Source organism: Hippopotamus amphibius, chromosome 6, assembly GCF_030028045.1.
Source record: "Hippopotamus amphibius kiboko isolate mHipAmp2 chromosome 6, mHipAmp2.hap2, whole genome shotgun sequence".
NCBI lineage: Eukaryota > Metazoa > Chordata > Mammalia > Artiodactyla > Hippopotamidae > Hippopotamus > Hippopotamus amphibius.
The window spans coordinates 68,189,837-68,299,978 of record NC_080191.1 but is presented as its reverse complement, the minus strand read 5'-3'; the positions used below and the strand labels follow the sequence as shown (position 1 = coordinate 68,299,978).

At 38.4% G+C, this 110,142-nt stretch overlaps 1 protein-coding gene across 5 annotated transcripts; it reads right to left on the bottom strand.

Annotated features, from left to right (window-relative positions):
• Nucleotides 1-34,595: 34,595 nt before the first annotated feature.
• TTK (TTK protein kinase) lies at nucleotides 34,596-76,192 on the bottom strand. 5 transcript variants are annotated; one of them, XM_057740276.1, is made up of 23 exons: nucleotides 76,098-76,192; nucleotides 75,673-75,752; nucleotides 74,402-74,542; nucleotides 71,831-72,050; nucleotides 71,357-71,463; nucleotides 68,689-68,832; nucleotides 67,915-68,029; nucleotides 67,679-67,751; nucleotides 67,490-67,584; nucleotides 66,095-66,182; nucleotides 64,946-65,066; nucleotides 61,167-61,315; nucleotides 53,431-53,567; nucleotides 51,938-52,064; nucleotides 49,219-49,311; nucleotides 44,949-45,106; nucleotides 44,651-44,802; nucleotides 43,485-43,609; nucleotides 42,068-42,148; nucleotides 38,290-38,466; nucleotides 37,705-37,789; nucleotides 37,304-37,401; nucleotides 34,596-35,625 (listed from the first exon to the last, which is right to left on the bottom strand). In XM_057740276.1, the coding sequence occupies exons 1-23, from the start codon at nucleotides 76,136-76,138 to the stop codon at nucleotides 35,539-35,541; spliced, it is 2,694 nt and encodes an 897-aa protein (XP_057596259.1). In that variant the 5' UTR covers nucleotides 76,139-76,192; the 3' UTR covers nucleotides 34,596-35,538. The 5 variants fall into 5 exon arrangements, with proteins under 5 accessions (XP_057596259.1, XP_057596260.1, XP_057596261.1 ...); XM_057740277.1 differs by having other exon boundaries at nucleotides 53,431-53,564; XM_057740278.1 differs by lacking the exons at nucleotides 75,673-75,752; nucleotides 76,098-76,192 and adding an exon at nucleotides 75,753-75,812.
• Nucleotides 76,193-110,142: the final 33,950 nt, after the last annotated feature.

Here is a 110,142-nt window from a genome sequence, read left to right as displayed (position 1 = left end):
CTGGTGAAATTGTTCTACAGAGGGTCTTCTTTTTCTCTACAGTTAAAGACAAGTGCTTAGGCGAGATAAGTAAACAAAGAAACATTCTGGCAAAAATGGTGACGTGGCACAAAATCGAGCTCTTTCAGAAGTGGTTGAGCTAGGTCAGTGGTATTAACATTTAAAATAATACTAAGCATTTTCTACACAAAATGTTATGTAGTTATATTTGCAATCATATATCTTTTTAAAGTATAGGTATAACATAAAATACTTTATTCAAACCAAAGGATATCAAACTACTCTAGTTAAACAAGGCAGAAAGACTCTTAAGTTGATGTCTGCTGACCTTGAATGGACATTGGCTTCTCACAAGTAGTCATGGCAGATCAAGATGTCACATGGGATCAGTTACAAGAGGCAAGTCAATAAAAACAAGCAAAATTGGGCTTGTTTGCTTCTGCCTAGATATACCCGCCTCTGAAATTGTCATCTTAGAAGTAAGAAGTGACATTCACTAACCCCTTCCTAGCACTCATCTTTCTAGACTGAAGTGAAACATTGGACACTATTGACCAGCCATTTTCCCTCTTTTCATCTGCTACCACTCTGTTGCTACTTTCAGAGATTCCTCTTCCTCCTTTCATCCTTCTCCACGTAGGTATCCTTCCCAGTGCTGTCCTTGGGTTTCTGCTTCAGTCTCTCACAAATGGACTTCAGTCCTGGTTCTTTTACTAATTAACTATACGACCCTAGGCAAGTCACTTTACGTTCCTGGGTGTGGGGCCTCCTCCTCCACAGCATGGCAAGGCTACGCTATCCCTTCCTAGTCCATAAAATCAATTCATAGTTCAGAATGTTCAGTAAATTTGTCTATAGTGTAAGCCTGTTAGCCTGGTGCGTATGGCTCTATACAATTGACTAATGATTTCCAGACTTTGTTCCCAGAACTTTCTATGGGGCCTGACTTTTCTAGCAAAATAGATCTCTAAAACATGTAGTGTTTTATGATCCTCTGCTGTTCCTTTATCTGCAGGATACCTCCGCACTCTCAATACAGATTCTCCAGAGACCACATTCTGGAAGATCCAGCCAAATCAGGGCTTCCTTCCCAACCCTTTTTGGACCTTCCTAGCCACACGGGCTTCTCCAACCTTCAGATCTGGCTTGGAGCTATATTTGTCATATATCCACTTGTGTCAGAGATGTGTACTGCTCCCTGAATGGCTACGCCTCTCTGCCACTCTCCTTGCAGCTAGACAGAGCCTTCTAACTAGTTCTGGACAATGGACTGATATGTAAAATGGATTGATACATCCTATTTCTGGGCCAAATGACCCTCCAGTTTTCTCTTTCTCAGCTGTGGCAACCTGACAACTGTGTTTAGATGTCCGTGTCACAAGACCTTGTGACATTAGAGAGAAAGAGGGCAGCTTGATTACGCAAGTAAGACTTGTTAGCACAGCATAGCCCAACCTGTTCTAACTCACTGCCTGCACGAAAGCTGAGGGTCACGTGGCCTCCTACTGTCTCCTCACATGTGTCTCCTCATGTCTCCTCAGTTGTACACAGAAGTTTCTATAGCACTATTGGGGTACCAATATTTACTATACCTCTTTATTTAATTAATCAGTATAATAATCTGTGAAAATAATAATAGTTGTAATACTGTATTATGTTATAAATTATATTCAGTATATTGTATTATACTACATATTATGTCATTATTATCTTGTTTAACATAAATACAAAAATGTTTCTTGTATTTTAAATTGTTTTTACCTAAAAATCGGCTTTTCATTTAATGCCTGAAAGATAGAATTGAGGGAATTCTCTGGTGGTCCAGTGGTTAGGACTCCAGGCTTTCACTGCCAGAGGGTGCTGGTTCCATCCCTGGTCGGGGAACTAAGATCCCAAAGGCTGTGGCACGGCCCAAAAAAAAAGAGAAAGAAAGAAAGAAAGAAAGAAAGAAAGAAAGAAAGAAAGAAAGAAAGAAAGAAAGAAAGAAAGAAAGAAAGAAAGAAAGAAAGAAAGAAAGAAAGAAAGAAAGAAAGAAAGAAAGAAAGAAAGGAAGGAAGGAAGGAAGGAAGAAAGAAAGAAAGAAAGAAAAAGAAAGAAAGGGAAAGAAAGAAGGAAGGAAGGAAAAGGAAAGAAAGAAAGAAAGAAAGAAAGAAAGAAAGAAAGAAAGAAAGAAAGAAAGAAAGGAAGGAAGGAAGGAAGGAAGGAAGGAAGGAAGGAAGAAAGAAAGAAAGAAAGAAAGAAAGAAAGAAAGAAAGAAAGAAAGAAAGAAAGAAAGAAAGAAAGAAAGGAAAAAAAAGTAGAATTGAATTCCTGCTCTAAGCAATAGGGTAAAGACTCAAGTGGAGGATTCCAATATTTTTGAAATTGCCCTCTTTTTCCTTATTTCTTGGATTTTTGCCACTTCCTAAAAATATAAATTACTTTAAAACCAGGGGGCTCAGAGATGAATAAAACTGAGGCTCAGACTGTTTAGGTGACCTCCCTAAGTTCACATGGGCAGAGCAAGGTGCTGCATGGCCGTGGTATAAAGTAGTCACCAAAGGAATCTGTGGAGCTTTGGAAACGAGGCTTTTTTTTTTTTTTTTTTTTGCCTTCTGTACACATCTTCAAGGATCATTCCTTTTCATTTTCTTTTAATTGTTATTACAAAAAATTTCAAGAATACAATCAAAAGTAGAGCTAATGGCCCAATGAATGCCCATCATCCATTGCCCAGATCCAACAGGTATCAAGATTTTGCCTGCCTGCTTCCTCTATCTTTAATTTTTTAATATTCATATTTTCTTACATAACCACATTGCCATTGTCACACAACAGTTTCTTAAATTCCTACAGTGATTTTTCAAAAATTAAAATTAAGGGAAAAATTAATTTTGCTGAGGACATTCTTTTGAAACACAGCACAGTACCCCCTTGTGACAAAGCGCAGATAACAACTATAGGACGTCCCTGACAGCCTCCAGGGCTGGCAGGCAGCAGCATCAGGTGAAAAGAGAAACAGGTCAGTCAACCAGCCAGTTCTCCCTCCAAAGGTAAACACCTACTCCCAGGATGAAGGGTTATCTCTGCTCCTCTCCTTCAAAAGCCTCCTCCTTTAGCCATATGGCAGGAGGCTTTTTGTCCCAAAGATGCCCTTAAGGTAAATGAGGCTCTAATGGGAGAAGGTGAGTACGAAGGGGCTGCTGAAATTCAAGGAAGCTAGACAGTCATCAAATCTTCAAAGTATGGAGGCGCTGGTGTTGGTGTCACTTACTGGTTTGTTTTGTTTTGTTTTGTTTATGTTTTGGCTGCATTGGGTCTTCGTGGGCTTTCTCTAGTTGTGGCAAGTGGGGGCTACTCGTCATTGTGGTTCACGGGCTTCTCATGGTGATGGCTTCTCTTGTTGTGGAGCACAGGCTTCAGTAGTTGTGGCCCATGGGCTTAGCTGAGCTGCAGCATGTGGGATCTTCCTGGACCAGGGATTGAACCTGTGTCCCCTGCATTGGCAGGTGGATTCTTAACTACTGCACCACCAGAGAAGTCCCTGGTGCCACTTACTGTTAATAAGTGATGTTATGTGTCTATTGAGATAGGGTGTGTGTTTGTGTGTCTGTGTATGGTTATAAGTTTTGATTTGCATGGAAAGGGAATTAGAAAACAGAAGGGGATGATTGGAAAGACTTCCATCAGTAGATTGAAACTGAAGATCGGGGACCTTGTTTGGTATCCATTACAGGGCTCTTAGCATATTACCTCTAATCTTTGATAAAAGAAACAGAAAATGAGCTAAATATGAACAAGCTGTGACTTACAAGCCGTAGACTCCTGGGCAAATCATTCATCCCTAAGCATTAGGTTTCCTAACTTAGGAAATGGGGCGAGAAGCCTTTTGTCACTGGTGTTAGCACAGTAAGGACTAGAGAAAATATGTGCAAATGCAACCTGGTAGAAATCCTCCTTGAGGACAAGGTCATGCTGGGTGGAATGTGCTTCACCCTGGGTCCCCAGCTTATCCCTGTGATCCAGTTTGGAGTAGGAGTGACTCCAGTCCACATCTCTCCTTTTCTATCACTGGTCATAATACTTTAGGAGGGCAGAAGTTTAGATCTGGGTCACTGAGAAAGCAAGATCATAAGACAGGAGCAAGGGGCCTCAGGGTGGGGGCTCCAGTTTCATGCAGGAGAGAGTGTTTGACCTCAGAGTCTAGGACAGGCCTAAGGGCCCGGCCTGAGACATCAGTGGCAAAATCTCAGGTGCAAACTAAAAGTGAAAATTTGCATACAGAGAAAAGAAATTACACATTGCTCTGTTTCTCTAAAAAATATATTTATTACTTGTAAATTTGTGTGAGATTAGAAATTGTTGAAGCTATTGGCTTAATATGGTTAAATCACAGAAATGTTTTGTTCCTGGAAAGAAACTGTGATGGCTTCACAAGCCTTGGGGTAGGAGAGAGAGGAAATTAGAATGAATTCCTTTTGGCCATCTGTAGGACGATGTGGAAGAGGTTATAGTGAGGTGCGTGGGGAAAGGGTGCCCTCAAAGCGAAGACTTTCCCACCCTGAACCTCGAGTCCCTGATCTGGGCACAGCTTGAGATGTGTCCCAACAGCACCCCTTTGAGCCTTACAAAGACACCAGCTGGCAGTCTGGGGATTTCATCACAAAAAAATTAAACACAGTAATAGTAACAATAACAATAGAGAAAGCTTCTTATGAGCCAGTCAAGTCTTGTTTTGCCCAAGAAAGATCCTAACAAGGAGATGCGGTCTGGGTATCAGTGCTTAACTTTTCCTCTAAATTCAGAGAGAATGCCTCTGACACTCGAGTCCAGCTGAGTAGAAGTTGACATCCATTTCTGACACACAGGTTGAAGCTTGTTCTGTAATTTGGAGAATTAGTGTAATTTTTTTTCATGATTTGGGGTGAAACTCAGATTGAGGTATCTTCTATAATCATTCACAGGGTTTGGGTTTGATTGGCATTCATTCAGGATTAAACTCAGGTTATGCACTTTCTGGGGCAACAATGCCACAGAAATGATACTGTGTCCTACTCATGGTGGGGTTGGTGATCAGAAGGCACATAGTATCAGTTTGTCCATTTAATGTTGAGGCTAATGGTTGATCACTTGGTTAAAGTGTCTGCCAAGTTTCTACACTGCAGTTACTATTTTTCTCTTTCTATTTAATAAGTATCTTGTGGGAAGATACTTTGAACTGTGTAAACACTGTCACGAGCTAATTTTAGTATCTACTGAAGATTCTTGCCTAAGACAGTGATCATTGTGGTTTTTGACAAATGCGATTTTTCTATTTTCTCTCTATGTGTGTGTGTGTATATATATATATATATATATAGGCTGTGTTGGGTCTTTGTTGTAGCACACGGGCATTCTCTAGTTGTGGTGAGTGGGGGCTGCTCTTCATTTCCGAGCACGGGCTTCTCAGTGCAGTGGCTTCTCTCATTTCGGAGCACCGGCTCTAGGTGTGAGGGCTTCAGTAGTTGCAGCGAGTGGCCTCAGTAGTTGTGGTGCATGGGCTTAGTAGCGCCACAGCATGTGGGATCTTCCCGGACCAGGGATCGAACCCATGTCCCCTGCATTGGCAGGTGGATTCTTAACTACTGTGCCACCAAAGAAGTCCCAGAGTTTTCTATTTTCATCACTCTTTCTATACTTGTTACTTAGAATTCTACTTTAATAAATAGCTTTTCCTTGTTCGTTATTTAATTATTTATTCAACAATTTACTTACATCAGCATGGATCCATGGGTTCTTATTTTATTCATATAGGTTATAATTCATTACTATCATTCATTGTGTTGCTTCAATTGTCTCCAATTTAGCCAATGTGAGTCCCTTCAAGTTGGCTCTTGTCTTTTTTGGCATGTCCCCATCATATTTTGAGGCTGGAGAGTTTACTTTCTGGTTGCCTGCTTTCTATATGCCACTCCACTAGTGACAGGGGTTGAAGGAATATGGACCACTCCTAGCTGTGCATAAATAAAATAATAATATGAGGGAAATATATTCAAGAAAGGGTGAAGAAAACTCAACATAAGGTGAACTCAGCTTTTAAAGTATGTCCAAAAAGACTATCTTCCAGTGTTTTGAATTCATGACTCACTTGTTACTGGATGCAAAGATTTGGATTTGAACTAGTCTCCCAAGTGTGTGAGAAGATGACCTAGGGGCCACTGAGAGATCGTCATAGCTGAAGCCAGAATTTGACAATTTCACCTCTATCTCCTTAAGTAACAAACTAGAGTCTCCTTTCAAAGTTTCCATTAGAGAATACAGTTTTCACACCCCATGCTGATTGTCAATACAACAGACCTAGATTTTTCCATCTTGACATCTTTGGAATTAATGTATGTATTGTCCAAAACAAATAACAGCATTCTTCACAGAGGTTGGTAAGATGTAGATTCAGTAAAGAGAGATCTTTGTGACTTAACCCTGACATTCATGTGGGCAGAATTTCCAGCCAAAGTCTGCAGGTGGTAAGTGGAATACATGCTTCAGGCACACAGTGATGCAAGACGCTGTCCCAGCTGCTTTTGATTGCTCCAGAAAGCTCACACGGCCCCCTCTAACACCCACTTTTGAATGGTTTGGGATATGGGTTACAGGTCAGAAAGCATGAGTGACAAAATGCAGCACTGGCAGGAAGGATCACACAATCAAATCTTTCATCACTTAAGTCATTGGAATGGTTGGCAATAACATTTATTTAGTTATGCAGTTACTTACAGTGTATTTATTGAGCACCTACTGGGTTCAATGCCCTGAGTTAGGTCCTAGTGGAATACCAGGTTATATGAGACACCTCAGAAGGATCATTCCTATGGACTAAGTATTTTTATTTTTAAAATATTTATTTGTTTGATTTATTTATTTGGTTGTGCCAGGTCTTAGTTGCAGCAGGCAGCCTCCTTAGTTGTGGCATGCAAACTCTTAGTTGCATCGTGCATGTGGGATCTAGTTCTCTAACCAGGAATCAAACCTGCCCCTCCCCACCTCCCTGCATTGGGAGCATGGAATCCTAACCATCATACCACCAGGGAAGTGCTGGTATTTTTATTAAAGAAAAAAAAATGTGATGAAAAGGCTAAATAATGAAACACACACACACACACACACACACAAACACACACACATAAATAAGAAATTGCTAAGGCAAATAAGAGGTGACTCTCCAATCCAGTGAGCAAAAAAAATTCTTAAGAAATTTTTCAGGGAAAAGCTCCAGCTATTAAAAATAAAATTAGATTTTAAAATCGATTATTAATGACACACAGTATGATTCCATTCATATGAAGTTCTAAAATCAGCAAAATTAATAAGATAAAAAATCAGAGATAGTGAGTGTGTAGTAGTATCTATTGCTGTGTAACAAATGACCCTATATTTAACAGCTCACAATAACAGACATCTATTATCAAATAGTTTCTGTGGGTCAGAAATTTGAGAGTGCCATAGCATAATGGTTGTGGTTCAGGGTCTCTCATAAGGCTGAAATCGGGACGTTGACCAGGGCTGCAGCCTTCTGAAGGTCTGCCCAGGGCTGGCTGACTCACCTCTCGGATGGCTCACTCACATGGTAGCTGGCAGAAGCCTTCGGATCCCCACTGACTGTTGGCAGCAGGCCTTGGTCCCTTGTCACATGGATCTCTCCATATGCCTGGTGGAGGGACCTCACAACCTGGCAGCTGGCTTCATCCAAAAGAGAGCAAGATGAAATCTGCAGTGTCTTTAAAGATATACTCCATCGTTTCCACAGTATCCTGTGGTTACCTTGGTCAATCTTAGTGTGGGAGGAAGCTATACGGGGACATATGGTGGAAATCTTTGTGGCCCATCTTAGAGGCTGCCTACCATAAAGGGTGGGAGATTGACTGGGAAGGAACTTTCTGGTGAAATGGAAATGGTCTATAGTATGATAAATATGTGGGTTACACGTGCACATATGTTTGTCAAAACTGTATGGCTAAGATTTCCACATTTCCATCGATGCATATACATTTTACATAAAACAGGCTCTGATAATAATAATAATCAGGAAGGGGTGGGGAGTGGATGGAGGTGGTACAGATGATAGAAGAGTGATTAGAATGTTGGCAGTTTTGGAAGCTGGATGGATTGATGCAGGTGGACTTTTTAAACTAAGACACTAGACATTACACTTTATAAAATTTCAGTTCTGAAGGTCATGAAGAAGTGTCACATGTAGGATATTTACCCAAGGATGCATCTGATATCGACTCATGGAAATGTTTTAAAGTGCATCACACACATCTTTGCCTTATTAAGTTGTACAAGGGTGAGTCAAAAATTATCTGCACTCTGACTGTAAATTTACAGAAGTTTTAATATAACCAGAGTGTGGATAATTTTTCACTCACCTTTGTATATATGAGTGTATAGTCGTGTGTGGGGGTTGGGGAGGAGGGAGTTTCTTGCTGATTCAGGGTCATCATTATGCCTGGTTATTATTACCTTTCCTGTGTGTAAAGCTTTCCTGGACTAAACGCAGCTGAAGGATAGTTGTTTTTTTTTCTATTTAAACTTATTTTACTTGAATTATTTTTTAAGAACTTTTATTGAGATACAATTGACATACAATAAACTGCATATATTTAAAGTGTACATTTGATATTTTTTTATTAGTGATGTGTATATGGCAATCCAACCTCCCAATTCATCCCACCCCAACCCCCCCACGCCCCCACCCACCCGGGCTTTCCCCACTTGGTGTCCATATGTTTGTTCTCTACATCTGTGTCTCTATTTCTGCCTTGCAAACCGGTTGATTTGTACCATTTTTCTATATTCTGCATACATGTGTTAATATATGATATTTTTCTCTTTCTGACTCACTTCACTCTGTATGAGTCTCTAGGTCCATCCATGTCTCTACAAATAGCTGAAGGATAGTTTAGATTGACTTAGCTAATAGAATGTCAAGCCTTTTCTCTTAGAAATGACTTTGTAAATATGAAACAACACCCTCAGAGTAAGGGCCTGAGAGCACTTTTCATGATGCAAAATTATGATTCACGGGGTGTTTATTTTAGCTAATTGGAGCTCCTGCCTGACTTCTTTCTGGTCCCCACCGTGAGTGAAGAGAAAGCGAAAGGTCCATGCCTTTAAAAGTAATACTTTAAACTTCAGTGAAGGACAAACTCTTCCCAAAATGTACAAATATTAGGTAGACTGGTTGTAATGAAAGCAGTCGGTTTCTGTCAAGTTTTTAAATGCTGTGATTCGATCAATGATTGGAGAACCATGGAACAGATGTTGAATTTTTATCAATAGCCTCCTTCTATCACTAACTGTCCTTAACATTAATTTGTGGCCCAAAGTATGCTAGTTTTTCTTTCCTTGGATTTTTAATAATACAATGATGAGCCTCTGTCCATCAGGATATACTTTTTAATTTTCATTATGGGATCATGTTTACTCCACTAGCATAATGGTTTAAGGATCTGGTTGTCAGGCTGCACTAGCTTGAACCACTTACTAACAGATGGCCTTGGGTAAATCTTGTGACTCTGTTTTCCCATCTGCAAAATGGTCTTAGGAATAGTCCTTACCTCCATGAGCTGTTGTGGCGATTCACTGAGACTATTTGGAATAGTATCTAGCATAAAGTATGTACTCAACACATTTTAGCTATTACTAGTATTTTCAGTATTGGTCATTCCTACTCTTTTACTTAACTAGACTTTTTGTGTGACACACATTTGCACAATGATTGACAAGGAATAAGATCCAGGGATTTAAAACATTAGACTTGGGGAAATTAGTTTTATTGCTCCTAACTGACTGGCAGTGTCGTCAGCACCTTGATTTGTGACCAGCCCCAGATGATCGCTGTATTGATGGTAGCCGGCACAGATCCCCAAGCAGCACAGCACCTCGCGATTCAGAATGGCTGGACCCAAGCCATCAGTCAGCCTCAGCTTCTCACTCAAAGCAATGTAGCTGTGTCCAAGGATCTAGAGGGGAAAAACACAGCCTGACCAAAGAAACGTGATACCCTCTCCTGCGTCCAGTTGGAAGCACAGTGTAAAGTGTTTTCGGGATATTGACCTTTAAAGAATCATTACAATGGCTTTACTTTTCACTTTCAAATGTAGCTAATTCTGAGAAGTGGTTATACATGGATTCTTAGTTCATTTTGGTCCTCTGTGTCCCTAATTCCCATAAATAGCACCCCCACACTGCCCAAGCCGGAAACCTGCAATTGCCCCTTTTCTTCCCCTTCCCCAGCTAAAGTGACCACCTTACTGCTTTTCCCTCTTATTTACTGAATGCATCCTCTTCTCTCCATCCCTAATCCACGGCCATAATCGAAGCCATCACCCCCTCACTCCTAGCCTCTAACAATAATCTATTTGCTTATGTTCCCACGACTCCATTTTTCTCAAAGAACGAGAGAGAGATTTTAAAGTACAAGCAGAACATTATGGTACAAGTTTCTTTTGGGATTGAGAAAGACAAATATTGTATGCTAACTCACATATACGGAATCTAAAAATGGTACTGATGAACTCAGCGACAAGAACAGGGAAGCAGATACAGGGAATGGACTGGAGAACTCGAGGTATGGGAGGGGGCGGGGGGTGAAGGGGAAACTGAGAAGAAGCGGGAGAGTAGTACAGACATATATATACTACCAACTGTAAAATAGTCAGTGGGAAGTTGTTGTATAACAAAGGGAGTCCAACTCGAGAATGGAAGATGCCTTAGAGGACTGGGGCAGGGAGGGTGGGGGGGAATCGAGGGGGGGGCGTCAAGGAAGGGAGGGAATATGGGGATATGTGTATAAAAACAGTTGATTGAACCTGGTGTACCCCCCAAAAAAAAAAAATAAAATAAAATAATAATAAAAAAAAAAGTAAAGTACAAGTAGAGACAGAACTGTCTCCATTCTGCTTTAAAGCCTTAAATGGTTCCCAGCTGGTGGCAGGGAAAGAACTGACGCCTTGGCATGGTATACAAGTTCCTCACATCTGGCCCTTACTCCCCACTCCAGCTTCAGCTCTGACTGCGCCCCTACCAGCTTTTGGAGACAGGTACTGCCTTATTTATTTTTGCGTCCCCAGCACTTATCGCAACCCTGGATTCAATAAATGTTTGCAAAATGGAGGAGTGCCCGTATGCATAATAACAAGCGTGAAATTACAAAAACAGTTTTTAGCTCTAGTTTCTCTATGAATGGTTCAAATTTGCTTCAAATTGTGAGAGTGAGACTTCAAGGTTCAGCTAAAGCTCAGTTTGGACACAGGAAACGGTTGTAGAAATCATATTTAAAATATATATGTATATAAATATGTGCATATGTGTATATAGATGTATACACACAGAAACATTTCTTTTTTTTAATATTTTATTTATTTATTTATTTATTTATTTATTTATTTATTTAGTTGCACCAGGTCTTAGTTGTAGCAGGTGGGCTCCTTAGCTGTGGCAGGCGAACTTTCAGTTGTGGCATTCATATGGGATCTAGTTCCCTGACCAGGGATCAAACCTGGGCCCCCTGCATTGGAAGCACAGAGTCTTAACCACTGCACAACCAGGGAAGTCCCAAGACATATTTCATAAAATATATTTTTATTTCCTAAAAATCTACATATCTTTTAGCATAATAAACATGTTGACATTTACATCTTTTTGTTAGATTAAAAAAAAGATGTTTTTGACTAGTGATAATTCAAAATTAACTTTTAAAGCAGGCAGCTAAGCTTTAAGATAAGCTTCATCATTAAGAAAATAGAGAATAAAGAGGAACCAAAGTAAGACCCCAAAGAAGGACAAGGAGCTGCTGTGACTGGGCCCAAGTATCAAGGCCAAATGAGCACACACCTCAACCTTGTGGAGGGTCTGGCTGACCCTTGCCTGTGGCAACTCATCAGACATCATTTCAGCCAGCCATAATCACTCACCATCACAGCTAAACTGAGTACCTTGACCCTGCATGCCAAGTGCTACGCTAGGTCACAAGAAAGCCAGGGTGACCATGAAATAGATCTTGACTTGAGTTCACAATCTAGCAGGAGAGACACATAAATAAATTAGCTACTACTTATGATGGCATATTCAAAATGCTCTGAAACCTCGTGAAGGAGCTTCTGATTGAGTGATGGGACCAATGAGGAGCCCAAATCAGTTTCTTGAAGGAGGTGACATGAAATGGGCCTTGAAGGGGGGGGTCCATCAGAGGACCCAGTGTGTGTATCAAAAAAGGGAGTTTGTGAATTGTGGGATGTTGGTGCCAGAAGGGAGGTGGAGGGAAGTGACAGAAATGAAGTCGGACAGGTAGGTTGAGATCAAGTGATCCTGTGTGAAGGGCAATCTAAATAATAAATGGATGACAGAGGTGCAAACTCAGCATCCTAATCTGGTGCTCTGAAACCAGACCACTCCGGGGCGGTGATTTCATGGAGGGCTGTTCTTTATCCACGAAGCAACAGGGAGTACTGAGCTAGGGTCGTTTTGATTTGTTAAGTTTCAAAATCAAATCATGCTTTTAATTCAGTGTTGGAGATGCTGTCCTCTTCTTAACCATGGTTTTCAAAATGCTCATCAGATCATACATAATGCAGACTTTATATATGAGTTTTTAAATGTGATTTTCTAATGTGGCCTCATTAAAGCTAGCTATTTGATCTTTCTAGGAAAATGTGCTTTTTATGTTACTATTGTGGGGTTCCCCCCACTGTTTTACTTTTATGCATTTATTTATACTCCTACCTCTTCCACAAATGAGTTCACATAGTCTGCAGTGGTTACAGAATAAAATAAGGGCAAAACATAAGTAGGAATAAGGAATTATGACCAGAAAAATAGAAAGAAAAAAAAAGTGAAGTTCAAGACCAAGGAAAAAAGAACAAATATGCAGATGATAAGAACAGATATAATTTTTTCAGAAGAGCTTCAAATCTGGCTCTGAGCTCCCTGGGAACCAAAGCAAAAAGGGGTACGCCCCACTCAGCTCTCTATTCTCACCAAAAGAAAGAACAGAAGCACACCAGTTGCTTAGGAGACATGGCTTCTAGACCAGGTTTTGTACTAGCTTGTGTGACTTTGGGACAGTAACTGAAGACACTCCATGTTTCAGAGGCCTCATCTGTGAAATGTATAACAATATCTCAGCGTCCCTCAGGAGAATTGAATGAAACAGTAAACACAGAAGTGCTCTGAATAATATTAAATGTTATACAAATTTAAGGTATTATTTCTAGCTGAATGTTGAAAAAATCGCCTTCAAATTTTTTGCCATCTATTGGCAATGAGGCAAACTCCACAGCTCTCAGCAGTCATCCCTGCCAGCAGGATACTCATGGTGACAGTCACATCAGTACACCAAGTAAATCAAACTCTAGCATCCCACAGGACTATCACTCGCCTGGCTTTACATAGTGCAATTCCTGGGACATATCAAGTCTGCCTCTTTATGGAAACAGTGTTTAAAAACATCTCTCAGCTCTCCCACTATAGATCATCCCCTCTTTTGCTATTTATTTATACTTTAGATCCTCCAGTGCAAAGTTGAGTTAATCCATACTCATCACATTCATGTCCCATGTATGGCACAAGCCCATCGCTAATATGTGTAAATATCTTCTCTTGATTTTTATATCAGTTGATTCCCTTTCCTCTTTCTCCACTACCATTGCCTTTCCCCAAATGTGCACCGTATCATTTTATTTGTATATTTTCTTATAAAATTACTGTTGTGTGCACTTATTTTAAGTAAATGTTTTTGTGCCCAAGAATTCTGTTTCTCACTTTCTTAGCACTGTTTTCAAGACCTGTGCGGGGTGGCCTGTGGACACCTAGTCCATTGCTACTGGCATTTCCCCCATGACAGACACCCAGATTGCCTCCAATTCCTTGCCCGTAAGTGTGTTACCATAAACATCCTCAAATGCTTCTCTGTGAATATTTGTTTAGTCTCACAAGCTTTAACAATTCTAATTCCAATTATCAAGGCACAATTTAAATGAGAAATTGTCGTTTCAATAAAGCAGTTGAAATATGGTCTCTATCCATCTACCACAGGAAGAAGGAAGTCAGGAAAAAAGTGAGAGAAATAAAGGAATTTAAAATGAAACAATTACATTTTAAAGTAGGAAGATAATAGACGAATCATCAGCATAAGCATTATTCTGGAGAGTACAAGACAGGAAAGAGTATGGGACAACTGACTGGTAGGAATACCTATTTCCCTTTTGATATTTCTGGGGTGTGTGTAGTGGGAAGTAAGAGAGATGAAAGAATGGCAAGATCCATGGTTGACTTCTGAAATTTATTTATTTATGTATTCGTTTATTTATTTATTGGCTGCATTGGGTCTGTTGCTGCACACGGGCTTTCTCTAGTTGTGGTGAGCGGGGCTACTCTTCAATGTGGTGCTCTGGTTTCTCACTGTGCTGGCTTCTCTTGTTGTGGAACATGGGTTCTAGAGCGCAAGCTCAGTAGTTGTGGCACACGGGCTTAGTTGCTCTGTGGCATGTGGGATCTTCCTAGACCAGGGATCGAATTTGTGTCCCCTGTATTGGCAGGTGGATTCTTAACCACTGTGCCACCACAGAAGTCCCTGAAATTGATTTTTAAAGTATAAATACTGTCTTATTACATCATGTTCTCGGCTCACCCATGTAATCATGTGTCATGACTCTCTCATGCAACAGCCATTGTCTTTTCCTCGCAACCGGGTACGTCAGCTGCCCAGACTCCTCTGCTTCTGCTCTGGGAACCCAGGACCTACTTGGCCTTTTTTAACTCTCCCCATCCTAGCAATGACTGGCCTCAGGACAGAATGTTTATGTCATGGCCACTGAGTTTGGAAACATATTCAGCCACCTCATCCAAGGGCTATCTGCTGTGCTAAATATGCAGGCAAAGAACACAGCCAGAATCTAATCACTGTTTTTTTCTACAAAACCTTCTAACCTTGGATTGCAAAAGAGGCCTGAGTGCTCCTCTGAGCAAATGTCAGGAGTGTGATGAGTTTGAGCAAGTCCAGAGTCCTATGAGATGTCGGTGTGTGATGGAAGCTTAACTTCACGGACCAAGGCGTCCCACGTTCTTAATTTCTTTGCTGCCACTCTTCCTCTCCCCTTTATTGTGATCTTTCAAATAACAAGAAGAAAATGTGGTTTAGAGAGCAAAGCCATCTATAGATGAGGAAAATAAGATTAATCAAATCGCTATGGTTATAAGATCTATCCTGCTATCAAAATTAGAAGAGAGGTGATTCTCATTTCTCTTACTCTTTGCTTTGCATTCCCAGTTTTCATATTGTGTCTCTCAGGTAGGATGAAATGATTCTTTTTGTAGACCCCCTGGCAGGTACCCTTACCCAATTCCCCTTGGCCTGGTCTTGAAAGTATTTCATATTGACATTCTCCTCTTTGTCACCTGATCCAAGCCTCAAATGCAAGAAGAAGGGACAAAGTTGAGGAATAGATGTATCTTAATCACCAAAATCACATGATCTGGGGCAAGAAGCTCATTTGTGTATATTAAAATGCACCCAAGAGCAGTAAGATTTTGGGTAAGTCTCAGAACAGTTCTGGGCCCCCATTTCCTCATTTGTACAATAAGAATATCAGTGAGATTATAACTAAATAAATATCTAGTTCTCCACTTCTTTCACTGCCCATTGCTGACTGTCCTCTTTGCATGAGTTCTCTTCTTCAGCAATCACAAATAAACTATGGAAAAGTTGCGAATCCAGACACACAGAGACAGCTATTACACACGATGTTATCAAGAGTCCACTATGGGCCAGAGAAAAAGATGGCGGCGAAGTAGAGAGACGTGGAGTGCATCCCTCTCCACAGATGCATTGGGAATGCACGGAAGGACGCAGTCATTCCCACAAAGAACCAGCTGAACACCAGCAGACGGCCTCGGACACCAGAAAGGGCTGCGGGGAGCCCGACATAGCCGGTAGGGAGGCATCTACGAGGGCTCAAAGAGGGTGAAGCGGCGGAGCTGTGGCAGACGGGAGGGAGTGAGAAACATACGGAGGGTCCGCAGCGCAGCTCAGCGGTCCCGGACCGAGACATCAATCCGCGGCTGAACGGAGGGTCCAGGAGCCGGAGCGTGGGAACCGGAGAGCTGGTTCAGGGTGAGAAACATTGTTGCCGGTAGGGTGATGGACCGAGAGGACAGGAAGGAGGAGGTCCACGGAGAGGAGTGCCGGTTCCTGAGAGCTGCCCAGCCATGATGGCGGCTGGAGGCTGCAGGCTCCCGGGCGGGGGGGAGGAGCCGCGCGCATAGCCTCTCCCTCTCTTTCGGTGCCTCTGCAACAGGCAGTGGAGAGACGCCCTGCGGGCCACCTAAGGCGCTCAGGGATAACAAGCACCCTCAGGCACTCGGGCGGGGCTAGATTAAAACTCCTTGCAACGCCAGCAGCAGGGAGGCTGCCGAGAGAAAAAAAAAAACCAGCATCAAAAAGAAAAAACCCCGAGAGAGGCCCAACTCTAAGACTTTCTGTTTAAGCCTGAGCCACCAGCACCCTCTGCAACAGGCACCTCCAAGCCTGACTGAAACAACAGTGTGCCACTGCTCACTCACTCCCAGGAGAAGGAGCCACTATTGCACCCTCTCCCTCCCTACACACCGAGGCTTACAGACGAACAATAAAGGAACCTCTGCTGGTCACAGAATAACGCAAAAAAAAACCCAAGGCAAGGAGAAGGACATTTACAGCTGAGACGCTAAGGAAACAGAAATAGTAGTATCAATACCTATTGAACTGGTCCATTCTGGGATCAGTTCTGGATTTTTTTTCTTTTTTTCTTTCTCTCTCTCTCTCTTTTTTTTTTTTTTTTTTTGATTTATTAAATACGATCTTAGCCCTAAGGGATCTACAAGTTTTACAACATAATTTTTTAAGGATATTTTTTATTCTTTTTTTTTTTTTTTTTGCCATTTTATATACTTCTATATCTAGCTAAGTTTTTGGTAGTACGGACAAAATATCTTTCATACTTTCCTTTCATCCCTTTCTTTTATACACTTCTATTCCTTTCTTTTTCTTTGCATATTTCCAACCACATTACGCTCTTCTGTGCCCCTTTCTTCCAGCCATTTTAAGTGTATTTTATCTTAACATACTTATAAGCAACACTATCGGTCTGCTCAGACTCCTTGCTCTATTCTCCAGATGATGCACTGCCTTGGTATTAATATTAGGCTTTTGTCTTTATCTTAGTTCTTAGTACAGTTGTCTAATTACATTCTGAGAATCTCCATTCTCTCTGGTGGTACTCCAGCTCATTTCTATATTTGATCCTAGCTTACAAAATCTCCCTGGATTGATGTTTGTATGTGTAGGGTGTTATTTGTTGTTTGTTTGCTTTTGCTTTTGTCTCTGATTTGTTCTGTTTCAGTTGTCAATTTCTGCTGGGTTTCTCTTTGAATATCTGATAGCACACTGGGGTTCTGTCAGGTCTTTCTAGAGCCTTATGTCCTAACGGATTCAATAATTGTGTGTCTTATACATGTATGTGTTTCCTAGACTGAATATTCGTTTAATCCAATACTTGGACATTAGTCTGAGGCTTGGACAGTCTTCTATAAACACCTCTATCACCAGGACAAGCAACCCCAAAAGTTTGGACAACCATGAGGAAACAAAGAAACCCCATGCAGGCAAAGGAGCAGGAAAAAAACCCACAAGACCAAATAAATGAGGAGGAAATAGGAAAAATGCCTGAAAAAGAATTTAGAGTAATGATAGTAAAAATGATACAAAATCTTGATAACAAAATAGAGAAAGTACAAGAAACAGTTCATAAGAACTCAGAAAAACAAACAGCAATGGATAACAAAATAACTGAAATTAAAAATACTCTAGATGCTGTAACCAGCAGAATGACCGAGGCAGAAGAACGAATAAGTGAGTTGGAAGATAGAATGGGAGAAATAAACGCCACAGAGCAGGAAAAAGAAAAAAAAATAAAAAGGATAGAAGACAGCCTCAGAGACCTCAGTGATAACCTTAAACGTACCAACATTCGAATTATAGGCATCCCAGAAGAAGAAGAAAACAAGAAAGGGTCTGAGAAAATATTTGAAGAGGTTCTAGTGGAAAACTTCCCCAACATGGGAAAGGAAATAATGAACCAAGTCCAAGAAGCACAGAGAGTCCCATACAGAATAAACCCAAGGAGAAATACACCAAGACACATATTAATCAAACTAATGACAATTAAACACAAAGAAAAAATATTAAAAGCAGCAAGAGAAAAGCAACAAACAACATATAAGGGAAAACCCATCAGGATAACAGCTGACCTTTCTACAGAAACTCTGCAGGCCAGAAGGGAATGGCAGGATATACTGAAAGTCCTGAAAGAGAGACACCTACAGCCAAGAATACTCTACCCAGCAAGAATCTCATTCAGATTTGAGGGAGAAATCAAAAGCTTTCCAGACAAGCAAAAGTTAAGAGAATTCAGCACCACCAAACCAGCCTTACAACAAGTGCTAAAGGAACTTCTCTAAGTAGGAAACACAAGAAAAGGAAAACACCTACAAATACAAACCCAAAACAATTAAGAAAATGGTAATTGGAACACACATGTCAATAATCACTTTAAATGTAAATGGATTCAATGCTCCAAGCAAAAGACACAGACTGGCTGAATGGATACAAAAACAAAACCCTTCTATATGCTGCCTACAAGAAACCCACTTCAGACCAAGGGATACATATAGACTGAAAGTGAAGGGATGGAAAAAGATATTCCATGCAAATGGAAGTCAAAAGAAAGCTGGAGTAGCAATACTCATATCAGACAAATTAGACTTGAAAGTAAAGACTATTAAAAGAGACAAGGAAGGGCACTACATAATGATCAAGGGATCCATCCAAGAAGAACATATCACAATGGTAAATATCTATGCCCCCAATATAGGAGCACCTCAATACATAAGGCAAATGCTAACAGCTATAAAAGGGGACATTGACAGTAACACAATAATAGTGGGAGACTTGAACACCCCACTTACATCAATGGACAGATCATCCAAACAGAAAATAAATAAAGACACACAAGCTTTAAATGACACATTAGACCATCTCAACTTAATTGATATTTATAGGACATTCCATCCAAAAACAACAGACTACACGTTCTTCTCAAGTGCACACGGAACATTTTCCAGGATAGATCACATCTTGGGTCACAAATCAAACCTCAGCAAATTCAAGAAAATTGAAATCATATCAAGCATCTTCTCAGACCACAACGCCATGAGACTAGATATCAATTACAGGAAAAAAACTGCAAAAAATACAAACACATGGAGGCTAAACAATTCACTCTTAAACAACCAAGGAATCACTAAAGAAATCAAAGAGGAAATCAAAAAATATCTAGAAACAAATGACAACGAAAACACAACAACCCAAAACCTATGGGACGCAGCAAAAGCAGTTCTAAGAGGGAAGTTTATAGCAATACAGTCCTACCTTAAGAAACAAGAAAATGATCGAATAAACAACCTAACCTTACACCTCAAACAACTAGAGAAAGAAGAACAAAGAAACCCCAAAGTGAGCAGAAGGAAAGAAATCATAAAGATCAGAGCAGAAATAAATGAAAAAGAAAGGAAAGAAACCATAAGAAAAATAAATGAAACTAAAAGCTGGTTCTTTGAGAAGATTAACAAAATTGATAAACCATTAGCCAGACTCATCAAGAAAAAAAGGGAGAAGATGCAAATCAACAGAATTAGAAATGAAAAAGGAGAAGTCACAACGGACACCTCAGAAATACAAAACATCATGAGAGACTACTACAAGAAACTATATGCCAATCAATTGGATAACCTGGAAGAAATGGATACATTCTCAGAAAAATACAATCTTCCAAGACTGAACCAGGAAGAAATAGAAACCATGAACAGACCAATCACAAGTACAGAAATTGAGGCAGTGATTAAAAATCTCCCAACACACAAAAGCCCAGGACCAGATGGATTCACAGGCGAATTCTATCAAACATTTCGAGAAGAGTTAACACCTATCCTTCTCAAACTCTTCCAAAATATTGCAGAAGGCGGAGCACTCCCAAACTCATTCTACGAGGCTACCATCACCCTGATACCAAAACCAGGCAAAGATGTCACAAAAAAAGAAAACTACAGACCAATATCACTGATGAATATAGATGCAAAAATCCTCAACAAAATACTAGCTAACAGACTGCAACAGCACATTAAAAAAATCATACACCACAATCAAGTGGGGTTTATCCCTGGGATGCAAGGATTCTTCAATATACACAAATCAATCAACGTGATACATCATATCAACAAATTGAAGGATAAAAACCATATGATCATTTCAATAGATGCAGAAAAAGCTTTTGACAAAGTTCAACATCCATTTATGATAAAAGCTCTCCAGAAAATGGGCATAGAAGGAAATTACCTCAACATAGTAAAAGCCATATATGACAAACCAAAAGCCAATATTGTTCTCAATGGAGAAAAACTGGAAGAATTCCCTCTAAGAACAGGAACAAGACAAGGGTGTCCACTCTCACCACTGTTATTCAACATAGTTTTGGAAGTGTTAGCCAGAGCAATCAGAGAAGAAAAAGAAATTAAAGGAATCCAAATTGGAAAAGAAGAAGTAAAATTGTCACTCTTTGCAGATGACATGATATTATATATAGAAAACCCTAAAGACTCTACCAGAAAACTGCTAGCACTCATTGATGAGTTTAGTAAAGTAGCAGGATACAAAATTAATGCACAGAAATCTCTTGCATTCCTATACACTAACAACAGAAGAGCAGAAAGAGAAATTAAGGAAACTCTCCCATTCACCATTGCAACCAAAAGAATAAAATACTTAGGAATAAACCTGCCTAAGGAGGCAAAAGATCTGTATGCAGAAAACTTTAAGACATTGATGAAAGAAATCAAAGATGACACAAACAGATGGAGGGACATACCATGTTCCTGGATTGGAAGAATCAACATCGTGAAAATGACTGTACTACCCAAAGCAATTTACAGATTCAATGCAATCCCGATCAGATTACCAATGGCATTTTTCACAGAACTAGAGCAAGAAATCTTACGATTTGTATGGAAACGCAAAAGACCCCGAATAGCCAAAGCAATCTTGAGAAGGAAACATGGAGTTGGTGGAATCAGGCTTCCTGACTTCAAACTATACTACAAGGCCATAGTGATCAAGACAGTATGGTACTGGCACAAAAATAGAAAGGAAGATCAATGGAATAGAATAGAGAACTCAGAAGTAAGCCCAAACACATATGGGCACCTTATCTTTGACAAAGGAGGCACGAGTATACAATGGAAAAAAGACAGCCTCTTCAATAAGTGGTGCTGGGAAAATTGGACAGCAACATGTAAAAGAATGAAATTAGAACACTTCCTAACACCATACACAAAAATAAACTCCAAATGGATTAAAGACCTACATGTAAGGCCAGACACTATAAAACTCCTAGAGGAAAACATAGGCAGAACACTCTTTGACATACATCAAAGCAACATCCTTTTTGACCCACCTCCTAGAATCATGGAAATAAAATCAAGAATAAACAAATAGGACCTCATGAAACTTAAAAGCTTTTGCACAGCAAAAGAAACCATAAACAAGACTAAAAGGTAACCCTCAGAATGGGAAAAAATAATTGCCTATGAAACAACGGACAAAGGATTAACCTCCAAAATATACAAGCAGCTCATGCAGCTTCATACCAAAAAAGGAAATAACCCAATCCACAAATGGGCAGAAGACCTAAATAGACATTTCTCCAAAGAAGATATCCAGATGGCCAACAAACACATGAAAAGATGCTCAACATCACTAATCATCAGAGAAATGCAAGTCAAAGCCACAATGAGGTATCACCTCACACCCATCAGAATGGCCATCATCACAAAGTCTGGAAACAACAAATGTTGGAGAGGGTGTGGAGAAAAGGGAACTCTCCTGCACTGTTGGTAGGACTGTAAGTTGGTACAGCCACTATGGAAAACAATTTGGAGGTTCCTTAAAAAACTACAAATAGAACTACCATATGATCCAGTAATCCCACTCCTGGGCATATACCCAAAGAAAACCATAATGCCAAAAGAAACTTGTACCATAATGTTTATTGCAGCACTCTTTACAATAGCCAGGACATGGAAGCAACCGAAATGCCCATCAACAAATGAATGGATACAGAAGATGTGGCATATATATACAATGGAATATTACTCAGCTATAAAAAGGGATGAGATGGAGCTATATGTAATGAGGTGGATAGAACTACAATCTGTCATACAGAGTGAAGTAAGTCAGAAAGAGAAGGACAAATATTGTGTGCTAACTCACATATACGGAATCTAAAAATGGTACTGATGAACTCAGTGACAAGAACAAGGAAGCAGATACAGAGAATGGACTGGAGAACTCGAGGTATGGGAGGGGGCGGGGGGTGAAGGGGAAACTGAGAAGAAGCGAGAGAGTAGCACAGATATATATATACTACCAACTGTAAAATAGTCAGTGGGAAGTTGTTGTATAACAAAGGGAGTGGAACTCGAGGATGGAAGATGCCTTAGAGGACTGGGGCAGGGAGGGTGGGGGGGACTCGAGGGGGGGGCGTCAAGGAAGGGAGGGAATATGGGGATATGTGTATAAAAACAGTTGATTGAACCTGGTGTACCCCCCCCGAAAAAAAAAAAATAATAATAAAAAAAAAAAAAAAAAAAGAGTCCACTATGTCCTGGGCATTTTATACTCCTTGCTTGACTTAATCCTCCAAACAATGTTGCAAGGTATTATTAACCATATTGTACATAAGAGAAACAGGAATTTAGAAGTTAAGCAAGTTGCATGAGAACCTGCAGTTCTAGTAAGTGATGAATCTAGGACTCAAGCTGATCACCCCCAATCTACACTCTTTAAGTTAAAACACATTGCAGACCATGCAAATGGGTGCCAACCAATGTGCAGACCGTAAAGGCCAAAATTGTCCTCTTTCCATCCTAAGTACCACCGGTGATGTAGTAAAGTGTCTGTTTTTCAAGTGGTGTGCTGGAAAATGGGAACACCAAAAAGGTATCATAGGGTCTTGCGTTTACGGGAAGAAACAAAATGGAGAGGCCAAACTGAGTGGATAAAGGAGTTCAAAGGAGAGGATTGTTATCTGGGCTGGGACATTCCCAGAGGCAGAACTTAAAAAAGTGATGAGGCCTAGAGAAAATCTTTAAGCAGAACAAGGTAATGTATACTGTTTAGGATGCTTCCAACTGCATATGACCGACAACATACAACTCGGCTTAAATATTAAGGAAATTTTATTATTTCACATAACAAGAACTCCCAAAGTGAGATTGCTTCAGGGTTAACCTCATGTTCCAGAACATCACCAAGAACTCATGTTTTTTTTCCACCCTTCTGGTCTGCTCTCCTACTCTTAATCTCCCTCACAGTCATAGGAAAGCTACTGCACTTTATGATAAATGCAGACACGACTACATCCAAAAGAAGAATAGGTACTGCTTCTTTCAATGCATTTATTTTTTAAAACAAGGATCTATTTCTTAAAGTCCCCCAGCAGACCTCCATTCATGTTTCATTTGCCAGAATTAAGGTATGTGCCCAGGCCTAATCCAGGCACTAGCAGAACCATGAAACCCCCAAGATGGGTTTCAGCCAATCAGGATTAATACCTAGAGCCACTCTTCTCCAAGCCCTTTGGAGGAGGGCTGGATCTGGACACCTCTGTAGAACAGAACCCTGCTCCCAGGCAGAAGAAGGGAAGGGCTGTGAGCAGGCAGTTAGCGTAGCTGCAGTATACACACAAGACAGGGAGGAGGCTGTGCTCTAGAAGTTGAGCAGCAAGGGCTTCACATAAACTACTAATGGGGACAGGATCGGATCAGCAGGTGAGTAGACCAGAAGGAGAATTTTTAGGGCTACTTGTTGAAAATACAGAAGGAAGAAAGGAATGGATAAAAGAACATATCTTTAGCCACTCAGAAAGATGCTGTATTATTTTCTTTGCATGCCAACTAAATAGGGCTAATTTCAAGGGAAATAGTTTAGCATAATTCTAGTCTGTCTAGATGATTAATTTGCTGTTTAATATCCCTGAAAATTTTCTCTATTTTTTTTCCTTTTTAAATATTGCTCTAGGGACTTCCCTGGTGGCACAGAAGAACCTGCCTGCCAATGCAGGGGACATGGGTTCGATCCCTGGTCCAGGAAGATCACACAGGCCATGGAGCAACTAAGCCCGTGTGCCACAACTACTGAGCCCACATGCTGCAACTACTGAAGCTCACATGCCTAGAGCCCGTGCTCCACAGTAAGAGAAGCCTCCACCCTGAGAAGCCCACCCACTGCAAGGAAGAGTAGCCCCTGCTCACAACTAGAGAAAGCCCACACACAGCAGCAAAGACCCAACATGGCCAATAAATAAATAAACAAAAGATGCTATTAAAAAAAAAATATATATATATATATATATATATATATTGCTCTAAACATCTAACACATTGTCAGTCCTCTTTTTGTTCCTTTATCGTCGAGCATTTCTTTCATGCACATCGGTTATTTTCTGGTTGTTGAGGAAAGGGTTCCTTCAACCCTAACAGAAATGTAGGGGAAGTAGGATAAGGATAAGTAAATGTGGGAGGTGCAGGCCATCAGGTGCAAACACTAACACAGAAATAGATGAAAAGGAAAGAGTTTTTCAACTTTAGCCTTGCCAAGAGGAAGAGAACTCTTCAAAGTCAGAAAAATCTCAAGACTGATAAGTAGAGGAAGAAACATACTAATGGCAGCTAATATTGACTGGGTATTTATGCTGTGGCAACCACTGTTCTAAGCACTTTTCCTATATGAACGTGCTCATTGCCCACAAGGACCCTGTGAATTAGGTACAGCGTCTTCATCTGCAGGATGGGGACAATAACTGAGGCCTGGAACAGTTAAGTCACATATCCAAGCTAACACAAGCAGTAAGTGGTGGGGCCACGATTCAGACTCAGGTAGTTGCCTCAGACCCATTCTCTTTCCAGGACTGCCTCTTCATAAGATGGTACAGACTGGACTATAGCTTCCTTGCAGGTCAATAACAAAAATAACCCGTATTTATTATTTATTAAACGTCTGGCATTGTGCTAAGGGCTTCGAAGCATTATAACATTTACTCTTCAGAACAATCGTGTGAGGTGTTTTTAGTCCCATTTTGTAGGTGGAGAAACCAAGGCTTGGAGAGATTAAGCAATTACAAAAAAATTACACAGTGCACAACGGCCGGGGTTCAAATTGAGACCTTAAAAACTCCAAAGCCAATGCCCTTGGCTACGCAAACAAAGGACAGGAGAAACTTTCGGGTGAGGATCTGAATTATAATTCAAAGTTCAGAACAGACTGGCATTTAAAGGCCAAGCCTATGCCAGTCACTGTCCCAATTGTCTTTACATCATTATTTCAGTTCATCTCAGTTATAAAACATTTGTTTAAATAAAGGATTTTATTTTATTTTATTAATTAATTTATTTTTTATTTTATTTTTGGCTGTGTTGGGTCTTTGTTGCTGTGCGTGGGCTTTCTTTAGTTGTGGCGAGCGGGGGCTACTCTTTGCAGTGTGCAGGCTTCTCATCGCAGTGACTTCTCTCGTTGTGGAGCACCGGCTCTAGGCACATGGACTTCAGTAGTTGCAGCATATGGGCTCAGTAGTTGTGGCACACAGGCTTAGTTGCTCCATGGCATGTGGGATCTTCCCGGACCAGGGATCAAACCCGTGTCCCTGCATTGGCAGGCGAATTCTTAACCACTGCACCAGGGAAGTCCTATTAAACATTTTTATAGAATTAGGCCTCACTTTTGAAAATTTGGGATCAAGCTAGGTATCAATTATTCTTAGCTAGATAAGATAAAGATTCATGAGATATAGACTCTTAAAAATTAATATAGGTATTTATTTTTTAAAGCCCTAGAGATTTAAAGAAAAAAATAAGAGGTCTAGGATGGTCAGAAGACCTGGATTCTAGTTTCCACTGTGCAAATAAACAGCTGGGCATCATTAGGCAAGTCATTAACTTTCAGGGCTCAGTCTCTTCATCTACAGAGCAATACAGATTGGCCTGAATGACACCATTCTGCAACGTAGGACTCAGGGAGGAAGCAGTTCCTTGACTCCTGGAAGTTCACGGACGTCAGAATCACTCAGCTTACAAAGTGAGGCAAGATCAAAGGTTTTCACTGTATCATCGTCTCCCTTGATTCCTACTCACATGCCCGCTTTACTACCTGGATTCCTGCTCGCCAACTGGCATTAGGGTGACATGCCACTCCCAGGAGAAATAGGATGTTATTGAAATCAAACTGTCCACTCGCACTGTTTTCCTGTCACTCCTCTTTCCCATTGCTGGAATTTCCCGGTGTCTGACCTCCATTCGCCTCCTTGATGTCTCTCCCCAGCTCCCTTTCCAGACTCAGGCATTCGACAAGTACTTATCAAGTGCTTCCAGGGTGTGTCTAAAAAGGCTCCTTCCTTCCTGGGTGTTTCTTTTAATCAAAAAGCCATCTTAACCAAAAAAAAAAAAGAATGTTTACCGTGGTATTTCACAAACATCATGCTCGATGATGGGAAAGCACGTGGGTACTTATTCAAACTGGATCCTCAGGACCTTGCCCTGAAGATTCCAGTTCCAAAGGTCTATGGGGGGCCTTTGAGAATCCATGTTTTTCACAAATGCACCAGGAGTTCTATTATCAGGCCAGTTTTGGAAAGACTGATGGAAAGACAAAGAAGTAATTAGGCCTTGTGTGTGTGATGCTAAAAAGTTTAATATTATAAACCCTTAAGAAGCTTACAATCTATTTTGGGAAACTAGATCCATATACAGAAAGTGATGGTTGTCAATACACGGTGGGATGAACAAGAGGTAAATGTGTGCATTAGACCATGTGAGCCCAGGATAAGTTCAGAGGGAGGAGACAGCTCCGGGCTGGGCTCAGGAGTAAGGCGGGTTCTGCTGCTGAAGACTTAAGAGACGATGAGAAAGCATGGAGAGTATGGGAAGGGGAGTGGCAGGAACGGCAGTAGCGTCAGAGAGCAGGGAGTCTGGAGCAGTCCAGAGCAGAGAGCAGTGTCCAGAGCAAAGGAGAAGCAGGATGGCAGTTGAGAAATTCAAACCCACACCTGTAGGGAACGGAGAGCCATTCAAGATGCCTGAGTTGAAGAGGAACCTGATGAAACAATGATGTTTTTAGCAGGTGAATCTCATCTGCTAAATGATGCTCATCAACGGCTCAGAGGTTCTCACCTGGAGGTCTTGTTAAAGCCAGAAGTTAAGCCCCACCCCCAAAGGTCCAGGAGGTCTGGGATGAAGCCCAAGAATCTGCACTTCTAACACATTCCCAAGCGATACTGTAAGAAGATAGGGTAGGGGGTTGCCGGAGAAAGAGAACCACACGTGGCTTTCCTGACATAAAAGAAGCCATTTTGGCCTAAGCCATTTTGTGATCTAAGCCTGGGCACGATGCTTGCCCTTGAACAGGTCTCAGTAAGTCATGATCTTAAGGGAAGCGAGGGAATGCAGGAACAAAGGAAAAAGTTAAGAAGCAAGAGTTCAGCAATAAAACAAGCCCTAGTTCCTCCTCAGGGGACACACATACATCTGACACATGTCTTTGAGTTTTGCAGGAAGTAAGGCCCCCACCCAGGTGGAGGATAAATGATAACGTTTACCCTCCTGACTTCAACCAACTGAAGCTCAGACTCTGTCGACCTTTGCCCCAATTCTATGCTGAATTCTCCTTACTCAAGAACTTTCATGAATATGCACGTACCCTTAGCTTAAAGATTCCCCAGTTTTGCTGTTCAGGGAGACACTGCTTTGGGAAAGATCCCCAGTGTTCTCTTTACTTGCTGCAAGTAATAAACCTTTCCTTCTCCCAACCTTTGGCTTGGCTGTGTCTTTTGGCTTGACACCCACTAAGAGGCGAACCCAGTTTTTGGGTAAACAATACTGATGCTGTTTTAGTCCAGGAACCACACTTTGGGAACCACCATTGTATGTGATGGATTGGAGGACACAGGAGGACCAGGACAAGGAGGTAGTTTTGAAGATGGGAGTGAAAGAATAGGAGGGAACAATGAAAGAAATTGGTGTGTGGCTGGGATAGGTATGGGAAAAGCAGGGGAGAAGGGAGACAACATTGTTTAGAGTTCAAATTTGTGGACCGAAATGGCAAGAAAAAAAAAAATGGAGAATGTTGGATGTAGAGCCATCCTGATTATCAGAAGATAAAAAAATCACTCTTTGTTATAAGGAGTTTCTGCTTGAGTTGAATCCTTCTTGCCTTGTTCTATGTTGCCCCCAGTCATAGAAAATTAAGCCGCAAGGACCAGCTGGTGAGGACAAAATGAACACAAAGACGTGCAAGAATGCAAGGAAAGTGCTCTGGGCCGTGACTGGGCGGGTTGGGTAACCAGTGATTGACACTGTCTCCCAACCTGACCTGACCCACTTAGCAAGCCGGTCCCTGGCTGAGCCCTACAGCGTTGTTTCAAGTCAAGTCATTTGACCAGACTCACACCCAAACCAGAAATTCTTGCCCAGGACCAGAACCACAACTGTTGTCGCTGCTACGCCACACCTGCCTGGGGTCTGTGAACCTTGACTCACTGTGCCCGGCTTCCAAACTTCTGGGGCTGGGGTGAGCGGCACCCTCAGCACCGCCTGCCCCTACCACAAGGGGGCCCTCTCCAGCCAGCCAAGGGCGTGGAGCAGGGGACCCTCAGCCTGGGGTGGGGAGAGCCTCTGGTGATGGCATGCAGTCAGCTCCTGGGGAGTCTGCATGGGAGAGGGAGCCAGGGACCCCCTCAGAGTGGGGAAGGAGGGCCCCTGCCTCGCACCCACCCTCACCTGCTCCCAGAGCTACGGGCACACACAGGCTCACTGCTTGTCCCTTGCTCTTGTCAACACGTCCATGCATTTGCTCTCCTGTGGGGTCGGCGAGGACCAGAAAGTCAATGTCAGGACATCTGGCCTACAGCAAAAAAAGAAAAAGAAAAAAAAAAAATCCCCTTGTATCTTAGGAAGCGGAGGAACACAGAAATAAGCAGAGGGCAGAGACTTCAGTTTACTTCATTTATTTTAACACAGAAATACTTCATCTGGGGTACTTCCCCGGTGGCGCAGTGGTTAAGAATCCTCCTGCCAAAGCAGGGGACATGGGTTCGATCCCTGGTCCAGGAAGATCCCACATGCCGTGGAGCAACCAAGCCCGTGTGCCACAACTATTGAGCCCACACACCTAGAGCCCATGCTCAGCAGCAAGTGAAGCCACCGCAATGAGAAGCCCTCACAGCTGTGAAGACCTAACACAGCCAAATTAATACTTAACTACTTTTAAGAGATAAATACAAAAACACTTATAAAAAAAAAACCTTCATCTGGGACTGTGTCCTGTGATGCCTCTGGGGAAAGGCATGTCGTCATTCTGTGTGCATCCCATCAGTGAAGGGCAGGTGTGGAACAAGGGTCTGTCCTTGTGAACATCCTTTGTTCCTCAAATACCAGTGTTGCAAACCAGGTCATGCTGAATGGGTGATCGCCGTCAAGCGATCTTGTGTAGAGCTCCAGGGGTGACAGCAGTCTGCTGGGGCAGCCACAGTTTGCTAATATGACTCCTATCGTATCTCCATAAGAAATGTGTTATAATTCTCCCTTTCTAGGAAGAAAAGCTTTTATTCATGTTTTCAGCCGGTATGTATCAAGTGGCAACTACGGGCCAGATATTGTGTTAAGCACTGGGGATATAGTGCTGAACAAAACCAATAATGATGTCCGCATTCTGGGACTGGTATTACAAACAAAGGAGACGAACAGTAAAGAATCAATTACAGAGGATGTTAGAAGGATAAATACTATTAAAAGTAATAAAACAACTAAGGGGATTACGGAGTACAGGGAGCAGGGGGCTTGTGATTTTAAATATGCTGTTTAAGGACGGCCTCATTAGGAAAACGACATTTGAACAAACACAAGGAGGTGAGGGAGTAAGCATAGTGACTGTTGGGGGAGAAGCATTCTAGATCCAAGGTGATACAGGTGGAGTCGGTAAGGACTGTCCGAATTCTAGATGTATCTTGAAAGCGGAACCAACAGGATTTTCTGGTTAGATAGCCTTGTCTTCTCCCTAAAATATTGTTTAATTAAATCCACTTACAAAGGTTCTGGGTTGGCCGCTACACATCAGGAATAGTTTAAAAGTAAAACCAAATCTCAATTTCTAAATCTAATATCAAATTGTTGATAGTTTAAAAAAAAATCCATGATGGTGTCATGATCTTTATTTGTGGGTTTATGTTATTAGTTATGTTTTAGGACAAATATTAACTTTCATTCTTTAAAAACTTCGGCTTTGTTGAAGTTTATTCTGAATCATTTTACACAAAATAAAAAATAAATATTTTTGTATATTCACACAATAGGATATTTCATAGGAATCAAAATTATATTTATGAGAGGTTTAAATGACAGGAAAATATTTATGAGAAAGGTAGGTGAAAAAAATAGGAGTATAGAGTTATTAGTATATTATCTCAATTGTGCAAATATGCCAAATGTTATCAGTAATTAACGCAGGGTGATGGGATTAGGCACAACTTATGCTTCTTTCCACTTTACTTTCCAACTAGATTAAGATAAGACTATTTTCAAGAAGGAAAAAAAAAGGAATTCTCTGGCAGTCCAGTGGTTAGGACTTCATGCTCTCAGTGCTGAGGTCCTGGGTTCAATATCTGGTCAGGGAACTAAGATCCCACAAGCCATGTGGTGAGGCCAAAAAAAAAAAAAAAAAAAAAGAGAGACTATTTTCTTTTTATAATAACATTAAAAAAAGCAGTAAATGAATAAAATAGATAATCAACAAGGACCTACTGTATAGCACAGAGAACTCTATTCAATATTCCACAATAACCTACACGGGCAAGAATCTGAAAAAGAATAGATATACGTATATGTGTAACTGAATCACTTTGCTGTATACCTGAAACTAACACAACATAAATCAACTATACTCCAATATAAAATTAAAACAAACAAACAACAAAAACAAACCACTAAATGAGAGACTCACAAGGAAAAGCCTCCATCCATGGTAGTTTTCCATTTATCCAGCGAGATGAAATGGAGGAGGCAATGTACCAGGTTTATTCAGGCGGATCGGTCCCACCAACGGGAAGAGAGGCAGCGTGCTCAAGTCTCCCAAAATATGCCTTCCCAGTGTGGCTCCTAACCCTTTTCCAAAGAATCTCACTCCTTCTTGCTCTGCTTTCAATACCCTCAACCCTACCTCACCATCACCACAAACTCCATCAGACTTTTCTCCAGGATAGAGTTAGCTTGTCCACCATTGCTCCATGAATAGTTATTTTTCTTCATTTGCATATGCTTTAAAAAAAGCATATCATACCCCTACATGTTATATATCCTACAAGGACATAATGTATAACATCTTTAAACTAAGTGGAGACTTTGTAACAGAGTTTGGGTTGGACCCTCTGCTCCACTTGCTTGAATGCCAACTGTGTTCTTGCCTTACTTCACTGGTGAAGTCATAGCCAGAATGTGAACAACCATCCACAATCACCTCCTCCTTCCCTTACCTGTGTCTACAGGGACCTTTGTGATTTTATTTTCTCAAATGCACTAATTTAATATATTTCTAATAACATAGCATACAAATTATATATATATTATACATATTCTTCACATAATTTTACATTATTATAGCTCTACATTGTAACCCAATAAAGGTTATTTCTTACTTTAACTATTAAGCAACTAAGTACTGTAATTACTAATACATTTCTCTTCAGTACAATACACTTTCTCTCCAAAAGGTAAAAATGGAGAAGTAGAGGAGAGAGGAAGGAAGAAAAGAAGAAAAAGGAAGAAGAACTATGGAGAGCATCCCAAAGTTGTCTGTCACTACTTTGGGAAAGTAGCATAATATAATACCCTTCCAAAGTGACATGAAAAAAATAGAATACTTCTAGTCTCTTTGTATCACTCAATACCCAGTAGTCTTGGGAGGCCCTGAATTATAGGGTAGGAACTCCTGATTGAAACAAAATAAGAGAGTATTGCTATATCTTCTGATAAATTTTAATTAGTGTTGTTCATCATATATTTCTAGCTCTTTTTTTTTTTGTTTTTTTGAACACATGGTTATCACATGAAACCAAGTAACTTCTTTAGCCAAAGAATTGTGAGTGGGAGTAAAGGGTGTCACTTTCAAGGGGTAAATTTTAAGAGTGTATAAAAAAATAATAAACCACAACCAAGTGGGATTTATCCCAGATATGCAAGACTGGTTAAACATTCAAAAATCAATTAATGTAATCGTTAGAGGACAGAAGAAATGAAGTGTCTACTGAACTGAAAAGACATCTTGAGACGGAAAAACTGACTCACCTAATCAATGGATCAATTTATTATATGGTAACGTCCTCATAGGGTGGGATCGAGCTGCACTCCGCACTGCGGAGGGGCCACTGGGACAATCTGATAGTTAACTTAGGGTATGGGGGTAGGTGCTTGGAAACAAGACACAGTACAATCCTGCGCAGGGTCAGCAGAAGGACAGGAGAAACTAGAAGGGCCCAAGATGGTGTCACTTATACTAACAGCCATACAGTAATCCACCACATCAACAGGCTAAAAAGGAAAAATCATTTGATCATTATTAATTGATGCAGAAAAAGCATTTGACAAAATCGAACCCCCATTCATGATAAAAACTTTCAGCAAATCAGCAACACACAACTTTCTTAATTTGATAAAGAATATCTATAAAAAAAAACCTATAGCAAACATCATACTTAAAAGAAACTTGAAATTTTCCCACTAAGACCAAACACAAGGCAAAGAACTCCCCTTATCACTCCTTCCAACATCATACTGGAAGTACTACCTACCACAATAAGAAGAAATAAAAGGTATACAGATTGGGAAGGGAGAAATAAAACTGTTCTGTTTGCAGATGACATCGTCGTGTAAATAAAACTGTTCTGTTTGCAGATGACATCGTTGTGTATGTAGAAAATCCAAAAGAATCAATAAAAACACTCCTGGAACAAATAAGCAACTATAGCAACATTGCAGGATACAAGATTAATATATAAATGTCAATCATTTCCCTACATAACAGCAAACAAGTGGAATTTGAAATTAAAAACACAATACCATTTATATTAGCACCCCCCAAAATGAAATACTTATGTATAAATCTAACAATCTATGTAAATACAAGGACTATATGAGGAAGACTACAAAACTCTGAAGGATGAAATCAAGGAAGAACCTAATAAATGGAGAAATAGTCCACGTTCTTGGATAGGAAGACGCAATACTGTCAAGATGTCAGTTCTTCCCAATTTGATCTACAGATTCAATGCAATCCCAATCAAAATTCCAGCAAGTTTTCTTATGGATATTGACAAATAGATTCTAAAGTTTACGTGAAAAGGGAAAAAACCCAGAACCAACACAATACTGACTGTGAAAGACAAAGTTGGAGAATTGACACTACCTGACTTCAAGACTTACTATAAAGTGACAGTAATCAAGACAGTATGGTATTGGTGGAGGAAAAGCTAAATTGATCAATGGAACAGAATGGACAGCCCAGAAACAGACTCCCCACCCTAACCCCCTGCCATAAATATAGTTAACAGATCTTTGACAAAGGAGCAAAATCTCACTAAAGAAGATACCAGATGGCACGTAAGTATATGAAAAGATGCTCCACACATCATATGTCATCAGGGAAATGCAAATTAAAAGAACAAGATACCACAAACAAATCTACTAGAGTGGCCACAATCTGGAACACTGCCAACACCAAATGCTGACAAGCATGCAGAGCAACAGGAACTCTCATTCACGGCTGGAGAGAATGAAAAATGGTACAGCCACGTGAGAGACAGTTCGGCAGTTTCTTACAAAACTAAACATACTCTTTTACCACGCAATCCATCAGTCGTGTTCCTTGGTATTCAACTCCTTTGAAGTTGAATACCACACAAAGCCCTCCATATAGATGTATGAAGCTTTATTCATAATTGCCAAAATTTGGAAGCAATCGAGATGACCTACAGTAGGTGAATGGATAAACTGTGGTACATCCAGACAATGGAATATTATTAGACACAAAAAAGAAATGAGCTCTCAAGCCATGAAAAGACATGGAGGTGCATGTTACTAAGTGAAAGAAACTAATCTTAAAGGCTACATACTGTATGATTCCAGCTATACAACCTTCTAGAAAGGGCAAAACTATGGAGACAGTAAAAAGATCAGTGGTTGCAAGGGGTTGAGGGGAGGGGAGGGATGAACAGGTGGAGCACAGAGAATTTTTCAGGAAGTGAAAATACTCTTATAATAGTATAATGATGGATACATATTATTATATCTTTGTCCATATTCCTAGAGCTGTGTACCACAAAGAGTGAACTGTAATGTATCCTGTGGACTTTGGGTGATTAGTACAGTGCGTCAATGTAGGTTCATTAAATGTAGGTTCATTAAATGTAACAAAAGTGTCGCTCTGGTGGGGGATGTTGATAATGGTGGAGGCAGGCTATGCATGTGTGGGGGTAGGGATTAAATGGGAAATCTCTGCACCTTCCCCTCATTTTGCTGTGAATTTAAAAGTGTTTTAAAAATAAAGTCTTAAAAAAAAAAGTCTACTGAAATCTAAAGAAAAATTTGGGGAAAAGAATACTATATGATAATATCTTTAAGTAATCTCTTAGATTCAGACTCAGAAATTCTGTGACCACATTCGTGATTACTCATTACCAAGCAAGGCATACAACTGAGATCATGCCCTATATAGCCTACATCTTAGAATCCAGCACGATACCCTGAACACTCAAAACAATAGATATTATGAGAATCAAATGGAGAATTAAAAGAGCCAAGTGTAGCCCTAAAACGCAAGAGTATTATCAGTAGCATTAAACAACTGGAAATCTATTTCAGAATTTGAATCCTTTGGAATTTTTTTTCCCCAAAATTAATTTACTAAGGTCTACTCTCATGTTTTCCCTTAATCCATTTTTATTAAGAATTCTGTTGCCTCACCAACAATATATTTGCTTGAAGAACACAATTCTACAACTCTGACATTTTAGTGTCATTTTATAGTATACAAAGCCTATTTACATTATTCCTCAGAAAAATTTCCGTTTTCTACCCACTATTCCAAGTGTGAAAATGATATCAAATAGATTAGATTTACAGGGAAGCATAAAAGAGAAAACAATTCTACAATTTAATACAAACAGTGTCATTAGTGGCTTTTTACAGTTTTCTTTTGAGGATAATCCACTGAATTTTTCTGCCAGTGACATTTCAGAGTGAAGCTGTCTTCAAGAGCAGATTTCCACAGAGAATCAAGAGTACAATAGTCCAATATATTTTACAGGAGACACCTGATAGTTCATGAGTAGCTGCAAATCACTTTTTCCCCCATTTTTTTCCCGAAGTCTCAGATGATGAAGAGGAATCATGACTTTCACCACCACTATAGTGCTCATATAAAGTCTGAAATTAGAAATACACATCTGATTTGTAACTTCTAAAATTCAATGTATTACCAGATCAGATTAACAAAAGTTTAATTCCACATCTTCTAATATGGGACAAATTTCTCTCTCGTTCTTATAATTATGAAGTTATTTTATACACTGTTGGAGATAATGAAAAAATGTTAAACATCTAGCTTGGCCTAAGAATCAGCTATCATGAGATGCAGCTCAATCTTTCTGTAAGAAAAATGTAACAGCTATTTACAAGCATATACGTGTATCCTCAAGGCCTTCTTAATCTCCCTTACTTTTTCTTTTTCTTTTCCGTTTCAGCAAAACTCCTTTTAAATTGTTTATTTTTATTGAAGTATAGTTGATGTACAATACTATATAGCAAAACCTTTTTTTTAAATTGAAGTATAGTTGATATATAATATTGTGTTAGTTTCTGGTGTACAGCATAGTGATTCAGATATATCTATATCTATATCTATATCTATCTATCCCTCTATCTATTTTTTCATGTTCTTTTTCATTATAGGTTATTACAAGATACCTTACTTTTTCTGAAATAAAGCTAGTCTTAAATTCCTATACTGTAATATATACTCATCAGGAAATACACTTTCAGCTGATATTTAAAGTAAAGAATGGAAGACATTAAAAAAAAATACAACTGTCATATAAATTAGTATAATTAGCTGTATTAAAAACCTACATATTTAGTAAAGGATTTAAGGCTAAACCAGCATCTAATTTATGAAGATGAAAGATATCTTTGCCATCAAGGAACACATAACCTTAGTGATAAGGGTAATCTACCTCAATTTTATTTATAAAAGGCTTTAAACAATACACTGGTAGCAATTTAAAACAGAGAGATATGATATATAGAGAAAAATTACAAAACAAATTTTGTCTAATTTCAATTCCTAAAGCCATTAATTTAGCTATCAGCACTTGAGAAAACTTAAGAAAAAATTTACCTTATGTCATATGGATGCAAATATAATGGTGAATATCTAGTAAATTCCTCCAGAAATGTACCCAAGTTATTAACATCTTAGATTGGTGTTATCCCTATCCAGAAAGCTAAGCTCCCATAATTTTACAATAATGTTATAACTGAAATATATGACTAGTAACGAAAGTCAATAAGCATACACAATGTTCTAGAAATGATTAGGTGTTTGAAGTCAGCGAAATTCAAAAAATTTTGGTGTAGATATAAACAGGCACTGGGAGACTAAAAGGTTTGAGACATTTGAGAAGTGTACTGACTGCTTTTCACAGCCTCACAGGAGTCATTATATGTGACAAGTACTGTGATTTCTCTAAGAGGGTTTAAAATAAAATCGGTTAGAAGAAATGAATTCAAAAGCTATGTCAAAAATGGTGTTGATTTAAAAAATTCCTTATTGAATTTATTCCCAGTTGAGACCTGACAGCAATCTTTTCAATGCACCTTATATGATGATTCATTTTCTATTGTGCTGTCTGCACAATAAGAATGAAAATCAAATAAATCTCTATTTGTCAAAAAGCACATGTTAAGGATCTAAATGCAGAAACACACTTCATAGGTGATCTGATGAGTGGGCCAACTTTCCTTTGGATTACGTGTTTAAGTGTCTAACTCACTAGACTATACAGAACAATTAAAATTACTGTAGGCAGAGAACAGACATACTTACTTTAGCAGCTTTCAAAATGGAGTTAGGAGAATTCAGGCCAACGAGTTGGCCCAGAACATGTTTCATTTCTTCACTGGTTCCCTTAGCCATCTGGTTACCTGTAAAATAATATATATATAATCAACAGCAGACTGGCATCAAATAAGAAAAATAAAAGCTCATATATAAATATGCATTCTGTTTAAAAGTATGATAACAGGCATTCTTATAATTTATCACTGATCACAGCCCCTTACCTAGGGTAAGTAACATGAATGCCAGCTAGTAAAGAAAGGCGATCTCATTTGTTTTGGTATTTAGCATTAAGGAACTTCCTTAAGGAAAGAGACAGGCAGGAAAGGAGTAGCCAGAAGGCTGTTTATATTAGCAATCTGGTAACAAACTTATTTTTAAAGAAGTACCTGGATGAGTTTGAATCTGAACATATGGATGTGCCAGAAGCTCAGGAATGGATATCCTCTGTTTAGGGTCCCTTATTAAACAACACTATGAAAATAAAGATTCATTTTTTAAAAAAACGAAGCAAGTTTTCTTACGTGATATTGATAAAGTATTTTTCCAGATTGCACCATATTACAGAAGTTGCTTTCTAGACAGCCTACTTAGAAACGACGAAATTATTTTACACGTCATTTTTGCAAAATCCCAAGTATTTGTAAGTTTTAACAATCTTCGAAGTGAACTTAACATGCCTTTAAAAGCTAACTCAGCCAGTAATTCCTTTCAATAGAGCAGTTATATCTAAGCCAGTTACATAATTCCAATCATTTCAGGTATTTCTTTTTTTTTTTTTTTTTTCTGGCTGGGACATGTAGCTTACAGGATCTTAATTCCCTGACCAGGGATTGAACCTGGGCCCTATGCAGTGAAAACACTGAGTCCTAACCACTGGACTGCCAGAGAATTCCCTCAACTATTTCTTTAAGTAAACAATTAAGTACTACATGAAATATAGTTTTTCTATATCTATATATTATTAATGTTACCTTTAACACATCTTGAAGATCTTTCTCTGGAATATCAGGAAATTCAATTTCATGATTAGGGTCAATTATGGCATGTAATTTAGAAATCTGATTAATTATATGCTGAAACGGTGTTTTCCCATAGGTCATATAGTACAAAATGCAGCCTAAGGACCAGACGTCACTTTTGGGGCTTATCTAAGTTAAAAGAAAAAAAAAAAGTGACTGTTATTTTAACATAAAGTTAAAATATTATACACACACATATCCTAATATTTAAAATCATAACTAAACCTCAATAAATGTACAAGTATTAGATTGTGTTCATGACAAAACATCCTTTTCTAGTTTTTATATTTGCTTATTTTATCAAAAGAAATGACCTTCACTTTTTTTTTTTTTTTTGGCACACGGGCTTAGTTGCTCCGTGGCATGTGGGATCTTCCTGGAGCTGGGATCGAACCCATGACCTCTGCATTGGCAGGCGGATTCTTAACCACTGCGCCACCTAGGAAGCCCTGACCTTCACTTTAAATCCTTCAACAAACTCATAATTAAAATATTTCAACTGAAACAAAATATTACATTCTTGCCAGCCTGTGAAAATACAAAATTAAAAACCGAAAATTTTATATTTACTTGTTTTCCCCAAAATTATTGGATTAAAATCAAATAAATTTTTATATAAATTCATAATATATAATAAGCATGTATAGATTTTAAACAGTTATTTAAGTTGAGCTATCCTGAACCCAAGAATACAAACTATAGAGCCAGACTGGGCTGGGCTGGGCTTGAATCCTGGCTTTATCACTAGCTGGTAATTCTACGTATCTCTGTTTTCTCACCTCTAAAACAGAAATAATAATTAAAAAAAAGTACGCTGTCATGGGCATTAAATGAAATAACCATGAGATATGGTTAAGCATAGATAATGGTTTTTGGTTATAGTAAGTACTCAATAAATACTACTTATCATTAAATGTTCTTTGTATCAAATAATCTCATTAGAAATAATGCAATATTAGAGCATAATTATACTTTTGACTTTAAAAAGAACATGATTAAGAACACATCAGTGAGCACAATAAATGAGAATGGCTAAGTTCCTCTTTTAAAAGATAGATGCTCAATACACATCAAAACAAAATGTAATCACATGCTCTACACAAAGGACTAATCTAAACCAAATGACACAGAAAGGTAGAAGGAAAAAAGAAATGGACACATATGACCAAACGCAAAAAAGAAAAAAAAAAAAAAAGGAAAAGAAAGCAGCAAAAACAATATTAATATTAGAAAAAGAGAACATGGCAAAATGCTTCTAACGGAAGAGAGAAAGCTATTTTATAGTGACAAAAGGCACAATCAACTGAAAGAAGAGATGATAGTTATGAACTTCCACGCACTGAAACCACATTTAATATAGAACTAGGGATTTCCCTGGTGGTGCAGTGGTTAAGAATCCGCCTGCCAGTGCAGGGGACAGGGTATGATCCCTGGTCCAGGAAAATTTCCATATGCCGCGGAGCAACTAAGCTCGTGGGCCACAACTACTGAGCCTGTGCTCCAGAGCCCGAGAGTCACAGCTACTGAAGCCTGCCCACTCAAGAGCTCATGCTCTGCATCAAGGGAAGCTACCACAATGGGAAGCCCAAGCACCACAACAAAGAGTAGCACCCACTCACCTCAACTAGAGAAAGCCTGCATGCAGCAGAGAAAACCCAATGCAGCCAAATAAATATGTAAATAAGTTCATTTAAAAAAAAAAACAGAACTATATTAAGCAAAAACTGAATTAAATTCTTTGAAGGGGGGCAGATTTAAACATGCCTTTCAGGACATGACAGATAAAACAGATCCCATTATCTGAACACAAAGAAAACTGAAAATTAATTAAAAATAAGCTCCTCTTCTGCCAATTTAACCATTTGGAAGTTTAAGTCCATTTCTAAATACTAAATCATGGATTAGAAAGAACTTCAGATTCTGGGAAAATGGTGGTGGCTGTGGCAGCATAGTTTTTCAAACTCTCCAAATCACCAGATAAACTGGACAGAGCAGCCTGGTAGCAAAACTATAAACATATGGAAAATATTTACAATAAAACCAGAATGGGAATAGAGACAAACCACCAACAGCCACAAGTCCTGCGTGGCAGAGGCATGTGAAGCAGAGAGAAGTAATGCAAGTGCCCGACAGACCTCAGAACAGAAGCCCCAAATGGCCAAAGCTGTTCACCGGAAAGCAACTGAGAACAGAGCTAGACTGGGAGGGGTTTAGAGCTCTTCCATAAGAAGGATTACCTCACGTGTTGGACAAAAATTTATCTTCTATTCAGAGTCACTAATTGAGATTTACCAATGCTACATATTAAAGTACTGAGCTGACAGCTGAAAAAAATCTGAACACCACATGCAGTTCAAAATGTCTTATTTTAAAGTAAAAAAGAATGAAACAATTTTAAAACTGAAATTAGAAATTTTGGAAATTAATGAAAATAAGAAACACTACAGTAGAACCTATAAGTAGCAGCTAAAGTAAAACTCAAAGTAAAATTCAGTTTTAATGTTTTAATTATAAGGAAGAATACTAAAATTAAATTAGCAATTATTTAAATGCAAAAGCTAGGGGGGAGAAAACCTAAAGGGAATACAAATAACAAAGATAAAAGCAGAAATTAATTAGAGAGCAAATGAAAATAGAATTAATAAATTAAATCAAGACCTGGTTCTTTAAAATTACCAAAACCATGGCAAGTCTAATCAAGAAAAAGAAAAAAGAGAAAGACAAACCTAAGTATTTAAAGAAAAGGAGAAGCTAAAGAGGTATGAAAGGAATTTTTATAAGAGAGACTATTTAGTATAATTTTATGCCAGTTGTTTGAAAAGATATTTAGAAGCCACAATTTCCTAGGGAGGAAAATATAATTTAGTAAATGAAAGCATATTTATTGAGCAACTGTTTCAAGCTGATGTACTAAGTGTTTTATATTCTTTCTCATTTAATTCTCAGTTATTTTTAAAGTAGGTACTATTTGCAAGCCTAATTTTACAGATGAAGAAACTAGGCAAGTTAAGTCACAAAGACAGTTGATAAAGAGGAAGATCTAGGACTTGAACACAGGTACTGCACGGTGGCATGTGCCTGCATCCATTTGCTGACACTGCTATAAAGAAAGAAGGATCGCGTTGGTGGTATAGTGGTGAGCATAGCTGCCTTCCAAGAAAGAAGGATTACCTTGGGAGCCAGAGGCACCGTGGCAGGCAAAATGGACCCAACAAGGGGCACCAATGAGGCTAACACAAAAGCTCAGAGAGGTGGTGAAGTAAGGTGAGTGGGAAAGTACCTGGGAAAAATTACCTACTAGAGTTGTACTTGCAAACATAAAATTTACAAATGAAGAAATGCTAAGAAATAAAATTTAAGAATCAGAAAGGAAACAAAGGTTATCAATTCAATGTTATTTAAGGTGTCTATATCAGAGCTAATTTAGTCTTATTTTTTTTCCTTTATTTTTAAAACTCAAAAAATATCCTATGTGCATTTAGTATAGAAGCACATTGTGAGGCATCACCATATTAAAAACACACTATTAAAAGAACAACCTCAAATCAATAAAGAAGGGTGAAACTGAATTCCATGACAGTCTGCTTAAAAAGGCAAAGTCTCTGTAATGGCCTAAAAAGTTTTAGAACTTAAAAAAAACAACTTTTCAGTTATCTGTTAAGTTTATTCAAAGACTAGCCCATTCCTTATTAGTGCCAGATAAATGGGATGTAAATAAACCTTACAGTACCTTCGATTTGGATTTCCCATTTTCTCTTGAGGAAGACATATCTTTGATTGCTTCTGGTGGCATATAATTAACTGTACCAACCTATTTGCCAAATCACAGAAAACACAGAAATCAGTGAAAATAATTCATTCTGCTTTAGGTTTTTTAAAACACAAATGCCAGATTCTTGGCAACTTGGATAGTTACAGATTTCAGTAATATATTTGAGAAACTCAAATAACTGACAAAAATATTAAGATACAAACTTCTTTATTCCAGCAAAATAAATCAGATTCATAATAAAAAACTGACTCCTTTCAGAATGCTGAGCTATTTCTATAATTATGATGGGCAGCAACTGTAAAACTTTTCAGGATAAAATTATATTAATGGCCATAAACTTTGAAGGAATTGATCAATCACTCATTTCTGTGCTGGAATAGACCCACAACACTTTTTTTAAATAAACCAAACAGCCAACCAAAAATCTAGCTTTGTCTCCAAGTGCCCCCTGGGCCCACGTCCAGATAGAGATGGGATGGATGGGTGTCTACATCATGCAAGAGTTTCCGGAGCAAGATTATGCCAAGCTTACACTGAACTCACTTTATTCTAAAGTGATTCTGCTTTCAAACAACACAGAACACCTGTGCTTTAGAGCCTTGCCATAGAAGATCTCTTCGTGCTGATATACAACTAAATGTTCAGCCAGATTTTTGATATAGAAAGAAGTGACTGTCAAATAGAATTGTTTGAAGGGCACGCTGCCCATCGACTCCTAAAAAAATCTAGTTTCACTGCTAGGATGACGGCAGATCCACATCAGAAAGCCATATACACGGAACACATTGCTTTGGCTCCAAGCAGGGACACTTTTAGTCATTCTTTGGTTGTCATCATCTCAGTTTTTATGAGGACAAATTTACTAAGATAGCTATTGCAAATCCTATTATAAAAATGCACTTGAGTACAATATTTTTTATGGTGTTTCCAATATGAAGGCCCAATTAAGAATTTTTTTTTCAAATGTAAGTGATAGGGAAAGCTTCACTTCTCTGGAAGAATGAAATAATCTTACCTCATGGACAATGAAAAACATGAAACTGCAATTCTCTCTTTAGTTGCTACCAGGAAATTGAGACAAAGTTTCTGGTGAATTTTAGATAATGACCAAGATGATTTTCAAGGCAGGTATTACTGCTTCTCTACTTCAGCTATAGGAAAATCATTCAAAATTGCTGGATATATTTCTACCGGACCTTGATTTTCTACACTAAATTGTATTAATCATGTGATTAATTTGTTTTTTATAGTTATAATATCTATTCTTGTAAAAAGGCTTCAAATCCTTTGAAAAATGAGATCCTCATTAGCAAAATAACACTTCAAAGGGGAAAAGGAATTGAACTCTACTGTGTGGTAACCAGCCATTCATTACCTGAGAGTCTTTAACAATACTTGTTGTATCTGGTTGCATTTGGTTTGCAATTCCAAAATCAATTAGCTTTAGCATTCCATCAACTATCAGAAAGTTAGCAGGTTTCAGATCACTGTGAACAATACCTTTGAAATAAAAATCCATAATATTAGACCATGTAAAACATTCTAAGTACAAAAAATTTCACAATTTACTCAGAGTTGATTCCTTTAATTAATCAATCAAATTAAATATTCATTTTTAACATATTCTACAAACACATAGCACTTGCTATGTGCCAGGCACTATTTGAAGTTTGTCACTCGTATTAAATCTTTTAACCCTCATACCCATGCAGAGGTAAGTACTATTATTATCCCTATTTTTAGCTGAGGAAACTAAGGCAGAGTTTAAGCAATCTGTTCAAGGTCACACAGTCTAAGTAACACTGTCATGATTGAGCCCAGGCAGTCTGGCTTCAGAGATCATGCTCTTAACAACCACTGTGATTCACTGCCCACAGGAGAGCGCTGTAAATTACACTGCCAGGTGGTAGGACCCTAAAGCTCCTGACACACCCATCCCTACAGCCTGATGTTGATCACTGGTGAATTATCTTTTAACTTATAGGACGGGAGTCAAGAGGAGACAATTTACAATTACCTACATTATCAGTTATTTAAAATAAGGAAAAGGTAAAGGCAAAGGAGCCCTAAAAAGAAGCAAGTCCAAGTAAGGTAAAAAGCCAATCCAGAATGTAGAGCTAACAGTTAAAAGATAAATAAATAAAACCAACTCCCACACAAGGTACACAATACACAACAGCTAGGAGAATGAGTGAAATAAACATCTCAGATTTTTAGGATCCCTGAACCCTAGTCTCAGATCTGCTACAATCCATGTATTTGGAGACCCAGGATTATGGACTATGTTGATACTGACAAGGATACATTTTGTATTACAGATACTTTACGGAGGTGAGGATCTGAGTTCATGTCCTATATCCTTTCGTTAACAGCATTTTCAAGAAATGGTTTTGTCCCTTCATCTTTATTAAATTTCCAAATATTTAGTTTATCTAGCCTGAAGGTGCCAATAACCAATACCTTAAAATTATAGGTGTATTTCTCTAAGGTAGCACTACTAATGGGTATTTTAACTTTTCATATGAAGAGATTTTAAAATACCATGTTGATGAATTGTGTAAACTGCCTCCAACATATTTTTCCAGTAGCTCTTGCGTTCCCATGGATTGATGGATTTTTTCTTTTTAAGCCAAGTATTAAGATCAATATTTCCACACTCCATTACCATGTAGATGTACTGATCCGTGATTTCACTGCCATTAAAAACAAACAAAAACAACAAAACAATAAATGGTTGGGTTAAAAAAAAAAGGTTATACTACTAAGATTTACTAAGTATTTATCTTAAGAATTAAAGCAAAAGAAAAAGTTTTCTTTTTAAATTAAAAAAATTTCTTACTAATCATAAAGCCGGATGATTTTATCACTGTGTTGTTGTAGTTTATTCAGATAAGCAATTTCATTGCGGTAACTATCGACTGTTTGGCTATCTGCTTCTTCTAAGTTCACATACTTGATAGCATGTATCTGTTTCTTTTCATTCAACACCTGAAATACCTGTAGAGTAGAATAAAGGAAAAAGTTTAGAATACACTATTTATATACTGTCACAACATTTCTACATTTATTAGACAGAATCTTAGGTTAAGGATTATTGATGTGAATAATTTAAAATGGGCTTATTTTGAGTATAGAGGGAAAAAAAAAAGCATGTTTGGAGAGTAACAGTACATTCTCAACTACCTATAACAATGGGCATTCAATAACTCCAAGTCATAAACCTAAAATGTTTCTCTATCAACACATAAGAAAGGTAATTTAAATTTCACACATATTCATAACACTCTGTTAGATGTTGTAACCGGGGAAATAACCTGAAGAAAAAGACATTCAAAAATGCTAAGGAAGACTAAAGGCTGTAATAAAGAGTCAATTCATTTCACAGATGGTGTTTATTCCCTTGTGCCTGGAGTTGACAATTTCATTCATGTGGTAGAGAATATTTTAAAATAGGTGCTAATTGTAAGCTATCAGTATACTCGGTTGTGAAAGTAGACCAGGTCCAAGTTTCAAAATCAAGCTGACAGAAATAAGATGTTTCAGTAAGCATAGTGAGGTCCAGGTCAAACTGCTCTGGCTATAATGACAGTCAACTTTTAAGCAATATTGATAAGGCAGATAGTACATTTCGAAAACACTAATGCGTCTAAATTTCAGCAAATGTGCAACAGGGATGGGGCTTCTAAAATGCAAGAATTCGGATACAAAATGCTAGGGTAAGCAAGAAACATTACATTCATTTATCTCTTGTCACTCTGAAGTAAAATATCCTTTATTTAAAAGCCATCTAACCATACTATCCAGCAGATACTGGCAAGAAATAAGAAAAGAGCCAAAGTGTATCTGATGAGGTTCATGAATTTCAAGTGCACTGATAAGCAGAGTCTGCCAGGTCATCAGGTACTGCTTAGTTACCTGTATTTTAAATACAAAACTCTAACGAAGTATTGCTGGTTTTACTTGCACAGAAAGCAAATTAGAGGGGGAGGGGCATAAAACAGTGATAGGGCAAGAGATGACAGAAAGTAGCAAGAAAGAAAAGTAATTTTAAAACAGCATAAAGCCATTTTGCATGATGTAAATAGGCTTATAAATCTCAGAAAATAAAATAGTATTCTGTTTTAATACTATTAAAATGTTAGGAGTACCTACCACACAGGGCTGGAAGGATGCTAAGATGATATGTTTGCAGTGTAGCAAATGTTAGCTACCATCGTTAGAGACAATTAGGACGGAATAAAGCATACGTTTCAACACATATTAAAGTTGTCAGGTATAAAAAAAGATTTGCAGGGGAACTTTCCTGGTGGCACAGTGGTTAAGAATCCGCCTGCCAGTGCAGGGGACACAGGTTCGATCCCTGGTTTGGGAAGATCCCACATTCCACGAAGCGCCACAAGCACTGAAGCCCACACACCCAAAGCCTGTGCTCCTCAACAAGAGAAGACATAGCTCATCGCAACTACGGAAAGCCCATGCGCAGCAACAAAGAGCTAATGCAGCCAAAAATGAAATAAAATGATTTTCAGGGTATTAAAACAAATATTTCAAAATTTTTGAGCAAATGAAAACTTTTAAATTAACTTTTTCCACGTAGATGCTTTTACTCCCCTATTGCCCCTGCTCTGGCAAAACTCTTGCAATACCTGATGAGATAGACTAGAGAGCCCCTTCTTCCATTTCAGAGACAGTGTCAGAGTTAGAATTGTCAGTTTCAGAGAAAGTTAATGAAAAAAACAGAAAGGTTAGTGTCCTGAACATTCCTACTAGCCCCATGAATTTTCTAAATGCTCTTAATACAGTATAAGTTGGTCACTGTCTAAACTCTAGCATAGACAGAGCATAAACAATGTTTCATAAAGCATGTTATCTTCTTTTCCCTGAGGCATGCTGATTTTGTCAACACCATCATAATAATTAAGTAATACTTCAATTGCACTAAGAAACATGGGCCAGTCATAGTTTTATCACTTGACTCTTGACTTAAGTAAGGTTATATCTTCATTATCCTCCAAGGGAAAAAAATGTTTAAAAAAACTATTAAGATAATTCTACATCTTCTAAAAACATGCTACTAAATGAATAAATATGTTGATAAAAATCAGTTTCATTGTCCTTTTACTTCCATGCTTAAAATGTGAGGCAAGGGAGAAAACAAAGGAAATGTACATAGAAAAGAAACTAATGTTATTGAATAATTGCTACACATGGTAATGTACACATCCTACTTATAATAAATAAACAAGACATCTTAAGCAAGTCCAGTTATTGTCAGCTGGCTTAAAAAATTTTAATAAAACTGAAAATGAACTGAATAGGCTTTGTTTCATGTATCATCCTTAACAACTCAGAGCAGCAAAACAGCTGAGAAGGGTCAGTTTATTCATTCAACAAACACTTCACTGTTTGTTATTTTTCCAGGCACTGTTCTAAGATAACAGAACAAACATTGGTAAGTAAATCAGACAAACATCCCTACGCCGATAGAACGCACATTCAAGTGCAAGGGGATGCAAACAACAAAACCAAATAAGCAAATTACAGAGCACATTAGAAGAAAAGCTACAGAGAAAGATAAAGCAGGAGAGGTGAAAGGAGCTTGCTGGCAACTGGAAGGTAGGAGCTGTGCTTTTAGAGCGTGGTCAAGGAAGGCCTGATTGAGAAAACACTTGAGCAAAGACATGAGGGTACCTGGAAGAGTATCAGCTCTTATGCTAAAACAGACCAGGAGAGCAAGGACTGAGTCAGTGACACTAGTTAGAAGGTGATTGTAGCAACTCAGGTGAAAAAATGACGCTACTTTGGCCAAAGGGATAATAGTAGCGTTGGTGAAGAATAGTCAGATTTTGGATGGACTTGAGGTAGAACCAACAAGACTGCTGACTGGCTGGGTGAATGTGTGAGAGTAAGTGGAATCAGTGATGACCCCACGGTGCTTGGCTGGGTGATTGGAAGAGTGAAGCTGCCATTTACTGCAATGGGAACACCTACGAAGGAAGAGTTCTGCTTGGGACATATTAAGTTTTAAATATCTATAGACACCCAAGAACTGATGTTGAGCAGTCAAACTGGACAGACAAGTCTAGAATTCAAGGGAGAAGTCTGAGCTGGAAATATAACTTTGGGAATTGTCAGCATACACATGGTACATAAAGCCACGAGCCTGGATGAGAGCACCAAGGCAGTGAGCAAGTTTAGAGAGAAGAGAAGAGGTCAAGAACTGAGCTCAGGGGCCCTGCACCATTGAGATCAGGGATATGAGGAAGACAGAAAAGGAATAGCCAGTGGAGAGGAGGAACACTGAAAGAGGCGAAGTGGGAAAAAGAGCTTCAATGAGGAAAGGATAATCAGCTGTCCCAGTTGCTACGTAACCCACAATCAAAGCTAAGAATGTGTTTTGGCAAAAATATGGAGATCACTGGTGGTTTTGGTAACCATCGCTTTGGTGAGTAACGAAGGTAAAAGTAAAAATCTGATTTAAGTGGATTTAAGAGAATAGAATGAGAAGAATTGAAGATGAGAAGTTTAGACAACCCTTTTGAGATCCCTTCCATCCAGAGAATTAGAACCATATAAATTTAGAACTCAGATACATTTAGGAAATGATCTATTCCAATTCTAGAAATTCATGTTACTAAATTCTGTTTTTGAGAAGAAAAATTCAAAACAAAACCAAACCCATTAATCAAAAACCTTGCTGAATCACCTTACTTACTGAATCATATTAGTTACTTACATCACAGTCCGACTCACTTTTAGAAAGATTCTTTTGTGATAATACAAAGCTGTCATTTGCCACCCCCAAGTCAATGTTAATGTTCTTTAGAGGAGAAATGTGGAATCATATAGGACATTAGAGAGAAGAGCAGGGAATTGAAATTAAGAGACGGTCTTGGAGAGAAAAGTAGGAAACTGAAATTAAGAGATGGTCTAAAGAAATACACCATTTGTAGAGGGGAGGGGATGGGAGAAGGGGATGAGAAGTATTTTTTGGCTCAATGGAAATATGGGCCCCTAGAAGTTAAGAAAAAAAGCCCCAAAAGGTAAAAAGACAAAGAGGGGAAAGTTTAAAATATTTTTATTCATTCTTAACTATTTAAAATACTTACCTTACTTGAACCTCCACTTCCTATCTGCTTCAATATGGAATACATTTTTCCTTTAACTGAAATGCATTCATTTGTTGAAGAGGATGCTGAAATCTAAATAATTAAAATAAAGATGCAAATGTTTAAAGAACATGCCTGAGAAACTAGGGTGCATTTAGTACAGTGAAATGCTTCCAATTCTGAAATTATCTGAAATCTTAATTAGATATGTCACAATATTTTAAAGAAGTAATTTACATACTTTAGTTAAAGAAATAAACTTACTAAGTTAATATATAGGCAAAGTTCCAAAGTCTCCTGTTCTAACTTGCCTTTACTTCTTAACATAAATATATAAATAGAAAACTTAAGGGGAAAAAAACCACGATGTCCAACATATAAACTCACAAGCTATCACTTTTCATCTTTCTTACCTATTCTTTTCTCTTACACAAACCTCTTTACTTACATACATACACATATAACCACACAACTTTATATTCTTTTTTCTCATTTGGCATTACATTATAAAGGAAGCAGCATGCTAAGGTGCTAAGCGTTCCAGAATCAGACAAATGCAGATTTTAGCAATGTCCCCTTTATGTGGGGTGAGATTCAACAAGTTGCTTAGTTTGAACCTGGGCATCTTCCTCAACAAACTCTCAACTGATGTACTACATACAATGTGCCCCACCTTCCCTTCCCTGATGCTAGAGCCCTATGTGGACCTATAAATGCTCTGAACAGGTGGAGTGTGTGAGGACTTACTCTGAGCTGACAAGGAAGCTGAAGACACAGAGAGCACCTGATTAACCAAATTGAAACAAGGTCTGAATAAACCTCAGTTCAACTAAGGTCCTGCTTTAGAGCCCAAATGGTAGAATCTTTCCCATGTGCTGTCCTTCTACATAATATATATAAAAGACAAGCTTTCTAATTTCTTTGACTTCCAGATTGAAAGACACTGTTGAGGCATGATGTATGTTTTCTGTAAGAAAGTGTTAGGCTTTGAAATATGGACCCGTTTTTTGTCATTGAGTTGTACTTTATCACGAGTCTTCGCTGCCCCCTCCCCTCTCTTCCTTTTGGAGCTTCCTCTCCTAATACTTAGACTGAAAATTTCTGAGGGAAGGAAGCGGTTCAATACCCTTTCCCCCTAGCTGCTGACAGTTTTTAATTAAGAGCAAAGTAATTCTGACCTATTTTTGATTCAGCACCGATGTGAAGTTCAGTTTCCTACACAGGACACCCTGCAACCCGCCTAGTCCACCCTCCTCACCGTGACCAGAGCCATTTCTTAAAATGCAAATAAGATCATTTCACGTCCCTGCTCCAACCTGCTCCACCGCTTGCTATCCCTCTTGGGGCAAAACCTAAAAGGCCCAGCAGAACTCTCAGGATCACCCCTGCCCCTTGGTGACCTCCAGCCACACTCTGGCCTCTTTCTGTTTCCTCCTGACACTGACCTCTTCTAGAAGGCTCCTTGCCCCTTCACTCGGTCATGCCTGGCTTGACTTTTAGTGCTCAGCTCCAACAGGGCCTGACATGAGTAACAGCACAATAAATGTATGGACAAACCTGATCATCCTTCTCTTTCTCCTTTGTAATTTATTACACTGCTGAGTCAGTCCTCAGAACACTAGTACCTCTTTCCAGTTACTATACTCTGTTGTCAGCTAAATTTTTTGTTTCATTATTTTTTAAAATGTGGTAAAATGTATACAACATAAAATGCACTATTTTAACCATTTTTAATTAAGTATCCTCTTCAGTGGCATTGAGTACATTCACATTGTTGTGCAACCATTACCACCAGCCACCTCCAGGACGCCTCATCATCTCATACTGAAACCCCTCGAACAGTAACTCCCCATTCCTCTCTCCCTCTAGCCCTTGGTTCTACTTTCTAATTTTTTAATCTCTTTATTTGTCTAGTTAACTACTTCTGTAACCTCTTTGGGTTTTTTTTTTTTTTTTCCTGTTTTATTTAAACAATTGTTGCTAACTTTTATTTACTAAGCACCAAGCTCTGTTGTAAGAGCTGCATATATATTAACTAACTTAACCTTCACAGTCATCCTATGGGGTAGATAGCTTTATTATCCCCATTTTATAGATGATGAAATGAGCACAAGAGTTTATTTAACTTGTAAAAGGTCACACAGCTGGTAAGCAGTTGAGTCCAAGAGTCAAGGCCAGGCAGTCTCCCTTCAAAACTTATACTTCTTACTAATTTTAGTACTGATGTCAAGAGAATGTCTAAATAATTTTTTTTCCAGATGGCAATACAATCGCCTTGCCAGCAAAAAAAAATTTTATCTTATTTTATAATAATGAGTGTATAACACATTTTAGTAACATCTCATATTGTTATTCTGATATTCTTAAAAATTTACTCGTATATTAATGAGCCAATGAAATGAAGTTGCTCACTAACAGCTGTCTTACATAGTTAAGTGGAATAAAAAATAACTTGGGTTACAAAAGAAATTTTTATCTAGCTATTCAAACTAGATCCTTTGGGCTAGTTAATGAAAAATACTTCATTAGCTTCTTTGATAACTACCCTCTCAAAGCCATGAGGCACCCTTATGAGAATATCAGAAAAGAGTTTTGCCTGATGGGACTAAGAATGGACAAGTCTTTAATATTGTTCTTAACAACTAGAATCTGCAAAAAATAAAATCTTTGAAACTGATCATGTGTTCACACATACCATCATAAATAAGGCTTATCAAACCTGTAAATTCTGAAGTGGAGTAATGGGTATTTGCTGCTGTTGCTGCTGGAAATAGGCAGGTTGGTTATATGGTGTTGACAACTGACAAGCAGGTGGAAAATCGTTCTTTACAACTGGAGTTCTAAAGCTGGGGAAGATATTTTTTAAAATTTAAAACATTAGAGCTTTAAAACAAGATTCTGACTCAGATTCTGTGAGGAGGATATAAATTTAAATGTGTTACATCAAACAGAATCCAAGTCAGTTTTCCTAATATCAATACATCTGAATTATTTATTCTAGATACACCATTACCAGAAATTTCATTTGGGGGTAATTCTTTCTGAAAGTAATTGTTTGTCTCTAGACAAGGAGTCCTTATTAAAATAAATAAGATGTCATTTAAAATACAGAGTTGGGGTTATTTTATAAAATTTAGGCAAAGCAAAGCTCAGCCTATGGCTGATCACGGATTTTATGAGTGCTTCTTAACAATAATGTTCTACAACAGCCTACTAGAAACATCGGAAAGCCAATTTCATCAGAGGAGTTTGGCCTTTGAACATAAAGCTGCTCAGCTCACCCTCGTGCTTTGCTCGTCTTATTCACTGTTGTATATGCAACACTAAGAATGGTGCTTGGCACAAGAGAAGTCTACAAGTATTTGTTGACAACAAGTAATTTCACAAGAAATAACTATAGCACTATTTTAGTTAGCAGTCATCCTTTAAAATATTCTAAGTATAATAAAATGAGGTAATATACAGCCAAATTGTATTAAATAGGTAAGAGACTAGGTTCTAAAACCCCAAGGCCAGTTCTAATTAAGATCAAAGTTTACACTGTGAAAACGAAAAGCAAAAGGCATCATGGGCTTCAGTTATCCTCTAAGACATTAAAAATATATTAAAAACATAGTCACTAGTTGAAGGATATTATATGCCACATCACTTCAATATCCCTTGTGCTTCCTGTCAATCAGCAGAGACCAGCTTCTTCACTCATCCCCCACTGTCAGCCACTCCAGTCTTCACCACCACCAGGACTATGTGGAGCTATACCACCAACCTCTTTCAGAACCATCACACTCCAATTAACACCTCCTTTGCTATAAAATGTATCTACTCTTTATCTGTTCTAGGAATGATAACCTTCAGAATATCTCTCTCAATTACAGAGGTATCCATGTGGCATTGCATGATTATCAAGATGTTTGGCATGTTTAGAGTATTTATAGATACCGCCAATAAATAGATATACAGGTATAAAAAGTATAGAGTATATATAGTAGGTACAGATTACAATATGACAGAGACTTTCATAACAATTCTTAAAAATATATCATAGCAACCTTCCCCTCCCCTTTTACAGATGAAAAAACTAACGCTGAGAAAAATAATATAAACTTGGAAAGTCTTTATAAAGTAACAGAGCATGATTCACTTCTAGATCTGTTTGGCCCTGAAGCCCATGTTATTTCTATTGTACTAAGCTGAGAAACTAAAAGTAATTACCAGCTCATGTAATCATCCAAGGCACTGTTGCTGGGTGTCTTACAAATAGATTTTGGGTCAATCCATTTAGGTGCTGATATCGGTGGCGACTGCTTTGAAATCAAAAGGGCAGGTTGCTCAAAAGTGGTTTGTTTCTGCTAGACCAAAACAAAAATCATCATGATTTGGGGTTTTTAAATTAGTCACCTGTTCAACAGTTTCACAAACATAACTTCTAAACAAAATTAAAACATGAAATACAAAAGCATGCTAAAATAGGTAGACGTATATGTTCCAGTCCTTCAATAACTTTTTAGTATAGCTCTCTTACTCTAAATTTTGAAGTCTGTTATTATTTTCTTTAAAGGGATTACAAGTAGAGGGAAGGTACACAGCATTGTTTAATAAAACAGGATTGAATATCCTCTCCCATTGCGGCTACTGTCACTAGCACTGAACTTTTATAATCTAAATAAGTACTCTGTGGTTCAGGAAACTAGTCTTTCTTTAATCAATAAAATCATTTCCTACTTTTATGTTTGGAGGGAAAAATGACCAAATATTAATTATTTAGCAAAATTTGAAATGGCAAATACCTATCTAGTGTTCTTCTCCCTTGTAAAAGACATAGAGCTTGTAGAATTTATCTCATACAAATCCCGAAGCAATGATGAATATCCTCTACAGCAGAGATAGGCAAATTACAGACTGTAGGCTGAATCTGGCCTGCTGCTTGTTTTTTAAATAAAGTTTTATTGGAACACAGCAATGCCCATTCATCTACATCTTGTCTATGGCTGTTTTCATGCAATAATGGCAGAGTTCAATAGTTGCAACAATGACCACCTAGCCTGCAAAGGTTACTAAGCCTCTACAGAAAAAGGTTGCCAACTCTTGCAAACCACATTTCGCTTCAACACTATTAGTGAGTACTTACTACCTTTGCTTCAGTTTGGGGACAGCTTTAGTTATTAGCAAGTATTCACAGATATTTAGATTAAATCAGCCTCTATACTATAATTTCAACCCCCTGGGTCCACATTATGCTCTGGAGAGACACAATGGATAAATCTATACTGTTTTCTACATTTCAAACCCCTGAGTTTTTTTGGTTGGTTTTTTTTTTTTAATTTTTTATTAATTAATTAATTTTATTTATTGGCTGCATTGGGTCTTCGTTGCTGCACGCAGGCTTTCTCTAGTTGTGGCAGTTGCAGCGCGTGGGCTTCTCAGTGATGTGGCTTCTCCTGTTATGGAGCATGGGCTCTAGGCACGTGGGCTTCAGTAGTTGTGGTGTGAGGGCTCACTAGTTGTGGCTCACGCGCCCTAGAGTGCAGGCTCAGTAGTTGTGGCACATGGGCTTAGTTGCTCCTCGGCACATGGGATCTTCCCAGACGGGGGCTCGAACCCATGTCCCCTGCATTGGCAGGCGGATTCTTACCCACTGCACCACCAAGGAAGTCCCCCCTTGAGTCTTTGAAGATAGCTAGCATAGCCACTACATTTCTTTTTCCCCGCTAAATTTCCCACTTCATTTAAGATTTCCTCATATATATATTTGCATTAGTGGTTAGGAGGGTATTGAGAAACTGTGGTAGTAAGATTTTTAAGCAAGGGAAGTAGAAAGGTTGTACTCATAGACCGGGACGCTTGCATTTGAGATTTTGGAGATCAGAATTGAGGCTATAGGAATGGGTAGCTAAGGTGAAATTAAGAAAATGGGCATGAAGAAGGAAGAAGTTATGAATTTGGAGGCCAGGTGTAGGACTAGTGATACATAAGGGTACAGAAGCTAACAAAAACTGATAATAGTTGTTGGATTGAAGTCGAAAGAAGTGACCCAGAGCCTAACATTTTCAAAGAATGATGGGAATCACAGGATGTTCAGAGATGATGGCAGTGAGCAGCAGAGAGGAGAGCATATCCGGAAGGCACCTCAAAAGGACAGGATTTTTGCAAGAGAAGAAATGGTCTGGACATAGCCTTGGGGAGCTTGTAGCTGTAAGGTAAGTGAGATGTGAGACAAAAACAGCCTCTACTTGAGTGGGCTGCTGCAGAAGTAGCAACCTCAAGAAAATGCCTAGTTTTTTTTTTTTTTAACCTAAGTGTACTATTCGGTGGTTTTTAATATATTCACAAGAGTATGCAATCATCACCACTATTTAATTACAGAACACTTTCATCATCCTAAAAAGAAATTCTGTACTAGCAGTCACCCTCATTCCTCACCCCTCCAAGGCCCTGGCAACCACTATCTACTTTCTGTCTCTGTGGATTTGCCTATTCTAGACATTTCTTATAAAAGGGATCACAAAATATATGGCATTTTGTGACAGGCTTCTATCACCTAACATGTTTTCAAGGTTCATCCATGCTGTAGCATTTATCAATACTTTGTAACTTTCTACTATTGAATAAAAAAAATGAAATAATAAAACCAGAGTACCACATTTTGCTTATTCACTCACCATTTGAAGGATATTTCGGTTATTTCTACTTTTTTACAATTATGAATAATGTTGCTATGAACATTCATGTACAAGTTTTTGTGTGGATATATATTTTCAATTCCCTTGAGTATACACCTACCAGTGGAATTGCTGGATCATATGGTAACTGTATGCTTAACTTTTTGAGGAACTGCCATACCATTTTCTTTTCTTTTTTTTTAATTCAGGACATTCTAATTTCAAATTAAGTGTAATTAGTAATTATGATACGGTGCTTTTACTTTTTAATACTTCCCCCCCAAATTCTTAGTAATTAAATATGTTACAATGAGCACTATAATTGATACAATCATAAAAAGTACATGAATAAACACAAAATACGTGTACAAAGCAATTTTTATGAACAACACAACAATGCAAGTTGGTGTCTGATGAAACAGTACATAGATCCAAATCTGGAGGGCAGCTAGCAAGCAGAGGAAAACTAGACCTCACATGCAACCAGGAATAAAAGGCAGAAAATTACTAGTAGGAAATCTCTTCTAAGAAGGCATATTTAGATTTTCTTCTTAAGTGTAAATTTTCTCAACTAGCACCTCATAATAACTCTGGCAAGGTGATCACCATTTATTTAGTTCTCAGAATGGTCCTCTTCTCCCTTGACTCAAGAAGAAGCAGTGGTGGGCTTCCTAGGTGGTGCAGTGGTTAAGAATCTGCCTGCCAATGCAGGGGACACGGGTTCGATCCCTGCTCCAGGAAGATCCCACATGTCGCAGAGCAACTAAGCCCATGTGCCACAACTATTGAGGCTGCGCTTTAGAGTTCGTAAGCCACAACTATTGAGCCCATGTGCCACAACTACTGAAGCCCACGCACTCAGAGCCCGTGCTCTGCAACAGAAGAAGCCTCTGCAATGAGAAGCCCACACACCACAGCAGAGTAGCCCCCATTCGCTGCAATTAGAGAAAGCTTGCATGCAGCAACGAAGACCCAACATAGCCAATAAATAAATAAGTAAATAAATTTATTAAAAAAAAAAAGAAGCAGTGGAGGTAAGTTATATTGCTATGCTATACCATTTTCAAGTGACTGCACCATTTTACGCTCTCACCAGCAGTGTACGAGGGTTCCAATTTATCCACATCTTCACCAACACTTATTATTGTCTCTTTTTAATTATAGCCATCTTGGTGTGTGTGAAATGGTATCTCATTGCAGTTTTGATTTGATTTCCCTAATGAGAAATAGTTTTAAGTCCCTTTACCATTCTATTGGTTTACAGGTTTTAAAAAGAAAAAAAGAGGAGATGTTGTTTGTCCATGATTCAACCTGTCAGGATTCTTCTCATCTAACATTTGTTATCTACTCCATTACTTAGACCAAGAGTTCTCAAAGAGTGATCCAGAAATAGCAGAAAGAGTGTGACCCCAACATCCTTTCAGGGAGTCTGAGAGATTAAAACTATTTTCATAATCATACCAAGACATTATTTGCCTTTTTCACTTTCATTGTTCCATGAACATAAACTAGTTTTCCCAAGGCTAGAAGGCATGTAACAATGAAATAGATTGAATGCAAAAGCAGATACAAAACTCATTTTCTGTTAAGCCAACCATTAAAGAAATTGTGAAAATTTTAAAACAGTATCACTCTCCTCACTATAATTATTTTGTTTTGAAAAATACTAATTTTTCAGAAGGAACATATCTCAACATAACAAAGCCATGTATGACAAGCCCATAGCTGACATCATACTCAACGGTGAAAAGATGAAAACTTTTCCTCTAAATCAGGAACAAGACAAGGATGCCCGCTCTTGCCACTGTTACTTAACATGGTATTGGAAGTCCCAGCGACAGCAATTAGACAAGAAACAGAAATAAAAGGTATCTGAATTGAAAAGGAAGACGCAAAACTGTCACTATTTGCAGAGGACATGATAATATATACAGAAAACCCTAAAGACTCCACCAAAAAACTGTTAGAAACAATCCCATCAAAAATAATAAAATAGCAGACTTCCCTGGTAGCGCAGTGGTTAAGAATCCGCCTGCCAATACAGGGGACATGGGTTCGATCTCTGGTCCAGGGAGATCCCACATGCCACAGAGCAACTAAGCCCATGCGCCACAACTACTGAGCCTGTGCTCTAGAGCCCACAAGCCACAACTACTGAGCCCAAGTGCCACAACAACTGAAGCCCACACACCTAGAGCCTGTGTTCCACAACAAGAGAAGCCACTGCAATGACAAAATACCTAGGAACAAATTTAACCAGGTAAGTGAAACACTTGTATGCTGAAAACTATAACACACTGATGAAAGAAACTGAAGACACAAATAAATGGAAAGATATTCTGTGCTCATGGATTGGAAGAATATTGTTAAAATGACCATACTACCTAAAGCAATCTATGGATTCAATGGAATCCCTATCAAAATTCCAATTTTGCATTTCTCACAGAAATAGAACAATCCTAAAATTCATGTGGAACCACAAAAGATCCTGAATAGCAAAGCAACCTTGAGAAAGAAGAACAAAGCTGGAGGCATCACATGCCCTGATTTCAAACCATATCACAAAGCTATATTATTCAAGACAGTATGACACTGGCATAAAAATAGACACATAGATCAGTGGTATTGGGAAAACTGGACAGCCACCTGCAAAAGAATGAAACTGGACTACTTTCTCACACCATACACAAAAATTAACTCAAAATGAATTAAAGACTTGAATGTAAGACCTTAAAACATAAAACTTCTAGAATAAAACATAGGTGGTAAGAAGCTCCTTAACAGGGGTCTTGGCCATGAATTTTTGGTTCTGACGCCAAAAGTAAAAACAAAAGCAAAAATAAACAAGCAGGACTACATCAAACTAAAAAGCTTCTGCACAGCAAAGGAAACCATCAACAGAATGAAAAGACAATCTATGGAATGGGAGAAATATCTGCAAACCACATACCCAATAAGAGGTTAATATCTAAAATACACAAGGAACTCATTACAACTCAATACCAAAAATCAAATAACCAACTTAAAAATGAACAAAGGACCTCATTAGATATTTTTCTAATAGATATTCTTCTATTAGATAGAAGACATACAAATACATAGCCAACAGATATATGAAAAGATGCACAACATCACTAATCATCAGAGAAATGCAAATCAAAACCACAATGAGCTATCATCTCACACCTGTCAGAATGCCTATTATGAAAAAGAATAAATAATGTGTTGACAAGGAGGTGGAGAAAATGGAAGTCTTGTGCATTGTTGGTTAAAATGTAAATTGGTGCAGCCACTGTGGAAAACAGTATCGAGGATACTCAAAAAATTAAAAATAGAACTACCATATGACCTAGCAGTTCTACTTCTGGGGTATTTACACAAAGAAAAGGAAAACACTAACTTGAAAAGATATCTGTATCCTCATGTTCATAGCAGCATTACTTACAATAGCCAAGAAATGGAAACAACGTAAATATCCATTGATGGCTGAGTGGAGAAACAAAATGTGGTACGTATACACAGTGGAATATTTTTCAGTCATAAAAAGATATGAAATCTTGCCATTTGTGACATCGATAGACCTTGGAGGAATTATAAGTGAAATAGCTAGAGAAAGACCAATACTGCATAGTATCACTTATATATAAATCTAGAAGGGAAAAAAAAACAACAACAAAACACCAAGCTCACAGATAGTTTGGTGCTTGCCAGGAGGGGGAATGGGTGAAGAGGATCAAAAGGTACAAACTTCCAGTTATAAGATAAATAAATCGTGGGGATGTAACGAACAACATGGTGACTATAGTTAATAATACCGTATTGCATATTTGAAAGCTGCTGAGTAGATCTTAGAAATTCTCATCACAAGAAAAACAATTTGTAGCTATGTATGGTAATGTGTGTTAACTACACTTAACTGTGGTGTTTATTTTGCAATAGAGTTGATCCTTGAACAACTGGGAGGTTAAGGGTACCAACCTCCCATGAAGTCAAAAATCCACATATAAATTTACAGCTGGCGCTATGTATCCACAGTGCCATATCCTCAGAACCAACCAACTGAAGATCATGCAGCACTATAGTACACATTTATTGAAAAAAAATCCATGCATAAGTGGACCCACACAGTTCAAACTCATGTTGTACAAGGGTCAACTGTATATCAAATATCGAGTCATTACGGTGTACACCTAAAACTAACATAATGTATATATCAATGATACCTCAATAAAACAAAATACTTATTTTTCATAAAAGTGTATCTACATTCACATGTAGTAAGTTTATTATTGTTATTTTTAATAAATTAGTAAATATTTAAAAAATGTATTGGTTTTACTTTCTGTTATAGCAAATACAGATAAACATAGCCTACATAAACCAAAGCTCTTTTTTTTTCCCTTTGGCCATGGCACAACTTGTGGGATCTTAGTTCCCTGACCAGGGATTGAACCCAGGCCTTCAGCAATGAAAGCCCCAAGTCCTAACAACTAGACTGCCAGCAAATTCCCCCAAAGCTCTTTAGAGGCCTCAATAATTAAGAGTATAAAAGAAGGTACCAAGACCAAAATATTTGAGAACAGCTGAGTTAGAATACAACTGAAAAGTAATAATGGGGAGAGTCCGGCCATGGACTACATACAGGTATGGCTCTCCACCAGATCCTTCCTTCTGAAATGGACCCCAGCCACTGGGAATGGTCATTCAACCTGCTACGAATTCACACTGTCTAGACTATATTTTTCTATTTTATCCATGAAGACGACAATAGGAAATTGTTAAATGCTTGGTACAGCACCACACTGGTTCAGGGATCAGCATATTGTTTTCTGCAAAAGCCAAGATAGATTTTAGGCTTTACAGGCCAGGTGCTCATTGTTGCAATTACTCAACTCTGTTGTTTTGGTTCAAAAGCAGGCAGAGAAGGTAAGTAAATAAATGGGTATGGTTGTGTTCCAATAAAAAGTTGTTTACACACAGGCTGGGAACTAGATTTGGCTCCCAGGCTGTAGTTTGCTGATCCCTGCACTGGTCTACCAGCCATCTAGAAATACCATTGAAAACAGAAAGGAATTCAGCTTGACATATACTCTTACTAAACTAAACCTACGATTGTTACTGATCACTGTTTTGTGAATTAAAAAAAACAAAAACAAAAACAACACACATTTGAGCAAACTACTTCACTAAGTATGTTGCATAAGGATTTAAAAAAGAAGAAAATACTTAACACGATCATCACATTATGAACAATGGCAATGTTACACTTGAGGTAGAAAAGAAAGTTACCTCTGTATTAACTTTTTGGATCATCTCTGGAATCTGCCACTGATTTGAAGATGCAGCAGGATTCTTGTTTACACATTCTGACTTTCTCTTTGATTGCCATTGTTTCTGGTTACTTTCTGGAACCTTTGGTTCTTGATGTTCTTTAGTTTCTGAAATTGCATTTGTTGTTGTCATTAATAGGCAAGAATATTTGATAATACCAAAATTTAACTTAAACAATAGAACACATTACAAACTGTATTAGCATTTTGCTCTTAAAAACAAAGAGAAACTAAAAACTTAAACCAGTTGCTGACAATTCGCTTTTAGCAAGTCAGTTTTACAAAGCTGCAACAGCCATCTTGCTGGGTTGTTACCTAGAGCTTTATCAGAGACCTTTCTTAATTTAAATACTTTTGGTCTTTACCAGAAAACAATGAAGTAAATAAGTAAAAATTCAAAAACATATATGTCATAAAATCTTACTAATAAAGAGAAGCTGGTTCACTTTTCATAGACCTAGTTTTTTTCATCAAAAATTTTACCTTAAACTAGCCTGTAATTTACTTTCTTAAGGGGCTCTGAACAAAAGAGCCTCAACAATAATATTGACTATTTTATGAATGTCAACATTCCGTTCCTGTCTTAACAGATGCAGCAGATGCAAAAATTCTAAACAAAATATTTGTAACCGATATACAAAAGGTATAATAAATTATGACCAAGTTGTGTTTATTTCCAAACACAAAGTTTACTTAACACTGAAAGTTAATTTAATTTGCCATAATAATAAAGAAGAAAAGTATGTGACCAACTCAATAAACACAGAAAAGCTCTCTCATAAAATTCAACACTCAGTCACAAAAAGACTAATGTTAATTTAGGTATAAAGCAAAACTCACTCTGTTTTGATACTTAATAAGGAATAGCTATAAGACTCTAAGGCAATTATCATACAAGGATAAAATGGTGACAGTGTCCCTCTAAAATAAGGAATGAACAAAAACGCCATCTAGCATTCCTTCTATTCACCATTATACTAGAGATGATAAGTGCAATACAGCAAAGAAAAGAAATTAAAGTTAAAAGGACTGGAAGCAATAAAATGTATTACTTTCAAACAACACAAAAGAATTTATATGAAAATATTAGAATTATTCAGTGATTTTAGCAATGCCACTGTAAATAAGATCAATAGCTAAAAGTTAGTTGTATTTTTATATACCAGCAACAAAGAAGTAGAGGATAAAATTTTTTAAAAAGATCCCATTCGTTATCATAACACCAAAAAAAAAAAAATCAGGTATTTAGGTATATCCCTAGCAAAAGATAACCAAAATCTCTACACAGGAAACAATTTTTTCAATAATGTCTTGAAGACTACTTAACCGAATGAAGGGATATGGCAGTTTAGTGGACTAGAAAATTTATCTGCTAAGATGTCAACTTGTCCCACTAGATCTCAATCAAAAAAAAGGAATCTGACAGACTCTAATATTTATATGGAAATCCAAAAGGTTTAGAATAACCAAAATAGCTTTGACAAAGAACAAAGTTGGAAGATTTACACTGACAGATATGAAGATTTACTGCAGTAATTATGACAGTATTAGTACAAAGACACAAAGGACTATGGAATAGAGAAGAATCCAAAACCAGACATCACACACAGACTCATCTAATTTACAGCAATTCACTGAGGGGGAAAAGGGTCTTTTCAATACATGTTGCTGGACCTACTAGATATCTACATGGGGAGAAACTATGAATCCTGACACTTCCTCTTAACTATACACAAATATTAAATTCAAATAGAATATAAGTCTAAATGTGAAAGGTAAAATGATGTCTTCTAAAATATATGGAAATGCCTTTATGATCTTGGAGTAGGAAAAGATTTGTTTAAAGGCACAGAAAACACTCACCATAAAGGAAAAGACTGATAAATTAAAGTGCATGATAATTAAGAATTTCATCAAGTCTTCGCCACATAATAGGAGAAGTTACTTTAACACATATACCCAAAAAAGGAGCTGTATTTAGACCATATAAATGTCTCCTAAAAATCAATGCGAGAAAGAAAGGAAACCCAATGGGAAAACTGGTGAGACTTGAACAAGTACTTCACAAGAGGATACCCATATGGCCAATAAACACAAAAAGGCATTCAACCTCATTAGACATCAGGGAAATTCGAATTAAAACCACAGTGAGATATCGCTTAGCAGAATCAGAATGTCTAACATTAAAAACCAATAATGAAAATGACTGGGAAGACTATGGAGCAAGAGCAACATAAGTGCTGGTCACACATAACATTTTGGAAAACTGTTTGGCACTATTGCCGAGCTGAACATATGCACATCCTGTGACCCGACAACCCCACCCTGAATACACTTGACGGAAATGGGTGTGAAAGAAATGAAATTCCATTGGGCTGTACTCTTGTGATTTGGGCAGTTTTCTGATTGGAAATTTTACTACATAATAAAGTATCACTGACATAGTGTAGGTACTCAACAAGCATTCACTTAAAAGCATTAAATTAGGTGCCAGATCAGTACTATAAACAGGCATTTTTGGTAAAGATGATTTTTCAATCATATCAGTTATAATAGGTGCCATGGAAATATAAAATATAACAGTTTTCCCCGAATACTAGGAAGAGGAATCTATAGTTGGCCCTCTGTATCTGCAGGTTCCACAGGGCTGACTGTACTACATCATTTTACTTAAGGGACTTGCGCATCCTAGGATTTGGGCAGCCATGGGGGGGTCCCGGAAACAATCCCCTGCCGATACCAAGGGATGCTGATATTCCCAGTCAAAACAATGGCATCCCAGTTTGCAGGGACTGAGGGCTTTCCTGAGATATGGGACTTTCAGGGCTAAAACCAGAAAAGGCCAAGTGTTCCTCCTTAGTCCAATTAAAAGAAAAGTTACACCCAATCTGGCAACTTTTTTTTGGACAATGATCATCTAATTCATGATCCCGTTCAAAAATCTTTGATGGTCCTCTGACATCTAAAAACACAAACAATTTAAGCCTGGCCTTCAGGGTCTACCTAGTCTTATCTCCCACTTCTATATTACCTGTGTTACAGTTTTCAGCATAATTGGTCATCTTTGGTTCCTAGAATATTTTATTTTTTTGCATACGCTCTTCTCTCCATCTGAAATATTCTATCACTGCTGTTTCTCCCTATTTAAATGCTAACAATTCTTCACGTTTCTTCTCCTTCACCAACTATTTCCTTATTTCCCCTAAGCCAAATTAGTTCCTTGGATTTCTCCTTCCACTGAATCCTCATAGCATTTTATTGATGCGGTTCTCATGATACCCTCTATATTCTACCCAGCATTTTATTTATTAGCACATCTCCCACACTGGTTGGCAACCTCCTTAGGACTCTGTCTCATTCATTTATATATCCTTAGAAGATTCATCATAGTACTTACTCATAAAGTGGAAAAGCAAATGTTTGACAAAAGAGGAAAAGAAGAATTGTCATATAAATACAGCTCTGTGTACTTTCCAGAAAGCATTTGTCAAACCAACTGAGAAAAATAACTCAGTGCCATTGTATTTTCCCTCCAATCTTTCTTTAATGCACCTTTTAGGCAAATAAACCTTCTTTGCTACAGAATTTAATACTTTTCATATACTGTATACAATTTAACTGAAATACAATATAAAGGGACATAGTCACAGTCCTACATGGCAATTGTTAGGTGGCTGGTCAACTTTCATAAGTACAAAGTGATTCTCTCAAAGAAGCAGTCTGTTTTGTTACTCTTACCTTCTAATTTTTTTAGGAGACTTGATTCACTTTTACTCTTCAGGGTTACTGAATCAGTAATAAGTTCAGAACTCTTCTCATCTGACATCAAAGGTTCCTTGGAACGAATATTTTGAGCAGACTACATAAAAATAATAAGATTTGATTTGATATAAAATAAAGTCTCATCAACAGAAGTAGTACTAATCTCTCTTAGTGTTCAATATACTAAAGTCTCACCTATATGAAAAGACTGCTAGGAAAATTGCCTATTATAATTATATGTAGACTCACAAACTCCCAGCAAAGATAACTTCTAGGGCAATGGGAATGGCCATAACCATATAATTGGCCAATTTACTTTCAATAGACATATTAACCAACTGATAGAACATAGTCACTTAAAAAGAAAGGTTAGGAAATTTGAATCCAACGTAAGACACACTTCATTATTTTGTTACTATGATCATATTTTATCACCAAAAATAACAGCATTGGTCAAAATCAAGATTTGTATAAGACAGTAGTTATTCTAAACACAGAAAATAAACTTTTGACACAACTATGCACTATTCTCTAAGATAGCTGTAAATTAAACTCATTATTTAAAAGCATAGACCATGAAAGAGAGAGGAGTTACAAGGAATCTAAAATGGAAAAGACCTACATTGTGATGCCAGGGGTTTAACTCAACTACAGTAAGTACAGTATAACCCCTAAAAATCAGTGCACCAGGGATTAAGGCTGTTTCCTGCCTTTGAACTTCACACATCTGCCATATCAGGACATCAGGATTATCTAAGCCCTCATCTGCCCCATCACAAAGCCACTCCCTCATTTTTGTCTAAGATGCTCTGCCAGATCATATGATTAAACACACTACGAAACAAAAGCTGGGGGGCACGGAACCCAGGCCAACTAACCTGCTTAAACACTACATAATAATTGCTAATTCAGTTACCCCAGGAGATCACTGATCGTCGCCCTACCACCCAACTGAGGAGAAAGTTTAGGATTTCTGTGCCACTTCCCATGAGTAGTCTGACATCTCCTAGGGCTTCAGGAACACTGCTGGAGATACATACACCATGGACTCCTTTCCTGGAAAAAGCTCCGTGGACCTTGGGTCAGGAACCCTTGCTCGAAAGAAAGATTTAAAAATGGACATACCTTTAAATGTCTCAACTCACTGGAATCATTTCCACTTGATTTAGATCCAGAAATGATTGCATCTCGGCATTCTGATCCGGAGATCTGTCTGTTACCCATGAAACAAAACAACTGTGATGTTTAATTTGAAATCAATCATTTCAATGTATTATTTTTTTCCATTTTAAAGGTGGCTTTTTAGCCATATGTACACCTTTTAATTGGAAAAATCACTTGGAAAGATATTTTTAAAAATAACAAGATTCCAGTATAAATGTGACTAAGTTAGGTGCTGGGCGGTGACAAAAATGAAAGAGATGAGCAGTAAGTAGGTGAGTGCCTACCCTGTTATGTAATAAGTGACAGCTGGAGTCAAGGTACAACTGTGGGAAAGGATAAGGGAACAGCAGTATGTAGATCAAACTACACTTCAGGTTGCAAATAGCTTAAGGACAAGAATTAGGGTGTAGACTCTCCTATGGGTGAGTGCCTAGCTCACAGTGTATCAAAACAAGCACCAAGAAAATGGCTGGTTTGGTTTTGTTCTGATTTTTTTTTTGAGTGGGAGAAAGTCTCCTTTTCTTCTTAAGCTAGTAGTTGAAATGGAGGTGATAAGAATATAGTCATCTCAAAAGATTTTGGAGCTTAACCTTGAAAACCAAAATGATCTTTAATATCAATATTTAGTCAAGCCCTAAGTACAATAAGAATTTAAGTATAGAAGACACCAACTGAAAATAATCCATTGTATTTCTAAAGTTTACTTGCAAAATGAATCTTTGGAATCCAAGGAGCCTTTTCCGTTAGAAACAACCTTATGAATAGTGGTTAGAGTTAAAAATAGACCAGAAAAAAAAAGTCCCTTAGCTAAGCTGGAATATGAGATTCTCACTTTTCAAGTTGAACAAAGAACACGTGGGATGTGGTAACAATACTTCATCTCTACTTATGCTGCCCCACTTCTTGAAGCCCTAGGCTTGGAAGCAAATGAGTGAATTAATCATCTCTCCCACTGATAGCTGCCCTTTTCCCTGAACTAGCTGCAAAAGAAATTGTTCCCAGACTTCCCTCCACCACTATGGAGAACTGCATACACACTAAAGAGAGTCTTACCAGAACCATAAGCAAGAAATGTTCAAACATCAGGAGTTTTTACCCCAGGGCTGTTTGCATAGTCTTTAAAGCTTCATGTTGACTTAATATTTTTTCCTCTATGTTTCCTAATTTTTTAATAGTTGCTTTAATGGATATTTTTAATCAGTGAAAAAGCAAACTAAAGCCACATTTCCCACTCATTCCTCATACTAAATAAAAATGGAATCATAACTACTTTTATGTAGTAAAAGACTTTAACATCATTCTGCCATCAATCTTCAAGTTTTGAAAACAAGTTAAAAAATTAAAACTCAAACATACCTTTTAGTAAAAGGTGGTGCAACCAAAGTATCTGTTCTCTCATGGTAATCTGGGCTACTAAGAAGGTTCACTGGGACTCTTCCAAATGGGCATGACTAAAAATGTTTTGAAAGATTAAGTAAGTAACTAGCAAACACGCATAAACCTCACCACCACCATTTTAATCAAAGTAGATTAAAAATAACTTACCCGTTTAGCCTTGTTTGTTTGTTTCAAGGGATTTCGATGGCCTACCTCTGCATCTTGAGGGGGTATGTTTTCTCTAAACAGAAAGAAAATACCTCCAATTTAAAAAAGAATAATATTGAAATATGCATTTTCACCAACTGCTAAGCACTGTTATTGTAACATGAAAATACATATGTAGATGTATAAATAATATAAATGCATGATGAGCATTTAAAAAATGGATTCAGTTTCCTTACCCATACAAAAACCTGGCTTTAGTAGTCTGTCCTCTGGAATCACAACTGATGTTCCTATTCTGTAAATGTCCAACTGTATTGGGGAATGGTTCTTGCACATTTGATACTGTAGGTGCTGTAAACATTTTGAAATTGTAATTAAATTTATAAAGACATAAGGAACACACAAAAAAAGTAATCTCAAAAACAAGAATATTTTAAAGGTCAATTCATAGTAAATATCTGTCCCTAAATAAGATGTGCAGACACAAAGATGTTATGAAGATAATTCTCTAACTGTACTTCATAACTATTCCATAATTATGTAACTGTTTATTCAGAGTAAAGACACATTCCTTATTTCTGATAGCAAAAAGTCATTCTCTTGCCTAGATCAAGTTTTTTTGTTTGTTTTTAATTGAAGTACAGTTGATTTACAATGTTGTGTTAGTTTCTGGTGTACAGAAAAGTAATTTATACACACACACACTTTTTCATTAGTGTTTATTACAGGATATTAAACATAATTCCCTGTGCTATACAGAAGGACCTTATCGTTTTAGATCAAGTTGTTTTTAATGTGTTACCAATTAGTTTGATTAGGGAAAAAAAATTTCCAAGAAGAGAGTAATGACTTCGTTACTTCCAAAAGTCTTACCTCCTTTACATCTAAAACTTAATCTTAGATTTTGATCATTCTAAATAAATTATATTTTTCTATAAAATATTATCCTGAATCCTTTTATGCAGGATAAAACACCACAGGAAAGTATTAGCACATGCTCATATATTTACCTGATAAACTCTTCTTTTCTTCCTCTGAAAGCAGCTGCTTTTTTTGAAGGTTTAAATTCCGAATGGCAATTTCCAGCATTTCTAGTGGTACTGCTCCACATTCCACAGCTTTATGAAGAAGTTGGTTACTTTTTTTGAAATTACCTAACAAAGTAAAAAGTAATTATCATTTTAATGCAGCAACCTTCACTCCCTAAAGACGTATTCATCAGGACCTAGAAAAAACTTTTAAAATCTTAGGCGGCCTGGGGGCGGGCGGGGGTGGGGGGAGGTCGCTAAGGGGAAGCTGGGACAAAGTGAGAGAGTAGCATAGACATATTTACACTACCAACTGTAAAATAGATAGTGAGTGGCAAGTTGCTATATAACAAAGGGAGATCAACTCGATGATGGGTGAAGCCTTAGAGGGCCAGGACAGGGAGGGTCACGGGAGGGAGGGGATATGGGGATGTGTGTATGAATGCAGCTGATTCACTCTGGTGTACCTCAAAAGCTGGTACAAGAGTGTAAAGCAATTATATTCCAATAAAGAGCTTAAAAAAAAAGTCTTAGGCAAAAATGTTTATTCCAAGGCCCATGCACTTTATTTATAAGCAAATAAGCAATTTCTCATTTCTGATAACAATTCATGTCAAATGGTTTACTTGTGTAATATGTAATTGATGTGATTATGTATTGTTTTATCATCACTGTCTATTTTCAGAAGTGAAAGAAATGTTAGCAAAGCAGTTAGAAAGTGGGGACAGTAAAGGTCAACTCAAAATTTGAGAGAATGTAGTAAAAGGGAAAACTAATCCCTAGACGTTGCAATAGTGTAAAGAGCATCAATCTGTTATAATGCAGCATAATAATTATTATTTATAATAACACTATCATTAAGGTTGACATCTTTTGCTAAAAGGAATCGCCATCAAAAGGATTCATGTGAAAAAAATGTAACAATAAATATTAATCTTTAGCTATGAGACTTAGCTACACCACCCCCAAAATGCAAAATAATTGAGACTACCAAAATCACCTTTTTGACTACAGATAAATTACTGAACAAATTCTTTCAACTCCAAACTTACCCAATCCATTTAGTCTAGAATTTCATTTATAAATATTAAATGTACATATCATGTATGTTATGAAATGTGTTATCAGCATTTATGGGAGCTGCAGGGTTATGCTATGCACTTGGCACCTGGGGTATAAAAATGGTTAAGAGTCAGTCTCCAGCTTCTGACAGTTGACAAATTTTAAGAACACAAACATATCTGATAGAGGCTAAGCCTACATTTATTCTGAGTAGTGATATTTCACGTACTGAGCATTTCAGGACGGCAAAAGAAGCAAGCAAGCCTTAGACAGGAGCTAGTAATTAGGGAGCTTACTAAGGTCACTGTCTCCTTTGAGAATCTGATAAAAACTATGGAATGTCCTCCACCCTTACAAAAATGCACACACAAACCAAAAGCACATAGGACTTCAGGAATTTTGCATATTTTCTGAAAGCCTATTCATCAACCTTGTTCAAAATAATCACAATTTGGACCTTGAGGTTACTACTACATCACAGTGGTACCAATGATGTTTACTTCTTTTTTACAGGTAATATACCTTGAGATTTTCAAAATTTGTATTCTGAAGATATTAAGTTTCTAGTTGCTGTTGATAGACCATAACACCTCAAACATTTTAAAAAGTAGAATGAAGGAGAGATAGATGATCTTAAAGGCCTGGCCAAACTTACTCTAACAAGCAAGGTATCAAGTTTCCTAGGCAGAAGAGGGATTGTTTTTTTTTTTAAGTCACCTGATAGTGCATAGGATAGATCAGAGAAGATGATTCAGATAACTAGACTCAGAAATCACCTGAATAAGCAGAAGTTCAGGATTCTCAAACCATTTTGAGTTTACACAGTGCTTTTCTCCAGCTTTGGTAGTGGCGAATACTCTCCAGGGAGTGGGCTCTGCTTTGGACACAACTATGAGGATTCTGATTGAGCCAAAAAAATGGTGATAATGTGTGTATCACTGGTGGGAAACAGGATCAGGGATGGAGCAGAAACAAAGCAAAGGGAAAACAGGAAAACGTGGCCAGAGGGTCAACAGCATGGATCCAAAGGCCCCAGAAAACGAGAAGAGGACAGCCTAATGGCCAGGCTAACAACGTCTGAGTAAGAGATTGCTCTCATTCTATCCAGAAAGTCCAGACTAGGAAGAACCAAGTGAGCAAGAAATAAAAGCTTCAATAGCAGTTTATTTCTTAATTAAAAAAGAGAACTATGATAAGCTACAATTATATTTTGATGCATATTTTAGTGCTATGACACCATAGCACATGAAAAACTTGTCTAAGCTCTAGTTTAAATATCTTATGTCCTTCATTCCACAAATACTCAGTAAAGAAGCCACTTTCCTTTAGACATTTCCTGAATCTAACTAATGGCACACAGTGTTCATACTTATTTTCCTGGATTACTCCTCACAAGTGGAAGGGCTAGTATAACAAATATTCTCCACATTTATGCTTAGGTAGCATTCTTCCCTGGTTTTCTCATCTGAACAACTTTCACACCTTTCACCTCATGCTTCTAATTCATACACATGATTTAGTATTTGAATGTAAGTTACAGTAGGAAGTTATCTTTTACTTAAAATTGGACTTGACATTTTCAGATTACCTTGTGATAGTTCAAATTGTGCAAAAGATATATGCACAAAAGCAAATTTCTTGCAGTTTGCCCTGGCCATCTGAAAGTAGTCACGCGCATCATCGGGCTCCTGAATACTGAAAAAAAGGTTTCAGAGTCAAGTTTTAAGAAAAAGGACACAGTTGCCTAAGTTTGATAACTGCTCATTCTATTTTCCAAAAGACACAGGATACTGTTTTTTTTTCTGTGTGTAAAATCAAATACTAATAAGTTAATTTTTAAAATCTTTTAAGGCAGAGTCTACAGTATATAAATTTTGTGGCAATATGTATATAGTAAAGCAAGTTTACATTATTCACTTGTTAATTATAAAAGGGTTTGGTCAAAAAATATTAAATTTCTTACAAGTAATCCTGACAATACATTTTCATTTTACCTCTTGGTGATGTAGTTATGTGTTATGTACTGTAGTTAGCTAAATGCAGTTAAAATGCTAATACTTACGCTTTTAGTTCAGCAAATCTCACTTGAATTCTAGCAAAACTCTCATTTTGGCCATATTTATCTGGAGGAAGTGCTTCAATTGCTTGATTGTAACGACCAATCAATTTATTTAAAAGGGCATCACTTAAAGGGACACTGTTTTTCTCTAGTTTGAGCAACAAATTCCACCAGTCCTCTGGGCTGTTTGCCATCATAATTTGGTTAACAGTTCCCGAGTTATCTGAATAAGGAACAAAATATACCACAACAGAAGAGAGACAGAAAACAAATGCCACGTTGCACTTTTCTTTCAAATTATAGTTAATCATTTATACTCTTGGCATGAATGCAGACAAACTCTTTAAAATATTTTTAAAAACTAACAATTCATGTAAATGTAAGTAATTTATTGCATATATATCTTTTAAGATGGTATATTTTACCACAAAAAGCTGCATATTTTGAAAGAAAGAAAAAATTTGGAAATAAATGTCTATGAGTAGCTTTAAAAAACCATATGCAGTCTAAGAAAATTTGATGCTGCAGCAGCACAATTCTGTTTCAGCGTACTAACGATCCAAAGAAAACCTAAGCCTCTCCTACCACCACCAGTACCACCTTTCTTGGAAAATAATTCACCAATGAGTTTTTCATTAAAAATTTAGAAACTTACTGCCCTAGTCCTAACATGACCTTCTTTACAAACTTATCGATCCAACATTATCTCCATATTCCTCAAACTTAGTTTTAAATCAAACAAAACCAGTTTACAGAAGATCAGCAACTAATATGGTCATTTTCTTCTCCCTCCAAGTTACCCACATTTCTCCATAATTTTCATGCTGTCAGTTATCTTTAACTTTCTTTAGTGTTAATAGTTTTTAAAAAGACAACTTGAATTAATGTCAGTGTCCTGTTCAGAATATTTTAGTCATTACTAAACATTATTAAATTCATATTTTTTCAAAGAAACCCATTCCTTCTATTAGTTTCAGTTACCTTCAACAAGGGATAAATATTTGCTTTTACAAACAAAATTACTGCTTCTGCTTTTTACTATAAAACATAACAGATTAATAACTTTGTTTTTACCCTTAATCTGGTCTGATCTTAACTTCACTTTCCAGTTTCACCCCCCATAGTTTCCTAACAAATTACAGTCTCCAAGCTGTCTAAAAGTCAGTCTTTGCAAATGTATTTCTCATGCCCCATTCTTCCTCTCTATGCAAAACTTAAAGCATCCTGTTCTCTATTGTTAGTATTCATTTGATGCCAAACATATATTACAATGTAGCACAGTGGATATGTAAATTCTTCTCATCTAGAAACCATAGTTTTAACCTTACTCAATATTATAATGTCTTACATCCCAATTATCAGGTATTTGGTATTAGGTATTCAGAGTTTTGAGCGAGCTAAAATTTTAAATAAGGATTAATCTACCTTGGCATACAAGCTTTATTGGCGCTATTTAAATACACAAAGTATGATCGATAGACTATCACCATATTAAGAATTTGCTTAACACCAAAATGATCAGTTTCAAGGAATATGACCTGTCATAATGACTAGTTATAGGTTCTTCCATTTGCTTTCAATCCCTCATGCACTGAATGGTTAGTATAGACACAACAAACTTATCCAAAGGTCACTTTTCAAGAAAACTCAACAGTCTAAAATATAGTAAAGAGTTTGGCTTCTGAGCTAATACTCTTCATAAAACTAGGGCATTAAACTTTGGGCACTTTCACTCATTCATCATTCAATAAAAATTTAAGTACCTACTGCTTGCCAGGCACCATTCTTAGTTCTGTGGATAGAACACCACAGATAAAAACCAAAGCTTCATGGAACTCACATTCTAGTGAAGGAGACAGACAATAAACACGTGAGTAAATGAGATTAGTGCTGTGGAGAAAAATATAGGGAAAGGAAAGACGAGACACACGCCCAACCCAGCAGGTTGCTATTTTAAATAGATGGATTAGGGAAGACCTCCATGAGATGACATTTGAACAAGGACTTGCAGGAGGTAAGAGTGGGCAGACAGATGGGGAGTGGTGTTCAGGCAGAAAGCAAGAACAAAGGCACTGGGGTAGGAACTGGTCCAGCACACAGGAGGCACAGCAAGGTAGCCGCTATGGCGGGCCACAGAGGTGAGCAAGGGAGAATAGGAAAGAAAGCCAGGAGAGTAACAGGAAGACTCTTGAAATCAAATATTGAGGGTTTAACCTTAAATCTGTACATCATTTCATTGAGATTCGCGAGGCTTTCTCAGTTTGCAGCAAAAAAAGGAATGGAAAAAAAATGGCATACCTACTGATGGCAGGCATGTCTGTAGAAATGACAGCTGCCAATAATGGAAGAGATAAAGAAAACTACCTCTGAGCACATTGTAATAAATGATGTTGTGTCCTTTTTTTAAGAAAGTGGAAAATTGTGGGAATATTTCCACACAGAAGGGTTAAAACATAAAATGTTTGTGCTCTAATTGGTAAGCATCAGCTACTAAGAAAAGTATACTATGTGAACACCCAGTGGTTAACATTTCCTTCTTTTACCTCGCATGGCCCTCAAAACAAGGGAACTCACCTGTAGTATCAGCAGGCACTTTATTCAAGCTTAGCTCGTCAGTAAGGTCTTCATTTTTAAATTTATTTTTAATGTCTCTCATTTTGTTCATTATGGAATCAATTGTCAATTCTCTGCCACTTAAATCCTCAGCCTCCATTTCTATGACAAAAAAAAAAAATTGAACTATTCATAATTCCTATTTTTACTAGTGTTAAAGAAAAAAATGTTGCAACTAGCCCTGAGAACCCAGAAGACTAAAGCACTAGTTATATAAACATATCTCAACACAGATATTATCAGGGTGGCATTTGTGAAGCTATGTGCACAAAAACAACAGCATGTCTTCGTAATCTGCCCAGCAAGGTTCCCAATAGGTAAATTCACCTCTTCTTTCCACCAGAACGTCAATAAAGCCATTGCACAACACATGAGTTTCTGCCCCCTTTCAAACTTTCCATGTTTCTGTCTATGCCTTCCTTCCACTCTTTTTCCAGAATTATTTTCTCTGGGTCATCTGCATATTCAGTCTTTTTAAAAAATGTGATGGTATGTTTGCTTGGATTCTGGAAGTGACATACAGGCATAAAAAATCCTTTTGGTGATGAGAATAACCACTCCTTTATTCAGCTGCTGTATATCAGTAAACCTGCACATCACAAAGTACTTTCAAAGCACGACATATACAACATCACTGCCCTTTACTGACAAATGGGATATCAGAAGCTTGTTCTTGTGCATATATTGCAGAAACATGATGTGCTACCTCAATCATTCTAATACCCAGAGTCTACTGTATTCGTACAGTACTGAGCACTTGTTCGTCTACATGGTGTTCATGTTTAGACAACAAAGTGTCCGCAGTCTTTTTCCAGTCAGTCTCATCTCTGTGATTCTCAAACCCATCAACCCAGTAACTCAGGGTCACTGATATCAATGCCGCCCCAGACCTCGAGTATAATCATAAAAAGGGCCGATAAAGTGGGCAGCTAGATATCACCCCTTGAAGCCAGGTTCCAAAAGTAACTGTCAGAACCACGGCCACCATCTCCTCTCCCGGTTCTAAAACACCAGACGAGAGAGGGAGTCTCCCCAGATGCCCTGCCAGGCCCTCTCTCCAACCAAGTCCACACCTACCACCCGCTTCCCTGGTCCTCAACAAAAATTTCTCCAGCACTATCCAGAGGACTGGCGGCGGCAGCGAGCCCGCCCCTCCCCCTCCAGCCCGTTGAGCCGCGCCCCACGTCTTCTGCCAGGCCCTGAGCCCTCCCCGCCTCGCCCCCACCGCTCACCGGCCCACGCGGCGCAGCTAAAGAGCCCACACACCGGCCGCCGCCGTCCCTCCCTGCGCCGCCCAGGTAGGACTCTCCACCTGAAAGCGGAGTTGAGAAGAAAAGATGGAATTCCAGCCCCTCTCCGCAAACACGTTTGAATTTCCCCGCCGCTACCGCCGCGACCGCCTATTGGTCAGCGGCAGCCACGTGGAAGCGTCTGCTGTGATTGGTTCGTGTGCGCCGGTACCGCCTCTTCCCCTGCGACTCGTGAGTCCCGCCCCCCCGCGTCTTCCGGTCTGACTCCGCCCGCTCAGCACCAGGAGTCCTGGACCGCGGCCCTCGGCTGGTGTCCCCGGGGCGCCGGTAGACCGGCTTTCCTGCACCTTCCCGTTTAACCAGACCATAGTTTTGCCCGAGAGGGAGCCACTCCCGGGCAGAGTTACCCGGTGAGAGGAAATAGGAGCGTAGACCCCGCTCCCAGCATCAGGACCTAAAAGGGCCGTGTAAGTCGGCCTTTCCTCGCCAGCGCCACCTCCACCTCCTCCGTCCTTCAGGCTCCTCACTGCCCGACTTAGGCAGGATGTGGCAAGGAGGGATTGTCAACAATGCCTTCAGCCCTGCCGCCAGCTCAGGAATCTCAGTGCTGGGGGGCGGGGGTGAAGGGGAAGCAGGGACGAAGTGAGAGAGTAGCATAGACATATTTACACTACCAACTGTAAAACAGATAGGTAGTGGGAAGTTGCTGTATAACAAAGGGAGATCAACTCAATGATGGGTGATGCCTTAGAGGGCCAGGACAGAGAGGGTGGGAGGGAGTCGCGGGAGGGAGGGGATATGCGGATATATGTATAAATACAGCTGATTCACTTTGGTGTACCTCAAAAGCTGGTACAAGAGTGTAAGGCAATTTTACTCCAATAAAGAGCTTAAAAAAAAAAAAAGAAAAGAAAAGAATCTCAGTGCTTTCTGTCCTTGAGCTTCCACTATGCTTAGTCCTTCCACTATACTTATATGCCTCGTCTTCAAGCCAAGGCCCTCCTCTTTGTCAGAATTCTGCGCGGTACTCAGAGGCCCATCACGATTGCTATTCCTAAACTCGCCTTACCAGCTCTCCTCCCTGCCAGCCTGTCCCACTTTAGAGCTCAAGTGTCCTCGGGGGAAGGGCACCTCCCAGGTAATCTACACGTGGACAAGGCTTTGCTGCCAAGTGGCTGTGTGGTCCAAGGCAATGCTTTCTCTTCATCTGTGACAAGAAATGTCTGTTGTACCAGCGTTATGATATATGGTCTATGGCAGGACAGGTTGGATGGTTTTGTATACATGTAGGAAAGTAACTGCAGCTGTCACTTGTTAACTCCAAAGCTGTCCTTGGAACCCTCACATTCCCAGCTCTGACTAGCCACCTGGCCAGCCTGAAAGCCCTTCCTCACTGAATAGTCTTTCCATACCTTCTGGCTCTATTTTTGCTTCAGCAGAGCAAAATGATTTGCTATACCTGGTTGGCTAATCACTACCTTTGCATCATTGAGCCTAACACTGCTTTGAATTGGAGGAATGTACTGTTCCACCAATTCTTGTTGATCTCTTTGGGGCCTGATCTCAAAACTTGCATTTTTCTGAAAATACTTCTGCTACACTCACTCCTTTGGTGAGCCCCTCCAATCTTACTTTTTACTTCTTTTTTTTGGCTACACCCCGTGGCATCCCCCACCAGGGAGGGAATATGTGACCCCTGCAATGGAAGCAGGGGAGTCTTAACCACTGGGCCACCAGGTAAGTCCTCCAATCTTTTTTTTTTTCAATTTTTAAATTAATTAATTAATTAATTGGCTGCATTGGGTCTTCGTTGCTGCTCACAGGCTTTCTCTAGTTGCAGTGAGCGGGGGCTACTCTTCATTGTGGTGCGCAGGCTCCTCATTGCAGTGTCTTCTCTTGTTGCAGAGCACAGGCTCTAGGCGCATGGACTTCAGTAGTTGCGGCACACAGGCTCAAATAGTTGTGGCTCATGGGCTCTAGAGCACAGGCTCAATAGTTGTGGCACACAGGTTTAGTTGCTCTGCGGCATGTGGAATCTTCCTGGAACAGGGATAGAACCTGTGTCCCTTGCATTGGCAGGTGGATTCTTAACCACTGTGCCACCTAGGAAGTCCCCTATCTTACATTTTAAAATATCATCAATGGGGACTTCCCTGGTGGTCCAGTGGGAAAGAATCCGCCTTCCAATGTAGGGGACTCGGATTCAGTCCCTGGTTGGGGAACTATGATCCCACATGCCACCAGGCAACTAAGCCTATGCACCACAACTAGAGAGAAGCCTGAATGCCAAAACGAAGATCCCGCATGCTGCAACCAAGACCTGACACAGCCGTAAATAAGTAAATATTAAAAAATAAAATAAAATTTAAAAAATACCATCTATGTGTTAATGATTCCCAAATGGATAACTCATTTGGGAGTTATGCAGAGCTCTCTCCCCTGAACCCCAGGCTCAAATATCCACTGCCTACTCAACATCTCCACTTAAATGTCTCACGGTTATTTTAAACACAAAATGTTCAAAACAGCCCCTGATCTCCCCACTCCCAACCTACTTCTTACAAAATACTCCATGTAAAAGACATTCCTTGTTCCATTTTTAATCCCAAAACCTTGGTGTCATTCCTGACCCCACATCTAATCCATAAGCAGATTGTGTCAGGTCTAACAAGGTAGTCCTGGAATCCTCCCACTTTTCTCCACCCCCACTGCTACTGTCCTAGTTCTGGGTACCTTCCTCACTTACCCAGGTTACTACAGCAGCCTCCTGGCTGGTCTCCTTGCTTCTGCCCTCACCTCATTTTGTTCTCCAGCACAGCAGAGTAATCTTCAATGAGATTTGCTCAAAACCCTTCAGAGCTCAGAATAAAAGTCAAAAGTCCATGCAGTGGTCTAGAGCTGCATTATTTAATATGGTAGCCATTAGCCACATAGGGCAATTGAGCACTTGAAATGTGGCTACTGCAATTGAGGAACTGAATTTCCTTCTTTTTTTAAAAAAAAAAATTTTTATTTATTTATCGGGTTGCTCAAGGGCTTCTTAGTTGTGGCCTGCTAACTCTAAGCTGCGGTTAGAGTTAGTTCCCTGACAGGGATCAAACCCTGGCCCCCTGCATTGGGAGCATGGCGTCCCAACCACTGCACCACGAGGGAAGTCCCGAACTTCTTAATTAATTAATTTTAATTTAAAAACTGATATTCAGTGCAATTATTGGAAGAATTTTAAGTATATTGGAACAACCAGAGAATGTGAATCTACTTTTTCAGCTGTAAATTTTGTGAGGTCTAAATGCAGATGAGGTACTTCCAATGAAAGTTTCTGAGTTTAACATGTGCTGTGAGTATACACACTAGATTTTGAAGATTTAGTATGAAAAAATAATGTAAAATACATTGTTGATAATTTTTAAAATGTCAATAATATTTGATCACAGTTTGAAATGATGTTTTGATATATTGTATTAAAATATATTATTAAAATTAATATCCCCAGTCACAGACCAGAGCAGGCTAACACTTGACAAATAAAACAAAGGTGGTATCATGAACTGGATCCTGGGACAAAAAGTGGACATTAATGGAAAAACTGATGAAATCCAAGTAATAAGTAACTGAGATTTAGTTAATAGTAATGTACCAGTGTTTGTTTCTTAATTTTGACAAAGGTACCACAATATATAAGATCTTTTTTAAAAATTAATTTATTTATTTTTATTTATTGGCTGTGTTGGGTCTTTATTGCTGCATGGGCTTTCTGTAGTTGTGGAGAGTGGGGGCTACTCTTTTATGCAGTGTGCAGTCTTCCCATTTCAGTGGCTTCTCTTGTTGCAGAGCATGGGCTCTAGGCGCATGGACTCAGTAGTTGTGGTGCACGGGCTTAGTTGCTCCACTGCATGTGGGATCTTCCCGGACCAGGGATCGAACCCATGTCCCTCATTAGCAGGCGGATTCTTAACCACTGTGCTACCAGGGGCGCCCTACAAGATCTTAATAATAGGGAAATTGAGAGAAGAGTGTACATCAACTCTCTGCACTATCTTTGCATCTCTTATGTATTCAAAAATCACTCCAAAATAAAAAATTTCTCAAAATTTGAAATTTTCAAAGGACAGGATGGAGAACTAAAGAATATATTTGAGAGAAACATGGCCAAATATGGTAAAAGCTATAAACCAACAGATTTAAGAAGCTCAACAAATCCCAAGCAGAAGAAACTTTACAAAAATTCCATGCAGGCACCTAATTAAATTGCTCAAAACTAGTGATAAAGTCTTAAAAAGCAACCAGAGAAAAAAAGACCAATTACATAAAGAGGCAGCATCCATAAGGCTAAAGGAAGACTTCTTGTCAGAAACAACATAAGCCCAGAGGCAGTGGAGCAATATCTTTAAAATCAAGCATACCTGAGAGAGACTGCAGATTTGGTCCCAGACCACTGCAGTAAAGCACATATTGCAATAAAGCAAGTCACAATTTTTTTGGTTTCCCAGGTCATATAAAACACATACATGTTTATACAATATTATAATCTGTTAAAAGTGGAATAGCATTATGTCTAAAAAACAATGTACATCCCATAGTTAAAAAATACTTTTTTGCTAAAAAGTGCTAACCATCATCTGAGCCTTCAGCAAGTCATAATCTTTTTGCTGGTGGAGGGTCTTGCCTCGACGCTGATGGCTGCTGACTGATCAGGGTAGTGGTTGCTGAAGGTTGGGGTGACTGTGGCAATTTCTTAAAGTAAGACAATGAAGTTTGCCCAATCAACTAACTTTTCCCTTCATGAGTGGTTTTTCTGTTTTCTGCATTCTCCACATGCAATGCCTGTTCGATAGCATTTTACCCACAGTAAAACTTCTTTCAAAATGGAAGTCCGTCTTCTCAAGCCCTGCAGCTGCTTTATCAAATACGTTTATATAATATATTAAAAGCTCTACTGTCGTTTCAACAATCTTCACAGCATCTTCACCAGAAATGGATTCCATCTCAAAAAACCACTTTTTTGGCTCACCCATTCAAGTTTCACCATGAAATTGCAGCAATTCTGCCACATCTTCACACTCCAGTTCAAATTCTAGTTCTCTTACTATTACTACCGCATCTGCAGTTACTTCTTTCTCTGAAGTCTTAAATCTCTCAAAGTCATCCATGAGGACTGGAATCAACTCCTTCCAACGCCTGTTAATATTGATATTTTGACCTCTTCCCCTGAATCATGAATGTTCTACATGGCATCTAGAATGATGAATCCTTTCCAGAAAAACTTTCAATTTACTTTGTCCAGATCCATCAGAGGAATCACTGTCTGTGGCAACTACAGCCTTAGGAAATGTATTTCTCACCCCCACCCCGAGGCCGTGCCGCACATCATGTGGGATCTTGGTTCCCCGACCAGGGATTGAACCCGTGCCCCCCGCGGTGGCATCGCGAAGTCTTAACCACCGGACTGCCAGGGAAATACATTCCCCTGAAATGTATTTATTAAATAATAAGGCTTGAAAGTCAAAATGACTCCTTGATTCATGGGCTGCAGAATGGATGTTATGTTAGCAGGCATAAAAACAACCTTAATCTCATTGTACATCTCCATAAGAGTTCTTGGGTGACCAGGTGTATTGTCAGTGAGCAGTAATATTTTGAAAGGAATCTTTTTTTCAGAGCAGTAGATCTCAACTGTGAGTTTAAGATATTCGGTAAACCATGTTGTAAAGAGATGTGCTGTCATCCAGTCTTTGCTGGTCCATACATAGAGCACAGGCAGAGTAGATTTAGCATAATTCTTAAGGGCCCCAGGATGTTCAGAATGGTGAGTTAGCACTGCTTCAACTTAAAGTCACCAGCTGCATCAGCCCCTAACAAGAGAGTCAGCCTGTGCTTTGAAGCCAGGCATTGGCTTCCCCTCTCTAGCTATGAAAGTCCTAGATGGCGTCTTCTTCCAATAGAACACTGTTTCATCTACATTGAACATCTGTTGTTGAATTAGCCACCTCTATTCATTAACTTAGTGAGATCTTCTGGGTTGACTTGCCGTGGCTTCTACATCAGCACTTGCTGCTTCATTTTGTCCTTTGATGTTATGGAGACAGCTTCTTTCCTTAAACCTCATGAACTAACCAACCTCTGCTAGCTTCAGACTTTTCTTCTGCAGCTTCCTCACCTCTCTCAGCCTCCACAGAATTGAAATGATTTGGGTCTTGCTCTGAATTAGGCTTTGGTTTAAGGGAATGTTGTGGCTGGTTTGATCTTCTATCCAGACCACAAAAACTTTCTCCATATCAGCAATATGACTGTTTTGTTCTCATCATTCATGTGTTCACTAGAGCAGTGCATTTAATTTTCTCCAAGAACTTTTCCTTTGCCTTCACAACTTGGCTAACTCTTTGGTGCCAGAGGCCCAGCTTTTGTCCTGTCTCTGCTTTTGATATGCCCTCCTCACTAAGTTTAACCATTTCTCACTTTTAATTTAAGTGAGAGACAAGCAATTCTTCCTTTCACTTCAACACTCAGAGGCCATTGTAGAGTTACTAACTGCCCTAATTTCAATACTGTTGTGGCTCAGGGAATATGAAGGGCTGGGGAGCAAGAGAGAGATGGGGGAATTGCTGGTTGGGGGAGTCGTCAGAACACACAAATTTGCGGTCTTACATGGGTGGGGTTCCTGGCGGCGCATACAATAGTAACATCAAAGATCACTGATCACAGATCACTATAACAAATAGTAATAAAAAAAAAAGTTTAAAATATTGTGAGAATTACCAAAATGTGACACAGGTGATTTGAAGTGAGCAAATTCTGTTGGAAAAATAGTGTCAACAGACTTTCTTGACGTAGGATTGCCACATATCTTCAATTTGTTTTAAAAAAAATGCAATATCTGTGAAGTGCAATAAAAGGAAGTATGCCTGTACTGAAGAGAGAAAAGATTATCAACCTACAGTTGTATATGCTGTGAGTATATTTTTCACTATGAAGGAAAAATAAAGATATTTTCAGACATCCAAAAGTTGAAAGAATTAATCACTAGTAGATTTGTACTACAAGAACTATTAAAAGAAGTCCTTCAATCCAAAAAAATTCTGAATCTACATAAAAGAACAAAAAACACTGAAGATGGTAAATATGAGTACATGTAAAAGACATTTTTCTCATTTTAAACATCTTTTGAAAATAAAGCAAAAAATAATAACAATGTGTTGTTAGGTTTATACAAAAGTAAAACATATACTAACAGCACTAAGACCAGGAGGATGGAAGGTTTTTTGTTTAAGGTTTTTCTACTTTGTGTCAAGTGGTGTAATATCACTTGTGATAAGTTAAAGATGCATTCTTCATTTGTTTTTGTTTGTTTTAATTTTATTTATTCATTTATTATTTTTTTGGAGGGTACACCAAGTTCAATCATCTGTTTTTATACACATATCCCCGTATTCCCTCCCACCCTCGACTCCCCCCCCACCCTCCCCGTCCCAGTCCTCTAAGGCAAAAGATGCATTCTTTAAACCTCCACTGCCTGCTATTGTAGCTGCCAGGCACAAGCAGCTCTTGAGCATTTTTGAAATGTGGCTAACCTGAAAGGAAATATCCTACAAGTGTAAAATGCACATCAGATTTCAAAGGCATAGTGGAAAAAAAATCATATAAAATTTCTCACTAATGTTTTAATACTGTTATAGATTGAAATAACTTGGGTATATTGTATTAAACCTAAAAAGTATTAAAATTAATTTCACCTGCTCCTTTTAACTTTGCTTAACATGGTTATTAGAAAAATTGTAAATTATATATGTGGCTCACATTTTATATCTATGAGATAGTGTTGCTAGAAACTCTAAAGTAGTAAAAAACAGTAAAAACAAACAAACAAAAACCCTCTAAAATTAGTAAAAAGCTGAAAACCAAACAAAACTAAACAAGCAAACAAAAACAAAATATGGCTAATCAGTGTTCAAAAGAGGAAAAATGAAAATATTCAATTAATCAAAAATGAAGCAGAAAGTCAGGAAAGAAAAAAACCGATTAAAAAAGGAGAAAATAGTAGAATTATATCCACTATGTCTATAATCACATTAAGTGTACATGATCAAACACCCCCAAAAAGAATAGAGATTTTCATATGGAATAAAGAAGCAAATCTCAACTATCTACTACCTACAATAAACCCACTTTAAATGTGAAGACACAAGTAGGATAAAAGTAAAAAATGTAAAATGATATACCATGCCAACACTGCTAAATAAAGAACCAGAAAGATGTAACTTGGTAGAGGTCTATGAAAACAGACTTAAGGGCTTTGGTCATTGAGATCTCTGATCATCTGTGTCTGATCACTGATCTAAAATATGTTTTGAAAGTGTCCTCAGACATGGATCCAGAGTGGAAACTAGCTAAAAGTGAGTGCATCTGCTGGAAGTCTCAATCAAATGCTTTCAAGTCCAGTCCCAGATTCTACATCACAAGTATTTGGACAGTTGTGAAAATAGGTCCTGTTTCTCTCTGATGGTGGAGAGTTGTTTTTGACATGTATCATAGCAATGGATTGAACACAGTATCTATTAAAATAGGCTTAGGGGCCTCCCTGGTGGCGCAGTGGTTAAGAATCCGCCTGCCAATGCAGGGGACACGGGTTCGATCCCTGGGCCGGGAAGATCCCACATGCCTCGGAGCAAGCAACTAAGCCCCTGCACCACAACTACTGAGCCTGCCTTCTAGAGCCCACGTGCCACAACTACTGAAGCCTGTGTGCCTAGAGCCTATGCTCGGCAACGAGAGAAGCCACAGAAATATGAAGCCCACACATTGTGATGAAGAGCAGCCCCAGAGCAGCCCCTGCTCTCCGCAACTACAGAAAGCCTGTGCACAGCAACAGAGACCCAATGTAGCCAATAAATAAAAGACAAAATAAATAAATTAAAAGAAAAACTGCCTTAGATAGTTCAGAGTCACTAGCAACTAAAATGTCTCTGCTAAAACTTCAGAATGGAGAAATGGGATTTAATTGGAATACCTTGCCTCACCATTGGAATTAAGTAATCTAACTACACAGCACCACCATAATCATTCACCATGACCTTACGTCACTGATCTGGAAAGAAGAAGAGGAAGTAAGTCAGGAAAAAGAAAGGAAAATAAAGATGTGAGATGCTCTCCTATGATGTACTCTGTTGAAAGCTAAGATGATATCCCTTCTTGGTTTACCTAAAGTGATCAAAATGTCAGATGAACCAAATGAACATGAAGAAAAGAGGTATCTTCAGGGTAGAGTTGTGTATTAGCTTGGGCTGCTGTAACAAAATAGTGGGTGGCTTAAACAACAGAAATTTATTTTCTCATTGTTCTGGAGGCTGGAAGTTCAAGGTCAAGATGCCAGCAGAGTTGGTATTTGATGGAGAGGATAGAGCCTTGCCCACTAGGCTAGTGGTGGGAGTGGCAGCCTGATGATCTCTGAATGAGTCGTTCTTCCCTTTTCTTGAAGGATAACATATGTTCATAGTTGAATAGCTCTATTTTTAAAAATATTTATTTATTTATTGGCTGCGTTGGATCTTTGTTGCTGCGTGCAGGCTTTCTCTAGTTGTGGTGAGCAGGGGCTACTCTTGTTGCAGTGTGCAGGCTTCTCATTGCTGTGGCTTCTCTTGTTGCAGAGCATAGGCTCTAGGCGCACAGGCTTCAGTAGTTGTGGCACATGGGCTCAATAGTTGTGGCATGTGGGCTCTAGAGGGCAGGCTCAGTAGTTGTGGTGCACGGGCTTAGTTGCTCCGCAGCATGTGGAATCTTCCCGGACCAGGAATTGAACCCCTGTCCCCTATATTGGCTGGCGGATTCTTAACCACTGGGCCACCAGGGAAGACCCTGAATAGCTCTATTTTTTGTCCTGTGGAATCCTGGAAGTCTGACAGCCTCCTTCATTCTATACCTTTTTCTCTGTCTCTGTCTCAGCTGGCTGTGTTTCTCCTGCTATAATCTCATCCTTATCCCTAGCTTCAACTGAAATGGCTGATTAAATTTGTTGGTAATCTTTATATGAAGTGATTGTCCAGCTATATGTGTGGTGTTCTCCCCTGGACATGCTTTCTCATTTTTTGCAGTATGGGTAGGCTGAAAATTTTCCAGATCTTCAAGTTCTGATTCCTTTTTGCTAACAATTCCCTCAATTTATCTCTCTCCCCTTGCATTTTACTATACTCAGTAAGGAGAAACCAGGCTGCATCTTCACCTTCAAAATTTGCTTAGAAATCTCCTCTGCTAAGTATCCAAGGTCGTCCCTTGCAAGTTCTACCTTTCACAAGATAATAGAACACAATTCAGCCAAGTTCCTTGTCATTTTATAACAAGGCTCATCTTTTCTACAGTTTCCAATAATATGTTCCTCATTTCTGCCTGAGATCTCACCAGAAACACCTCTAATGTCCTTTTTTCTACCAACATTCTGTTCCTTGTGATATAGGTATTCTCAAAGATAATAAAAGCTTCCTCTAACAATTAATAGTTCCTTCAATTTCTCTCTCCTCTTGCATTTACCTGTGAGCAATAAGGAGAAACCAAGCTGCACCTTCACCTCCTTTAATCTCTGACTGTTTCCTCTTTGCTTTCTGAGTCTCACCACAAGCACCTTTAACATCCATATTTCCACCAGCAGCCCCTTCAAGGCAGTTTAGGATTCTTCTGGCACGCACCTCAAAACTCTTCTAACCTTGACCTGTCAAAGCCATGTCTGCATTTTCAGGTATTTGCTTCATCAGCATCCTACTTCGTGGTACTGAAATCTGTATTAATCTGCTTGGGCTGCCATAACAAAATACCATTGGCTGAGTGGCTTAAAGAGACATTTCTTTTCCCAGAGGCTGGAAGTCAGAGATCAAGATGCCAGCAGGGTTGGTTTCTAGGGAGGCCTCTCTCCTTGGCTTGCAGAGGGCACTTTCTCAGTGTGTCCTCACCTGCTCTTTCCTTTGTGTGCAGGTGGGGAAAGTGAGAGAAAGATCTCTGCAAGCCTCTTCTCTTCTTATAAGGACATATCACATTGGGGGTTAGGGTTTCAACCTATGAACTGGGGCAGGGACACACACATTCAGTCCATATTTGTCATATGTATGTCTGTATATATAGTGACTAATAGAGTTATAAATAAATAAATGAATAAATAAATAAATAAGACAAGGTAAGCATATATATGTATACACACAAAGGTATATTTCTTTAATGGTGGGTGAATGGATGGAAGCAAAATAAACACAAATGATTCATCTCATCCAGAAGCTCCAAATATTTTGAAAATGTCTAGAGGATATTTTGAAGGTGGAGTGCTGTTCCATGTTGTAGCCTGTTTGTGACTCACTCTTCCCTAACTGCTAGCACAGACTTCCATTTCTTTGAAAAGTGCACATTCCTCCAGTATTTCTGAGAGTCCCTTGAGTTTTGCAGAACATGCAGCTACTGCATAGGATTGCAATTGTATTCCTTTATCTGTTTAAACCACTCTTCTCAGGGTCCTGTTTGGTTTGCAGGACACCTCTGCCATTTTCCCTGTTGCATGACTTTACTGAGACTCTATTAGACTAAAGGTTGTATGTGTATGTTTGCCAAATTCCTCAACATAGGGCTGTTCTCATGTGAAAGGTAGGCCAGTGGAAATCTGACCTCCATGAACCTCCTGGAAGAGGCAGTTGTTAGATAATCTTAGTATGGAAATCTTCCAGCAGAGAGAAGGAAACCAAAGTTCCCCCCCCACCCCGCCCCAGTGTCTCAGGGAATGTCCCATCTTATGGCCCCAGGAATAGACAGGAACTGATATATTTGAGTCAATGCAGAGGCATCACATATTAAGGAAAGAGTGAGCTTGGTGGTGGGTCACTGAATAGTGCCACTTGACAATTTCCCAGAAGCAGCACGAAATAATTTGTTTCTTGAGAACTGGGGGAGACTGCTGTTAGAAAATAGAAATGAAATAGCACGTTACTGCAGTTTCTCAGATCAGGACAGTCCCCTGCTTATAACGCTCCTGGCCTTCCTAGGCTCTTAGATGGGAAGCCATGCTCCTTACCACAGCCTCTAAGGCCCTGCGTGATTTGACCCTTTCTGATTCTCCAAGCTCATTTCATCCCACTCCTTCTCTTCTCCCACTAAACTCCAGCTCACTGGCTTCTTCTCAGTTCCTTGAACACACCAAAATATTTCCTGCCTGAGGGCCCTATTTTTTATTGTTGCTTCTGTCTAGAACATGCACCAGCAGGTTTTCAGTGGCTGGCTCTTTTCCATCTTTCAGGTCCCTGTTCAAACGTCATCCCTTCAATGAGGCCCTTCAGTTTTCCTTCATCACATCACCATGCATTTTATTTTTACAGTACTCATCACGATCTGTAGTTATCCTGTTCAATTATTTATCTTTGTGTTTATCATTTGTCTCCTCCTACCAAGTAAGCACCTTGAGGCTAAGACCCTTCCTTGCTTACATGTTCATTGTTGTACCACACACATTGAACGGTATCTAGCATATTGTAGGTAGTTATTAAAAATTGTTGAATGAATAAATGAATAAATTTGTTCATGCATCTTGCTCACCAGGCTATGAGGTCTTTAAGAGTTGGACCAAAATATGTCTTGCTCACTACTATATCTTCACATGCAGAAGATGTACTTAATGAATATGTGCTAAATCAAAATGAAAGAAAAATAGGTCCAGGGGCACCACTAGATACCAAAGAGACTAAACCATTTTAACCAGATAGTGGTTCTCTATAGCAGCACCTTCCATCTGTGGGTATGTGAGCCTGCATCCAGCTCTGAAGGGAACTCTTCAGTGCATAGGTATGCTCAGGGTCACCTGAAAATATCTCAGATTTCAGGTGTTATTACCCCTAGCTGCATAATGCTGGTCCTTAGCCCCTGAGATGTTCCCTTTGGAACTTCTGAAAGTCACAGGGATAGCCTTTCTTGTGATCAGAAACAAATCTAGCCTTATGGGGGACCACATTTCTCCTCCAAGGGTCATCATTGCTCTCCAAGATCCTGTCCCTCCAAGTGCCTCATTCTTTAGCAAACCTTGTGGCTACTCCACTGAGCACAAAGGACGTTGCCACATTCTGCGAGGTGTGGCTTGCAGCACCAAAACTTGGTGATCTGTGGCCAGTTGGGGTTACCTGTCTTTCAGTATGAAGGGTCAAAAACAATGCAGTATGTGTGTGTGTGCCTTCTGTTTTATGAAGTGTTCAGTGAATGGTCTTTCAGTTTTTACTTATAACCGTGACTTGGCCTAGGACCCAGACATGAACGTATGGGACTGGGCTGGGAACAGATGTGACAGTCGCAGAGCTATACGTACTCAGAATCTTTCTCTGCTAATGATTAAGCTTGTGCTTCCCTCCTTCTGCCCTTTGATGAGTTCTCTCCCAGGAGATTCTACAGCTCCCCTTCAATTTGACATCTGTCCGAGTATCTCACAATTTACCCCAAATGCCTGTAGTCCAAGCAGGAGACAAGGCTCACACTCCTTCCCATGGGCTCTTCAGGCCCCCGGAAAATAGGCCTGAAATTCCCAGACACGCTCTCACAGGCATGAGCCTATGTGAGCTGCACCCCACGTTTGCTATCCTGATGTACAGGAAAATCTTCCAATCAACTCAGCAGTGACAAACCTTCCAACCACGTAAAGCCACCCCACATCCTTGGCAATAAAGGCAACCAGCAGCAACAGAAGCCATGAGGTGTCAGTAAGAGCAATTTAAAGGCCACCAGAGGGAACACAGAAGCCAGTCACCGCACAGGATATTCTGCCAAAAGCAGGAAAGAATTTGGGCTTTGAAAAATTCTGCTGAAATTCTTCTATGTTGACTCCCCAAACTGGGGACACCGGTTCCTTGTTCATATATAAGCATATTGATCGGCAGGATATACACAGCATTAAAATAGGTGTTCTACAGACTTGTGGGTGCCATGGGGGAGAGGGGGTGCAGGAGGGAAGGATTGGGAATTAGCAATTAGCAGATGCAAACCATTATATACAGGGTGGACAAACAACAAGATCTTACTGTGTAGCACAGGGAACTATATACTCAGTCTCCTGGGATAAACCACAATGGAAAAGAGCATGAAAAAGAATACCTGTGTGTATAACTGAGTCACTTTGCTGTACAGCGGAAATTAACACATTGTAAATCAACCATAACTGAAACAAATAATAAAATAGTTGTTTTACTGGGATGGAATTTTAGTGCCTTTTCTAAATAAGGTGTAGTTTTCATACTTTGTTTTCACAATGAAAATACAGGGAACAAAATGGAAGATTGTTGTTATACCTCTGGGAGCCTAATTATTCTAAGATCATCAGCACAATAACCTCTTGTTCAAGCCAAGAACACATAGTTAGTTCTCTTCAGTTCCTGGTTCAGCTTGTGAATGTGTCTGTTAAAAGCCATAACAAAGGACTAGCAGAAGCTCAGGTCATAAATTCAAAAGTTGAGAATTATCATATTGGTGTATAATCTCTAAATCACTTGATATTCAACTCCACGCCCCTTTCTTACAGGCTGGGAAGAAATTCAGCCATAGTTAGGGCCCCACCCACACAAGGTGGTACCTTGTGTCTTGAGTATCGCCAAGGCTTTGGAGGGTTCCACTCGTCAAACAGTTGCTTACAGAGGTTACCGCTGAAGTGCCAGGACATTTCCAGAGGATCTGCCGCTTTGGTCCACGTTTAGGGCCCTGGCGTCGTCAGCAAGGCTGATAGTATCTATGCGGAAGGTACAGTCTTCTAAGCGCCCTCAGAAAGAAGCCAGCTCCTCTCCACGTCTTGCCACCTCTTGCTTTTGAAGCAAGGAAATACTAAGGGGCTGGTCACCTACTTAGAATGAATAATTCCAAAAAAGTCAACAACATAAACTCCTAGAGAACATTTATAACAACTAAAACGTATGCAATTAAATTTGTAACACAGTGCTGTGATAATAAACATAATAAACAGAATTCTGTATCACTTTGCTATACACCTGAAACTAACAAAACATTGTAAATCAACTATTCTCCAACATAAAATACAAGTTTTAAAAAATTTTTTAAAAATTAAAAAATATTATCAAAAATGAAAACAAAAGAACACTAAACATGAATACTTTCCTTTCTCCCATATAAATATGCAAGATTTATATCCTAAACAAAAATAAGAATAAATACAAAATTCAGCACTTAAAAAAATAAGCAGTATTCTGAAATCCTAAAATAATTTCTGAAGATTAAATATAAGGCATGACATGGTTAAAGTCTTTTCCAACCTATTTATTGATTCTATTTAAAATTATCTTCTAACCGTATCCCCATGAAGGGACTGAATTAACTTATCATCTGGGGAGTTTTTTTTTTTTTTGGCACACAGGCTTAGTTGCTCCACAGCATGTGGGATCTTCCTGGAGCTGGGATCGAACCTGTGACCTCTGCATTGGCAGGCGGACTCTTAACGACTGCACCACCTAGGACGCCCATCATCTGACTATATAAAGTAGCTCAAGACCTTTCGTCAGTTAAGAAAAAAAATTAATACATTATTTTATTCTAATAAAACATTATTCTAATATTTTAGAATATTCTAATACTTATTTTATTCTAATATGATTTGATTCAAATATATATTTCTAATATAGTTCTTCTTATGCAATTAAATGTGTATCTTTTAGTTAGGAGCAATGGCCTACCATTTTCATATTGTTATTTTTTAATTCAAAGCTTCTTAAGGATTTGACTCACTCTGAACACCCAGAGGTGGCCAGGTGTTCATCTGGGGTGTAGATAGTGGGAAGCTGCTGCATAGCACAGGGAGATCAACTCGATGCGGGGTGATGACCTAGAGGGGTGGGACAGGGAGGGTGGGAGGGAGCCTCAGGAGGGAGGGGCTATGGGGATAGATGTATAAATACAGCTGATTCACTTTGTTGTACACCGGAAACTGGCACAACAGTGTAACGCAATCATACTCCAATAAAGCTCTGAAAAAAAAAAAGTCACCCACTCACAGCCTCTTGCACAATCACGTGTGCATGCTGGTCTGATTAAAATGCCACTGCACCACGGTCATCCAGGATGGTGACGGCGGCACCTGTCAGAGGCTCACTCCCTGTTTTACCTGATAGGACAAGATTACACAAGGGAGTGTCCAGCTGCCCGACTAGTCCTGCCACAGATGCCTCAGGGCCGAAGAAGGGAGCAACAAGGGTCCCTTTCCTTTAAAAAAGAGTCAGGGTGAGAATACTGAGGCACCTTCCCCATCAACTCTGGAGATGAGGGCAGGAAAGAGAGACAGGAGGAAGAAAAGCAGGCGCTGGTAAAATGGTAACGTTGATTTTGACAACTTAGGTATCCTACAGAAAATACATCATCCGACTTTAAAAAATGGAAGGAGAAGGAAAGAGAAATAGGAATTCAAGGGGAATATACAACATAATACCCTTACATTTGTGAGTGAAATTGATGAAAGTAAGTTTTTCTGAAGAAACTTTAATGAAGTTTGTATATTTAATAGCTAGTAATTTAGACTTCTGAATTGCAGTCATTTGGGAAAGAAATATATCTTATTATATAATCACATCAAATAACCTATACCAATATGTCATAATAGTAAGAGTAGCAATCAGTCCTAACTTCCCGAAGGAGATATTGAGTGAAACAAAAGATGATCATATTTTTTTATTTGTAAATAATGTTACAAGTTTCCAAGTGCTTTCACTTAGTCTCATTTAATCCTCATGTCAGTTTAAGAAACAGGTAGTACAATTTTTTTTTTTTCTTCATTTTGCAGGCAGGGGGTTAAAACCTAGACCAGTTTGGTGACTTGCCCTGGGTTATGATCTGGAAAATAGCAAAACTAGGACTAGAACTCTGAGCTTTTGCTTCCCAGTCTATTTTTTATTTCTGATGGAATGACCGTTCATAGTTTACAGGCTCTGTCACTGACAACAGCCATTAATTTCCAGAGTCAAGCTTGTCCATGGATAGGTATAATTCACAGTACTTATCCCTAGCGGATCCATGCAGTTTGTGGTTGTGCCTTTCTGTGTGCTGTTAACATAACACAGGACTCACTCTAAACAGTTCAGCTCACAGCTTTCCTGTGGGTTCACCAAGAGCCTCACTCCTCAGTCATAGTTCACCTGGCAGGTGGCCGAACCGTCTGTACAACCGAAGGGCATCACTTCCACCTACTCCACCCTTTAACCCAGTTTCTACCAACAGTTGGCACCACAGCTGTTCAACTGCATATAGTGCAGAAGCTTTGAGTTTGCTTTTAACCTGTCTCAGCCAGTTTTAACCAAGAGATTTCAGTTACTCTGGAAGGGGCAGAAGTAGGAGGACACCTGTGCCAGGCCATCGTCAGGTTCATTCTCTTCCCCACCTGTTTCCTAGATCCATACTCTTCCGTCCGGGCCCAGGAGTAAATGTGCAGATAGTTAGGCTACAGGCTCTATTCAGGTCACACAGACGTGAGAGGGCCATCGAAATGTTATCTCCGAAGGATTCCCAGAAACCGTGGAAACTTCACATGTGATGCAGTTCCACGGAGAACAGCCAGATTCATCTATAACTTTCTGGTTATCCCGGGTGCCCTTTGTGATCAGAAAAGATCCAGAGCAAGAGTACAAACAGGGGCCCACATGTCATATATCTAAATATTTAAATGTTACAGGTCAACCAAACAAGATGTAAATGAAATATACTCTCTGCTTACTGCAACAGCAAACAGCAATGCGTCTGTAATAACAAAAGAGAAATACATGTTTAAAGCTGTGGTGTTTGTTACTCAAAGTTGGCAAAATATAAAAGACATTTGAATTTAATTATTACTCTACATTTTAGGGATTTTTGTTAATGGGTCAGAGATGTTTAGGTGAATAACATAAAGGTATATAATTTATAAATTATGAGTTGATTCATCCCATGAATTTTTCGTATTTTCATTAGAAAAAGATCACACAATATAATTGCTCTAATTAAGATTTTTACATAATTTGTGCTCTACTGACAGTAAAGAGCTAAAGCATTAAAAATTAACTGTAACTATGTTCCAAGAGTATAACATTTGAATATGCTTTCAGCAAAATTTAAAATAAAATATAAAATTTATATTTTACATATATTCCTCCAAATTATCTTTCTAAAATATTCAAATGATATAATAAAATTAAAAGTCAAAATACAAATTCTAGTTAATGCATATGAAAGTTTTTAATCAAAATTATTTAAATAAAGTTGAATTTTTAAATTCAGTTTTTGAAAATTTAATTAAATCTTATTAGACATTTTCATAAAAATAAAACTATCCATCAATGGACTTTGAGGGCATTATCCTAAGTGAAATAAATCAGAAGGAGAAAGACAAATACTTATGATCTCAGTTGCACATGAAATCTAAAAAAGAAGCAACAAAAAACCCAAAACATGAACCTTATAGATACAGAGAACAGATTGATAATTGCCAGGGCAGGGGTTTGGGGGTGGACAAAATGGGTGAAGGTGGTCAAAAGGTATATACTTCTAGTCATAAAATAAGTCCTGGGGATGTAAATTACATCATGGTGACTATAGTTAGTAATAGTCTATTGTATATTTGAAAATTGTTGAGAGTAGATCTCAAAAGTTCTCATTATGAGAAAAAATTTTTACCTACATGTGGTGATGTATGTTAACTATTTACATGTAATGACCATTACATTGTACCTGAAACTAATATAATGTTATATGTCACTTATGTCTCAACTAAAAACCAATTATTCACAATTCTAGCATTGAATGTCCATTTAATTGTTAATGCAAAGAATCAGTATCACACTTTATGTCTAAATCAGCACTACCCAATGGAAATATAAGCCACATACATAACTTTTGATATTTTTACATTAATAGTTTTTCTACATTAGAAAAATTAAAAAGTAAGCATTTAAAATTGTTAAAATTAATGTTAATAATATATTTTATTTAATCCAACATATTAAAAATTATCCCATGTAATCAATACAATAATAATTAATGATGTGTTTTACATTCTTTTTTTCATACTGAGTGTTCGAGGTTCAGTATGTATGTTACACTTGCAGCACTTCTCAGTTGGGGTAGTTACATTTCGAGTGCCTCAGAAGCCACAGGTGGCTAAGGCTACCATATTGGAGAGCCGCACAAGCTAGCACCAATACCATACTGATTGCTGAGGGCCTTCAAACCCATAAATTGAAACACAAACAGAAGCAAGCAAATGGATGCTCCACACCACCGGGGAGATGTTAAGAGGGAGACTTGACACGTTAACTAATTTGTCTTTATCTTACCTGAGCGCTTCCACCGCTCTAATCCTCTGAAGCAGTGTCCGTCTTCAGGGCTGGCAGTCCCACAATCCACACACCTTCAAGGCTGCAGGTGGCTTTTGTCTCAATGGCCAGAGAACAAGCGGTTTCCTTGGGTCCTGAATGGGGTTAGGAAGAAGAGCAGATATTTAGGATTACAGATCATACTGCACAGCACTCAGCACCAGACAGAGAGTAACAGGGATCCACCGTATTTATTAATAAACTTATTTGTTGATGTGTCTGTGAAAACTGGGGCCCTGGGGAGGGGCTGCTCGCGCCCTGATATGAGGGAAGTAGTGGATCAGAGCAGCCCTAGATAGGTAGCCAGGCTCCCCAGGAGTATATCAGAACAGGAAGTGATGGAGACAAGCCAGGCCTCTCAGGCCTGTGAATCTCAGATCACACAGTTTTCTCAGCGTGATGAGAGTTATTGAAGTGTTTGACATGAGGATATTCACCCAGTACATATTTTTCCCTGTGTCATGCTTCTTGAAGCACTGGCTCCAATATCAAGATTAAACTTGAAAAAAGTAAGGATGAGGGTTTCCCTAGTGGTCCATCGGCTAAGATTCCACACAGCAGGGGGCACAGGTTCAATCCCTGTTCTGAGAACTAAGATCCTGCCTGCTGCACGGTGTGTCCAAAAAAAAAAAAAGAAAAAGAAAAAGAAAGCATTCGAGCAAGGATGGAAGAGAGGGAGACGTCTTTCAACATATGCATAACAAATAATGGCTCTGATCCAACCTCCCTCACCATCCCCCAACCTTTCTTTCACACACACGTACATCCCTTACCATACCACTTCTGGTATAAAATAAATAAGTCCTGGGCATGTAAATTACAGCATGGTGACTACAGATAATAATACTCTATTGTATATTTGATAATTGCTAAGAGAGTAGATCTCAAAAGTTCTCATGTATATAAATATTCCAGGGGGAAAAGATTTATATTGTATTGCTTTTATGATTTTGTTTACATATATACATATATGTAACAAACTGTTATACACATATATATATATAAACATATATGTGTATATACATACATATATAAAACATAAACAAGTAAAAGTTTGTTACAGTGGTAAAACAATGCTCAGATTATAGGAAATTTACAATCTCTCAATAAACAACTGTTAACTCATGTTCCAGGTCTTGTGTTAGTTACCACTGGAACAGAAACACGTGATTCTAGGTTGAAGATAAAGGGAAGTAATCAGGGCCTTTGCATTTATGACTCATTTCTTTTAAGTCTTCCTTCAGACGTCACTTTCCTGGATAAGCCTTTTCTGAGCAACCTATTTTAAATGGAATCGCCAAATACCCCACCCTCACCCCAACTCCTGCACTGCTTCATTTTTCTCTAACGTACTTATCATCACCTGAAATGCAGTAGATTTTACGTGTTTAGTTTTTCACTTTCTCCACTAAAATTCTCCACAACAATGAGAATAATTGCCCAGTTTGTTCACTGCTGTATCCCTAGAACCTAGAACAGGCCTAAGGTAACAGAAGCTATTGAATATTTATTGAATAATGAATGAATGGATGAATGAGTGGAGGTTATCATTTTGGTACTAGATAGCACTCATCCTTCACTTTTTCCATCTAAAACTGAAACCACAAACCCCTGTGAAAATAACATAAAGCTCTAACATATTCAGGAATATGATAAAAGAAGGTAGCGCACTGGTAATATGGGAAGACTATATCGGACCAGTGGTTAGAAATTTTCATTTTCATCTTATTTGTCACTACCCAACTGTGATTTTGGACAAGTCAATGTAATTCTCTAACATTTAACCTCAGCCTACTCTCTTAGAGAATGTCTTTTAAGAAAACCAAAACCCCAAAACCAAGTATATAACATTTTCCGATGTATTCCAAGTGGGCAGAACGATGTTATCTGTAGTTAAAATGATGGAATCTCTTGTGTGCAAAATTTGTATGTTTTATCTGACCAAAATATTGTTTGTAAATCCTTTGTTTCCTTTTTGTTAAATTGATCAAAACTTTAAATCTAGTGAAACCTGAAAGAAATTATTTTTAAGTTAAAGAAGAAAAACGTGTAACCATCTTCATTTATCTTTTTTAGGTTCCAGCTCTGAGTTTTTAAGAGAGTTCTACTCTGAGTTTTTAAAATACTAAAATACCCTGCAATTTAAAAGTTGCTTTTATGAAGACAGTGTTCATATTTAGAGATACTTTTAATTTATGGTACTTTGGGGCAATATTTCACTGTTATTACTTGCTGTTTACCATCATGACAACATTTAATGGAAAAAACTATCATTCTACCACCCATAAAAATCATATTTTTGATGAAAAAGTTTGCATTTTTAAAGTAATTTTTGGTATGCTTAACTTCTAATACTCCAGTGATATTGTATGAAGAAATGCTGCATAACCAATCCAGTGTGATAAGACTGTCTTTAGGAAATATCTTCTATTTTAATTAAGTACCAATTTTGTATTCTTTATAAACATGATAAATATTTAATTTAAAAAATAAATAAAAATAAAAATTGCTTTTATCATGAGTCATCATTTTTTAGCTCTTTTAAAAAAAATCTCAGATGTGATAGACTACACTTTGGCTTTAACATTATTCATTTATTTATCCTCACTCCCCACACTCCCTGGGCATTCAAACAATTTTAAAACATATAATTATGTTTATATTTTAGAATACAGAATCCAGCAATGTTTTGTTTATTATTAATATTTTATAGGTTTGTTCCATAGAAGTTTATTAAGAATACTTTAATTTACAGATTTGTTCCATATAAATAATTTAGTTAATCTACAAATGAGAGAGAACAATGAGGCAGAAGAAATCTTTTGGTCTCTGCGTTGACAGGCGCAGCTGCAGTCTGCAAGTCCACAGGCTGGGGGCTGGGCTCAGTTGGAGGCTGAGCGGGCTGGCTTCTCTTTATATGTGATCTTTCATCTTAAAGGCAGCTAAATGGGCCCCTTTGTGTGACCATAGCAGCGTTCTCAGAATGCTGAGTGGCAAGCCACTTCTAAGAGTATGAATGCCTGGGTGTGCTTGGCCAACAGAGGTGACTTACGATGCACACACTCCATTGTGTTGCTAGTCTTCTAATTTTCCTTAAGCAGCCAAATAGCTAGATACAAAGATGTAGATTCTCTTAGTGATTATTATTATTATTGTTCTGACTTGGCAGTTAGAGAGATTTGTGGCATTTCAAGTAAACTGGGTTATTTGGTGATCTAAAGCCTCAACATACAAACACTTATCAAGCATCTGTTTGTATCAGGTTTGCTAATGTCCTTATGGGCCGATGCTGATATCATGGCCAAATCCAGAGTTGATTTGGAAGGGGTTGCACGAGAGCATGGATACCAAGAGGAATGATTCATGGGGCATTAGTGTGGCAATCTACCACAAGATCACTCAAAACTGTAATGTACAAGTTTCTTAAATAATTATTAAAATGGGAGTGTAATATTCCATTGTATATATGTGCCACATCTTCTTTATCCACTCATCTGTCGCCATAAAAAGGAAGGAAACTGAGTTATTTGTAGTGCGGTGGGTGGACCTGGAGTCTGTCATACAGAGTGAAGTGAATCAGAAAGAGAAAAACAAATACTGAATGCTAATGCATATATATGGAATCTAGAAAAATGGTACTGATGAACCTAGTGGCAGGGCAAGAATAGAGATGCAGACATAGAGAATGGGCTTGCGGACATAGGGGGAAGGGGAAGCTGGGACGCAGTGAGAGAGTAGCATTGACATACACACACTACCAAATGTAAAATAGATAGCTAGTGGGAAGCTGCTGCATAGCACAGGGAGATCAACTCAATGCTTGGTGATGACCTAGAGGGGTGGGATAGGGAGAGTGGGAGGGAGGCTCAAGAGGGAGGAGATATGGGGATATATATACACACATAGCTGATTCTCTTTGTTGTGTAGCAGAAATTCATACAATACTCTAAAGCAATTATACTCCAATAAAGATGAAAAAATTTCTTAAAAATGGGAGTGTATTTTGTCAGTTAAAGATATCATCAACCTCAATGCATGGATTTCATTTTCCATATTTAGTATTTGCATTTAATTATATTATTTCTTTTTATTATCAATATCATTTTTGTTTCACTGAATTCATAGATTTTTTTGAAAACAGCATTGCTATTTCTTTTCTTACATTATTCTGCTCTTGGATTTCATTGAATATAATCAATTAACTTAACAATATAGTCATAATAATTATATAAAGAGTCAAATGTTTTAGTGCTTTTACATTTTTTTCTTTAGTAAAGAAAGTTAAGCCTGTCAATAGATCAAGGAAAGGTTAACATTTTAAAAGCATTTTTATGGGTGAGGCCCTAATTGTAAAATACTATGTCAAACAAACAACAACTACATATGCCACACAAAATACATTTATAGACTGAATCGGGCCCAAGAGCTATCAGTTTGCAAACTCTGCTCAAACTAAAAGGAAATGCTAAAATTAATATTTTAGTACAACAAGCACAATTTTTGTTCCATGCTAAGTGGTCCAGATAGGTCTCAAGAGAATTTAGTATGTTAATGTTTTCCACCATCTGCCATTTTCAAAATGAAATCCTCAATCTAATTTGGAGAAAAGCTCAGCCATACAGCAGGCTGTTAACAGAATTATATACATATTCATTAGTGATAAGCATAAAATCAGTTCAATTCACACAGTTAAAATGCTATTCAAGAAAAATTGAATGCAGCTCATTTAGCCAGAACGATTTTAATTTCATGCCAATTGATAAAAGTTGGCTAAATCAGGCCTGTTTTACCTGTAACCACTGGTCATCACTTTGTGAAGGGCAGAAAAGGGATGTGTAGGACCCTCAAAAGTGTGGTCTGCAAACCAGCAACATCAACATTACCCAGGAACTCGTTAGACATGAACAATCTTAGGTGCCAGGCCAGATATACTGAATTGGAATCTGCAGTTTAACAAGACCTCCAAGGACCTCTGTGCACCTTAAAGTTTGAGAGGCACCAGCCCAGGATATGTTTCTTGGTTAAATGGTGTCTTGTTCAAAGCCACCAGGAAGGACCTCATCAGTGAACTCTTGATGGGAGACGAGAAGGATGAGCACTTGAAGCAGGGTCCTGGCTCTGGCCATCCTGAGACAGAAATATTTGTATTGGCCCCAGAGCCCCATGGACATCTCTGCTATGGGCTCCATGCAAAAGTGTTATGCTATGACTCCTCAAGCAGCTGAGACCTGTTTCCATATGAATGCCGGTTTTCTGAGGGGACACATGATCTCCCAGAAATACTTGCTGTCAATATATTTTGCTCAGACTGACTCCTAAAACTTTCACCCACATTTCATTTTATGACTCAGCCTAATAGTTCCGCTGAGAGCCGTGTGAAGAGGAGCCACGTGGCCGCTTTCTGCTTGCCCTTTTAGAGACCGGCTGCCATGTGTATCACATATGCGGTGGCCTTTTCAGTGCCTCACTTCAGAAGGCACATGGCATCGGTCTGCCCCAGTATTGGTCACAATAACATGATCATTTCGTGAAAGAACCATCTGCCAATTTTCCATTGTAAAACTTCCTTTTCCCAGTAGAGGTAAGGGAGAAAAGTATTCGTTGTGAGGAGACAGATACAAATTCTAAAGAAAACTTACGTTGTCTCTTCCCAGCATATCCCCTGATAACTCTATGAGAGAGAAAATGTTAACACAATAGCTAATCAAAGATTAGAGAGTATAGTTCATGTTATTCTTTTTAAGAGCAATAAAAACAATTCACAATGCTAAGTTATCTAAATTACACTTGGTGGCCAAATCTATAAAAATCCTTTTAAATTATCTTGGTGTTGGGGGCAGTTTTATCAACATGAGAATATACTATAGAATATCCAGAGGGCTGTAATTTCCTCCCACAGGAAGAAATAGTTAGCAGAGGTTATTTTCTTTTTGTACCTACAAATTAGAACATTAAATATGGTTACTTAATTCAATTATTAATGAAGAGAGATATATCACAATGGCTTTTTTTTTTGGCTGCATTGGGTCTTTGTTGCTATGCGTGGGTTTTCTCTAGTTGCTGCAAGCAGGGGCTACTCTTCATTGTGATGCGCGGGCTTAGTGTGGTGGCGTCTCTTGTTGCAGAGCAAGGGCTCTAGGCACACAGGCTTCAGTAGTTGCAGCATGCAAGCTCAGTAGTTGTGGCACACGGGCTTAGTTGCTCTGCAGTACATGGGATCTTCCTGATACAGGGATCGAACCTGTGTCCCCTGCATTGGCAGACGGATTCTTAACCACTGTGCCACCAGGGAAGTCCCACAGTGGCTTTTAAAAACCTTTTCGATTTCCATTCAAGAACTTGCTCTCTTTAAAGTAAATTTAAACTATACTTTAACAGCCATTATTTCATTTGACCCATACAATAATTATATGAAGATGGGGAATGCATTATCTTCATTTATCAGATAAGAAGAGCCTTAAAGACACTAGTGACCTGCGCACACCCACACATCTTAGGGCCAGAGATGAAAACAGAACTGAGGCCTCCTAATTCCTGGACCAGGAAGCTTTCCATTAAAACATACTATCTATCTTCCTAGTTGCTCTTAAAATCTGTGGTCTGTTGCAGACAAAGTGCCAAAGGAAAATTCTATCAGTAAAATAAGCAACCTAGTAGTTAGGATCTAATAAAATTTGCTCAAACTATGTATTTTTCTTTTGGTCTTATTCTCACTTTTTCTAGGTCAAAAAAGATTAAATAAATGCATACCATCAGAAATTTACCAAGAAACCAGTTATTTCACAATTTTGAGGATTTTGTGCCAATACTAATTCATACACCATCCTTTATTTGGAAGTCTTTTGTATTATTCTGGACCAAAATCTTACTAGTAAGACAAGAAATGTTGCCAAATCTAATTCATCTTTGACAATTAAAATCTGTGAGTTTGCAGATCAGTTAAATTAGCTCAACCAGATAGAGCTTATTACTTACAGACGATTCAGTTTCTTGGTAAAAAGATCTTCTCAGTAGGGCATGAGAGCATAATATTTCTTTCACTTTCTAGTCTGACTTTAAAACTAGGGATAATTTTATGATCGTTTAGACCCTATTCACTGCCAAACCCCTGCAATTTAATTCTATATATGTTCTGGCTAGGACAGCACTGTCCAATTTACAAAGACATTTCTCTTTAAAGAATGTCTGTTGGCTCCAGATACGAAATTGACTGATGTCAATTATTTAAAAGAAAAATAAAAGTTATAGAAGGCAGCAATGTGATGGGGAAATCACTCTTGATTTGATTCTCAAAAAATGATGGGGCAGTGCCCGCTATACATAGTAGAAACTCATTGAATGTTTGCTGAACGAACACATGAATTAGTTAACATGTATCCATGGCGTATAACTTAGCTATTACCTTTTCGAGTAAGCCACTGACATCCCCAGTCTAGGTCAGGAGATCCTACTCTTTCCATTGCACCCCATAATACTTCTGTCATAGTTTGTCATCAGTGGTGTTGTTGAGATTAATGTAATTATTATTACTATAGTCACTGGGTGCCAGAGGCTGAGGCAGTGAGATTAACTCATATTCCAAGGTCACATAGTAAGGGAAGTGCCATTTGTCATCACTTACTACCCTTTATTATACTCATCTTCTTACCTGTCTGTCTACTGCACTGTTGACTCTTTGAGGATTGTACCTGAGTCAGAGTCAGCTTCCATAATAAGAACAGTAGCAACCAACGTTCACTGAGTACCCATACTATTTTAAATGGCTGACCTCATTTAAATTTCACAACATGCTTATGCTTAGGTACTATTATTCAACCTTTTTTACCATAAGATACATTTGGTAGTTATTTCTTTAAGAGAAACCATATGATTGAAATTTTTGTGGAAGACTATATTTATTTTTCACATTTTATTCATTTATGATTTTAAAAATAATCTTTATTCTTTAGAACAGTTTGAATGTAAATGAAAATTGCAAAGAATGGCGTTCCCATATACCCCACACACTTTCCCTTATTATTATTATTAACATCTTACATTCATATAGCGCATTTGTCACAATTTTTAAACCAATACGGTAGTTTACTCAGACCTCCTTAGTTTTTACCGAGTGTTCTTTTTCCATTCCAGGATCCCATCCAGCATACTACATTACTTTCAATTTTCATGTCTCCTCAGGCTCCTCTTGGCTACGACAGTTTCTCAGACTTTCCTTGCTTTTGATGAACTTGACAGTTTTGCAGAGCACTACTTAGATGTTTTGTAGAATATTCCTCAGTTGGAATTCATCTAATGTTTTTCACATGATTAGACTGGGGTTATGGGTTTGGGGGAGAAAGACCACGCAGGCAAAATCATATCACTGTTGCTGTTGACCTTGATCCCCTGGCTGAGGTGGTGTTTGTCAGATTTATCCAGTGTAAAGTTAGTCTTTTTCTTCCTTTTCCACACTGTACTTTTTAGAAAGAAGTCACTATATGCAACCCTTACTTAAGGAGTGGGGTGTTACCCTGCACCCCCTTGAGCATGGAGTAGTTACCTAATTATTTAGAATTCTTCTGCAAGGGACAGTTATCTCTTCTTCCCATATATTCACTTTTTCAATCACTTCTATCCGTATGGACTCATGAATATTATTTTACACTTTGGGTTACAATACAATACTGCTTTCTCTATTTTTTTGCTCAAAGTGCTCCAGCTCTGGGCACCGGGAGCTCTTCCAGTTGTTTCCTGTATCCCTTTGCCATAACCCACACCAATTTGCATTTTTATTCCTTGAAAACTTCTTTACTTCCTTGTACTAAAGGTGTTTTGGGATCATACATTCCTGTCCCAGTCCTAGAATCAGTCCTTTTTCCAAGGATCCACTGTTTACTTTGATTGGAGAATAGAGTTAGAAACCAAAACCCAGGTACTAAGTGTGCTTGTTGCCAGCAAGATGCCAATGCTTCTAAGCCATCTCAGCTGACAGAGCAAAAACATAGGTGTGCATATATTAACCCGTGTATATACATATATCTATATCTATATGGAACCATCTCTATCTAAATTAAGCTAAACACGACTTTATGCTGGTGTCTCCAACTCTCATCTATTAGCACATGGATTATTCTAGCCTCCTTTCCTTGCTTACTTCAAAGTTTCCACTTCAACAGTGAGAAACCTGGTTCATACCATTTGCCATCTAGTTACTTAATTGTTCAGTTCCAGCAGACTCATAGAGCAATGTCAGAATCGTTGACTTATACCCTTGTGGGAAACAGCCTTATCAACTAGAGTACATTGCCTATGTGCAGTTCCTTCTGCCTTTAGTCTTACAGACTCTACACATTTCCAAATCTACTAGGTCAGTAAATTTCACCCTGACCCCCTTCAGTGAGGTTGTTCCATACATTTTGTAATACAATTAGATTTTTTTGTCACAGTCTGTATTCCATCCTGGTATTCCCCAACCTCCTAAATGAATAAAAAAAAATTCATATGTTAAGGCTCACTCTTTGCAGTAAAGATCTATGGATTGTGAGAAAAGCTTAGTGCTGTTTATCTACTATGACAGTATCATACAGAATAGTTACATCACCCTATGAAATTTCCTGTACTAGATATATTCAACCTCTTCCCATCTCCTTGAGCCCCTGGCAACCACAGATCTTTTTACTGTCTCTATCGTTTTGCCTTTTCAGAAATGTCAAATAATTGGAATCATATAGTATATAGCCCTTTCACACTAGTTTCTTTCACTTAACAATGTACATTTCAGTTTCATTCATGTCTTTCATGGCTTGCTAGCTTATTTCTTTGTATTGCTGAATAACATTCCATTGTATGGGTACACCACAATTTCTGTATCCATTCATCTATTGAAGATCAGGTTGGTTGCTTTCAGTTTTTGGTGATTATGAAAAAGCTGCTATACAGAGCCATGTGCAGCTTTTTGTGTAGACATATGTTGTCAGATTAGTTGGGCAAATATCCATGAGTACAATTTCTGGATTGTGTGGTAAGACTATGTTTAGCATTGTAAGAAACTGCCAAACTGCCTTCCAAAGTGGCTGTACCATTTTGCATTTCTGCTATCAGTGAATGAGAGTTTCTGCTGATCTGTAACTTCACCAGCAATTGGTATTATCAAGGTTTTTGGTGAGTATGTTTTAATTTAGCCATTCTAATAGTCATGTAGTGGTATCTCATTGTTTTAATTTGCTGTTCTCTAATGACACATGACATTGAGTCTCTCACGTTTATTTTTTATTTTTTTTTTAACTTTTAATTTTATATTGGGATATAGTTGATCAACAATGTTGTGTTAGTTTCAGGTGTACAGCAAAGTGATTCAGTTATACATATACATGTATCTATTCTTTTTCAAATTCTTTTCTCATTTAGGTTGTTACATAATACTGAACAGAGTTTCCTGTGCTATATAGTGGGACATTGTTGGTTATCCATTTTCAATCCAGCAATGTGTAGATGTCCATCCCAAACTCCCTAACTACCCCTTCCCCTGCCTTCTGCCCCGCCCCAGTAAATCATAAGTGCATTCTAAGTCTGTGAGTCTGTTTGTGTTTATTTGCTACCTGTATATTTTCTTTGGTGAGGTGTCCAGATCTCTTGCTTATTTTTAAACTTAGTTGTTTGTTTTATTATTGTTGAATACTAAGACTTCTTTGTGTATTTTGGATACAAGTCTCTATCAGAAAAAATGTTTTGCAAATATTTTCTCTAAGTCTGTGGCTTGTTTTTTTCATTTTCTAAACAGTCTTTAACAGAGCAGAAGTTTTTAATTTTTAATGACATCCATTTTTTTTTCATGAATTGTGACTGGTGTTGTATCTAAAAACTCATCACCAAAACCAAGATCACCTAGATTTTATCCTATGTTTTCATTTAGAAGTTTTATTATTTTGCATTTTACATTTAGGCCTGTGACCCAATTTGAGTTAATTCTGGTGAAAGATATATGGTCTCTAGGTTTTTGTTTTGTTTTGTATACGGACATACAATTTTTTCCAGAACAATTTGTTTGAAAAGACTATCTCTTTTCCATTGAATTGCTTTTGTACCTTTGTCAAAGATCAGTTGACTATATATGTGTGGATCTATTTCTGGGCTCTATATTTTTTCTATTGTTCTGTGTGTTCATTCTTTTCTCAATATCACACAGTCCTTATTAGTGTAGATTTACAGCAAGTCCTGAAAGCAAGCAGTGTAAGTTCTCCAATTTTGTTCTTTTTCAGCATTGTGTTAGCTATTCTAGTTTTTTTTTTAATTGAAGTATAATTGACCTACAAGACTATGTTAGTTCCAGGTGCACAACATAGTGATTCAATATATCTGTATATTACAAAATGATTACCAGGATGTCTAGCTACCATCTGACACTGTACAAAGTTCTTACAATATTAATGACTGTATTCCCCTTGCTGAATATTTCATCCTGTGATTCATTTTTTTTGTAACTGGAAGTTTATCTCCCTCACCTATTTCACTCATTTCCCCCCCCCCCCCCCCATGCCCCAGCCCTCTGGCAACCACCTGTTTGTTCTCTGTATCTATGACTTTGTTCTGCTTTATGTTTGTTCATTTGTTTTGTTTTTTAGATTCCACATATAAGTGAAATCATATGGAATTTGTCTTTCTCCATCTCTGACTTATTTCACTTAGCATAATACCCTCTAGGTCCATCCATGTTGTCACAAATGTCAAAATTTCATTCTCTTTCATGGCTGAGTAATAAATCCATTATATATATACATATACATATAGGTACCACATCTTCTTTATCCATTTACCTACTGATGGGTATTTAGGTTGCTTCAATATTTCGGCTGTTGTAAATAATGCTGCAATAAAACCCAGAAGTGGGACTGCTGGGTCAGATGGCAGTTCTATTTTTAATTTTTTGAGGAACCTCCATTCTGTTTTCCATAGTGGCTACACCAATTTACATTCCCACCAAAAGTGCACAAATGTTCCCTTTTCTCCACATCCTTGCCAACACTTGTTATTTCTCGTCTTTTTGACAATAGTCATTCTCACAGGTGTGAGGTGATATCTCACTGTGGTTTTCATTTGCTTTCCCTGATGACAGTGATGTTGAGCATCTTTCCACGTGCCTGTCAGCCATCTGTATGTCTTCCTCAGAAAGAAATGTTGGTTCAGGTCCTCTGCTTATTTTTAAATCAGGTTGTTTGTTTCTTTGATATTGAGTTCTTTGCATGTTTTTGTTATTAACTCCTTAACAGATATATCATTTGCCATGATCTGATAGACAATTTTAAAAGAGTACCTAAACTGCTGTGTGAGAAGGAGAAAAGAAATGGAGGCAGAGAGGCCAGTTAAGGGGTGGCTGAGGTGATTAATGTAAGGAGGAGATGATGGAGGCTTAGGTTAAAGTATGTGCAGTGGAGCTGAGAGAAGTGGAAAGAGTCCAGATACATTTTGCAGTAGAAGTGATAGGAGTTGGTCATGGATTGGTTGTGGGTGGTAAGGGAGGATAAAGTGTCAGTGATGGCTTGGGGCACATGCAGTAATGGAAGAATATAAAGGAAGAACAGATGTGGGGAAATATGATCCTTTTTAAAATAAATAAATTTATTTATTTATTGGCTGTGTTCAGTCTTCACTGCTGCACACGATCTTTCTCTAGTTGCGGTGAGCAGGGCCTACTGTTCCTTGCAATGTGTGGGCTTCTCATTGCAGTGGCTTCTCTTGTACCAGAGCATGGGCTCTAGGTGCACAGGGTTCAGTAGTTGCAGCATGCAGGCTCAGTAGTTCTGGCTCGTGGGCTCTACTAGAGCACAGGCTCAGTAATTGTGGCACGCGGGACGGGATTAGTCGCTCCAGGGCAGGTGGAATCTTCCCGGACCAGGGCTTGGACCTGTGTTCCCTGAATTGGGAGGCGGATTCTTAACCACTGCACCACCAGGGAAGTCCCGGGGGGAATATGTTCTAACATCTCAGATTCAGACACCTGAGGCCCATCAAATACAAACTACCACATAAGCTGTGAGATATGTGAGCTTTAAAGAAGGATATAAGCTGGAGATACACATTTGGGAGTTATAAATAGATGGCAACCAATGCCATGAGAATGGATCACATAATTTAGGCAGGAAATATAATGTAAGAAAAAGAGAAGACTGGAAAGCAACCAGAAAGAGTTCTGACATTCAAGGGTCAGAAAGAAGAGGAGGAGTCGGTGAAAAAGAATGAGAAAGGGGGACAAGATATAAATGATGGTATAAAGCCAAGACTTTCCTTATATTATTGCCTTTTAATTTTGTCCATGGATTCTTCAGGGTCAAGGCTGTTTCTCCAAGGTCTGAGGGAGGTTATTCATTTTTGTGTAGTTGTTCATCTCATGCGAGTGTCCCACTGCACAGCTGCTGGGCCCCAAACACTGCAGTTCATTACCAGCAATTTTCTGTAAATTCAATCACATATTAAATTCAATCACATATGGCCGTTTTCCAGAAGGCATCCCCAGAATATCAGGATGGCTGGTGAAAGATGGCTCCTGGAGTCAGCTAAATGTTGGCCTGGAATCAGCGGTCAGGTTTTTTATAGTAGAATTTTTTTTTTTGGCTGTGTTGCGTCTTTGTTGTTGCGTGTGGGCTTTCTCTAGTTGTGGTGAGCAGGGGCTACTCTTCGTTGTGGTGCATGGGCTTCTCTTGTTGCAGAGCATGGGCTCTAGGCCCACGGGCTTCAGTAGTTGCAGCACGAAGGCTCACTAGTTGTGGCACGTGGGCCCTAGAGTGTACAGGCTTCAGTAGTTGCATCACGTGGGCTCAGCAGTTGTGGGTCAAGGGCTTAGTTGCTCCATGGCATGTGGGATCTTTCCAGACCAGGGATCAAAACCTGTGTCCCCTGCACTGGCAGGTGGATTCTTTTTTTTTTTTTTTTAAGAACTTTTATTGAGATATAATTGACATACAATAAACTGCATATATTTAAAGTGTACAATTTGATCTTTTTTTCTTATCAGTCATCTATTTTATACATATTAGTGTATATATGTCAATCCCAATCTCCCAATTCATCCCACCCCAACACCCCTCTGCCCCCCGCTTTCCCCTCTTGGTGTCCATCTGCTTGTTCTCTACATCTGTGTCTATTTCTGCCTTGCAAACCAGTTGATCTGTACCATTTTTCTAGATTCCACATATATGCATTGATATATGATATTTGTTTTTCTTTTTCTGACTTACTTCACTCTGTATGACAGTCTCCAGGTTCATTCATGTTTCTACAACTGACCCAATTTTGTTCTTCTTTATGGCTAATATTCCATTGTCGTATGTACCACATCTTCTTTATCTGTTCATCTGTCGATGGACATTTAGGTTGCTTCCATGACCTGGCTATTGTAACTAGTGCTGCAATGAACATTGAGGTGTACGTGTGTTTTTGAATTATGGTTTTCTCTGGGTATATGCGCAGTAGTGGGGTTGCTGGGTCATATGGTAATTTTATTTTTAGTTTTTTAAGGAACTTCCATACTGTTCTCCATTGTGGCTGTAACGATTTACATTCCCACCAACAGTGCAAGAGACTTCCCTTTTCTCCACACTTCTCTAGCATTTATTGTTTGTAGATTTTCTGATGATGCCCATTCTGACTGGTGTGAAGTGATACCTCACTGTAGTTTTGGTCTGCATTTCTCTAATGATAAGTGATGTTGAGCATCTTTACATGCGCTTCTTGGCCATCTGTAACATCTTAAAAATTTTTAAATGAAAGATGCCTTAAGGCAAAGATTGCAATTCCAAATTAGTTAAGAACCTGTATTATGTCATGGCTACTACATATTTTTTATCTTTATAGAGTAGGGGCAAAATGGTGAGTGGAATTAAACAGAAGACTGGAACTAATAGATAGCAATTACTGTTACCATTGATTTTCTCCATTTTCTGTAAGTATTATCCACTCAGCAAAATTTATTTCTGTAAGATGTAGGGTCTCTCTACAACTCTTCTTTATCAGACTACTTCCTTTCACTTCTGATTCAACAACAGATTCCTAGGTTCACCTTGAAAGCACAGGTTGCTGACAATATTGACAACGTGGAAAGGTGGAAAGACGAGGAAAAAAAATAGCTTGATTTATGCTGTTA

What these genes read in the sequence shown, in the direction of transcription:
- TTK (XM_057740276.1), bottom strand. Translation starts at nt 76,138, where the DNA reads ATGCTGGGAGCGGGGTCTACGCTCCTATTTCCTCTCACCGG. An exon ending in AGTGCCTGCTGATACTACAG is followed by an intron (nt 72,051 to 74,401) that starts GTGAGTTCCCTT and finishes TTCCTTATTCAG; the next exon opens with ATAACTCGGGAACTGTTAAC. An exon ending in ATCTTCAAGATGTGTTAAAG is followed by an intron (nt 37,790 to 38,289) that starts GTAACATTAATA and finishes TTATTTTCATAG; the next exon opens with TGTTGTTTAATAAGGGACCC.